This window comes from Anastrepha ludens, chromosome 2 (assembly GCF_028408465.1).
Source record: "Anastrepha ludens isolate Willacy chromosome 2, idAnaLude1.1, whole genome shotgun sequence".
Taxonomy (NCBI): Eukaryota; Metazoa; Arthropoda; class Insecta; order Diptera; family Tephritidae; genus Anastrepha; species Anastrepha ludens.
The window spans coordinates 181,116,808-181,237,918 of record NC_071498.1 but is presented as its reverse complement, the minus strand read 5'-3'; the positions used below and the strand labels follow the sequence as shown (position 1 = coordinate 181,237,918).

At 37.3% G+C, this 121,111-nt stretch overlaps 4 protein-coding genes across 5 annotated transcripts; 2 read left to right on the top strand and 2 right to left on the bottom strand.

Moving 5' to 3' along the window:
- Positions 1 to 6,535: 6,535 nt before the first annotated feature.
- LOC128855988 (rhodanese domain-containing protein CG4456) lies at positions 6,536 to 10,851 on the top strand. The gene is made up of 4 exons (XM_054091298.1): positions 6,536 to 6,700; positions 6,771 to 6,898; positions 10,239 to 10,398; positions 10,483 to 10,851. Exons 2-4 carry the CDS (start codon positions 6,772 to 6,774, stop codon positions 10,544 to 10,546), a joined length of 351 nt encoding a protein of 116 aa, XP_053947273.1. The 5' UTR covers positions 6,536 to 6,700; position 6,771; the 3' UTR covers positions 10,547 to 10,851.
- Positions 10,815 to 21,466, bottom strand: LOC128855986 (DNA polymerase theta). Of its 2 annotated transcripts, XM_054091296.1 has the most exons (16): positions 20,314 to 21,463; positions 19,392 to 20,262; positions 19,068 to 19,327; positions 18,087 to 18,200; positions 17,758 to 18,025; positions 17,413 to 17,701; positions 14,877 to 17,352; positions 14,705 to 14,814; positions 14,533 to 14,630; positions 14,284 to 14,465; positions 12,134 to 12,297; positions 11,974 to 12,074; positions 11,800 to 11,918; positions 11,503 to 11,741; positions 11,336 to 11,448; positions 10,815 to 11,262 (listed from the first exon to the last, which is right to left on the bottom strand). In XM_054091296.1, the coding sequence occupies exons 1-16, from the start codon at positions 21,367 to 21,369 to the stop codon at positions 10,949 to 10,951; spliced, it is 6,774 nt and encodes a 2,257-aa protein (XP_053947271.1). In that variant the 5' UTR covers positions 21,370 to 21,463; the 3' UTR covers positions 10,815 to 10,948. The 2 variants fall into 2 exon arrangements, with proteins under 2 accessions (XP_053947271.1, XP_053947272.1); XM_054091297.1 differs by lacking the exons at positions 10,815 to 11,262; positions 11,336 to 11,448; positions 11,503 to 11,741; ... (2 more) ...; positions 12,134 to 12,297; positions 14,284 to 14,465 and having other exon boundaries at positions 14,539 to 14,630; positions 14,710 to 14,814; positions 20,314 to 21,466.
- Positions 21,467 to 22,170: 704 nt separating this feature from the next.
- LOC128855985 (uncharacterized) lies at positions 22,171 to 23,342 on the top strand. The gene is made up of 3 exons (XM_054091295.1): positions 22,171 to 22,296; positions 22,561 to 22,866; positions 22,944 to 23,342. Exons 2-3 carry the CDS (start codon positions 22,638 to 22,640, stop codon positions 23,222 to 23,224), a joined length of 510 nt encoding a protein of 169 aa, XP_053947270.1. The 5' UTR covers positions 22,171 to 22,296; positions 22,561 to 22,637; the 3' UTR covers positions 23,225 to 23,342.
- A 14,732-nt stretch (positions 23,343 to 38,074) lies between these two features.
- On the bottom strand, positions 38,075 to 74,932 carry LOC128855977 (uncharacterized). Its single transcript, XM_054091291.1, has 6 exons — positions 74,635 to 74,932; positions 68,699 to 69,250; positions 67,992 to 68,410; positions 65,528 to 65,774; positions 65,126 to 65,444; positions 38,075 to 45,894 (listed from the first exon to the last, which is right to left on the bottom strand). Exons 1-6 carry the CDS (start codon positions 74,930 to 74,932, stop codon positions 42,924 to 42,926), a joined length of 4,806 nt encoding a protein of 1,601 aa, XP_053947266.1. The 3' UTR covers positions 38,075 to 42,923.
- Between the last annotated feature and the right edge of the window lie 46,179 nt (positions 74,933 to 121,111).

Here is a 121,111-nt window from a genome sequence, read left to right as displayed (position 1 = left end):
AAACAACTAAATAAATATTTTGCCACCGCTATTTTGGCTCTAAATTCAGCGACTTTCGCCTTTATTTCCATTTTTGTTTTATTATTTTTTATTTGTTTTGTTTTTCATCAAATTTGCAATGTTTTAGTAAATACATTTTGAGCTGCAATATTTTTATAAATGTATACAAATGTGTATGTAACTATTATTATCAATTGAAGTGTGAAATTAAAAGAAAAACTAAAAAAATGCATATAATGCCTTAAATGAATTGCAATCGATTAAATTATTTAGCAAAATCAGTAACTGAAACATTCATTTACATACATACCTACATATATGTAGTAAAGAAATCAAAGTTGTAAACAAAGTAAATGAATTTTTATATAGATATTAAATGAAATCAATAAAACTTTTTTCAAAAATATACATATTGTAAATTCAAAAGCACTTTTATTCATTCAAATGTAGTTGCTGTCCTCATCTCACGCATTGTATTAGAACTTTCTCGACAAAGGCGGTGCAGAACCTAAAGAGTCTCATAAAAGTCCAACGACAGCGCTGGAAGTGGTCCTACATATTCCACCCATTGACAAATAATATGTTAGAGGGATAGCGGCCAAATCTGCTTCCAGGATTAAAGAGGCAGGCGTGCAAAAGAAAAACACACTCGGTTATGCATCAGTTCTACTATTTGTGGAACACTTGCTAGACGTATCGAAAGCAGATTATCTGGTTCCCAAGATAGATCTGAACAAAGACTATAAAATACGAATATCTGATACAAAGCATTGGCAGACCAGAGTCATATCAGATGATAGTGTTCACCATATTTATACTGACGGCTCAAAGATGGACAATGGCACTACTTCGGGAGTGTACAAGAAGCAATTATCCTTACATGGCTGCTTTAGACTCCCAAACCGGTGTAGCGGGTCCAAGCAGACATCTAAGCTACAGACAATTCAGCAAAAACAATAAGACTAATGACTCACCTCCGACAAACTTTACCATTTTTGTTGATAGCCAAGCAGCGATCAAGGCACTGGCGCCCATCAATTCAAGATGTGTTAAATAATGCAGAAGGTCGCTCTCACTTATCCAATAATACAACATTACACTTTGTTGGGTTCCTGGCCACTCTGGAGTGGAGAGAAATGAAAGAGCGGATGAGTGTGCAAGGAAAGGCTCTAAGTTTGACCTTCAGCAAGTGGTAAAGGTCATAAGCATTCCTCTAAATGAACTGTATACTGTGACTGACTTGAACGTAATCGTGGAAACGAATAGAATGTAGTCTCAGACTTATAACTACAGAGTCTTCAAAGCGCTATGGCCAAAACTGAATCTTAAAAGCACAAAATGTCTGCTTGGATTTAATAGATCAACTACCAGCGTCCTCACAGGTGTTATAACGGGTCACTGCTCAATTAGCACCCTAGCCAGAATGAGTGCACCTCACAATGATTTCTGCAAGAGTTGTAAATATGAAGAAGAATTGAGTCGTTGAAAATGTCCAACACTTCAAAGAAGCTGTGCCAAATATCTTGGCGATTACTTCTTTGAAGACCTGGGAAATTTGCAAAATGTCTCACTGGAGGGACTAATTACCTTCTTAAAAAGATCTAAGTGAATTAAGTAACTTAAATAGGGAATGGAAATCAAATGCAGTTATCAAAATTGGCCTGAGGGCCTTGAGGGTCGAGTGTCTTATCTTAGGCAAGAAACCTGACTAACCTAACCTACTCCACAAAACTGGCTGACTGATTGAAAATTCATCATCTCCTTATGAGGGCTTCAGTCTAAATCCGAGAAAATGCGCCGTCTCCTTTGGTTGGGTCTGCAACAGTTTACCTGTACCGTTTGAGCTCTACCTTAAGCCGGAGTGTGAGCCACCACACAAAATATTTGATGGGTTGTAGTTTGTTTGTTTCTAATATCTGGAAATATACCGTTAGCTGTATTTAAGCAACGCCGATTCTTCGAATTCGTGCAGTAAAGCCTCGTCAAAAAGTGAACACCATATATTGATAAGTCTAGGACACTATTATCGTCATTAGAATCAATTATTTCATCACCCAAATTAGATAAAAAATTGTCCAGGTCACCTTTTTCTAGGGGACGACTTCTAGATCACATTGCCATTATTGGTCTAGAAGAAAATCACTTCCTATAGAAATGGAATTAAATAAGATAAAAATTCACCTCAGACAAAACAAAGTTAAATATTTAAACGTACATACACTGTTAGCGTCGAAGGAAAGTGTACACCACATAATGATAAGTTTTCATTATTTATTTATTAATTTCTTAATTTTATAGAAAACTGTTGTTTATATGGGTTTTCCAATAACAGGTGTTGCAGGTGAATGGATTGCGCTATCGAGAGATGATTAACGATTTTTTATGGCCGGAATTGGATAGTATTGATCTGGACAACGTTTATTTTCAACAAGACGGCGCTACGTGCTACACAAGCAACGAAACCATTGATCTTTTAGTGGAAAAGTTTTCGGACCGTGTTATCTCTCGAAGAGGTGATTACAATTGGCCACCGAGATTTTGTGATTTAAGACCCTGTGACTTATTTCGTTGGGGCCACGTGAAAGAGAAGGTCTACGCCAACAGGCCAGGGTCGATTCTAGACCTGAAAGATGGAATTTGTGAGGCTATCGAGGACATAGGGCAGCTACTTTGCAATTCAGTTATAGAAAATTTCATGAAAAGGATATTGTCCTGTACAAGCGTGGTCGTGGTGGTCATTTGCAGTGGTCAACTTGTTTACCAGTTATTTACGGCATGACTATATCCAGTCTGTGCAGTTTAAGAACCTTATTAGGTTGTTGACGTCTAAGCGAGACAGTTGTTCGAGATTCTCGAACAGCGGTTGGCCCAGGGTTAACATTCTGTCCTTCCATAGCGCAGGGCATTCAAAGAGGAAATGGAAGATTGTCTCCTTTTTCTCCGGTTGTTTACAACTGTGACAGTATGTTTTGTGAGGGATGCCCATTTTGGCGGCTTGTTTTCCGATAGACCAAAAGCCAGTTATCACTGCCGCGAGTCTACAGGCGTCCCGTCGTTTCATTCTTATTAATGCCGACGATTGCTCGAGGTTGTAGGTGGGCCATAACGTTCTGCTAATTTTGCATTTCGTCTGGTCTTTCCACCTACAATCCGCGATTCGGAGGTGTTTTTGGGAAATTGTACTCTTGACTGGACCTAATGGTGTGAATACCGATTCTGCAAGAGCGTTATTCATGGCAGATCCCCCTCTTGCCCGTTCATCTGCTTTTTCGTTACCTTCAATGTTCCGATGTCCCGGGACCCAGATTAAGGTAACTTTATGGTTTTCACTCAAGATGGTGAGGCTATTCCTACTTTGTTCCACCACTTTAGAGGTTGTTGTAGCCGAACCCAGCGCCTGGATTACAGCTTGGCTATCCGAAAGAATAGCGATATTGCCCTTAAAAGAGAAATCTGCGATTTGTAGCCTACAGGCTTCCCCAATTGACAGTACTTCCGCCTGGAAAACACTGCAGGTGTTGGGGAGATGCACAGATTTTTCAATTTTAAGTCTATGGGAATATATACCAGCTCCAACATCACAATCCATTTTAGATCCGTCAGTGTAGACTGTAGTGTCGAAGTTGTTTAGTGAGAATCCCTTATTCCATTCCTCCTCCGCGAAAAAGCGTAGTTGTAATTCAAACATTAGTTAAGATGATTAAAGCTAATTTTTTCGGTAAATTCTTATTTGTTATATGCAAATTAAATTGTTTCCTTTAAAATCCTTTCCTTTAAATGGGAAGATGACCTCACTGCTTACTTGAAAAGAAGATTTTACGAAAAGTACAAAACAAACAAAAATTGCAAAAATAATTTTTTCACGCAAACTGGTTTACAATGTCATATAAAACGTACAGTGACACCTCTCTTAGGGGGACACTCACCATCAGCCATCCATCTTTTGTCCGCCTAAGAGAGGTGACAGCTCAAAAGAGGATAACTGTTTCCGATACATACGATTTGGTATACAAAAAAAGTACGCCCAAGGGAGGGGTCCGTTAGAAGAAATTACACTGTATTGGTACAGACAAAAATATTCTTAAAAGAAAGAAAGACTACAATTCAGCACGGCAAGGCCATCATTAAGAATAGTAAGCGGGACCCTTTTAAGTCCTCTCGAGTGGTGACGCTAAAAAGAAAAGAATATAGCCCGAATAGGGGCGTAAAATTCTGGAAAGGCATACAGAGAATCTTCAAGCGACATCCGCTTGGTAACAGAAGTCGTAACTTTCATTAAATTCAAAAAATTGTTCCTATTATTTCCTACTATTTTTTTTCTTCTATGCCATGCATTTTGTTCGTTTTCTGAAGAATCCCAAATATTTTTAATAGATTTTATGAGAGCTTTTGTACGCTTAAGGGGAGAATAAAATATTTCCTTACATTTACTTAGAGAGCATAGTTAAGTTAAAACTTTTAAACCAGGTTTATCGATATCAATGTTGCTTAAAATATGGCGTTTTTTCAACAAGATATTTATAACAACGCGGTTATTTCGTGCTACTCAGTTTTTGGGCACTAAATGTGAAATGTTATAAACGTTGAAAAGTAATGTTGCTCACAAATGGACACCCTTAGCATTAAACAGCCAGTTCTTAAATTTTCAACAACGATTCTCACCAACCCAAAAAAGTCAACAACTGAGAATCAGTGTTGCCAGAAGTCCAGCTTGATCTTCAAAAGGAATATACTTTTCACAATTAATCAGAAAAATCTTAATAATAAGGTAAAAAAAGGTCCATACAAAAAATGTTTATTGTGAATAAATGCAGCAGCATTCGAAGATTTTGTTGAAAGAAAACTTGCGAAAGTAGGTCAGGTAGATATCAATACTAATTTCTAAGAATATGTTTCGGACATGATTTTGTTTGTCAAAATTCGTACGCAAGCGCAGCATTCAAATGTACAATTTTTCAGGATCAAAAACTGTTGTTGAAGAAAAATAGTTTGAATTGCGAAAATGTTAAACCATTTGCCAGCTTTGGTAACATTCAAGAGATAGACTCTGAGCGGAGGGCAGATTGCCAAGTAAATTAAAAAAATATATAGTTTGAAATTTTCTGGGCAACTGTTTTAAATTAAAAAAAAAAATTAAAAATTCTGACTGTTTCCTCTATTAAGAGAAATATATTTGGAACATATAAACATTATCAAAGGTTATAAAAAATAAAATAATGAAGTGAAATAGGCTTGAATAAAATAAAAATTCAGAATAAGCTGAAAAGTATCAGCTTAAGTATAAAAAAGAGGAAACTGTTTTGGTAATAAAACTCTAAAAAAACAGTCGTTTACGAGTGGCTTGAACGCTTCATAAGAGATCGTGCGAATATCACGAATAACGAACGATGAAAACATCAACAAAGTGAAAGAAAAGTTGATCAATAACCGCAAACTAACCATCGGAGATCTGACAGAGGATCGCTACTACTGTTACTATTCGCATGCTATTTGATTTCTTCTTTCTACAAATAGACTTCTCAGTTATGAGACCAAATCAATACTTCCAACAAACTACAAATCGAAGAAAATTTTGAAACCTACCTCCCTCTGCATAAATCATAAATAAATTCTCTTGAACATTGTTTATGTATCCGTGCAAGACATTGTAGGTAATGATTTGGGTTTGCGCCCTGTTGCTGCAAAGTTGAGAGACGCGAGAGAGAATGAGAGAGAGAGAGAGAAAGAATATATATTTAAATAAATTTACAACATTTGCAGAGAAGACAAATAGACAAAATTAAAAAAAAGACGGAGAAGGGTCGACCGTTATAGGTAAACGCCGGACAGAAACCGTGGCAACAACGCGCACTACTCCGAGCGTTTAATACCCGCACAAACGCAGCGATTCCAAGACCACAACAACGGCACAAATTACCGCAAGGCAATACCATTAAATCCGACCCCGGAATGGATAGCACTTTATAGTACGCACAAGCACTAGCCAGGAAACGGAAATAAGCGCCAAAAAGTGGGCACAAAAAAAAAAACGCCAACAAATTTGGGACCAAAAAACGCACCAAACAGTATAATAACTGCACAAAGTAGGCACCAAAAATATATTTCCTACAAGTTTGCACCAACAAAGAAGCGCCAAAAATTAGGCAGTGTTATTTCTCACTAGAAATTAGCAACCACAAGGGAAAACTCAGGAAAAATAGTCTAAAGTGTATCTAAGATATATATAAGGTATAGCTCTCTCTCTCCTTTTCCTCTAAGTTATATCTTTTTCCCCTCTCGCGGAACGAAAATGCCCAAAACCGTGCATGGCCTTGAAATTTTACTTTCCATTATCGTTCGTCCATCAACGCTTAAGAAGTTTCACTTCAAAAATATTTCATTTCCAGCACAATTTTTTTTTGTTTTTGAAGATTTTATGTTCCCTTGAAAGATTTTTAACGCAATTTTTCTGGCAACACTGGTGAAGATTAACAATATAAAAAGCACCAATAACAACTACTGAACGGGTAACACACAAACATATGGGTTTTAGTGCAAGCCCTGCCGGCACAAACAATTTTGGTGTACAACGAGCAACGTATACATATCCACACATCTTATCGAAAGTCGATTTGGGGAGAACAAACAAGGTAACGAGTTAATCACTGATATTTGATTAAATATTTATATAAAAGCACATAAAAAGGAAACCACCGAGCAAGTAAGTGTTTATTGTTTATCTATCAGTTTTTGTTAGGGAAAGAAAATTCAATTTCTCCTACATTTTCTAGTATGGCTACAGTCACCTACGAAGAAGTTAAAGATGTGCCCAACCAGCCCAACACCTACCTGATTGATGTGCGAAACAAGGATGAGTTGGCCAGAACTGGAGTGATACCCGGTGCTATAAGTGTACCAAGTAAGTAACGGGAGTAGTTGCGGATTGAAGTGTGCGTGAATTAAAGTCGTTCATGCCTCATAGTGATGGTTGAACTACTAAGGTGCCATGCAGAGAACTGCAACAAGCTACTTATATTTCAAGTTATGTTGTTGCAAGTGTATAAGTATATAATATAATATATAAAATGCATACACACATGCCAACAAAAAGGTACCACAGGTATATACATACCACCAAAGGCACCGCTGAATAAAGTAAACGAGTTGATACTCGTAATAGGGGGGCCGAAATTACAAGGTAATTTCCGTGTTAAGGCGGAATATTTTTTGTTTTTGTAGTTTTCAAGAAATTTTACTACGAAATTCGTGTGAACTAATGGAGCGCTCAATTGTTGTTGTTGTAGCAGCATAAACATAGCCCATACATGTAAGTGGAGCGCTGCTGGAGTGGCAGTCCTTAGTCGAATATAAATTCGAGTAGTTCCGGTAACATAGAACTGCCGTGGGAACTGAAGGGATTATATCCTCGAATATGCGAGTTGTTAACTTTTAAATCTCCTGGGAAGACGATGAATTCGCTGATTTAGTCGCACCGCCGCATATGCGAGTTCATCATTTCTCGACTTCCAAGGAATATATTGACGATTGTATGTTTTTAATTTTTGTTATTTCCTTTAAAATATTTTTTTAGTCTTTAACACCCTACGGCGGCCGCCGTGACTACCATTCGGAGTTCAGAGAGATCGTAGGTTCGAATCTCGGTGAAACACCAAAATGAAGAAAACATTTTTCTAATAGCGGTCGTCCCTCGGCAGGCAATGGCAAACCTCCGAGTGTATTTCTGCCATGAAAAAGCTCCTCAGAGAAAATATCTGCCGTTCGGAGTCGGCTTGAAACTGTAGGACCCTCCATTTGTGGACAACATCAAGACACACGCCATAAATAGAAGGAGGAGCTCGGCCAATCACCCAAAGAGGGTGTACGCGCCAGTTATATATATATATATATATATATATATATATATCACCCGTTACTCTTGTCGAGGCGTGGATTGATGTTGGCTTACAAAACTTCCATTCTCTCAATAAGTACAAATTCAGTTTGCAATCAAAACAATCGGATGTGAAGAATGAAGTTAAAAGTTGGTAAAAAGTGAGTCAGTCAAGAGCCAGCGCATATTCAGCAGTTAACTTTAAAATTTCTGATGAAATTCTACTAATTGCCGAAAGTGAGTTAACTCTTCAGGGGAAGGAAAGCTCTAATAAAATTGTGTCATCAATTCCGTATTGCTTTTACTCAGGTTTCCAATATAAAAATACGTTCACATATGCAGTGATTACCAACAAATCCACAAAAATTAATCTAATCCGGTCAAATATGGCGGATTAGCTGAAAAATTGACATGCCTGACTGTAGAACATTCATTTTGTTCAAGTCTGATCCGAGCTATCGAAGTTTGACTGTACAGTAGGTTCTGTTTTTATGCGGTAGATACGTTCCGCAAGAAACAGCATAAAAAAAACAGCATAAAAAAAGCTACTAGTTCTATAGTAAAACTATAGATACGTTTCAAATGCTAAAACCGCATAAATCTGAAATAATGTAATAAAATCGCATAAAAAAGGGTACTAGTCCCATATTATAACTATAGATACGTTCCATAGACCGCATGAATCTGAAATAATTAAATAAAATCGCATAAACAAAATATTGTATTTTTGAAAATTATATCTTTATATATCTTCCATACTTGTAGGGTTAGCATTTCTGATGTAATCTGTGATGAGTTTTTGCTTAGCTGGTTTAGAATCTTGTTTATAAGTACAATTCCCGATAGGTCGACATGCATTTTGTAATTTAAAAAAAAACCGCACTATTTCAAAACCGCATAAAAACAGAACCTACTGTATTTGCTTTTCTCTTATAAATAACTACTTTCGGCAAGCTATTTGTCGTACATATTTTTATCAATCATGGAACAAAAGTCAAAGCAGGTCTTTAGTCATCACGCCAAAATAGATTATTGATATCGGAGGTTGCATTAGTCATTAGATATGGAAATAGGGTCGATTCATATTTGCTCATAAATAGATTTGGAACGAAATTTATAAGGGAAGGGTGAGTTTCGCCAAAGATAATTAGCCTTAACAGCAAACCCAGTTCAAAATCTAACAATTTTCTCGATTTCGTTGCACATGACACAAATTTTGTCTTTAAAATGTCACTGGCCACTAATCAGCATACACAAACTGTAGATAAACGAATTTGAAGTAATACTAGTTGTCTTTTCCCTATTTCACCAACTAAATTTATTTTCTTGGGGCGTCTAAAGACATTCCAGTTTTCTAAAATACTTAGTCCTGCAATAAGTCTGTTACAAGTTGAGACCGTTATAGATATGAAATTATATTACTTTTTTAAGTAAAGTTGAAGTTAATTTTATTTATGTAAATATTAAAAAAACCAAGTTTAGTTTTCATTTGAAATGGTCACCATTCCCTTTTACACAAGCTTTCAAACGATTGGGCCATTCAGCTTTGCAGCACGCACGGTTTCCATGGGCATTAACGTCGCTGCTCGAACCAAAGATTGTTTGATACTCTCCAAATTTCTGTGAGGTCCTCGACAGGCCATGTTCTTCAATTCTAATCGCGGACTGTAGTCCAATGAATTAAGATCTGTACTTCCAGACGGCCAATCTTCTGCTGCTATGAACTCAGGAAATTTGTTTTTTAGTCACTGTTGGGTGGCTTTTGCTTTATGGGCTGGAGCGGAATCTCCAACGCTCTTCATTGAGGAGGGTACTGCTAAACTGCTCCACCACGCCTTCTAAAACATCCTCCAGGTACACGCTTGCTCCGTTTTTAACCTCTTTTTCGCAGAAATTAAGAGTATTTACATTACGGATGCTGGATAGTGGCCACGCTGACCCCTGGAGCAACAGTTTTTGCGTCTTTAGAAGCTTTAGCATAGATTTTGCCATTGTGCTATTAAAAACTTCTTCCACAGTGAAAATTTCTCATCTGTGAAAATAATATTTTCATGGCCGTTGCCCGCGTGCCACAGAAGCTGCTTGCATCTGCCGAGTCCAATTTTCTTCAAGCGCGTTGTCAAAAGATGACCACTTGAGCGACGGAAGGCTTTACGGTTGATCGGGAGGTAAATAAATATTCTCGAAATATTAAGTTTTTTCAGCAATTCTTTTTTCTGCGAGTTTGTTCTCGCCGTATGTATTGTAAAATTTGTCACAGAATTTATGGTAAGTCTAAGTACAGGTGGCTTTTTTTATCCATAAAATTTATACTTATAATTGGCTCAAAAAATATCTCCTAAGCTATGTATGAATTTATCTTCCGTAGTGCCCGACTTGGAAGCTGCTTTTCAAATGTCTGAAAACGACTTTAAAACCGCTTTCAATCGCGACAAGCCCAGTAAAGAGACAACACTGATATTCTCGTGTCAAGCTGGTGGACGCGCTAAGCGAGCTTATGATTTGGCTGTAGCAAATGGCTACAAAAGGTACCTACATACACACACACACACACTTATATATGCATAGATGTATTGAAGAAATACTAATATTACCGCATAAATTTGTTTCAGCGCCAAGTACTATCCGGGTTCATGGACTGAGTGGGCAGAAAAGGAAGGCTTAAAGAAAGCTTAAACACGAAGGGAATTCACAACTGAGATTTAATTGTAGTAAAATCTAACTAAGTAGTGTACGTAGCAGAGAAATTAGCTCAAAGTTGGAACATATCAAATATACAATATAAAAAAATAATAATATCAAATACTTACATTAGAAAAATGTCATCAAGCAATCAAAGTAAAACGAAATATTATATCTATTTTGGTGTAGCACATAATTACTGCATGACAACAATCAAACTTTGATGAAATCAGCTTGCATTTAAAGTAGCTTACAATTCAAGTAGAAAGTTCATTAAATAAATTAAAATAAATATCTAACTTTTGTGTACGTCTTAATGAGCGGAGTGGAGAGCTAGGCAAGTTTCATATTTAACTAATAATTTTTCAAATGTTAACAAACTTTACTATTTATAAATTACAATTTAATTTCCTTCAGCTCACCCCAGCTCCTACCTACTTTTAGCTTAACTTTTAGTGGTACGCTGAGTCTAACACAATTCTCCATGGTGAGGCTCAATATTTTCGCCACTTTTTTCACCTTATCTGCGGGCACTTCGAATACCAGCTCGTCGTGTATGTGCAACACAAAGCGTACCTCATTTGTGCTGGAAATGCCCAACTTCTCGCGGTACTTTTCGATGTTCTTTTCGCTGCGTAAAATAGCATTCTTTGCTATGTCGGCCGCGGAACCTTGAATGGTCGAATTTATAGCTTGGCGTTCAGCTTGGCCTGCAGTGAAAGAATTGACATAAAGAGAGGAGAATAGTTAATAAACGGAGTAGCTTAGCTTTTATTATTTTACTTTTTTGCTGAGATTCTCCACTATTGATATGCTCCAGATAACGACGGCGGCCGGTGATCGTCTCTATGTAGCCGTGGTTGCGTGCAAATTTCACTATTTTATCAGCATAAGCTCTAAAAAATGAAATCGGGTTAAATCAAACTACGCAACTTCTTCAAAGTTATTACCTTATGCCAGGATAAGCCAAATGGAATTGCTGGGATAGCGAGCTCGCTTCATGTTCTGTGCATTTCAACGCTTCAGCCAAGCTACGCATGCCCATGCCGTATACTATGCCATAGCAAATTTGCTTAGTGCCATTGCGCAACTGTTCCGAAACCGCACTTTCTGATACTTTGTGCCAGCGCGCCGCTATTGCAGTGAAAATGTCGCAGTTGGTGTTCATCACTTTCAGCAATGCTGGATCCTAAATGAGAGTAAATGCAGCTTAAAAAAAGGTTTCTAAATTATGAAGGCCTGGTTACCTGCGAGAGATGAGCCAGAATGCGCATTTCAAGTTGACAAAAATCAGATGACAACAAACATTGCCCACTTTCGGTTGGAAAAAATGCGCTGCGACAAGATATAGTAACGTCTTCGGCACCTTTCAGTAAGAGTAAACCAATTATTCAGAATTATTTCTTATGCCTTCGCCATACCTTCAACACTGACTTCAAAGTCTTTAGCCACATTTTGTAAATTTGGTTCTGTCATTGAAATGCGCCCCGTTTGAGTGAATGTTATGCTCTGGCCATGTATTCTAGGGCAGCAAATAGACGGGGGTAAAGCAAAAGAGGAGCATAATTAGATACGCATTACCTGTCTTTTTGCACACATTTCAGGAGTGGCTGTATATTTTTCGCTAAGGTGGTACTTAATTTTCGATATGAAATGATTGCTTGCGAAATCGGCGAATCGATCTTTTCCAGTATTTGCCGTGAAGTGCTGATGCGCCCGGTGGCTTTACGGTGCAGACCAACAACCTGGAATTATAAATGTAAACGTAGTTTTTTAAAAAGTGAGGTTACGCATTAAATTCATATTGCAAATGCTTCAATATTTTTTTCAAATTTAAGTATTACTGGCAAATATTTGTGGTTGTTGTTATAGGACCATAAACATTCCAAATACATGTATAATGAAAGCTGCTGGAGTGACAGTCGTTCTCCTTCTTCTAGATTTACGCGGTAACAGCTTAGGCGATTTTGGTTAAGTTTAACAAAGCGCGCCAGTGGTTGTAACAGCTTACTAAACCTGGTAGTGCAATGTAGTTACCGGTCGTCTTCGTCTAGCTCATCTAACGGTAGGCCCAGAAAATTTGGTGTTTCGGCAGGTTGGGTTCAGAAGGAAGGGGGTGTTAGGTGAGTAGGTTTGATGGGGCTTGTAAAAAGGAGTACCTTCACATGCTGGATATAAGTTAGGTATATCGGGGTCAATTCTGGATTGGTAGGCGTTTAGTCTGCTACAGTATTCAGAACGTAATTGGGCCGAAGTTACGCCGGTATCTCGGGGTAGCTGAAGCTATTCATTTGCGATAGGTGGTGGTTGGGCTCCGATTACGGCATTCTGAGGTCGGGAGTTTAAGAAGGTGGTGTCTTCCGATGGCTGTCGCTTAGCGTATGTCTAAGCACTGTCCGTTCCAGTAGTTGTCGGCTTGTTTTGTCCTGGATCTCGTCTGAATAGTTGAAGAGATGTCTCCTGGCGTACCTGGGAGGCGGCTCAGGCTCTAGTGTATACAGAGGTGAAAGCTTCGGTAGCACCCAAGTAGAAACTGTTTGCTGAGTATTTTGTTGTGCTCCTTGACTGGGAGTATTAGAGCCTCAATACGTAGGTGTTGTAGGGGGCATATCAGGAGGCATTCCGTGGTTGTCCTGATTGCAGTATTTTGGCATGTCTGAAGCTTAGTCCACTGCGAAGCACTACTTCCAGGCGACCAGACAGACGCAGCATAATTCAGAACCAGCCGATTTGATTTAAATGTCGCCAGCAACATTTCTTTGCCTTTGCCCCAAGTACTGTCGCAGTGAAAAAGCGAGAAAGACTGGTGGGGTAATCGTTTACTTTGGCGCAGAGGCCATCGTTGTCATTGCCTGATGCCATTGTCGAACAATCGTCAGCATAGGGGATCAGGCAGACTCTCCCTCGTAACTGGGTAGTAGAAGTTGAAAGGCAAGGGCGATAGGACACAGCCTGTGGAACACCTTGCTTCATAGTCCACTGTTTTGAGTTTTGGTCTCGAAAAATGAGCGGTTAGTGTTGACCACTCAAATAATTCGCGGACCAGCTCTTCCGCCACGATGGGAGTGTCGACTGTATAATGTCATCTAGTAGCGTGGGCTTCAAGAGTCTTCAATACTGGGGAAAGAAGACTTATCGGGCAGTAAGATTCTCTTTTGATTTGAGGGTTTCCCGTTTTCAGTAGTGGGACCACTCTCCCAACTTTTCACTTGTCACGAATTATGAGAGTGACCATAGACAGGTTGAATACCCTTGTGAGAAGTCCTACTCTCAATGGACCCAGGTTTCGGATATTGCCATCGCTCATGCTTCTACGCCATACGTTAGAATGGGCGTGATGAGAGCCTTGTAGAATGTTAGTTTTGTTCGTCGAGAGAAATTACTTCTCAATTGCGTACTTAGTTCAAATTAGCACTTGCTGGCAAGAGAGATACACCGTAGGATTTGAAGGCTGACATTATTATCGGTGTTAATGCTTGTTCCTAAATAAACGAAGTCTCTTACAACTTCGAAATCATAACTGTGAACAGTGACAAGGGTGCCGATACGGGTGTTTGATGACAGCAAACACTTCGTTCTCTCCAAAACTGACAGTCCTTGACCGGTAATAATCCGGGTCGTTTCGGTAACATAGAATCTACTGACGGCCGCACGTGGCAAGTATTTTTCGCTCGTGTAGATTAATACTTAAGTGAATAAATTTATTACATTATTTTCTTGGTCATTTTTACCTTCGCCACTGCAGACGAGGAGCCTAAATTGAAGCGTCCGCCATGCATTTCGTATATTTTTAATTCCAGCTTTTTCATCACTTCCAGCATCTGCTGGAAGACTTTGCGCAGGGCAGCTTCATTCGCGGGGAATCCGAACAACTCCATATTGCAAAGCGAGTTTTGCAGCGGCATTTCGAGTTCTATAAAATCATGAAATTTTCAATTAGTGTTGATACGGGCGCATCTAGAAAATAAACAAGAATTAACCTTTGAAAAATTTGTACAGCTGCCCCGTGCCGATGCGCTCCAGATTTTCAATTTGCGCTTTCAGAATGTGCACCGCAACACAAGCTTCAACTGAACATCTGCAGATAATAAATTTTAAAAAATTGCATGCTTTATAAATATAAAAAAAGTTATTCCAAGCATTTCGCATTACCTAACCTTGGCCAAAATGCAGCTGGCGGTATGCAGGCCGTGACTGCCGTAGTTACGTCCATTGCCACATAAACCAGCAAGAGCGGCGCACTCCGGGGCGAATTGTTGCGCCTATGAAAAGGGCGAAAATAACAGTAAACATACATACATACATAAAAAGCTATTTAAGTAACCATTTCATGCAAGGTCATAAACTTGTCTGGCTGCAGCAGCCAGTTTGCCACCTTTGGGTCTTCTATTTCAACGCGCAGCTCATTGAATTCGCCCAAAATGCGGCACAAAATCTTCAGCTGCTCCTTTGCGTCGACGCAAAGCAATGTGAAGGCGTTGGCAGTTAGCAGTGCGCGCAAAAATTTGCACTTCATTTCTGTAGTCACATTTTTGCAGGTGCCTTCCCTCTGCATATTCATATAATAAACGATGTTCTCTGTAACTCCAAAAGCACAACCAGCCAAATACGCGTTGTCGTCGATTTGGAACTCCTTTGCGGTCGCAACGTCCTCCGCCGCATCGTCACTTTTCTGTTGATTAATTAGCAAATTGCCACCTATTAATGGCTTGCGTTTATTTTCCTGCTGCTGCAAGCCCACACAAAAGCCGAAACGTTTGACCTCCATGAGCTCGTGGCATGCGGCACTGAAGAGTTTCTGATCGCCACAGATATCCACAACTTCAAGACGATTGAAATTGGAGGAAGCTGTGTCAACTTTCGAGCAATTTAAAATATGCGAGGCATTCAATTGCAGTGGATTTTTAAGCAGCGAGCTCTCAAGTGATAACTCAGACACCTCTATTGAACTGGATGGCATTGAGGCGGTAGAGGACTCGTTTTTCGTCGAACTACTCTTATATGATTTCAAGCGTTGTGTTGTGCGCAGTAGACGTGAAGCGTGCACTGAGTGTTTCGCCGGCACCGGCGAGTCAATCACATCTTGCACAATTTGCTGAGATTCGGGAATTTCGTCTGCATCATCTTTGTGGAGCGTTGTTAACACTGGAGGATTGTTCAACTGATCGGCGTTCTCAAGTGCCGCATTAATGCCCGTATTTAACTCGAAAGAGTCGTCAGACATAAAAAGGGATTGGTCAATATGCTTAGCGGTGGTGGATACTTGTGGGAGGGGCACTGTGTTTGCCGCAGAAGTAGAATTTGCAGAATTGGTGGAATTTCGTTGGTGGTTGCGTGGACTTCGACGAGGCGCGCACTGCAAAATTTGCCCTGTTCGCGGCGATTGTCTGTGAGAGTTGGGTGTGTTTTTGGTTTTTGTAACGTGATTCACGAGCACAGGGGTGTGTCTGTCTGCAGCATTACCGTTGGCATTTGGTTTAGCCTTAGTGCCATCTTTCGTGGAATGCTGCTGAGTAGATAATTGCATTGCAGTTCCTGTATTCTCGGCAGATTTGCGCAACCCATATTTTCTAGTTTCGGCAATGGGTGATTTTTGTGGCCTTTTGCCTTCTATTGATTTACGTTTCACGCCAGAATCAGCGCTTTTTGGCTTTTGCGCCGCAATTTTCGTTTCTCTTTCAAGAATTTTATTTTTCTGATTAGTTTGATTTTGGTTTTTCTGCAAATTTTGTACAACTTTAACCTTCTTCCCGGCTGTATTTTGATTGGAAGCGTACGTAATGTTTATATTTTCCTTAACGTCTTCTGCGGTCGGTGGAGGCATGCTTGATTTGGTAAATTTTTTAAAAGGGGATGTAGCTGATCCCTCGCCTTGCATTTTTATGTGTCGCATTGTAGATTCTTTTTTAATCGAAATCGCCACATTTTCTTCGCCGCTGGGTTTCGAAGCAGTATTTCTTTCGTTTTCATCGCTACTTCGATTTCTATTTTTCCCAGCCATTGGCTTATTTTGTTCCACCACTAACAGTTGCCGCTGCCTTAAAGCAGACAGGCTTTCTTTGCTTGTTGACGGCTTTTCTTCCACTAATTCTTGCCTGTTGTCGCTCTCCAGCCTCTTCAGTTTCGGTGGCGTTACTGCAGTCTTTTTCTCGCTGCAACTTTTCTCACTTTTACGTTTCAAGCCAGTCTCATTTCTATCTCCTTCACAGGACATATGCAAACTGTCTGCATCGTTGGTTGTATTTGTATCACTTTGAGTCCACTTAATTGCGCCCACGCCGATCTCGTATTGCACAAATTTACGCGCTTCGTCTATCAGTAATTTTGCGCCGTCAGCTACCGTCAAACCCACTTTTCCAGTTATGAAAAAATCGCGAGCTTGGTTTCGCTGTTCTGTTTCATAATCGGCTTCATTGTCATGCTTTTTGGCCGAGTCGAAGCTCAAAGCATTGTAGAGCACTTTTTCCACATCGAACATATCCGCATTTGCAAGCTCCACAAGCGTTTTTATATCGGCATCAAAAAGTGCTCTCGCGCGTTTATGATTTACGTCCGGCAGGCGCATCAAATCGATTAAGTCACGATGTATTCCGAAAAAGAGGCGTTCCTTAAATTGTGATACGACCAATGATAAAGTGGACCACTGGAGCGAGTTGCAGAAAGCGGTGACAATGCCTGCGAATGTGGAGGACATTTGCTGCAGACTTTGCAATATGCCGCGGTTGCATTTGTATTTCATGGCTACTGTGTTTATGGGCACCTCATTCACTAGCTCCTGCAGTGCCAAGGCAGTGTAGAACCTGTTAAATTTAAGCTATTAAAACTCGTAGCCTTTTAGTAAATCCATACCATTACAAAACCTTTTATGTATTTGCATGAGTTTGTAGTCTAATTTCGTCTGCCCGCGCATCGCACGCACTAGAAATGACTCCTTCACACCAATGAGTTCGCCGACCATCTTCATAGCTGGTGTCAATTTCTCCCACATGTCGAGGAAAAGCAGCCAATCCAGGTCCTGCAACTGGTAGCATACCGAGTATGGCGTCACCAAGTACACAGCGTGCAGTTCAGACTCGAGCACAAAGCAACGACGTGACTTTTGCAACTCGGCAAAGAGTAGAAGTCCGTCGGTAGGCGGCATAGATGCGGCTAAATGTGAGACAGTTCAGTGAGCAGTCAGTTTTCAATAACGAATTTGAACATACCCAAACACGCTTGACCTAAACGTGTAGCCAGGAAGTTTTCCCTGTTCGTTTCGCTATCGACCTGGAGGCGCACAAATTCATACTCAATGAGAAAATCGATGGCATCCGTTATGAAAAGTCCATCATCGCTTTCACTTTTGTCCTTTCCCTGCTCACTGAGTTGCTTTTCCGCCCACAGAAGGGTGCATTTTATGAAGTTATCAATGTCTTCTTTGCTTGTAGCAACGCCGGAAGAAATCACTTCGAGTAGCGCGCGTTTAAGATGGGTCTATGTGGGCAAAAATAAACTTTAATAAGTTTGAAAAAGTTAAGACGATTTAAAAACTTACACTACTCTCTTGCTCGAGGCAGGAATATATTGGCCTCAAATCCTCTTGAACCAGTTGCTGGCCAATTCGTGCATTAGCGGGTGTACAAATTAAAATAGATTCTCCTAAAGTATCCTGTAAAAGAAAGTATTTATAGTAACTTTTGGAAAATATGTCAACAATTATATTCCAGGCGATGCTAGAAATGTTGACATAGTTGCATTTCCAAAAAGGAATCAATGATCGTTGTTGTTGTAGAAGTTTACTAGCCAGTGCGGTGCGGTCATCGATCGTCATCGTCCAACTCATCTAACTGTAGGTCCGTGAAACGTGCTGTTGGCTTCAGACGGAGAGGTGTGTTAGGTTAGTGAATTTAATAGGGTGGGCATGTGAATAGGTGATTAGTATCGTGCGCGGAGAAGGTTTAGAGATGTTGGTCAACTGCAGCCAGAAGAAAGGCGCATCCGCTCAATTTAACCAAACCCTATCCTGAGTGTAATAAGGGAACTGGGTCTGGATGGGGTACGATGATGAGTAGAGGGTACAAAAGACTATGAGGTCGAAGTGCAAACCTCATAAAGTATATATCGTGCCGAGTACCTTCACATGCCGGGCACGTATTGAATAGGTCTGGTTCAATTCTGGATACGTAGGAGTCTAACCTGTCACAATATAAAGACCGCAATTGAGCCAAAGTTGTGGCTGGAGGTAGGACTCTGATAACGGTATTCGGGCATGGGGAGTGTAAGAAGGTGAGAGTGACATTTATCGGCTGTCTACATACTGTCCGAACTGGTCCGTGTTGTTGTTCTTGTAGCAGCATAAACATTCCCCATACATATACGGGGAAGGTTGCTGAAATGACAGTCCTAGGTCGGATATAAATCCGGGGCGTTCCGGGTACGACTGTCGGGGTAACGTCGTGTTTCGTCCTTCTTTTGTGTAGTCGAAGAAATCAATGACCGTATAATGAACAGCTGCTTTAATAAACTTATTTTTAACCTTTCCTGTCCGCCCCGCACGGCCAATCATTTGTCGGTAGGTGAGTGAACTCATTTGTTTGCCGCCGAAAAGTGGTGTACGAATTAATACTCGACGCGCTGGTAGATTGACACCGGAGCTTAGTGTGCTGGTGGCGACAATTATCTTCAAAGCGCATGACTTAAAACTCGCCTCGATGATATCGCGTTCCTCACTTGTGAGCCCCGCATGATGAAATGCGCAGCCAAACGTGACCGCTTTGTCGAGCACAGCATCGAGACCTTAGGATGTAAGAAAATATGGTATTGGTTCATATGTATGTTTGTAAAGAAAATTTTGTATTACCTGTCGGGATATCACGTAACTGTTTTTTTACATCTTCAATTGCGTCTTTTTTGATTTGAGCGCGTAACCGTTCACCCCAACTGCTTTTGCTGTTGATCAAAGTTTGTATGGCGCTTGCCAATTGAGTAGCTAAATTTTCACACCAATCTTTAGAAGGGCAAAATACAACCACAGAACAGCCCTCTAGTAGTGTCTCAATACACAGCTGTGCCACGTGATCATTATCGTTTTGCAATGAAGGAAAAGGATGCTTCTCTCCGTGTAGGGGTTCGGTAACATCACGCAATAGACGCATTTTGTTATCATAAATCTTGTTGCCGATTTTAATCATCTCCTGTAGTGCTACCGGGCGAAAGTCCGTTATAAACAGCTCTGCGTCCAACCAACGCTTGAGCAATTCCACATTAGCTAAAGTCGCTGACATTGCTACTATTTGCATTTGGATGCCATACTTGCGTGACATGTACAACACCTTTGCGATTAAAAGTTCAAGTATGTAACCACGACCAGCATCCGATATCAGGTGCACTTCATCCACCACAACAGTGCCGATGTCGGCAAGTTTTCCTTGCTCTAATAGTTTGTTAACGATGGAGTTAGCCTTTTCGATGGTACATATGGCAACATGCATATTATCAAAACCGCCAGGCGGGGTGTAGCCTCCAAAGAAACCTTCTACGCGGTACCCAGCTACAGTTAGCAAATCTTGAAGGTAAACCATTTTTTCGCGTACCACAGAAATGAACGGTAGTATAAAGAGAACTTTCTTGCCACGTTCCAGAACAGTTTTTAAGAGTAAAATCTCGCTCACCAGTGACTTGCCAGCTGATGTGGGAGCAGAATAGACGAGGTTGCAGTGCTCGAATAGAACCTGAGAATGAGAATTTGAGTATAATTTGAAGGATTACAAATAGTTTCTTACCTTAGGATTGCTCAGGCACTTTATTTGCCAATCGAACATTTTAACGACACCCTTTTTTTCATATTCCTGTAAAACACTATGTGGCAAATTCCATGCACTAATACGTTTAAGCGATTCTAAGTCTTGTGTAACATTTTTGCTCTTTTCTGGAGTTGGGATCTTTAAAGCGGATGTTGAAGTTTTCTTCGATTGAAGATCTTTCTGCGCATAGGGGTTATTCTTGCCTTCTCTGAACGAAGTATTCTCCAATACCTCATTGAATTTGGATACCTCGTGGCGGCTAATTTGAAGCTCTTTTTTTATTTGTTGTTTTATCTCTGAGTTGGATAAGTCTGCGCAGATAAATCTACTAAGATCTAATTGGTGTTCTTCGGGTTCGTTTGCTGCTTTTCTACATTTTGCTATATCTTCTTCAACTTGAACACTTTCTAGGATACCTTTTAAATCTTCCGAAAATATTGGGTCATCTAAATCGTGATTGGGCGGCTTTTCATGATGAACATAATCTTCTGCGACATTTTCAGCTATTCCCTCGCTTTCTTCCTTTATTTCTTCAAATGCTGCTTCGATTTGGGAAACGCGCAAGACTGAAACTTCCTCAGCAAGCACACTTTTTTGTTGATCACCTTCTATTGAAAATGTGAACCCACTACGAAAAATTTCGGTGTAGTTCTCAGCTCTGGAATTTGCCGTTGACAACTCGGGTTTGGGAAGTGTGGAATCCGATTTACTATTACGCAGGCGACGTCGCTCTTTTCCCTTCGAATCCACATCTTCTGCGTTAGTGATCTTACTATTATTGCTGCGATATTGTTGACGCTGCGTGCGTGACCTGCTGAACATAGACATGCCAATGCCATTCCCATAATGCTTGGAGCGTTGCTCATGTACTGGAGATTCCTGTATAACTTCGACAACGTCTTCATAATTGTTTGAGTGATTTTGCGCGTCGTGTTGCGCATCCTCTATTAATCCTTGGGTAATGGCATGTCGCGCTTGGCTGTCTAAATTCAACAAAGTGCTGTTACCAATATCGAGCGATTGGGAAAAAGCCATCCCAAATGGCTGAAAATTGCAAATCCACACCACTCTCGTATTTGTAAAACAGTTCAAATAAACAAAAGAACAAATTTCAAGGCGCCTTGAACTGCCTTATCTACATTTAACTCTACATTACTTTGGATATAAAGTCGCTAAGGCGGTGCACCGATTATGGTTGCCAGATATCATAAATGTTAATATAATATTTTGGTTGTTAGTATAGGGTTATTCAATAGGTGCGCTTCAACTTTTTTCCGATAGGGAGGGCGAACGACGCAATATTTTTTATTTTTCGCTTGTCATTTGTAAACTTCATTAGTATACATTTCATCATGGAACGCTACACACTTGAGCAACGATTGCAAATCGTGCAAATTTTTTATGAAAATAATCGTTCTGTTGCTGCTACTTTAAGAGCATTACGGCCATTTTACGGTCCATTTAACAAGCCGTCCCGTTTTGGGGTTATGTGAAGTCATTGGCCTGCAGTAACAAGCCGGCGACGATTTGTGAGCTCAGAGCCAATATTGAACGCGAAATTGCTGGAATTTCGGCCGATTTATGCAAAAGAGTGGTCGAAAATTGGGTTCAACGATTGGACTTCGTAAAAATGCACGCGGTGGTCATGCAAAAGAAATCGATTTTCATACTTAAATGTATATGTTCAAACTCGATAATAAAAAAAAATTAGTTAAACAAGTCAAACCGTTTGTGTTTTATTCAAAAAAGTTCAAAAGTTGAAGCGCTCTTACTGAAAAACCCTATATTAAATATCAGTTGCAAATTTAAAGTAATTGGGGTGGCAACTTCTTAGATATAAAATTTCATAATGATAAAAGTTTACTTAATTGCGGTTATCAATTTGGCCGTCGCAATAAAGTAGACCCGGCAGCGTTTTGGAGTACCGGAAGTTAGAACTTAGCATCAAGAAATATAATGAAGGTAAGGCACTTCCTAGGTGCCACGTGAAATATATATGTGTATACGAGTATATCATGTGCACATGTATGTATCTATAACAGAGCCAGTTCTACAAATGCTAGACTTTTTTATATATATTTCAAAATGTCTGAAGGGCAACATTTCCACTCAATAACTCCACTAACGTCGAACATATGCACATACATACATACATACATATGTATCCAATACGTTTTTCATACACTCTTTCTTTTTTCATATGAATTTACATTTCAACTGTCTCAGCCTTCAGCGAAAAAATCGGCATTTGTTCTCAAATTTCATTCGGTTGGATGATTGGTATGTTTTAAGTTCGTTGGAGGATGCCCGCATTTAAGGCCTTACTTCAGAAGTCACGGCATTTAAAGTATTTGTCGTTTCCTCGAGAAAGATTTGACTACATCAAGCCAGAATGGAAGTTGACAGCAGCGTTGAAGCATTACAAACCATCCAAGCGTATCATTGAGTTGGCACAGCCAGTTAATCGTGGAATAGGTATAGTTTACTCAATCTCGCGAGGAAAGAAGTCAAATCAAACAACAAATTATCAACGTATGTATACACATTTGCCTAAACTAAAACATGCCATGGAGGGCTATAGTAAATCTACTACTATCGTTGTCTTTCAGCCTCTAAACGCATTATTGAATTGGCAGTTGCACCAGTGAAACCGCCAGCTAATATAGATAAGCGAAAATATCCATATCTCATTCCTTCTAAAGCCTTGCGCGCTAAACCTACACCTCGTATTCTGGAATTAGCTGCTCCAAAGGAGTACGAATCCTTTGAACACCTTGACCCTTGGGCTGTACCAAAATCAGCACTAAGGGCTAAGGCGTCTCAAAGGATCGAAATGCTCTCGAAACCGAAGAGATGCGCTAATGTAGTGAGCCATTCTAAATTACTGTAACAAATCTGTTTACGTAAGACTTGTTTTTAAATTGTAAAATTTATCCAAAAATTTTAAGTAAATCTTTTAAGAACTGGATTTTTGAACTTATGGAAAGGAAGAATTAAATCTAATCGGGTTTTTAGATTAGATATGATAACATTTTAATCCAAGTGAGGCCAATCGGTGACTGAGGGCAAAGAAAAAACAGTAATTGCTTGCAACGTACTCGTACATATAAAATATATTTTCCGCGTCGACTTAATGTGGATTATGGGAAAACCATCCAAGACGCGATCAAACCACCTACAAAGTGTGTGAGCGTCAATTATATATATAATGTGTACATACATACGTAAATATATCTATTCTCAGGCGGATATTACTTGATTGATTCGGACTCGAAGCCAACGCGGACATGCAACATGAATTTGTAGCAGGCAGTGGCCAACACCCGAGTGAAAAAGCTGCTCAACAACAAGATGCACACAACAAATTCGTAATATACAGATTCATAACTCCAAATGATAGTGTTTACCGTACGAAATCGCTCCAACATTGCCTCGCCTAAATTTTTACGTAATCTGTAATCGTTCGGCTTAAGCGGTTGAACTTTGAAGGGATGAAGTCTAAGATCCTTCCTCAACATTTCATGCACAATAGTATTTGGAAGTTACAGTCCAGCCCTTCTCTCGCGAGGAGCTCAATTGCATTTTTTCATTTTTATTTCACATTCACTTAATTTTTATTTGTTCTACACATCCGGCTGTGCCCCGTCTACGCTTGGAACCTGGTGCGAACCAAAGAATGAGTCAAATCTTCACATTTGGCAGCACGTAAACGTCGAATATTGTAACGTAACAAAATCTGCGATGACCATTTCATAGCTAGATACTTATGGTTGCGGAGAAAAAAGAAAATTCATAGATACATACGGCTGCGGTTATGGCTATTGCGTTATGGTGTGGCACCTATAATCGTTTACAGTGATGCCCGTATGTTTGATCAGAACAGCTGATGCTATGGTTACGGTTATGGCACCGCTTATTGCAGCTTAAATATCCGGCACGAACAACGAAGCTAATGCGAGTCCCTACCCGTTCTTACAAGGATGATAGATACCAGGTTTTCTGTTGTTGTTGTTGTAGCAGTAAGTTTGCCCTGACAGCACAGTGTAATCACCGGTCGTCTTCGTCTAGCTCATCTATCGGTAGGCCCAGGAAACTAGTTGTTTCGACAGGTTGTGTCCAGAGGGAGAGGGGTATTAGATGAGTGGGTTTGAGGGGGCACGTGAAAAGGTGGTTAGTGTCGTACGGGGTGCCTTCACATGCCGGACATATGTTTAGTATGTCGGGATCGATTCGGGATAAGTAGGAGTTTAACCTGTTCCAGTACCCAGCACGCACATTTCCATGGCAGCCGGTCTACGTTACCGGAATGACTCGGGTTTTTCCCGACCAAGGGCTGCCACCCCAGTAAACTAGCCCTGTATAGTGTACCGCATCCCACTACCAGGTTTGCTCGTTAGGTATGGTGAAAAAAAAATTTTGGAGGGGAACTTTGGATTCTACGCAACTCGTTTTGTGTTTCACAAAATTTAGCTTTAGCTTAGTGAAATACAAAATGAATGACTTCAACATATCTGCCAAATTCGCTCAGAGCCAAATAACGGTGTGCTAGATAGTACACCTCTAAAAATCTTTTCACCATGCGTTCTTATGCTCAGAGTGAAACTTTAAGTTTCAACCCTAATTATGCCGCCGCAAACCCTGTATATAGCTCAAAGAAATACGCCAAGTGCTAATGTTGAGCGACTTCCCCTTTGAGTGAAAATCATTTGTGTTTTTTTTATAATATTTTATAGTTTTATTTTCAAATAAATTTATCGTTACAGTATTAATAAAATACTGAGTATGCTCCAAGTTCACATTATTACAATAGGTAGGTAAATCTTTTTGTTCTCCTTGTTGTTGCTATTTTGTTTGTTGGTACACATCTTGCATTTTCACATTTCATGCATTCCATTACTCGCATTTTTGAATTTTTTATTTATTAATATTTTACAATATTTGTCATGCCCAGCGTTAAGATTGAGGTGTTTTCCTCCTGTTACTTTATACACAATTTTCTTTTGATTTTAATTTGGTTTCTTTGAATATTCAGCAAAGTTTATCGGTAATTTTTTTACTACAATATTAAAAAACAAATACAAAAACTCAGTTCGCATGAACACAGGAAATGGAATGAAAATGAAATAAGTTTTTCGTGCACGTAGTTCACCTTTTATAGCTCAATTTTTAAGTCATTCAGTTTTTATCGATTTTGCTGAGTTTTTAACTTGAAAAAATCAAATCTTGGACGTGTTTGAAAAAATATTAAAAAAAATAGGGAACAATTTTCTGATTTTCCTGATTTAGTAAACCCACTTAAAATGCTTTCGATTTGTGTTTATGTGTCTGTTCTGTTACCTTTTTTCAATTTAAAAAGAATAAAATTAATGTTTTCGCATACCTTGATAATATTTAGTAAGCATTTCCAGAAGCTTTTTTCTATATATTAAATTTTTTGTTTGCCTAAACTAGTTATTTAATATCGTATACATCATTATTCTCCACCTATTTACTCTTATTTTATTTAAGTGCTTTTAGCATTTGTCAAAAAATTACATACAAAGTTTTGAAACAAGTTATCGCTTAAATTTTCTAAAGAAACACAAAAGTCGGTTTCTCTTTTTACTAGTTTTGATTTTGTTTTCTTTACCTTAAATTTCTTTATACCAAAAATGTCATTTTATTTACAAAATAGTAGACTTCATTTCCTTAAAGATTGTTAGGTTACAGCTTTTGTTAATACATGTTTTATGTGCGCTATTTGAAGGCGAAGTTTCCATCGAACTCACCCTCGCTTAGCTGCCAAACGAGTTCCATGAGTACTTCTACATATGTATGTATGTATATAATAACATAGTTCCCATCTTTGACGCCATATTCCCCCACTTTTTTGTTATTGTATTTGTTTTTGTTTTTGGTTTTTTTGTTTGAGTTTTTTCGCTTTTTGTAAAAAATCTTTTGGATATGGTCAAGTGTCTCCCTAGTATGTATTTTTAGTATATATCTTTTTCTGTTTAACTATTTAAGCTTGGTTTTCCTGTCTGACTAAATAAATCAAAATATTTGAAATTTTGATCCCTGAAGTTGTTATATTTAGATAAGAATTCTCTCTACTTATTGTTAGTGATGGTTGTTTTTGCGCAGTCAGCATTGAATACCGTTTACTCACTGGTCCTTCATTGTTTCGCATTTTGTAAGTGGGTTTCTGGCGCACAATGTATCCAAATGGGTAACTGTGTGCTTAGTCTAACATTCACAATCAAAACGAGAAAAAACGAGACTGAAGAATATGTGAAAGGAAAGTATATAGGTGTACACATGTATGTATGTACATAAGCGTATTTAAAAAATTCCAAAAATAAAAAATAAAAAAAGCAATAAATTGCCGGTCGTGATACTTGTACTTCGAAAGACAGAGTGTTGCTGTTATTTCATTGTTACTATTGCATTGTTGTTGTCTTTTTTCATATTTTGCCAATATCTCAATGTGAAAATGGAGCAAACAGTGGTAATGTTGGGGTCTAACGTATGGTCTTCGATTAGAAAATAGTGTCCTCAGCCGAGATAATATATGAAAAAGGTGCTCATAGAATTTATCTTTTATTTTTTTCGTTTTTATAAATTTTCATCCGAAATATATTTTCACTTTCCTGCCATTCATACTCGTACTTATATGAGTGCAGTTTTTTTCAGCGAAAACCCCAATCGAAATCATTACTACTCAATCACCGCCAATCTATTAACTATTGCTGCTGAATGCAGAAAATTTTCACTCCAAAAATCAGCCTATCCAGACACTATTTTTAACCTTCACCACGCTTAACCCCCACACGACCAATATTCACTTTGGTCTATTGCATTGTATTTTAATCGCTTAAATACTGTAATTTTATTTGCTATACTTGTAACTGGTTATTGCTTTTTGTGATATCGTTTTTTCTTCTTTTTTTCTGCAGCATATATTTGTATGTACCTATATATGCATGGTTGTGCGTGTGTGCCTTTCATTGAACTCGGTATATTTTATTTGTTTTGCTGCTTGAAAGTGTATTCTGAAGCTAATGTGTTGTAGGAAAACTAAACGCATTGCTTGATTGCTGTTTCGAATTAAGAATCTAGAAAATCTAGAAAATCCAAAAGTCCAAAAATTGAAAAACTTTCAAATGTTAAAATATATAACTGAAATGTTTAAGAAAATTAAAAATGACAAAAAATTACCTGAGAATCGGCTAAAATATTCATTTCCAAAAACAAAAAAATAAGCACACAAATTATTATTCATTTTGTTTTTTCCTCTTTTTTAACTAAAATATTTATTTATTAATATAATATTTATCCATTTGTCTGTGTATTGTATTGTATATTGGTATTTGTATTTTTAAACAATTAAAATTAAAAATTATCAATATATCGTATGTATGCGTAATTTATGTATATATATGTATGTATATAAGCAAGTATGTAAGGTATATATAAAATAACGAAAAACATAGAAAGTTGTATAAACAAATCAATCGTGTTAAAATAATATTACATATTAATAATTATAAAAATAGTAAATATGTATATATATAAAAACAAACATCCACATAGCGCTATTTAAACTATTTAATTAGACACATACAAATCTAAGGCAATCTAAACAATATATATCGTCTCTAAAAGTGATTCCGCTTGCTTTCTTTGCAGTAATCATTTTTCAAATGAACGATTGTTTTTGTAAATATATGTATGTTTTTTGTTTTCAATATTTTAGTGTCTACTATTTCTAAATTGTTTTTTTTTGGTTGTTTGTTTTTTTATTTTTTGTTGCAGCACTTTAAATTTGAATAAACTTAAGTATTCATTGAAATATATTTCTACGAACAAACTTTCCAATAAAATTTTATGCTTCAAACGAACGTAGTGTAAATGCACAAATTTTCTTATACAGTTACATTTTACATAAAACTGTTGAACTAAATTTAAATTTTTTCTTATTTTTCCTTTAATTTATGGCCATTTACGTATTTTAAAATTGAATAAGTCAAAATGGGTAATTTTATCTTTGCAGCTCACAAAGTTGTGTTATATGCAGTTCATACACCTCATTTCGCAACAGTTTCGAGACGCATTTTCTTTGAAAGATAATGCAGTAAAACTTTGTTTTTGCGTTGCCTTTATGTAATCGGTTCCCGAACTGCTATCGGGCCCAACAAAGTCGAGTAACGTGAAATCAGTTGGTTATGGTAACCTTTATCGTTGCCTTGTTGGTGCTGCCATAAATTATCAACGCAATCACTTTATATTGTATTTGAATACTAGTCCAATGAAATCATTCCAAAAACTAATTTCATTTCTTATAAATAATAGATACAGTTTGGTTCTTTTACAAATCGCTCAAAACTTATAAAAATTTCGCACTCAAGTTAATTTGCCAGCTTGGATTTTATCGCAAACATTTTGTTTTAGTTCATATTATCTCTTTCTGGTTTTGTACATTTTATATGAAAGTTTTCTCTTTTTTTGTAGTTTTGTAATGTCCAGTTTTGCCACCCGGAATGAATTCTAAATATTGTACTTGCATCAGTTTTGTATCGTTTGTATTGAAAAACATACTTTAATATAATTTACAATATTAGATAGTAGAATTTTTATAAAACTGATTGAATTTAAATTTACACAGAACCATATATATCTGTTAGGTTCTCTTGGTTAAAGTTCATTATTTTTTTTATTATTTTACCGTTTGGAATTACTTCTAAAATTTCCAAATTTTTTTTTAAATAAAGTTTTAAAAAAAAATGTAATGGAAAGTTAAAGAAATAACAAATTCAATAAATATTTTGGACAATGAGAGTATAATAATTTTTACTTCAATACTAAATTAAATAAATTGGAGAATCGAGATAATATTAAATATTTTTTAAAACTAAATTTTGCTTGTGAGAATTAAAAATTAGCTTGCACGTTTGTTTTTTGTTGATTTTATAAAATTTTATTAAACTTCTGCATGGTTGTTGTTTTCGGTTGAGTTGTGGTTTATTGTTTATGGTTGGAGCCTTATATACTATTGATATTGCTATTGCTATTGTAGTTGTAATTGTAATTGTGAGATTTATTTTAAAACTATTGTATTGTTATGCATTAAAATTGATAGATACTATTGTAGTTTTTATGCGATATTTAGATCTGTTTCCAATAATTTTTCAATTATTTCATTTTTATTTTGTAGATAGGAAAAAAATATGTTTCACTTGACAAATATTAGTTTGTGAGTAATAGTAAACGTTTCAACATAAACATACGGTATCGAATGCGCAAGCACGCTGTAACAAACAATAAAACTGAACATTACTTGTAAATATATAGAATAGTCAAAAATAGGTGTATGTATGTAATTTAACATAACGATTAAACAGTTTAAATGAACAGAACAGAAATATCCGTTATTTCAAACGAAATTGGCAACTGTTATGCAGTTGACGCAAAGAATAAAAACAGTCGAAATCTCGATGAGAAGATAAAACACATACATATGTATGTATTTATGCATTTCACACATTTTTGGGCGCCCTTTTAATGAAGGCTTTAGTAAAATATTATAGTTTGTGTTAAGTACAAGTTCAACGGAAATGTTGCTTTTTATTATTATGTTTTATGTATTTTACTGAATTTTAAGTATACTATTGTTGTATATAGTTGTTGTGGCTATTTTTTGTTTATTTCATTTGTAGATTACTTAAAACTGCTTTAATTACTGGGCTATTGTAGGCTGTTATCTCGGGCTATTGCTGTTGGATTTTCTGCTGTTGAAAACATTTTGTATTTTATGTATGTATTTGAGACAAAACTTTTACTGATTTCATGTGATTTCATTTATTTAGCTTAAGTTTTTATGTAATAATTGGTTCTGAATTATTTTTGTTGACTATTGTATAACTATGGTAAGCAAATATCTATTGTAAGTATTGTTGGGGATTTTGCGGGGATTTTATACTACAGTATGCATGTAAAGTAGTTGACAAGAAAGTAAAATACTATGATTACATAAAAATGCGGTTGACGTTGCTGAACATAATTCACTGTTTTTGATTAATAATAAAAAAAAACCACTATTTACCACTTTTATTTTTAAGAAAATAACCATTCAATTTTTTCTTTGTGAGAGGGTAGCACTGCGGTTAATTTAGCACCAATTGCGGTCGGCAAGCGGCGACGACAAGCCAGAAAGTTCGGTAGTAGCGAAGTAATAAAGTTGGATATTTTCACGAAAAATTTAAAGCGTAAATTTGCGAAAGTACCAACATATATATGATTGAGAGAGATGTTTAATAGATTTGTGATAAAAAAAGGAATAACTTAAGAATGCAAACGAATTTACTTAGGGCCAGTGCTTATTTCGAATGATTTAGCGTTTTTATATTCTCTCACCCGACTAATACAGGCATACACACCAAACCATTGAGTGTGTGTGCAAGTATATTGCAATATGCTACTGAAGTTTTAAAACTTTAAACAATTATTTAACCATTACAACATTAAGCATTTGACAGTGCCAATTCTTCAAAATAACAAGAATAAAGTGAAATAACAGACACTGAAACAGTTTGAAAAAAAGCACAGAGCACTGCTTTAACTGCGCACGATAAAGCAGTACTGAACAAATGTGGTTCTGCTGGCAGTTCCGGTAGGTGGTGGCCGCATGTGTTGCTGAATGCGTAGAAAAATCGGTATTTAAATTTGGCAAAATCCGCAACACAAAACGCAGAGTGTCGGTGAAATCTGGTGAATTTGAAAGGGGCTGTCAAGAGCAAAATAAAGTGTATAAAATCAACCATTTTAATTTAGTGCGAAATGTGCAGGCAAGCTTAAAAGAAAATGAGTAAAAACCAGCTATAAAATTTAAAAAAGTCGTCGCATTCGTCTGACTTCGTGGACATCCGGTAAGTAACGAACAATTGAACACACTGCTTAACCGACCTCATGCCCCTTTACTTATTAGCTATTTATGGGCAGCTATGTTTTATGTCAAATTTAAGAAATTTGGTTTTGCAATCGCATTTTTATGCAACCGTACATTTTTATACATTCTTGTGTTGGCTATTGTAATTTGTAATTGTAAGTATTAAAATTTTACAAGTTATTGGTTGTTGCCAATCTTTTAACTGCTATTGCTGTATTTTACTATTGTTTTTTTATTACTGCTGACTCTTTTATTGTTTGGACTATATATTGCTATAATTGAAAAGAATAACAATCGACTCTTGGCTGTGTTTATATTCATTTCCTTGATTTGTTTCTTTTTTTAACATATTGTAGTTATGTTTTGTGCGTGTGGAGAGGGAAGATTACTATTGTTGTTGTTTTGGTTTTAGTTCTTATTGCAGTAAATATCCAATAGTAGTTGGTTATCTTGAGAATTGTGCCAATATTTCTATAGTACAATATATCTGTATATACTGCGTAGAGTGTGTAGATGGATATATATTCAATACACGAAGCATTGTTATATATATTTGGGCTATTGTTCGTTTTACTTATATGCTTTACTTGCTTTGAATTAGGTTAGTTAGTTTTTTTTTCTGTTCCGTTATTTGATCTATTGATTTTTGAAAATATGCTGTAATTAAATTTAATTGCTTTTATTTGTGTTGTCGCAATGTTCTTTTTTTCTTACACAATTTGTATACTTTTTATTCATCAATGTGTAATCTTCTCTTCTTGGTATGTGTTTTAAATTCATAGAGCAAAAATTTAGAATTGTCTTTGAAATATACATATTTATGTGTATATAAAATATCTTTAGCAGCGGTTAATTATCTAAATTTGAAGTCGTAGAATTTGGGCGAAATTAAAAAAAAAAATGTATTCAAAATTTACGGTGAGATACAATGTTTGTTTGGCTATAGCTTTCGAAGTGCTGAAGATTAAGTATAAAATTTTGGAGTCTTTGACTTTGAAATCTGATGACAAGTAAATTTTTCTTATAGCTTTTGTGGCTTTTGATAATACAAATATCGCGTTTGTTGTCATGTGAAAAGAAATAATATATATTTTGTTCAAATCCGCAATTTCTTTTTTATGATGTGCATTATTATTATGTGTTTTCGTATTTCCGTCTAGTTTATGTAAACTTGTTTTACCTTAACCTCATCTAAGAGGTCTACCGTACACTAAGTTGGTAAACGTTAGTAATAATAAAATTAATAAATATTGTTTACAAAAAAACTAAACAAATCAGATCGTAATAACATTTGGTACACGAGGTCATTGCAACATTTTCGTTTTTTTAATATTACAGATTATTTTGCATTGCATTGAATACATACAAATTTATTTCGTCCCATTCAATCAAAATAGCGAATATAATAGAATTTTTTATACATTAACTTGTTTTTTTTTCTTTTTTTTTTCTGTTTTGTTTTTTTAAAATAGAGTTATTAATATTCATTTTAAAGGTATTTGGATGTGTTCGGTTATTATGTGTTATGTAAATATAAAAAAAAATTTATATTATAAATATAGTAAATATAAATATGCATTCATCAACTCGCTTTGCGCTCTATGCAAATTTTTTGATTTTAATTTCGCTTAACATATTCACTATAGTTGCTGGAAAATATCAACAATAGAGAATGTTAATTAAAAAAATATAGAAACACTATACTTTCATAAAAAATATGAAAAGTTCTTAGAGTCCTTTCTTCATGTTTCGAATTATACACACACAGAAAAAAAGGTAATACGTATTAGAAAAAACATTGCCATAATGTTCATATTTGAAATGAAGAACGCGCTCACACGTTTAAAGATTTTCACTACTTTTATTCGTTTTTTAAAAAAACAATTGCACTATAAATTCAATTTTGTCTATATATACATATAAGCAGCCCATTTCGCCATCTATGCCTGCTCCACTTCTAACCCTCTCTACACTCTAAAATATGTAAGCATACGTTAACAGTTAAATAATATATTAAATCGTGTTGCTGTCAGCGCGCCAGACCGGGTTGTTGGCATAACAGCTTATAATCGAACACAAAACTATGTTAATTTTATTTCTTACTTTTAAGTTAAGTGATAGAACAAATTTGCTTCCCTTGCAGACAAATCGCCCAAAATGCTAATTCCCTTTGCACACTTCAAAAACATGTACGCAAAACATGTGGAGTAATTCCTATGCACTTGCAACTGCATGTATGTATGTTTGCACACTAACAAAATCATAGAGATTTAGTTCAAAATTATAAGAACTTTTGTAATATTTGTTTGAAATACAAAATTACTTCTAGTATAATACAAAAAAAAAAAATTTTATATATAAATGCCTGTACGTACTAAACTGCGTGCCAACAAAGTGTATGCAAAGAAAACAGAGGCATTTGTGATTTCTTGACTGGCGCATACAATTTTCCCAATTTTTCGCACGCAAAGAACATTCTCAATGACAGTTATTTCCATTCACGATCCATTCGATCAGCTTTTTTTCACTCTGCCCCATCCTATCTGCTTACTATTCTTTACAATTCTAACATCCTATTTAGCATTTTAAAATAGTATTTAAAAATATGGTAGTCAATCTTTTTTCTCTCCGAAAATAAAACACATACCTGAGGGATTTTACATACATTTTGCATTCTCTGCGCGCATTCAAACGCTCTCCTATTCAGCTCCAAACATCTGCGATTGGACATTCAGTGCCCTTAACTTAATTATTAAATCAACTTTAGATTAACTTGTCTTTTTGTCCCAATACATGTGTTGCTTCAACTTGTATACCATACCTACGCTCTACTAGTGTAGTTGTGCAGACATTCTAGTCAATTGATTTCAGCTCAAAGCAGTAGCAGAAATAGTACTGTAAATTGGTGTGAACAAATCAAATGTACTTAAATTTGTTGCATCATTCAACTGCAAAATTTAATTTTGTAGTCTAACTGTTTACGAAATGTCGCAAATCGTTTTAAAGTGAATTTTGCAAACCAAGAGAAAGTGATAAACAATTATTTTTCTAAAGACTCACTTTTTTGTTTGCGATAGTAGTTAAATGTTTCATTGGTTTGCCTCTATTACTCCCTCTACTCATTTACTTCTTTGTTGTTTGGTTGATCTATAACTTTTTATGAACTTTTTCCCAGCAAAGAAATATTGATTTATTGTTGGTGTCTCTTTACGCGAGTTTATATTGTATATGTATGTATGTCCGGTAGATTATCTTTAACGGTTTTGCGGTTTTTACTTATTACAAGTGAAAAAAAAAACACGATTCACACACTTATTCCAACGCCAAGTACAAATTATGTCCGACAATAAGCAGTAAAATTATAATTTCATTAAGTTTTCGTAAATTGTTGCTATACAGAATGCATTTTCACATTAGCTTGTTTTTAATTATTCTTTTTAATATAATTTGTTTGCTTTTTTATATTTTTCATTTGGTTCAATCAAAAATCTAATTATACATTTGCTGCTAAATTTTCCCTACTCGCAATTTTTTACACGATTTTATTATATAATTTTTTAATTTATTAATTTTTTAATGTTTTCTGTCTTGTGTTCTATTTTTACTAACGAACATTATTTCACCATTAATTTTCCAAGTAATTGCACTTTTAATTTTGTTTACTTTTTTTGTTAATATTTGTTGTTTTCAACATGCATTCCATGTGTGTATGTTTGCATGTAGATGTAAACGATTTTAAATGTTTCCGTATTCTGCTTCAAATATAGTTTTTTTTATGAATTTTCTTACTATTATACATACATATTGAGAGAAAATTTTATTTCCTGGCAAGAATGCTTCTTCTTTTACACCAATTTTACTCAAAATTCTCGTTTTTGTTAAAAAAATATTTAAAATTTGTGTTTATGTCCTTCGAGTTTCTGGATGTTTTGATGTTATGCAATGAGTCTGGCGGCGAAAATTGCACACAACTTATTTTACTTGCTGCAAAAGTCCGCTTTTTGGCAACGAACGTTTTCGCTGCAGTTATTTAATTAGGTTAGTCTCAAAGCCTTTCCTTAATTTGTTGTGTGGTTGATTTTATTTTGCACCACTGCTTGCAGTTTCATTTTTTTTGTTCCTGTTGTGGGGCGAAAATAATTTCAAAATATATGTGTGTACATATAGTGATTTGTTTTTCTAATTTTTAGTTATTTTCACGGTTACAATACCCAAAGTTTTTAGCATGGCGGTGTAACCCCTAAGATTGAACATCTCTGCAGACTTATCCAAAAGTGCCATTTTTTTAAATTTATTTTTTATATATAATATTTATTGTTTCTTTCTATTAAATTTCTTTCTCTCAGCATTATTGTATTTCATGATCTTTGCAACAAATACCTTCCTTCATACACGTATGGTGTATATTCTTGCAGCGTTTAGATGTATGTACATATGTATGCATGTGCTATGTGTATTAAGGTAATCGTCTCCTAAACAGGATGTGCTCCAGTTGTGTTTGTTTAGACTTTTACACTCTTTTAACTTGCTCATATTTTTTCTTATTGCATTCTCATTCTCTAATTCTCAACAACATCACCTTTTTTAATCCATTCCATTTCACTTCTCTTCTAAATTTGCTGAAAACTTGTTTTTCGCATCAAAATTTTGGATTATTAATCACAGATAGTGTCTAATGTATTAAATGTATGTATTTTTGTATATATAAGTAATAAATACATATGTTTGTGCTTGTATGCACTTGCTTGTGGTAAATTTGAAATATAATAATAAAATTACATAATCAATAATTACATAAATATTTCTGGTAGATCTCGATCAGTGCGCAGCCTAAGTTGGCAGCACGATGCGGAGGTCAACTACTCTACCAACAACACCTAAGCCCACAAATTCACATATTTATGTATTAATGTTGGTTGTTGCTTGCTGCTTGTTGTTTTTTGTTGACCTCGCGTTGTGCGCCATCTTCATGTGTCCTTGGTCTAGTCTAGTAGTGGTGGTCGTGGTCGTGGTCTTTCTCATGCTGTCCGGGCTTTCAGTTGTTTATTTTCTGTTGTTGTTGTTCTCTCCATATGCTATATGTATGTATGTATGTATGTACGTACGTAATTTGCCTAATTTATTCTTTGTTACATCGCAATGGTTACTCAATTTTGTTATAATTTTGATTAAATATACAAGTACATACAAATCCTGACTGTCGTACATATATATATATGTACGTATACACACAAATATGCCTCAAGTCATGTATGTTAAGCTTTTTGGAAACGGATCTACGTGTCTATACATGCAGTATACCCTATGTATGTACAGATGTGTGTAAATGTGTAGACTTTTAGAAAAATGCCAAAGTCTTTTTGATTTTCTTTTAAATATTTTTTCATAATTTTTATTTATATAATTATCTAAATATACGCACATTCAAAAGGGTTAAATTTCCTTGAAATTTTGTTTTACTTGTTTTTTGATATTTTTTTATATAAATATGTCTTTATGTTTGTATGTATTGTACGCGTATGTATTTATGCTTAATTTCGACACAGAAATATTTTACATTTAATTTTTAATTCTTTGCTCAAATATATGTATACGTATGTGTGTGTATGCTGGCACGTATGTATGTATATAAAAATTGTCTGTGCTCTCACTGTTCCACTACACTCGCAATTTTACGTAGCACACAAATTGGTTGGTTTAGGTACATTTAAGTTTTTTGTTTTTGCTTTTAAATATTATTATTGTAACATCTACTGTTATTATTTTAAACTATACACATAACTCGGGATAAGTTGATTTTAGATTGGAAATGTTGCGGAAGTCTCAAAAAGTATGCAACAAATTCAAATGTTCGGATATTATTAAAGGCGTAATCAAAGAAATTGGGTGGCGCATAACGGAATGTTGCTTTCAATACATTATATCTACTTCAAATACAGGAAATTGTTATCGAAATGAAAGTGAGAAAGATTTATATGCATATTTCTTGGTTCAAACCACGAATATATCGATATTCTATGAAATATGTACACATTTAAATAATGATTAATTGACTCACTCGAAAATTATTTTATTATTTATTTTAAAAGCAGGTTTCAAATTTTTCAGAACGTTCGCTTTTTAATTTTTAAAAAATTTTTGTTAATTATTTAACTTTAAATGTTAGTTAAAAGCCGATTAAAGAATTTTGAAGACAGGCAAGCATTTTATTTTAAAAAGTAATTTGTAATTTATTGAAAATGTATTTATTAATTTTGAAATGTTTTTGTAAATTATTAAATTTTGGTGCAGAGGAAGCAGTTTTTAAGGGTTGCCAAATATTTTTTTCGCAAATGATTTTGAAATGTTTTCAAAGTTTATACTTCTTTATCTTTGAATGAAACTTTTTAAAAATGAAATGAATCTAAACAGTAGATGAGAGATGAGTAGATTAAAATTTTTAAATATTTTTTGAATTCTAAGTATTTTTGTTAATTTTAAATTTTAGTGCAAATCAAACAGTTTTTCAAGATAGCCAATAATTTTATTTTTAAAAAAGTTTTTAAATTAGTGAAAATTTATTTATTAATTTTGAAATATTTTTGTAAATATCAAATTTTAGTGGAATAAAAGGGTTTTTAAGAGAGTTAAACATTTCAGTTTAAAAATAATATTGAAATTTTTCAAAGTTTATACTTTTTTGAAAGAAACTTGTTGAAAATTAAATTAATTTAAAACTAGCAAATTAAAATTTTAAATTTGTTTTTTTAATTTTAAGTATTTTTGTGAATTATTAAAATATTTTTAAGTAATTCTAATATTTTAATTTAAAAATAGTTTTGAAATTTTTGAAAATGTTTTGTTTAGGTTTTTGAAGTTAGTCATACCTATATTTGAATTCAAAAATAATTTTGAAAGTTTACACTTTTCATATTTTTGAAAAAAACTTGCTAAAAATTAAATTCATCAAAAATTAGTAAACTAAAGTTTTAACGTTTTAAATTTGTGAGAATGTTAGTTTCCCAATCTGGGAAAATAGTGCCAATTAATTACGACGCCGTATACCCTAAATACGAATTAATAAAAAAATAACTGACGCGTACATTTTTGTTAGGCATTTGGCCGAGCTCCTACTCCTATTTGTGGCGTGCGTATTGATGTTACTCCACAAATGAAATGAGGAGTTAATGGAACCTATATAAACTACTTGCCGGATGTAAATTAAAATAAAAGTCAAACGTTTTATTTTAAAAATAATTTTTGAAGTTTGTAAACCATTTATCTCGTAGTTTCAAAGAATAATGTTAATTATTGAGAGCAACATTCGTCACTACCTTTTCTCAAACAAATCTCGTTGGCCTTAACACACACAAATTTTCTTAAAAGGAAAATTTTAATATTGTATATCTCATATTTTTTAAAGCAATTTTTCCAAAGCCTGGAATATACATTTAAATATATGTATATGTACATATAAAAGTGTTCTGATCAAGCATTTTTCTTTTTTATTATATAATAATTAATTTAATTCACCTGATCTAGACTATCTTCCTTTTTATGCAAAATGATGATGTTTTGTTTATTTTTGAGGTATACTCGACACGAAGACACATACATATCATACATATAAGGTTTGAAGTGTATATATTCAAGATCTGAAATGTTTGCGACTCCGAAAGATTTCTCCTCCTTAAATATTTTTATAAGCCAAAAGTGGATTTTTTTGATATTTTTATACTTTTTCTTCTACACAAACACCAAACATTTAATTTAGCATAAATTAGCATTTTTTTATATTACATTAAATATGTTTTGTAGATATATTTTTGGTATGTATATGTATGTGCATAGGTATACAAATGTGGGTCGAAATATTTCTTAGTTATAAAATTTAACACCGAGTGATATTTTGTATAATTTTGGTTTACATTGATTGGCCTTGCTTTCTTATTTTTTTATTATTTTTTTTCAAACTTTAAAAGTTCATTTTCAGTTTTTCTGTTACAATTTTAAACAATAAAGTCAAGTATATGTGTGTGTGTTTGGCTAGAAGAGGCCGGGGTCGGGGAAATTTATTTTTTACACAGAAATTGTAAGTTTTTCCAATAATTCCAAATTAATTTTGGCTTAAGATTCTTATTATGTCATTAAATATTTGCAAATTTTTCTCTTACAAATTTTAGCATTTTAAATTTTTAATATTCCCTTTGAATGATTTTGTGTTTTTCTTTTATCTTTTTGTAAATGTGAAGGCAGCTTTGTTTATTGATTTCCGTTTTGAGGATTTCTGAAGTGTTCTAATTTTTATTACTTTTTTTGATATTTTTGCTTTAATATTTTTATCAATAGTTTCGTAATTGAAAAGAAAAAATCATACAAATCTATTAGATATCAACTAAATATTAAATTTACACATGGCTCGACTTTGAGTGGAAAAATTTTGTGCAAATGAGCATCTTTTAGTAAACAAGTGTTTACTGACAGCGTACCCTTAGTACAATTTGAAGCATTCTTGCCAAAAAATCAATTCACACAAAGTCTTGCCATTTTTTGTTATTACGGTTTGTTGATTTTTAGTTGAGTTTGCGTGTGTAGTCTATTGTTGTTGTAGGTTTTCGGTTGTTTTATCTGCGTTGCTGATCTTTACTGGACTATCTTGTGTGTTGCGATCGATTGTTCCGTTCGTTGTATTTATGTAACTATTGCAAAGTAATAATTATTCCAATTGGTTTGGTACTGAAAAGTGCTGCGAAGACTTCTCTGTGACGTAAAACTGTATTGTACTGTACTGTATCATCTAATTCCATAAATACGTGAAGAATATTTAACGAGATGATTCGGTAAAGAAAAGCTCACTCTGCTCATCTAAGAGGAAATTCCCAAAAGGACTTTCTTCCTTATTCTCGCTGGAAGATATTTTAGGCCAACATATTTTTAATTATTTATGCCATTATTCATATTCACGAACTTCGGCACTTCTTGGCATGCTAACAGATTTGTGCTCTTTGAGTTTGGATATCGCACTCAGTAGGAAACTTTGAACAGAAATTGGAACCTTGAGATCTTAAGAAGTAACAGTTCAACATTCCCAAATAAGCCTCTAACGGCTCATAGGATTTCTACCATCTTATGATAGGAATTAATAAAAGATGTGGATGTCTATTTTAAAAACTAAACTTGTTTAACGTGATTTGAAAGGGTCATTACATCGCCAATAGCGAGTTTTGATATAACTTTCCAAATTTTGTTGAGAGAGCATTTCACATACGCTTGGAAACCAAAAGTGGCACTGGAGCTTCGTAAAATATGCAACAATATCATAACGGCTCGAAGGCACAATTTTTTTGACAACTTGGCAAATAGACTTGTAAATGTTAAAAGTGAGGTGTTTTTCTCTAAAAGTTATTTTATGTAGCTGTTTTTTTGGTTGCTTTGAAGTTTTTGGTCCTACTTTTTAGATTCCATTGCATTGATCGATCAGATTTTAAGGGATTATTTAACCATCAGCGGCTGTCTTTAATCAGCGCTCTTTTTCTCACATACCTGTATTTTATACAGAGAGGCGAAGAGCGCAGGGGCCACTATGTTGCCAATGAGCGAGCGAGAACAAAATAAATTGTAAGAATATACAAACAAATTGCACAAGTGCGACGTCACACACACAGAGATTATGTTAAATTCGCTGAGAGCAAAGTAGCGGTACTTCGATCGGCGCCACCTTATTATTCTCTCTAATGTGGAATGAATGATTAGATGTCTACTTTTCTTACACAATCCAATTTGGAATATCATTACGGATTTGTTTATTGCTTTTTGAGTTATTGTATGTGGTGATAGCTTCTGAATTGGTTACTTCTATTATTGTTGATTATTTCTGCTGCTGCTGTTGTTGTCCTGTTACTACTATGGTTATTGCTGCGTTTATAACTGCGTATTTGCTGTTGACTGGTTACTGTATTGGTTGGTTGGTTGGTATTGTAGTTGTTGGCTGATCGTTGGTTGAATTTTATTACTGCTTGTAGTTGCTTTTATTGCTGTTGTTGGTATTATTGTTTTTGGATTTGTTTTGCTTTGTTTTGAATATTGGTTGAACAAGTCAAGCATTCTCTTGCTGTATTTTCGTTTTGTCTGTTTTCTTGTTTTTCAAAATTCGATTTTAATTATGAAAACAAAATTTATCGAAAATCAGAGAAAACTGAAGTGTAAAAAATTTGCACGTTTTTTTTTGTTTTTTAGCTTCTGAGTTGAGTTCTCATCTATTATTCTGTCTAGTGATTGATTTTACCGTTATTAGCTTATTATAAAGTCATATAATATTACATATTTGTGGTTTTTTATTTATTTATTTGTATTATGCGTGCTTTTGGATTTGCGTTACTTTGTTTTTGCGTTTATTGTTAGATTTGTGGGATTTAATTTTGCATCTAAATTATTTTCGGTTTGTCACTTTCCTATTTATTTGATGTTTGTTTGCTTGTAGTTAGAATCATTTGTTTGTTTGTACAAGAAGAGCCTATTTGTCGATTGTCAGAAAACGAAACAGAAAACTTTCAATATCTTTTGTTGTTTTTCTTTTTTTACAATGGACACAAATCCACTGGTACACATATCTATGATAAATTATTTTACTTTATTTTTATTTGCTTGTTGGTTTTTATTATTATATTTATTGTTGTGTTGTATATTTATTTAGTTATAACTGTTACCTATTAATGTTTTGCTTGTGTTATTTGAGTTCTCATTTTTATAATTATTTTAATTGTACAACAGCTTGTTCACAAATCTATTCTTCCATTTCATTTCTACTTTTTTCCTTCCTTTTCCGTTTCGTGTTAGCCATCATTATTATATATATGTATATATATATATATTCTTTTTTTTCTTTTTGGTTTTCTACTCCCCTCTTTATCCTATGCGTCGATACTTTCCTTTGATTTTGTTGTAATATTTCACTTCTTATTATAAATAAACACATACATGCGTTTTCTGGCTAAATGCACACATACATATGTATTACAGATATTGTATATATTAAATAAAAATTTGTTTTTACTTTATGGTTGTCTGTTTGCATTTGCTGTGTAGGTATGTAACTGTACATTTTAATCATACACAAATTCCCGAATGTCCTCCCTTTTTATTTGTTACTTTATGTGTGTTACTGTTGCGTGTAAGTGTTTACAAGTACCTATGTATTTGTGAATACATAATTTCTCCTATATATTACCATTATATATTTGTATGTATGTACTAAGTGAATGTATGTTTGCTTGAAGTAAACTAAGAGCTTAAATTCCCTCACTTAAATTTTGACTAAACTTGTTTTGAACCGATTACCGCTCAGCGATCAGCGATCTTTGATCGCTAATCACCCCTTATCACCCTTCATAGTGCCACAAGTGTTTGCCCAACAGCATTTGACAGCGTTCCATGCCCGCAGGTTCAGTTAATCCTGTTGCGTTCTAAATTTGCCCATCCACTATCGTAGTTTAGGCAGAATTGTACGCCTGCTGGTGTCGTTGATGGTGCGCTTGCGCTGTGCGCCCATTTCGCCCATGCCCTTGTACTCATCTACTGAGCCTACATTCGGCTCTTGTATATTTCGCCTACGTATGGCATACATACATCTCTGTAGTGCCTTTTACTCCTTCACCGCCAATACGCCATATTGCCAAGTTGTTCGCCTCTATAAATTTTCTTCATTCTCTTGTTCTGCCTTGATTTGCGCTAACTTTTCCTGTAGTATTGAGGTCCCACCTAAAGCCGGTGGCACACGCCCTAATTCCAGCAGTGGTTCCACTTTGGGCACCAACCCACTCATTCCCGCACTGCCTCCACTTCCATTTAGATCCGCAACTAGTTTACTGCTGCTGCTGTGATTTGGCATGAGATCGCTGGGTATACTACTCGTATCGGTTTCGGCGGAGTCGTGTGAGGTTAATCGGCTGCGGCTACGACTGCGTTGTTGCTGGTGCAAGTGCTGATGCTGTAGTAGCAATTCATTATTGCCGCTGAAACTACTCTTGCTGTTGTTGTTGTTATTATGCTCGTAGCTCATCTCCTCAGTGCCACTGCGTGAGGCGTCGTCATCATCGTCGTCGCCACTGCTATGCTGCGGGCTGCCACGTTCGCGTTTAATTTCCGTATAGGGCAACGGACTGCCGGCGCGTTTGGTACCTAAACTCATAGCCGAGGCTGAGACATGATCGTTGATGTTGTTGCTAACGTACGGTGGAGGCGCACTTTTCTTGACCAGCAATTGATCCAGTAATGCTCCACCGGTGGGAACGCTGGGTGGCGGGCCAACATCGGCACTCTTGCGATCGAGCGTCTTTCGTATGATGCCGTCGAGTATTGAGGAACCATTAGCGCCGCCACTTTCATATAAATTCTCAGCAATTTCGCGCGCACTCTTCATATTGAGCGCATGACCTGCAGCAGCGGATAGCGGACTGGCTATAGGACTGGGGCTGTTAGCATTGGATGGTGTACCTGCCGATGCGCCACCACGCAGCGCTTCTTCAGTGTAGCGTTGTGCAGCGCTTGCATTTTGCGCCGCCACTGTATTGCGATTGAATTCCATGTGCATTGGACTAAAAGCTGGGGAATGATTCCAAAATAGATGCCCCGGATATTGCATGGGATCGAAAATGGGCAATTTCATGCCATTCGGTGCTGTGGGGGGGAACGCTGCCGATGCCGAGTTGCTGTTGCCCTTAAGTGTTTCGTTTAGCTTGGAATTTGAGCTGCCACTGCCAGCGCCGCCCAGTTTCATTTTACTAAGATTATTGTGGTGACCAGGAATGTTGGAGTTTGATTTGGCCGAGGTCGAACTGCTGCCATCCAGACCAGGCTGGGGCTTGGGCTCACGCTTGCGCGGTCGCATTAAATGCCGCTCCTTAACTTTGTACTCGAGCGTGGAGTGCGGCACGCCAAAGTAGCTGCCTGCACGATGCACCGACATTTCGCCACGCTGTACAGCGCGCACTGCTTCAATTAAACTATCTCGGTCGTAGTTGCGATACTTGCCACGTTTGGGTCGGGTACCTTTACCGGCGGCAAGTGCTGCGGCATCTTGGCGGCTAAGGTGGTGCGAGTGATGGTGATGGGCATTATGCAAATGCGACTGGTGGTAGCCGTGCGAGTTGTGCGCGCTGGAGCTACTACCAGGCGCGCCAGCCGCACTGGTGCCAGCCAATAGATTGGGTGCAGCGCCAAAACGAGTTGTATCAGTACCGCCTATATTCTTCACGACTGAAATGGTTGGTTTCTTGTAATCTGCACTGCCACCGCTGTTGTTATTGGCTGAGCGCTCCATTTCTAAACACAAGCCGAGCATAGGTGCTGAGGCTGCGGCAACAGCAGCTGCTGCCGCATGCGCTTCTTGGTTCGCTTGCTCATTCATAGTGCGGTGGATGCCTCTCGCGATCACATCACGAAAGCTGAACGACGGTGGTGATTGGCGGTGTTGTAGCAACGGGGGCGAAATCACTGAGAGGTCGTTGCCCTGACGGCCGGCAGAAGTCGAGGTGCCATTGTTGCTTACAGCCGCCACTGCAGCGGCCAACATTGAGCTGGCCATACGTGGGGAGGGCGCTGAATGGGGGCTATCGCCATTAGGATTTGGCATTGAATTGGCGTTGGAGTTGTTACACAGCAAAGATGGGGAGCAGGAGGTGCGTGCTGCACCCGATGTTGGAGTGGGCGTGCTTGCCGCGGGCTTATAGGACGGAATCTTAAGAATCGACGAAGCCAGATCCTCACCAATCGGTTCGTGCGTGTCAATTGAACTTGTCGTCTCTGGAGTATCTGATTTGGGCAAGCGTTGCGCCGCGTATGCTGAGGTCTGCTGCTGCAGCTTCTGCAACAACAATGGCTGATCCATTATATTTGGCTTTCCATTATTGATAAGACCTTCCACATTCAAATCACCCGTTGTATGCGCTTCCAACATATCTTTCAAATTGGCTACAAGATCACGCAGTGTTATGGGCTGGTCTGCACGCTGTTGCAAAGCGCCAAAGCTGGTGAGAGTAAACAAGAACGCCTGCAAAATTGCAAAAGTTGTATCAAGTCCTGCCTGCGGTGATTGCTGCGGTTGCGGCGTAGCACTGCTCGAAGGTGTACCAGTATCACGCTTAGCCGGATCTATATACAATGCATTCGGCTTGGGAGACAATACGGCGCAGTTTGCAGCGTCAATGTCGCTTTCGCGCCTCGCCGCATCGCTGCTGCCATTATTTACGCACAGCTTACGTATCGAATGCGTGGCGCTTAGACGATTGGCGAGCTCTTCGAGTGCTGAATGTGTGGCGGGTTCTGGTTGTGGTGTTGAAGCGTTACTCCCATGACCACCAGTCATGAGCGTGCTAGCATCAGCAGCGTTGCATTCATCACCCGACAAATCCTTGTCCATTTCTAAACCTTGCAATAGAGCATTTGTAAGGTGGGCGTTGAGGCGTTTGCCGCCCATCGCAGGGCGATTACATCTTGTACGTATGGTGCTCGATGTCGCACTGCTACTGTATTGGTCTGGTGGTTTGCGGGTATTTGCGCTGTATTTTCCACTGAGAAGACCTTGTACGGCGCTGTTTAGCACGTCATCGTCGTAGGGGCGGCGTGCAGGGAGTGTGGGCGTGGTCCGTGATGTTTTCGTACTGAAAGCAGAGAAAAACAATTAGAAAAGAAATAACAAAAGTATAAAGTGAAATAAAGTATTGTAACATAAAAGTTATTCGAAGATGTTTAACGAAATGAATATTTTGTACGCTTTGATGGCTTACTAACACGAATCGTTACTCTTACGACTCTATGAAATCAAAATTTATACACAGATGGTGCTAGCCTCAAATTTCTTGATGCATTGCAACTTGTTCTAGGCAACACGGACTTGTAGTGTAGCACCTTGCTGAAAAAGGTACTTGTTTTTAGTCAGGAACCACCTGGAAACTCTTGTTTACTATTTATATGTTCTGTAAAATTGGTAGTGAATCAAAATGAAAATAAAAATTTCTACCATTTGTAAGGTGTTAGAGTTGGACTCAATTTTTAGGTCTCTTTCGTAATGAAATAACCACAGAAAGTAACTTTAAAGTCTTTGTAGTCGGTAACAAAAAACCTTTATATATAAAAGAGTTACATTACATGTGACGAGCTGTAATTCGATATTTTTATGGGAAAGGTTGACATTTTTAGCATAAATTGATCTGAAACTTTTCACTTACGAGCTTTATTTGTTCTTTTTTCAGTGAATCAAAAAGCTCATCCCACCCAAAGAAAGAATTAATCTTCGTGCGATGATTTATTACGATTTTCGACTTGGATTATCGAAACAGGAGTGCACTGATAAACTTTTTTCAATTTTTAGCATTGAGACAGTACATTTAGCCAATCGCAAGTGTGAAACGCTGGTACAATGTGTTCCAACGTGGTCATCGATACTTGCAGGTTGAATTTCGTGAAAATCGTTCAAAAACGGTTGTTGTTCCAAAAATAATCAATGTTTTCTTTCAACTGATAACACAATTTGTCCTGTGACATATAGGGAGATAAAGGCATCTGTAGGCATTGGTAAAATGCAAGAATATCAGTTGTCCCAAGTACCGGCTCACACAGGTGAGTTTTTGAGCACTCAAAAGATTGAATTAATAAGTCATCCGCCTTAAAGCCCTCATTTGGCACCTTATGATTTCTTTTTGTTCCCATACATTAAAAATAAATTACGTGGTCAACGTTTATCAATGCCTTAAGAAGCTGTTGAAGGCCTAAAAGGCCCGTTTTGGAGGTATCCATTTCCGTGGGGTAAGAGTTATTGGAAAATTGGTTCAAGCGAAAGCAGAATTGTTTTGACTTCCAAGGAGAATCTTTTGAAAAACTACAAAACTATTTTCATTATACTATAATTTTACTGTGCTTTCATTATTGAGCGCAAAATTTAATATAAAAGGCAACCCTCATATTTATGCAATATGGTTTCTAATAGCAAAAATGCACTTGGAGGTTTGCCATCACGACGACCGTCATTAGAAAACAATATTTTCCCATTATTTCAGCTTTTATCCCCAAAGTGGGTTTCGAGACTGGGCCCTACCGTTTGTGAGGCCTGCGCAAATCCACTTGGCTACGGCGAATAAAACACGTGATTTTTTTCGAATTCCAATTTAATAGTTATGCACTTGGTAATTCGAACTTCTAAAAGCGAAACAAAACTTCCTTAGCACTAACATAGTTTTCATAGTTTGAGACAGTTTTTCATAGTCATGACACTTCACCACGCCTTAGTTAGAATATCTGTACAGAAATAGGTTCTAGTATATTGTCACTAGCCTTACATTAGACGCCAAATCTTAGTTGAGAAAAACCGTAAATGTAACTGTATATTTGATTGAACACACATTTCACAATCGTACACAACTCTCTTCGCTCTGCTTCTTCAGCTTTCACTAACCTCCCTTTGTGACCAAAAAAGTTGACAGCAATATTTTCGAATGCCATTTGTACAGGTTTATGATTACAGAAAATTATTAAACGAAACTTCACCGAATCATTTGGAGAACCTTTCCGTGCTAACTGCAGTTCTCAATTACTTTTTTAATATTCAAAATCCTTCAACTGATCAACCATAAATATTACAACCTTGTTTACTTTTGATATTTCTTTATTAAAATTACAACAAATTAAATTTATTACAAAACTTTATCAATTTATGACGAATAAAATATGACAATAACAACAAACAAAAAAGAAAATAACAAAAACAATTACACAAAAAAATTGGCACACTGAACCTTCATTGTCAATTCACTTATCAGTGCGATGCCATAACACAAAAACAACAACAACGGAACTGAAAGGCAAATTTCGTAAATTTATTCGTACATATAAGTATGCGCAATGCATAACGACAATGATAACTAAGTACAACAACACCACTGCTGATATTTGGAAATATATTTAGCTCAATCGGCTGGAGAGTTAAGAAAGGAATCGCATTTGCACGCTTTGATGAAAAGAGTTACGTAACAATGCATGTATGTATGTGCGGATGTTTGTTTGGATGTGTGGAATTATGTATCTATATATTCACAAAGCCATTGCGTACATTATTTTGAAAGACTTTTCATGAAACAATGAACGATAATCTTATCAGATATTGATAAAAAGTTTTTTTTCCAAATTTTTTGCTCAATTTATGCAATGCATTCAAATAAAGGGTTTTCCAATAAGAGGTGTTATTTTGATATTCAAAGAAAAATGCTATTTTTTATTATAATATAAATGATCGGATGTTTATTTCATCATAAAGAAGACAGTATGCCGTTAATAGTGGAAAATAACATCAGGCAAGTGACCACCACGACCACGCTAACTGGACATTATCCTTTTCATGAAATTTTCTATAACCGAATTGCAAAGTGGCTGCCCTATGTCCTCGATAGCCTCACGAATTCCATCTTTGAGGTCTTGAATTGACCCTGGGCTATTGGCGTAGACCTTCTCTTTCTCGCGGGCCCAAAGAAAAAATTCACAAGGTGTTAAATCATAAGATCTCGGTGGCCAATTGTGATCACCTCTTCGAGAGATAATACGGTCCGGAAACTTTTCCCGTAAAAGATCAATGGTTTCGTTGTTTGTGTGGCACGTAGCGCCGTCTTGTTGAAAATAAACGTTGTCCAGATCAATACCATCCAATTCCGGCCATAAAAAATCGTTAATTATATCTCAACAGCCTAATCCTATTCAAAATAACACCTGTTATTGGAAAACCCTTTATATACTTCATTTGATGATTTTCAATACGAGGTAATGCGTAATTTGGCAATTATTTTAAATGATGCTTACTCATATTTTACTTCCCAAAAACATGTATTTCACTAATTCGAAAATAGTTTAGCATCTTCATTTACACTCATGAATCCCAATTTCAATTAGCCTTTGTTTACCTCGGGGGAGGAGATCATGATTTGGCACCCAACTATCGAGCCACCATATGCATAGGATGATGCCAAGGCAGCGATTTATGAAGGTCTGAAGCTTTTTCGTTGTTGCAACGGTCACATACCATGTTTCATAGGCATATAGGAGTACTAATTTTACGTTGGAGTTAAAAATCCTTAGCTGTGTTTTCGTGGTTAGGTGGTTGGAATTCCAACACATATTTACGTGGTATATAAAATGTAGTAATATCTTGAATAATGAATAAAAAATGACTAATTTCGATAAAAATCTGATGACGTGGCCACATAGTCTCTCATATTATTTCTCGTCAGATTCAGCTCCCAAAGCGACATGTTTCTCGGATTTCTAATGAATGCTTCATCCTTTAACTTATAGTTTGATTTTTCGGTGTCATGCCTTGTGAAGCCTTTGTTAATCACTTGAGTGGAAAAAATTATGTTCAGAGAGGGTTTCTTCGGAATCAAATGTGTTGTTGTGGTTGTACATTGTCTCATAAATGTTTGGGGAAATGCTAGTGGAGTGCCAGTCCTTGGCCCGATAGATATCTGGCTCGCTCCGGTAATGTGGAACCGACTGCCATGGGAACAAATCAAATTTGTCTTCCCGGTTGCTAGCAGCACCGACATACCAACATGGGCCATGGCTACACATATGAAAAGTATGACTTCAACTTCTAAACTGGACAATATTGAAATACATGAAATTTTTATTAATATAGAAATATATTTATTTATTCGACAGTATTTATTTTTCCTCCTTCTACATTTCTACAGTTTGTTGAGATACATTTTCTTTAGTTTGTTGAGAATTAGAGGTATCGTTCATTTTTTATATTAAATGTTTGCACTCGGTTGGTAATTAAAATTTACAAAAGAGTTTTAATACCCCTGTTCGTATTGTGAAATCAGCAGCAGTCAATCAAGTGGCTGTAGAAAATAAATTTTTTCTATCATTTTTCTGAACTTTAATGCCTCCAAGACCTCGTGGCAAGCCAAACTAAAGATTTGGCAGTAATCACGTTTACTGAAACGCTTTCAGCCAGGTATAATACAAGCGCTGAGAAATTGCTTTAACGAAATTCGCACTCATTCAGAAGTTTTGCTGTGTTGTTTTACTTACAATCCCACGTAATTCCAACTGCTTTAAGAAGTTCTGTGTATTCCATTTCCTAGAACTCCATTGAAATTGCGAATCTTCTTATTCTTGACTGGCGCGTAAACCGTCTACGCGATTTTGGCCCAGTTTAACAAAGTGCTCTAGTCATTTCTTCCTCGTGCTAACCGACACCAGTAAGAAACACCGAATAAAGCCAAGTTCTTCTCCACCTGATTTTTCCAACGCAGAGGAGGCTTTTCTCTTCCTCTGCTACCACAACCATGTACTGCATCGAATACTTTCCGAGACGGAGCGTTTGTATCCGTTCGGACGACATGACCCAGCTAACGAAGTCGCTGGATCTTTTTCGCTGCACTATGTCTATGCCATGGTAGGCTCATACAGCTCATTGGACCATCACCTGCAACAGTCGTTGTCGTCAAGGTGCAAAGGTCCGAAAATCGCCCTCAGAATCTTTCATTCAAGCACTCCAAATGAGGCTTAATCGGATATTGCCATCGTCCAACTTTCTGCGTTAAAATTGCAGATAAGTACATATGGATAAAAACCGCTTATAGTAAATCAAAAAAGGTTTGAGCTCTTCAATAGAAATGTACGTGGATTAATCTTTAATCGCGTTTAGCTCTTTAACAACAATAAAAAAGATACCAGTATAAAAGTTCGTTTAGCACATGGTGCCCTATTAAAGCAGCACAATTTGGCTTTCCAGCAGAATTAATTGCCAATATTTTCGCTAAATTCTCATGCAACTAAATTAATTGTGCCAATATTTGTTATACCAAACGAAAATAAAAATAATGACAGTTGTCTTCTATCAACTGGCTACTTTGTCGCCCGTTCGCCCCGGGCTACCGTCTTAGCTGTGCCAGCGCACTCAACTCAAGTTCAGACAAGCAGTCAGGCCGCAAACACCAGTCACCAGCTCGCAACAATTTGTCTGCTTTTGTGTCCTCTACTTTGTGTCTGCTTTAAAGACAACGAACGCTCAGCTAAAGCGACACACACAAACACACATACACACATTTGGCGTAGTTACATCAACCGGATACTCGTACCAGACACAGCCTCATTTTGGCAACAGCGCTGTCATCAGGCGACATCCCCACCACCTTGCACATACTGCCGAGCTGCCGGGCTGCCTGCCTCAAATTAATTTTTACGAGGACACAATCAAAAAGCTCTTCACAAAAAATCTGACGTTGCAAATTTGGTTTTTCGAGCGTTTATTATTATACTTTTTTATATGTGTGCAGCTATGTTGGTCGCTTTGTTAGCACTAGCGTACACACACATGTACGCTCTCATGTATGAATATCTATAAGCACTCATATAAATGCAGTCACACCGACACAGTGCAGCGTTGCAGCTGCAGAACCGCGCGCCTTTGTCGTCGTGATAGGGAAGGTCGGAAGTGTGCTGTAATGAAGATGGAATGGGAAGTGGGCTGGTAGGTGGAGGTTTCCTTTGGTTTGGTTAGGGAGGTCCTGCAAAACATTGACTGGGGGCAGAAAACGTGCTGCGACTTTACGCTCTTCACACTGCGCACCAGACAGAAATGAGTGCATCATATCGATCGCTTTTTTCCTCTATTTTTTCTTCTATGCATTTTTACCGCAACACTTTTTTTCGTACATTCGTTGGTATATTTATTCGTTTGCTTGTTGGTTCATTCGCGCATTCGTCGGTTCGTTTCATTTTGCTTAAACCTTCCCTCATTCCGCCCCGTTTGCCTTGCTGTTGTACTTACTGCTGTGTTATCGTCGCGTTTTTTACATTTTTACGTAATTTTCATTTTGACTTTCGTTTACGAAAAATTGTGTAAAAACCAGCCGCCAGACACCGTCGCTCTCCGCAACAAACGGCTACCGCGTCAACAACGCCCCCGCCACTCGGCTTGTCGACTTCATAACCGAAACGCATGCATTTTTGTGCCATTTTTTCCTGTATTTTTGTCATTTGAATGAGGACAACTGGCGTTGGGCGTTGGGCGGTGGGCGGTATGTAGTGTTGGTATCCTAACCAAAGCCATGATGGTGCGCTTCACTCTGGTTTACACGGCGTATGAGTTATAAATAGTATGCGGGAAGGAGTGTTGCGTGCTTTCCCATTTCGTGTGTGTGTGTGTGTATGCCTACAAGTGCAAGTGTATGTGTGTGACCGTCTGTGGAGAAGTATGAGGTGCAGGAGGTGGAAGGACGGCGGACAGACACAGTTGCGTATTTGGGCGTCGCGTGTGAGTGAGTGCACACGAACAACCGCAGCCGGGCGACATAGCGACACAACGCAAAGTGGCCCAAAGTGAGCGAGATGGAAAAACGTACAAAAAATAAACCGCCCGCTTTTGGCTCTTAAATACACGAAAAACTGCATATCTGTCCAAATTATGGCGAAATGACACACACGCACATCGCACATGCACGCACTGCACTCACATACACACCTTCATTTGGTTTTGTGTGCACGCAAATTAATACAAATACACTTACATGCGCACGCACACTCTGACAGCTCATTCGTTTTATGCGTTTTTAACAAAATTGCAGTCGTTGTGGTGCAGGAAAAAATGTGCAACCGAAAAAAATCGAATTTGCCAGGAATGAGGACGGTTTGGTTGGGTGGCTAGGTGGTCGGTTGGTCGGTGAGGGATCGTACGCATGCAATTAATATTATTGGTGAAAAACTGATTTAAAAAATCCAACACAATTGTTTGCATGGTGGCGAAAAATACCGTAAACCTACGCCAAATTAGCTATAAAAGGCAATAAAAGGTAAAAATTATGTTTACGCAGTACGTTATAGGCAAAATGAAATTACAATAACACAGTAATGAGTATGGCAGTGGGATTGGCAGAACGGAAGCGCATTGTCTAAGTTAAAAATAAAATCTGAAAATATAATAATACTCCTGGAAAAGCTGGATTGGCATCACATCATAATTAAAAGTCGGAAAAATTATAAATATAATCTTAAGAACGCAGAATTATGTAAATATAACCAGCTGCTCAAAAACGAAGAAAAAGAAGAGAAGGGAATCAGAATTTTCCAAAATAATCAATATACAGCTTGAATATGTATAACAGAAGTGTTTAGCAAAGAAAAATGCTAGATTTTGCCGTTAAGTGCAATGGATCGGCAATGGTCTAAGTGAGTTGGTTTGAAAACCGGCCACCACTTCTACCTAATACTTGGGATGAAAAGACTCGGGCCTAACATACAGATGACGCTAGTTTTGTTGCATTTACCTTTGTTTAGATTAGTACTATCCCCAAAATTAAGAAAAACATTTTTCTAATAGCGGTCGCCCCTCGGTAGGCAATGGCAAACCTCCGAGTGTATTTATGCCATGAAAAAGCTCCTCATAAAAATATTTGCCGGTCGGAGTCGGCTTAAAACTGTAGGTCCCTCCATTTGTGGAACAACATCAAGACGCACACCACAAATAGGAGGAGGAGCTCGGCCAAACACCCAAAAAGGGTGTTCGCGCCAATTCTATATATATAATAACCTTTAACATACAGTTCTTAAAACTTCATGATATTCTATTTATTAGCTCGTGAGTTATTGTGCTAAGAGTGATGATACTTTTGTTATTTTCAAAACAATGGATCAAAAAGAATTTCTTACTTTAATTTTATACTGCTTCTTAAAGGGAAAACTGCTGTTCAAGCGAAGCAATGGCTTGAAAAGTATAATGGCGACTCCGCTCCATCAGAAACAACAATAAAATGATGATTTGCTGACCTCAAACGTGGTCGAAGAGACACCGATAATGCGCAACGCGGTGGACGTCCAAATGAGGCGGTTTTAAATTATCGAATACTGGGCTTTGAAGATTAAAGCTCCTAACCACCACTGTTAAATTGAAGTGCAAATTAATTAACAGTTTCAGTTGTACTCATATACCGATTCATATTTCTCTTGGATTCGCGTCTCCTTTACGAAATTAAAAATCCAAAAAATAAACTTACTGAACATTTCACTAGAAGTTGTGGAGTGGAAGTTTTGCGAGACTTACACATACACGCTCGTACGAGTATGCAATTAATCTTCTCTCGCAAACTAATCAGTCAGCTGATACTTTTCATTACTGACTGAACATCGATTTTCAAGGCCGAACCGAACCGAATTTCGAGCATTTTTGGCCGAAGTTGAAACGAAGCCGTACTGATCATTTTCTTGAGCCAAAGTAAAAAACAAACAATGAGGTATATGAGTTTTACGACGTCATAGACATAATGCAGCGAATACAGATCCAGTGGTTTCGTTGGCCGTCCGAATGGATACAAACGCTCCGGCTCTGAAAGTACTCGATGCGGTACCAGCTGATGGTAGCAGAGGTAGAAGAAGACTTCCTCTACGTTGGAAAGATTAGGTGGAGAAGTACTTGGTTTCACTTGGTGTTTGCTACTTGCGCCGGTTAGCACGAGAAAGAAACGACTGACACGCTTTGTTAAACTTGGTCAAAATTGCTTAAGCTGCTTTCGCGCCAATCAAGAAGAGAAAAAGTATAAGTTTGGCGGGGATACCAAATTCAGACATCGCGGCCTATAGGAAACTCCTTTTCCTTATATCGAATACAGCTTTAAGATTGACAGAAAAAAATGGGTCTTTTCCAAGAATTGGCGTGTTATGAGTAGCTGGTCAATTGTAGACTTCTTAGGCCTAAACCCACACTGGTAAGCTGCAATAGTTGGTTGATGGTGAATTACAGCCTTTCACATGCTCGCAAGAACCTTATACACGATATTTACAAGACTAGTCCCACGGTAATTGGCACAGATTGCTACAACGAGAAGGGTGCATGGGCAGAACACACTTAAATTCCAGTAGTCTTTCGACCATATTTTGTATTGTATATGAATGTGTATGTATTATTTATATATATTTTTTTCATTGTTCACTCACTCGGGAGTATAGGGTCTCGACAAGACTCAGTCTTGCGTTGGTTTCGTTAATCTTTTTGATTTCTGACAGGGTAGGTAAGTAGGAATTACGCCTTCTTACTGATTGAAGCGCTATCTGTGTGTCACATTTTTCTGGCAGAAGGATCACACAGATGGTTGAGGACTTCGCTAAATTTCGTGTATCTGCGCTATTACCGCGATTTCCCGCTTCCTCTTGCTGGCGCCACTGTTGCAATGTGTAACTGTGTCTTTTTCTTTTTCTTTTTGGTTTTTGCTTGTTTTAGCAGCTACAATACAAGTAATACGCTGACTTTTGTGCGGGAGTAAGGATTGGAAGGGTAAGGTTGTTGGAGTTGAGGAATGAAATTATAATAATATGTTTTTTTTGTTATGAGAAACTAGGAAACTAGGTTTGTTTGGAAAAGTGCGAGGACCGTGCTTTACGTCGAATTCGAACCCACAACCTCTGGGATGTCAGGCTAGTGCACTTACGCTAGACTACCGAGGCCGGTAACTCAAATCAGTTGACTTAAAGCGTCATTTGATGGTTGTGCCGGGAACGTCAAGGTGAATTTCTGTTGTGGTATAGAAAAGCTTTATTGTTGGATCATTTGTATACATCTGCATGGTATGACCTAATCGTCGCAGGCTTTGGAAAGAGTTGACTGAACCTATAAAGTAGCAGCATCACGAGTGGCTACTTTTTTGTCCAAGTATCTGCAACATGCAATAGCCACGCACATATTTGTCCCTTAATGGGATTCTATGATATATGAGTTTATTCTGATATATTATGTTTCTGTCTCTTTTTCTCGGCAATTTTCCAATTTCATGCTCACATTATATTTCACTTAAGACCAAAAATTAATTGTACTAAAAATGCATCTCAAGTGCTTTAAATACGTAAATTTTTTTAACAATGCAACTAATGAAATTCCTGCCAAACGAAGTGTCTTCTTCAGTACGTAGATACTCATGGATGTATGTATGGACACTTGCATGTAATTATAAATATATATGTAAGTGTGTGTGTGTGTGTAAACACATACGCGCATGAAGGTAGATAAGTAGATACATATGCATGCAAGTACGTGTGTATGTATTATATTTCGGTATGTACTTTGAAATATTCATTACGAATTAAAATGAATTGCGAGTGACTGCAACATCAGGTAGCAATAACAAAAACAATAAAAAACGACACCAACTACAGAGGCAACATCAAAAAGCCCGCATCATATTAAGAGCTTGGGGGATGCAACCAAAAATGCAATTGCAGTAAGCGTTAACGCAAAAACGAAATCAGCAGCAAAAATATATTACAAACACAGAGGCGAAACGAAAAAAAAGAACAAAAAATCAACCCTTACAATGCGAGAATAACACCGGCAACAAAAGCAAAAACAAAAACAAATATGCGGAAAACATGAAAAATGCACTGCAATTCGAAATAAAACAAACGAAAAAAAATAAAAAATAAAAAATTAAACAGACAAAAATGTTAAAAAGTGGAAGAAATGGAAAAAATGGAAAACACGAAAAGCACACACACATACATACAAACACTTGTGAGTGTGTTCAGGTGCATTAAAGTGCAACAACAAAAACTGCATAAGTATGGCTGCAACAATAGCAAAAACAACAGCGGTAATGTCAGCAATGCATTCGAAAAAAATTGCAACTCTCCGCACTGCTTTTACGAAGCGAATGTAACTGAATGGCTGGGTGCAGCGCGGCGAGGGACAAGCGCTGATGGGGGCGCAGCAGGTGTGCGGCGTTGGTGGCGGCGGTTGGGTGGTAGCGATGCGCGACGACATTGAATTTTTTTTCGTGCATTCCCGTCTTTGTCGCCCTCTAATTTGTATGGATTTCTTTATACACCGCTTCTTCAATCCACATGGCTGCTGCTTTCTACCGAACTTTTGCATTTCGTTTTTTAGGAATTTTTTGTTTCATTTTTGCGCTCAATTATAATTTTGTCAGACTTGCGAGAAGCGCAATAAAAGCAAAACGAAAGAGAAAAAAGTTGAACAAAAAAAATTAAAAAACCAATGTTGAGAAAAAAAACATTAAAAAAAAATTATTCAACGTACAAAATTGCTTCCCGAAAAATTATTCATAATGACAGCAGCAGACAGGACCTGCTGGGCAAACTAGAATTGCAGGCGGGCTAAGTGGAGAGGACAGTGGAATTGCAATAAAATATACGATTCTTGAGTGCAATCTAGTTGACACAAGCAAATAGGAATGTGACGATGGTAATGACAATGACAGATACTTAGTTGTTGCAGTAGAGAAATGGAGAAATGTGTTGTAAAGGGCACTTGATTTTTTCCTATACACTTAGCGGTTCATATGCATTTTCGTCTCATTCTTATTCTTCTAGTTCTTCGAGACCTATGACCTTCTATTGTTGATTTGCTTATAAGGTGGTCTGGTCGTTAATGCCTCTACAGTGTAATTCTCCACACCAACTTTTTTTTTAAATTTTCTTTTACCTTTAAGTATGAAGCGTATTCTATTTTCTACCAGGTTCTTGTCCCTTCTGCAATGTTCCAAAATAAAGCTGATGCTAAAAATAATGACTACTTCCCAGTTCGTATGGAAAGATGGAAATTGAATATGGGTTTCCACACTTCAGCGACTCAAAAAACAAAAAAACAACTCTAATCCTTTTAACTTTGTTTTGATCTTATGACGTTTTTATATGTTCGAAGCTTCAGGTTTCTGGAAAGTAGTCTCGACTTCATTAAAATTATTATACAAAACAGTAAAATTGTTGGGAGTAATTTTTTTAATATAATCTGTAAGATAATTTTATATCCGGCATATATCAGCTGCGGCTACGAGTTTCATGATCCATTCAATTAGTCCAATAAACTATTCATGATGACTTGCCCAACCTTATATATATATATAATTGGCGCGTACACCCTTTCTGAATGTTTGCCCGAGCTCCTCCTCCTATTTGTGGTGTGCGTCTTGATGTTGTTCCACAAATGGACGGACCTACAGTTTCAAGCCGACTCCGAACGGTAGATATTTTTATGAGGAGCTTTTTCATGGCATAAAAACGACCGCTATTAGAAAAAACTTTTTCTTAATTTTGGTGCTTCACCGAGATTCCAACCTACGTTTTCTCTGAATTCCGAATGGTATTCATTCACCAACCCATTCGGCTATGGCTTGCGAAACAGACATGTCAACACAGTTTGTAATCCCCATAGTTATTGATATCGATAGTTCTCAAGGGGCTAAAAAACCACCCTGTACATATTTGCTCGAACTTTCTAAAACAAATTGGTATTTTTAACACCTGTTTATTTGCTTGTTCTACAACATTTGTTTGTCTCCTTTTCCACCTATTCATAGAAATTCGTATTATTTCGCACACTCCAATCCTGCACCATTACCAGCAAAAAATCAGTTTGAAACCCATCTAATGAACTTCAAAAATATGTTGCTGTCTCGTTGCCTGTCAGTTCTATTCGCCATCATAAAACATATCATGAAAAACACTACACATACATACATACAACGGTGGCATACAAAAGCGGACAGTGACAAAAAAAATATTGAATATTAAAAAAAAGACAAGCCGAAATGAGCATCATGAAATGTTGGCTGGCTTTTACGCTGCGAAAGCGAAGTTTTTGGAGTAGTATAAACGGTATTGCTCAAACAATATTTGAAAGACCAAACTTCCTCCCTACGCGTAGCCTTATAAGAACTTTGAATTTTACTCTTCCTTCTAAGGTACGTACAGAAAAAATAAGTACTGGTAGAAATCAAATATTATAAAGGGAGCAACTTGACGCAACGCCTGACAATGCACTAAGTACTCGTCGTACTTACCAAATTTATGCTTTGTCTGCACACTTCTTTGTTGTTTGCTGCTGCCGATGACTTTCAACAGCAGTGAAGAAGTACACAGAAATCCATCTTAACGTATAGAGTTTTTGAGCATCTTTTTCAGCCTTTTGTTTTTGCAGAAATGTGTATGAGTATGCTTTCAATTACTGTTGTGCTGTGGTTTTTTGGTAGGCAGTCTTTTTTATGTAATTTGACATGTGTCAGATGCACTTATGCATTACCTCAAAAAACAATCTTGTGAAAGTCAATGTAGTCTCTATATATAAAAAGCAAAAAGTGATTTACATCAGGGAGTTCACTAAGGGAGGATGTATGTATTTTTATATTTTATAGACGATGGTCAAAATCAAGGGACACAATTTCATTTAAAATTGGCGAAAATATTCTTTGGGAAGAATACCTTTTTTAAGTTGAGCTTGTTAAATTGTATAATAATTAAATCATCTGGATTTTATATGTCGTTCGCTATTCACAATAAAAGCTCAGATTGGTGGCAAGACACGTGTTAGTTCTTGCGGTACATGAATGCGCCGTCTCCAAATGCACCCATTGTTCGTGACCACTTGGCCAAAAACTTACTCAAATAGCTCCCCAGCCACTGTATTCAACTGATTAAACTATGTGCGAATTTGGGCATTATGGGTCATTATTTTGAGTCCTTTATCGAAATAGTTGTTTGAATTTGAGGTGCCCGCGTAAAGAAATGTTTCGGCAAGTTGTATGCATTTTGACATAAGTGAACTTCGGTCCTATCCATTTTTATTAAACGAAATTAATACCTACTCCAAATACTTTTATTTCATTATATAATATTAGGAATGAAAATAAAATTTTAGTTTCCTTCTTCTGCCAAGTACAGCGACTGATTTTGCCGCCCTTCACACACAGGATACTAAGAAACCCTTTATTTACACCAATATTTTGTTTGATAGTTTTGAATAAAAGTGACTTTTTACCTATAAAGCAAGCGTTATCAAGCGTTATCAAAATACTTAAAATTATAAATTATGGAAAGCTAATTAATTTCCAAAGAGTATTCTGACGGCTTGTGTCTGGGTTGTTGTTGTTGTTGTTGCAGTGGTTGAATATATCCACTGGAATACTCCTAATAAGTGACCAGCACCGTTTTACTACCACTGTCTCGTGTGATGATGTCTTTTTTTTTCAAGTCAGATCCATTTAGAGAAGTCCAAGTATAACAGCAAATCCTTTATCTCGATGTCTGAAATCTCATTAATTTGCTGTAGGAAGGGCTTACTGAAGGAGCGGAGTCGTGCCCTAGCTAGCCCCGGACATTCACATAAATAGTGGAAAAGACTTTCCTTCGCCCCTTCCGCTTGACAGCTTCTGGAGATGGGATTGGAGGAGAGGTTGAGTCTGGCTGCATGATCCTCTACTTTCCAATGATCTGTAAGGGTTGCAGTGATGCGTGAGATGCTTGGCCGAGAACATCCTAACAGCAAGATAGTGTGAAACAATGGATGTTTTTAATGTGTTCAGTGGAGTGGAGACTGCCACCGCTTGTGCTAAGTCTAGTGTCGAACCTTTTCTTGCTAGTTCATCCGCTATATCTCATTACCTCGTTTGTTCCTATAACCGGGATTCCATATCAGAGTTATTTCAAGCCAATGACTAAGCAATTCCAGCTCTTCTCTACACTGTAAGACCATTTTGGATAAAATGGAGTTGGAGTCTAAGGCCATTATAGCTGCTTGACTGTCTGGGTACTATTCGTTCGGCTATGTATTCGAAAAGGATTGGGGAAATTAAACATCAAATTGTAAAAAAGGTTTTTTCCAGGCCACGTAAAATTTCTATTGTAATAAGCTTGAAATATTTGCCTTTGCTCCAGATAGGAGTTAAAGGAACCATTATACCCATGTATATTGAAATATTTCTTTGTAAGATTTTGTTCACCGAATTTATTGGAAGAAAAGAAATTATATGGAAAAAAGAAAATTAATGAAGAAAAGTGTCACCGGAGCTCCTTCGTAGTATATAAAATCAGGTTCATTATTAAACTCTATGCATGAAATTGTTATAAATTATAATAAATTAACGCAATAATAGAGTTTGATTTTTGTTGAAACTATCCTCATCCTGTGAAATTAGTTAAAATTTTTGCATCTTAACTTAGGTGGCAAGGCCATTCAAATATTCTTTCTTTTGAATACTTTTCGTTTGACCTTCACACCCTAATATATAATTTAATTTTCGAACTGGTTTCTATTTTTCTTTTAACAATAAATATCACGAGGGTCAATAATAAATGACCCACGGCATTCACTGGTGAGGGAACTAGAAAAGTCGGGTCTAGAATGAATGAAAACAGAACTAGGTCCTTTATTAATCACGGTCGACGCTCCATTAGCACCATAGTTGATACCAGCACCGGGCACGACCTAAGACTTAGACCACGTAATTAGCTGCTGGGCGACGAATTTGAGCGGCGTGTGGCTCACAGGTCCCAGGACCGCGTGGGTACTTCAATAGTGCTTCTATGTTTTTATTTTGTCAAGAGAGTTGCTACTTTTCAATTGTTCGCCCTCGACACACTTCATCGGCCGAATCAGTTTATTGTCATTAAGTCTCTAAACTCATAATAATCTCAAAATTTTTTAAGACAGTTTCGAATAGTTTAATAATTTAAAGAACTTTTCTGGGATTTGTTTTGAAAGCTACCAAGTTTTACAAGTATTTGTGACCATCCATGCCATAGGTTTTAATTCTCAAAAATCAAAAGTGGCGACATAAACCTTTGACGTTGCCAAATGTGAGTGTGTATGTATGCATGTATTTTTATATCTTTTTATGTATGTGTGCATGCTTGTAAGCTCAACCATTTTGTGCAGGTGTAAGATTCTTTTATATTTTAAAACGGCATTTTAAGAGCATCATGAAAAAAGAACAGATTTGGCTGCATTTGAAAATTCATGGAAAACATCGCAGCCACAGAACTTTTCGTGCTCAAGGATGGAAGAAGTGCTGGTACATGCATATGCATGTATGTATTGTAAACAAATGAATCTGGCAAAAGAATTTACACTCTCTTCCACTTTTTTCGCACTCAACAACTACGAACAAAAAAAAAGAAATGAAACGAAAATATGAATAAAATACAAATAAAAATGAGAAACATCTACACACAATAAAGGTATGTATGTTGCGCCACTCGCCGACACTGAAATTAATGCATATTTCATACACAGACAAGCGACAATAAACAAAACAAGAACAACGATGGCTACAACAGAATCGTGATGGCGGTGCAGCGGCAGCGGCACAGTATCTGACGTACGAGCACAACAACAAAGGCGACATCAACAATTAAAGAAGAACAGACAAGGACTCAACGCCCCTCACCGCCCACGTCACCACCGTTGCGGAGCTAGTCGGGACAGGTGCGCTCATACGAAGCCATTCTCGCCGCGCTACGCTGTGGTGGTACGAGGCGAGCCGAGGCGCATTGAGCACAATTGCACTGACAACATTGCGCGACGGCCACCAGAGGATCAAGGTGTGATTTAAAAAAAGGAGAATAAACAAAAACAATAACACGAAATTGTGCACAATAAAATAAGTGAGTGGTGAAAAAAATGCTGAGCCAAAAGCGAGCTGGTGAATCACTGCCGAAAAAATAATGTATAAGCTGAGCGAATTCAGGAAGCTGCGACGTCTGTGCTGTAAGTAAAGCGCTTGGTCTAGGTGTCGGTGTCGGTGATATGGTGAATTGGAGTGTTGATAAACATTCAAGTGCAGCCGTGCTGTGCAACGCGAGTGTTTGGCGAGAGACCCAATGATGGAAATACTATCCAGATAAACACACATACATACACACATTCATACATACATACATTCATACATACATACACATCTCCACACGCATACATAAGTCCTAAAAGCAACAACAATCACGCGTGCAGACAGGTATGATGTACTCGTACAAGATATGAAGTGTTGGCATGTGGTGGGGTGTGTGCGCTTCGGAAGTGTTTGTATTGTAAACAACATCCGCTGTGTGAAAGTGGAATTAAAAGTAGGAGTTAAGCATTTAAATAAATGGAAATGTAACACCGAAAACCGAGTACGAAAAACGGCAACAGTAGCAAAAGTGGAAAAAAGCACGCTCCAGCGCGTCAATGGATGAGTACTAAAATGATTGCTTGCGGTCGCAGCCAAAAAATTGCCACTGACGTTGAGGCATTTAACACATCCAGGCTACATTACTGGCCCTAGTCATGTGGGTTTGCACGTAATTACCGTTAACTGGATGTGGGCTCGATCAATACTGTAAACAGGAAACAGCGAACGATATGAAAAACGTTTTCTGTTAGCCCAATCAGGCTATGCTAAGCTCAGAGCCCATTCTGTGCAGTTTTGAGATCTAAGCAATCCAGTGAATTTTTCAGCTCTGGTTGGTTAAAGTGGTGATTCTTCCAAAGTCTAATAAGCGCTTCCGCACCATTTTGTTGGCACATCCTCCAACTTGTTTTTTACTTGCTCAACAAATGGAGGGACCTACAGTTTTAAGCCGACTCCGAACGTCAGATGGTTTTTATGAGGAACTTTTTCATGGCAGAAATACTCGGAGGCTTGCCATTGTCTTGCACGGAGATTCGAGCCTGTGCACTTCGACTACGGCGGCGTCCCTATGCGCAGTGGAAAAATTAATTATTGAGTAATGAAGGAAACGTTTTTACTACACATCATGACATACGAGTACCATATATGAATGGTGATAATCCTCATAAGGTCTACCATATTATTTGTGTTGTTGTTACACTCCAACTCTAACTTCATCAGTTACCTTATAGATTTTATTCATATACTGGCAGAAGCCTCTCCTCAAGTGCGTTCAGCAAGGGCCGAGTGGAGATGGATTTGACTTCGCTTAGAGTTCTCAATTAGCTCTCGCATGATTGAAATGATATTCTGGTGTTCCTACCCTAAGTCGATTAAATGACTGTAAATCTAATCCAGCAGGAAGTGTTCAAGTGTGATACATAGATTGAAATCCCTATTTCAACTTTCTATTTATTTGAAATTTTAAAATTTATGTATCTCAGCTTCACTTAAGGGGATTCATGCAGTTTCTTTCTTCTTCTTGACTGGCGCGATAACCGCTTAAATGATTTTGGCTGAGTTTAACAGAGCGCGCTAGTCGTTCTTTTATCCTGCTAACTGGCACCAGTTGGAAACACCAAGTGAAGCTAAATCCTTTTACAGCTCATTGTTCCACCTCCTACGATACTCGCCGTCGCCAACGTGCGTGCAAAAGTCTAAATTGCAATTGATTTTTTTTTGTATAATGTATGCCTTCAAGAATATCGTGTAAAATTTTTTAATTGAAATTCAGAGCCTTATACATAAGATCTACAGTCTGAGACCGAGACCAATCTATGCGTGCATCATCCTTCATTAGCAGAATCTTTCAACGCCTTTTTATTGAAATCTGAAACCTTTTGAAATTGGCTTGACGTCTCTTTTAAGAACTAATCGACCGAGTTGGATCAAAATTGATACGAAATTTTACTAGTAAGCGAGAACTGTGTCTTTCGTGTCTTAGACCAATAGAAACTTTACAAAAACTACGCCCATAAGAAACTCATACCTGGCGATGTACATTACAAAAATCATTCAACATGGCCGTACACTCTTTTTTGCCCTAAAAATTATCGCTCCTTTTGGAATATTGGATTCACGTCGACATTTCCAGTTTAAGAACATCGCAAATGGGTATGTGGACGCAAATAACTTATAATCGCGATCGATTGTGCTCGAAACCTCTACCAGAAATTACCGCAATCGATATGCTAAAATTTGATTTAATATCTCTAAATTTGTGAATAAAAGAAATACACTTATATAGTGATGGGAAGCATGTATTGATTCGATCACGAGCCACCTGCTTATTTTGATAGAGCAACATAGGAAAATTAAAATATTCCTTAGTCTTATTTCTCAGTAAAAAGCAAGTATCTCCTTTCAGAATTCCCGAAAATTAACAAGTTTTTGAAATTTGCGTTTAAACACTCACCGCACTGCTTTCAAATCGCCGCTAATAGATGAACTTGGCGATGGTTTGGAACTAAGATCTAATGGTTGTTCACCGGTGGCATCACTGGGACTGGGTGAATCCTTGAGTGGCGGACTAACAGCGGCGGCCGATGTCTCTGAGGTAGTTGGTGTCGCCGAGTTTGTTTGTTGTTGCTGTTGCTGGGGCTGATGTTGCTGCTGCTGCTGTTGCTGGTGTTGCTGCTGTTGTTGTTGCTGATGCTGTTGTTGATGTGTCGGTAGTTGATGTGGCTGTTGTTGTTGTTGCTGTTGTTGTTGCATCAATTGTAGCCAATTGAAGTCTGTGTGAATAATAGAAACAATTTGATTTCACGAACATCTTCGAAAATTCGAAAGCATCACCTTATGCTGCGTTCACACTTACTTGGATAACCAGAAATTACTGCTAATTGCGCTGCCATCGAATCCATTGAAGTCATGTTCGCTGGCAAATCTACTAAACGTGTCGTTAACAGCTTGTTCCAGTCGATGCGATTGTTATTATTATTGTTGTTGTTGTTGTTAGTGCTGCTGTTATTGTTATGTATTAATGGGTTCACTACAGCCGCAGTTGTTGTACTGTTCACCAAATTCACATGTGATGATTCATTTGAATCGCTATCGGTCTCAAGCTGCTTCATTTGTTTATTTATTTTAATTAAAAGAAAAAAACGAAAACACGAAAATTGCGTATATCAGTAAAAATGTAAAAATAATTAAAAAGTGAATGTGTAGTTTTCCTTGTTCGAATAATTTTTAAATTATCTGCAGCGTACTTCCCACTTACTGGGCAGTGATTTGATAATTGCAAATATTACGAAAAGGGGTTGAGGTGAATTTGCTCAAGACAGCCTACAGCTTAATCATTTCACCACAAATCAGTTCGTACCAAATAAAAATAAAAGCATTTTTTTTATTTTAAAATTATAAATGAAACTGGCGCAATTCGTTAAAAATACGCGTATTTCTTGATATGGCACAGTTTGGTTGAGGAGATAATTTTTTGTCCATCCTGGGTAAAATAAAAACTAAAATGTTTTTTTATGGAAACCGATTACAAGTGGGTTGCTAAACTATCTGTTTTTCAGAAAATTCCATAGAAATTTTTTATACAATTACAAGTAATTTTTGAAGCTTTAGATTTGTACTAAAGTTTGATGGAAGATTTAATGGAGTCTCAGGTGTTACTCAAATTTGATAAGAATTGAGCCGAAATTAATAAATGGTCATCAGTATCATTCAAGAACGATGGCCCAAATTGTCTAAACCTAATGACATGCCACGCAGGACAGTGACAGGGAAGAAGTTTGACAGACGCTTCCTTCTCCTCAGTCTTGCAGCTGCGGCGATAGTTGAAATGAGGTATGTTTGAGCAAGACGACCTAGGAGACAATGGCCTGTGATCAAAGCAAGTAACATCGAGGCGATTTCTCTTGACCGATTAAGTAGCTCCTTTTAGCACCTGACGCCCCATTTCGCCCAAATTCTTTTTACACCTGTCTCTCTACTCGTGTTGACTGAAGTGACAATGCTACTTCTACCACGCAGTTTGTTGGTTGTAGGATATTTAGCATCACTAAGATTTATTTTTAATAAAAATTTCAAAACTTCAAAAGCTTATGCGGCGGATATTTCAAAGCCGGGTAATTATCGACCAGATACTCACAATACGCCAAGTCTTGGAAAAGCACCCATAATAGGAGAATCGGTTTAAACCTCCATTCGACAGCACAAAAAGAAGTTGCCTACATGCCGCGATGCCTGAATTTGGTATCCCCGCACAATTAACACGGCTACGCAAAATGACGTTGCTCAATACCAGCAACGCCTTCAGAATTGAGAAGAACATCTTCGAGCCATTTAGTATAAAATTGATATTGATACCATCGGCCTTAACAACCAAGCTGTTCGTTCTGTCTCCTCCAAACTAGATAACGAAGCAAAGCGAATGGGTCTGGTAGTGAACGAGTACAAATCGAAGTAACTCCTGTCATCAAAAAAACAGTAGGCGCAGTCACGTATCGGAACCTACGTCACTGGTTATAATTTCGAAGTTATAAGAAACTTAATTTATGTAGGAACCATCATTAACATCGATAACAATGTCAGTCTTGATATCTTGCTGACAAGTGCTGCTTTGAACTAAGTAGGCAATCGAGCAGAAAAGTCCTCACTCGACGATAGTTTTGTTGGTCGCAGCATGACCGTCCTATCTTATGTCGCAGAAACTTGGACGATGACAATATCGAATCAGGCGTGGTAGACCTGCCGGTGGTAGCTGAGGAACAGAAAGGCGTCCTCTGCATTGGAAAGATCTGGTGGAGAAGGACTGATATGTACAATTGGCGCCCGTTGGCTTGAGAAAGAAACGATTGGCGCGCTTTGTTAAATTCGGCCAAAATCGCTTAAGCGGTTATCGTACCAATTAATCAGAAGTAACGGTTGTAGAAACTTTGATTTCCGAATTTCTTGTCGCAAATGGTAAAAAATGTTGCTACTGAGCTTTAAAAGCTAGAAAGTTGGAGGAAGAAATACCCGCTTATTTAAATCTAAATAAATCTTCTCTAAATCTATTATAAAATTGGTATTATCGAAAGTAATGAAAAATACGGGCGGCCGTAGTGAGCTATGCAGAAAACGCGGGACAAAATTTAGGTTCTTTAAATTTAAAATGTGTAGTATCGCAAATAATGAGATCTGCTTCTACTCAGCTTCTATAACATCTGTCTACAATATGAAAGCTCTAAAGCTCCAACTCAACTCAAAGTCTTAGAAGAATATCACAAATGTAAATGTAAAGGAGTATTGAGAATCCAATGGATTGCGTTTTAAGCCAACCAGGCACCAACCTTGTGACCGTGCTCCACTGGATCGCCGCCGGCGGCGGACACAACTGGGCCCGCCGACTCGGCTACTAGTTCGCCCTTCGCGTTCACCGTGAGTAATCTGCCGTCCACGCAAAAATAACACTTCTCATTCGGTTTCCAATCTACCGGCTCGGTGGTGGGCGCACGTGGCACCTCTGGCGCTTTTGTAGCTGGCGAAGATGTACGCTTTGACGGTGGTGATGTAGGTACAAGCAGGCTTTTCTCTGTGGCACTTACGCTTGTGATGCTTGCTTGCGTTATTGTGTGTGATGAATTTGTTACTTTTGTTGTAAATGTTGATGTGTTGTTGTTGCCGCAAATTTTGTTGTTATTTAATGCTAAACTACTATTACTATTATTGTGGTGAAGTTGGTTGTGATTTTGTGATGTTGTAATGTTATCTAAAAAAAAAGTTAAGAATAAAAATAAATGAAAAACTACTCAATTTCAGTTTGTTTCTAGAAAATTGTATAAGCCGAAGAAACAAACAAAAATGGTTTATAAAACTACCAGCTCTTTCTAATTATTAGGTAATAAATAACCGACCATTGACGTAGTTTCGTCTGTCGCAAAAGTCGCAAGAGTCACGAGAATAACAGAAGCAGACATCCCTGCATTTTGATGCTAACACCTTTTGCTATTTCTTACAGGCAAACTCAGAATGATTGAAGATGCAACTACATTCTCACCTGCAACAGGTTGCCCCTCCTTCCTTTCTTTAGCCGCTGCAATTTCTACGCAATCGTGTGACGGCGTATTTCCTTTGTATTGTTGTTGTTGCTGTTGCTGTTCGGCACCCGTTTCGCCTTGGACTGTGCGATCGTGGTGTTGCTCGTGTTGATAGCTGTAATTGCTGTTGTTGCCCGTTGCGGTGCCGTTGGCCTTGCCGTATGACGAAGTCTTCACGCTCTTGGCGTCTGCTAGATCGCTGATCAATTTTTGCTGCTGTAAATTTGAAATTTTCTGTTCCTCTACACGCTGATCGTGCTGATGATCGTTTGGCGTTGATCTGTGCTCTGTGGATGTTTGTTGTTCTACTGAGTTTTGTGTGGCTGCTGAGGTCGCTGTTGTACTGGCGGCAGCTGTTGCTGCTGCTGCTGTTGCTGGTGGTAATTCTGCTGTTGCTGCTGTCTCGGCTGGCGATTGTACGGTGTGATTTGTATGGTTGCGCGTAGTTAATGGCTCTTGATATTGCTTCCATTTCATGCGTTCCATCAACTCCTCAGCGATCCGTTCTAAGCCTGAAAGTGAAAAGTTCACAAACGAATGTAAAGAATTGATTAAAATTTGCAGAATTACATTACTAAAGTTCGTTATAATTAAAAGTTGTGCGCGAAAAAAACAAGAAAAAGGAGAAAGAAAATAGAGAAAATACCATTATTTATGGTATCTCAAGTCATTGACATGCCAGGTGAAAGAAATGCGAAAACTTGCCACAAAAATATGTTCCTTGCCTACACATACATATTATATAATATGATACAACAAATCCAACGACCGACATAAATTAGCAATATGTAAAATGCAAAGTTCAGTTATACAAATTTTCCATCCCTTATTTGGCGCGACTCTTCTCTGCTATAGGTCCACGTACGCAATGGCGAAATTTTTTTCAGTCTAAAAAATTTCATTCAATGTAGCGCTTACGTGTAGCCCTGAGTCAATTTGTGTATTCCCACTAAGCGTGTGACGTTTGCAATCTGTTTGCAATCCCAAATAAAATAAATATAATAACACAAAATAGAGTCAGAACAAATACTTCGTGAAACGCATAAAAAATTCAATAGCAAAATGCCCAACTATTAAATCGACAAAACTAACATAAATTTTCTCAATCGAATGCAATGTGCGGCCTGCATACAAAGCAGAATCGTTGGCGACGAAAAGAGTGACAAATAACAATAAAAAGAAGTAAAAAGAAAAAATGTTCACCAATGAAATAAAATTATCGAGCTGGCACCCTAAGTCAATAGCTACATGGATGAACTGCAAATTTTCGCAAATTAACACGTACAAAAATAATTAGTAAGTACGTACAATAAGAAAGATGTCAGAGAAAAGGCAGCCCGTGTTGTGGTGCTTGCCTTTACTTTGGACTACGCCACGCCCGACAGATTGACACACCCCAAATTAATAGGCCAGCTTTCTTATATCTAAATACAGCTGTGAACATGAAAGTAACGCTAGTAATAGCGAAATATTATATGAACTAAGTTTTTTCTCGTGGTTTCCATAAAAAATGCCACACTGTTCCCAGGTTATAAAACTTAAGTAGAGACCCTCGTATTAGTGTTGCCAAAGCTAGAGCTTGGTGTAGACAAGAGCAAGTAAAAATGGCAAATAATGCTTGAAATATATATAGGTATATACAATTTTTGGTTTTTGGCCGGGCGAGGATCGCCCTATTTGCCGCAAACGTCTTGATGTTTCTCCAGAAAGGGAGAGGCCTACGGACTTCGAATGGTAGGTGGTTAATTATGAGGAGATTTTTCATGGCAGAAACACACTTGTAGGTTTGCCAGTGTCTGCCTAGGAGCTACCGCCATAAGGAAATATTTTTTTATATTATTTGGTGTTTCCTGCCCGGATTTCAAACTAGTACACTTCCAAATGGCCTTAAGAGATAGTGGAAAGACGATGCAACGATTCGCTTATTAATAAAGATCTAGCGGTTTCGTTGGCTGGATCATGTCGTTCGAGTGGATACAAATGCTCCGACTCTGAAGTATTCGATACCAGCTGGTGGTAGAAGGAAAAGAGGAAGGTCTTTTTGGCGTTGGAAATATCAGGTGAAGAGTGACTTGACTTCCTTCGGTGTGCCCAACTGGCGCCAGTTAGGATAAGAAAGAAACGACTGGCGCGCTGTGTTAAACTCGATCAGAATCGAGAAATAAAACTTTAGGTGGAAAAAGCCGAATTTGATGCATTTTTTACTAAGTATTCACAGTTCCCATGTTCCAAGTATGGGTGGAACACCGCAAAATATTGATAACTCCATGAAAACTAGGAGCACCAGGTGCAAATATTGGAATTGTGTGGCAAGAAATTTAACTCCTTTTAGTATAGTTGTTTTTCGATATGAATGATAGATCGCCAAGTTTGACCATCGAGAGGAACTTCGACTGTCAGATCACCGGGTACTCGGCAGCAAAATTTTGCCCGCTCATTTCACACGCATTCTCCCACTCGTCTAATCAGTTGTTGTTCAAATGGCGGATACTGTGTTGCTTTTTTTTCAATATCACCAACACAATCTCAGTTTTTTTGTAAACAAACCGCTGTCATGACTCTGGTAACGTTAGGCAATCAATTCTAACGAATTCTGAATCCTTTTCACCATGATTTTTCAACATTCTGGGTTCCCACTTTCAAATCAAATTCGGACTGCCTGAACGGTTAGGCGTGTCTTTAACACTCTGTGCCTTCTTGAGAGAATAATTTAAGTAAAGACCCGCAAATAGAATACGCGAAGCAACGGAAGAAAATACAAATACGACAAGCTAAGAATTTAAAGGAAGACATTACGCAAATATACATAAAAGTACACACATGGATATATATATATAAATATATATATATATAAATATATATATATATAAATATATATATAGATATGCACTACATACAAACATTTTCACCTACCGATTTATCCGCGTACTGAAGTTTTGTGCGATTCTACGAACAAAAGTGATAATTTTCCCACATAAATAATTCATAAATATAGCAAAGCCTGCCACATACAAGTTAACACATTCAAATACATATACACACATGCACTTGTGGTAGGTGAGCTGCGAGAAAGCGGCGTGGCCAGCCAGCTGGGTGCGAATGCGTAGGGACATTTTGGCCGCCATAATTGTGACCGTAGTTGCTTCAGGGATAGGTTGCGTACACTGTTGCTTTTTTTGTTATATGTGTTTAATATTGCTTTAGTTGGTTGCAGGTGGTGATATGCGAGTGTGTGTGTGTGTGGCTTGCGGAAGGGTGCAATTACACGCATATCCGCAGCGAGCGGTAGGGTAGGCTTGGTGGGAGCTCACAAATAAATTTAAATTTCAAACACGTCCCTATACTTACAAATATTTATACAATATATTTTGAAAACTATGATATGCCCCAACAATCAACGCTTTACCTCAATATTGTATTCAAGCCGGCGTGTGTCATAATAATAATAATAATAATAATAATAAGAACAATAATCATAATAGTAACAACAACAATCATAATTATAACAACAATCATAAAAGTAATATTGAAATAATAACAAAAAAGATAAATAAATAAATATATAACAACAACAATGAAAACAATGAGTAAAGATGATATTTAGTAAAGGAGTTATTAAAAAAAAAATTGGATGCCTAATTTTGCGCCACATTGTATACGCTTTAAATTCGAATATAAATTCCGTCTTTAGTTACTACTCTTATCTTTTTATGTGAAAACTGCAATCACTCTAACATTGAGGCCTTAGATCCATTTGCTTTAGGTGAGCTGACTACCAGATTTCTTGTGAGCACCAGCTGGCATGAAGGGGACAAAAATTAACAGATACTAAAAGAAAGAGAACATAAAGGGTAAATCAGGTGAACAATTTGTAAACTAAAGGGCGGACGCATGAGGGTTTCGCGAAATGATCTTGTGGCCGTAGGATTAATGAAAAACGAAGTTGAGTTAACTTACATTCGGTAGACCTTTTCGATTCGCCAAGCGCTAGCAAATGGCGAACAGATGAAGCAACTGTTATTTATATTTTGACAGCTTTGGAAAAAAGTTGCCAAAAATTATATTTGTCTGAAATCACTTAATGAGTATTAGAAAGATAGCGTTCACAGGGAATCTTTGCTGCTTCAACTTGGTACTTATGATGCTCGTGCTCTGTGAAAATCCTTTGGGTTCTTGTACTTCTCAATGTTGTTGTTGACTGTAGACTAAAAACTAACCATTTTAGAGAGTGTGGATACAACGGACAACACCAAATGAGAATTTGCAATGTTGAAGTAACAAAAGTCGCCCTTTATGGACCCGGTCTAATGAAATTCTCTTGAAGGAGAGTTGGCAGTACTGGAAATAGTGAGTTATACCAGTTTTATGAGTCAATTCAGCTCGATAATTTTGCTGTTGCTCGATAAGTGAGCAGAGCCTTTGTTGAAAAGATTTGTAGAGTTGGGCTCTTTGCAGATCGTTATTTGGCTCTGAGCAAATTTGACAGAATCAGCTGATGGGCTGACGTCGCTTGAGATGTGTTAGCAAAAAAACAGATTGTGTTAGTGATATAAGAAAAAAAATCAACCAAAGACATTTCGTTGCCGTCTGAAAAATGACTGATTGGACAAGTGTGGTGGTATCGGATTAAAGCGATACATCGGCCGGTAAAGGTGCGCTACCAATTTTGAAAATTAATCCAATATAAAAAAGAGATGCGTCTTGCGTTTGATCACATATCGCTCCAACTGTTATGTAATTACATTGGTTTTTCCTTTAAGTATTCATACGGAATTTGAATAGAAGTGAGTGTATCAATTCAATATTTTTTCGTTGAATTTGACCCTACCGTAAGACGGGCGTTTTTTTACCTAGTAATAAACCATTTTGCAAGTCAAATTGCAAAAATATTTCAGTTTTACTGCAACAAATTCTCACTTTGACTTTAATAAGTAGAATAAGAAATCCAAAGAAGTCCACATGCATATCCTGAGGCAGACTGTAATTATTCATAAAATTCCAGCAAATTAAAAATATCATAAAATCGTAGGAAATGACAGCATGATTGCAAAATGGCTGCAATTTGAGGCAAGTGCCAATCAAAGCGACGATACGCAGCAAAAATGTACAGAGGCAACATCTGAAAACAGAAAAAAGCAAAGAAAAAAAATGATGTAGAATTAAAGCAAGCAAATAATGCAGAAAAGCGAAGGAGCTGCAAAGAGGCGTGAGCGACGAGGTGGAACAAAAAAATCCTCCAAATTCCATGCATGCGTGAGCAAAATTAAAACTTGCCACACACACCACAGCAATAGTGAGGGAGGCATGCCAGCGGGAAGCACTGCAGACACACACATCAAGGAAATTATATGAAATTTGCCAGGCAACTAAATCAAAAATTAAAAACTGCAGCGGCAAAGTTGCACTTACAGTCGGTGCAACGCTGCAATGGCCAAGCCAAAACACAGATTTATGCGACGCAAGTAAAAGCAGAGCTTTTTATTTCTACTTGTTTGTATATGTGCATGTGTGTGTATAAACTGCAAAATGTTAGTTACGCATGAGGCGAATTAATGGAACGCACTGGCACACACAATCTACCCACAAACACGCACAGACTTTGCCATGCCGCTGAACCGATACGCACAAGGGGGCCAACGGTAAGTTTAGGAGGCGCAAGGTAAAAGCTTTTGTAGCCGCATTCGTACACTCCTACTTGTGCGCACTCGGCTGCAGACACAGTGCGATTTCTTTTCGAGCAGCCCGGCAAGCAAAGCACTTCGACCTCCAGCGCCCCATTCTAGCCCTACTGAGTTGCTTCTGCGAGCCATGTGGCTAGGCGTTGGCAAAGGAGACCCAACCGAAAGTTGCTTATTTGCGTTTGTTAGATTTGCAGCACTTTTTTCGTGCTACACACAGGAAGTGCAACTAATAGTCGCATTGCTGTTGCAAGTCGTAGGCCAGAAGTAGTGTTGCACGCGTAAGGGAGTGAGATTGTTGCCAAGAGGTGCGCCAATAGTGCACTTGCCCAATGCCCTGCAGCCTGCCAACCCGTCTCGCCCCATTGTCGCGTCATTCTGCTGCACGTTGTTGCCACCGCTATGCGTGTCGAGCGTGCGTGCACTTTTGGCCACGAAAAAAAGGGCACAAACCGGGTTAGTAGCGACGGCGCAACGACAGTTGCTGGCGATGGCGGCAGCGTTGATGACGCACATAATGGCGCCATATCGCAGTTAGCCACCTGCTCCTGCACTTGTTGGTATTGGTGTTGGAAGGAGTGAGTGCTGCACTGCTGTTGCAAATTCAACGTTGCACGTTGTACGTTTGGCATTTGGCGCGTTGTTTCCTTTCATTCCGGAACAAGTTGAACGTGCGAGCGGGAAAAGTTTCAAATAAAATTTAATTTTTTTTAACTTACTACGCATACATTCGCACTACATACATGATACAGCAAACATTCACGAATTGCATTCAGAGAAAATGCTGAAAAATGTAAATAAAAGGAGGAAGCCAATGCAACGACAACGACAAACAGTAGCTGCAAGAGCAAGTGTAGCTTGCAGCTGCTGCAACAACACATACAACAGCACTGCATAACATTAATGCAACTGAAATGCAAGCGGCAAGCGAACTGACTGCATTTGCAACTGCAGTTGGCAAAATCCAACAACAGCAATGCCACTCCAACCACCAGCCAAAACTGGAAATCCACCGGCAGTCGTTCGGTTGGCTCGTCTGGCAGGGCACTGTCGGGGTTAATGGCCTCCAGAGACTTTTCGAAACTCAAACTTCTCAAAAAAGCAACAAATTTTTTTTGTATGGCAACAGAAAAAATAGGAAAAAAGTGGAGGAAAACTGGCTCACGCAAACATACGCACTTTGCGTATTGAAAATGAAGTAAAACTTAAAGGGGTTGCTTGTGGGCTCGGCACACACACTGAGGCATACCCATTCAAACACGCACAATTACAAATGCCAGTGAAGTATGCCAATAAACACGCTGAAAAGGTTTAAAACGAAATTAATTATAGAAAAGACAGTAGGCACCTCATTTTCGAAACTTGATTTTTAGTATTTGCCATTTATCGAAATATTAAATAGTTTTATAAGTTAATGTTTAGTCCGATGAGCAAAACTAACACTTTATCAGGGTTTCATCATGCCTGTTCTATCGTATAGCGGAAAAGCTCGGAAGAAGACAACATGGCGTCCCTTGCAGTGTTTGAGAGAAAGATTCGCAGAAAATTTTTGGGCCTTTGAGCTGTATGAGCTTTTCGACGAAATAGGCATAGTTCAGTGAGTAAGGGCCCAGCGGCATCGTTGGTTGAGTCATATCATCCAAATAGGCTCTGAAAGTATTCCATGCGGTACCAGGTGGTGGTAGCAGACACAGAGGAAGGCCTCCTCTGTGTTGGAAAGATCAAGTGGAGAAGGACTTAGCTCCACAGAAGAAGAATAATTAATGCAATGCTTTTCCCGACTAGAGCCCACTGCGATCTAGGCTGAATGTTCTATCTGAGTGGTACTATTACTTTTGAAGGAATTACAAGTTGATTGATGAATGAATAAAGCTAGAATTTTTTTCGGTGCAATATCCATACACTAACGGAAAAAAATAGAAAAAAGCTAGTTACTAACGATAAACTGAACTTGGAATAAATTATATTGCACTTAGTTTTTCAAAAAAAAAAATTATTATTATTATTATTATTATTTTTGTTTAAGGATTCCCGGTGCCCAAAAATTCCCCTTAAAACTTTAAAAGTTTATATCTCAAAACGGTGTTTTTAAATTAGTTCTTTTACTTGACTTTTTTCTTATTTATTTCTTTGCTTTAACTATTTTCGGACGACTTTTTTTGTTTTGAGTTTCCTTTAAATGCGCAATAAAAAAAAAATTAAATAATTGGCGCGTACACTTCTGTTAGGTGTTTGGCCGAGCTCCTCCTCCTATTTGTGGTGTGCGTCTTGATGTTGTTCCACAAATGGAGGGACCTACAGTTTCAAGCCGACTCCGAATGGCAGATATTTTTATGAGGAGCTTTTTCATGGCAGAAATACACTCGGAGGTTTGCCATTGCCTGCCGAGGGGCGACCGCTATTAGAAAAATGTTTTTATTAATTTTGCTTTCACCGAGATTCGAACCAACGACGTCTCTGTGAATTCCGAATGGTAATCACGCACCAACCCATTCGGCTACGGTGGCTGCGCAATAGTGATTGGAAAAAAATTTTCAGCCATTTATAATTCAATTCCATTCCAAACTATACTGCCAAAAATGCATATTCTATATAAGCAGTTAGCTGTTATTATGTAAATTCAACCAAACAAAAAATAAAAATGGGTACCTCTACATAATTTCAAATTTGCAGTACTCGGACCTTCTAAAAACAGCCACGCCATCCCAAAAACTGTGGACAGCCGCCACTTATTGCGCATAAGAAGTCAATAAATGCCTTGGTATTTATAGGTAATTTCTGTCATAATTACAAGGTCTTTAGACACCTCTAAGTTTTCAGCAGGAATTTAACTGCAGGTCGGTCTTTTTCTTTGTGCTTGGCATTCGTTTGAATCGAGGAAGTCAGGAGATTTTCTTTTTTCATCACGACAACGTACCAGCTCGCGCTCCAACTCATTTCATATCCCATCTATTCTCTAGATTTGACTCCATTGGATACCTCTGACTACTATTCATTCCCCAATTGGATAAATGGCTGGAGGGAAAAAGAATTTATTCAAACAAGTAGGTAATTGCAGAAACGAGTATTTTTGTTACTATTATGCAAATGGGCTTTCCTGCTTTGGAAGTGTCACATTTTGTCTAGCGCTACTGTAAATCCATATATTTTAAACAGTCAATTAAGCCGAGTTTGTAAATTCACTTTTTTTAGAGAGTGGCCTTTTTCGGACAGTTTCAATGTCTGAGGAAAATAAAATAAGCCGAGCTGACCGTTCAGCCGTATTGCAGCACATCCTTCGACCAAAAATAAATTACAACAAATAGAAAGTGGCCCGGACAGGAAAGGTTAAGTCGTTTTTACAACAAGTTGGTTGCAACTATAACTATGTGGTTTGCGAAGATACCAATTTAGGCCGACTGACTTATCATGATGCCACTTAAGAGGTTGTAGTTGTAGCAGCACAAATATCCCCCATACATATACGGAAAATGTTGCTAGAGTGGCAGCACTTGTTCGGATGCAAACCCGGATCGTTCCGGTAACGAAGAACCAACTGTCATGGGAATACCGCTTAAGAGGTCTTTATACTTCCTTCATTGCGTATTTTCGTATAGAATTAACCCGCTGAGTGCACTATTTGACGCTAAGATTTTTAGAAATGCATATCGAGTCTGAATCTGCTATGCTTTTAAAAAAGTATTTTTGTCGGTAATGGAACTGCTTGTGAGGCAGAGCTTGATAGTGGAAGAGCCGGACAGTGACAGAGCTAAGATTCCACCTATTATGCATCCTTCCTTTTGCTGCTAGGAGCAGTCTTCTCATACATTTGCGTTCATGTGAAGACTTCAATAACACACGATGAGTCGTCTTATCGGTCTGTATAATCAGTTTTCTTCACATCTACTTCCTAGTCGTTTTAGATTTATAGGTCAATAATAGCTTTCTTGATTCCCATCGGCTTAGTTTCCGATGAATTACCTGTCTAATATGATTATTACTCCAATTTATTTCACCGTAAACGGACTTCGGATAAAAGCCGAGATGGGAACTTGAACTCAGAAACACTAGAGGCTACTCGGGTACCATTACCCAATTTAATTCAGATACGTATATGGCGGCCGAGGTAGCTGAATGGGTTGGTGCGAGACTACCATTCGGGAGTGCGTAGGTTCGAATCTCCTTGCATGAACATCAAATAATAGAAAAGGTTTTTTTTAATATCGTTCGGTCTTCTGCAGGGAGTGGTAAGCCTCCGTGTGTATTTCTGCCATGGAAAAGCTTCTCAAAAGAAACCACTTGCCGTTCAAAGTCGGCTTAAAACTGTAGCTGCATCCAGTTTTGGAACCACATCAACACACCCGCCATACATAGGAGAAGCTTGACCAAACGCCTAACAGAAGTGTACGCGCCAATTATTTATTTATTTTATTTTTCAATATAGGATTTAAAAATTGTATACCTGGGTGTTATATACTCAGGTTTATGGCAATATTTATGTTGAATATTCAAAGCACTGCGAAAACTTACTGAATTGCAGTCAAGAAGGCTTCGAGTGCATAATATCACCTCACAGTTTAAACTTTTTCGAAATAACACAAAAATATTGGCTGCTTGGGTATAAATTTTGAATGGCCATCAAGTCTTCCCATTCAGAATTTGCTTGGACTTGGGCTTGAGCTTGAGTTAAATGTAGCAACACATATCTTGTGTATACTTTATAAAGTAGTTGAGAGTTGTAGAAATGTGTTAAGTGAATGAAATCCTATGCATACTAAGCAGTTTTTCTATCATCGGCTGCACTAGAGGTGTTTTGTGGTTGCCAGTCAGTAGAAGGTTACTCCTGTCAATCAATAAATCCTATTAGTGCTGTTATCATCTCGCTAGTGCACTTTGATTAGGTGTATGCCACGCACCAGTGCCATCAATGTCAAGTTGATGCAGCCACTGCATTTGGGCACCACTTATTCAGCGACATCTTTTGGTTCACTGGGATTGCGCACGCATATGCACATAAATATACACGCACACACACACATACACTTGCATGAAACCTATACAAAAATGAAAATGTAAAAAACGCAAATAGACTGCAATGGCGGCCACATTGCGTACGGATGTTATGCCTTCCCCAGCGCCCGTTCGGCGTGCAACTTTCCGCAGGGCACATGACTAGGCGCACACATTTGCACGCACCTATTATATGTAGATGTATATGTGCATATATATGTATGTTAATAAGTACACATACATGCACAGAAGCAGTGATAGTGTGTGTGTATGGATATATGCACCTACTGCGTATGCATTCGATGCATTCAGTGTCTTCGGCAACACAACTCAATCATTATCACCTTCATCACCAGCAGCTGTAGACGTTTTTGCGCCTTGGCATATGCTTTGAAAAAAAAATTCTCATTCGCTTTTGCCCACATACATAGTACAATATACATACAATGGCGCATATACGCAGACATAGACATGCGGCCCATCGACAATTCGCACCGCCTAGCGCCTGAGTGTATGCTTAATAGAATTTTTTATTTCACTCGCTGAGGTTAACTGCACCTTTTAACTTGGCTTCATTTTCCTGCAGCAGATGAAGTTGCATGCATAACTGTGTATGCACGAATGTATAAGTATGTAAGTTATGTGTTTAGTTTTGCTTTGGTGTGACGACTTTGTGACGGTGGCGCCGCATGCGTGCTGTCGTTGGCGGCTTGCTTACAAATGTGGCACACATGGCGTCGGACCGTCAATATTTTTGAAGTCGTCGTTAACTTTCTCGCAACTGCATTTATTTTTACCTCATCGTCGTGTTTGGTTTGGGTGCTGTCAACTTTTGGTGTGCGCCCTAAAGTCGGCGCAATGCAATAGAAAAGTATGTGTGTGCGTGTGTGTGTATTTTACAAACGCACAAACACAAATGCATGATGAACATACTCACATACATACATATATATAGGCATATTTGCATATTCACGTTGCATGCGTTGTTGTTGTTATTATTAATGCTCTTGCTACCTGCTGCCACTACGTTGCCGTTGTTGTTGTTGTTGGTGTTGTTACTAGTTGCAATTCGTTAGTGAATGAAGTTTTTTTCACTCCGCTTTCTATGCGTTTTTCTTTCTGTTTCTCCTCTTTGCATTGCACTTTCTACACTCTGCCATTCGCCGTTGCATCGCGCACCGAATTGTGCCAGCTAAGCAGCGAAAAGCTCGTCGTCGTTCGCTGCACTGGCCTGAACTCACAATCCAATGCACTGTTATGTGGCACAACATACACACACTCGCACTCACACACAGACGTTTGCATTTGCTTCTTGTTCTCGACTCATACGCACTTTGCTGCTATGCTTTTGCTGTTATTCTTCTTCTTCTTCTTCTTGCCATTTTTTCCCCATATTGGCCAAGTGTCGTCTAGGCCGTCTGGGTTATGTGTATGTATACGTAAATATGCAAATATTTGTGCATATATATTTATGTATTTTTGTACGAGTTGAATGCGAAGTTAAGATATTTAAAGTTACAGTAACTGCGGGCGTTTAAAAATATTTAGTGAACATTTTTACGACTTGACTGTTGATGATTTTTATTGATGTGTACTTGCCTTTCTTGTTTTTTAAAGAATAAAATCTTTTATAGGGTTCAATGAAATGCAACTTAAATTCCTGAGGTTTAAGAAAAAATATTATTGAAAAATCGATGATTTATTAATGTATTATTAGCAAATTTTGACATTTCAGATTTTTTATATTTTTTCTTTTATTCCTTACCAACTAACAATGGATACAAAGTAGCGTTTTTGTTTAAATAATTTCTATTTTACTAAATAAATAATTTCTGTTTTAGAAAGGAAAACCAATTTTCTACAAATAAGAACACGAATTTTTTTTTATTATATTTTGTCTGTATTTAGTGGCGTTTTTTTAATTTTTTATTAAATGAAATTAGTAGGCTAATTGGAAAACTTAAATTAATTGGAATGTTGAGTGTCTCATGAAGGCTATGAAATTCGTTATTGCTGGATTTGATTTGATGCTATGCCAAAATATTAAATATTTCAGATGTTGTTAAAGACCCAAAAGTCCAGATGGCCAGTTATCGTATAAATGCGCCTTTCTTGCTTCGAGATATTTAATGAATTGCATTTGAATAAATTGAAAAATATTTTTACATTATGCGACATTTTTATTTAGAATTTTATTAGCCTTAATTAAGTGAAGTTTATTATGAATATTAAGCTTGATGTGAATTTTATACGAAAATGTTGTTTTTAAAGGTGGAATTGACTTAGTCAATTTTTTAAATTACTTCAATGCCCAATAAATGACTTAAATCAACAAATAACTAATTATTGTTTGAACCAATAAGTTTAGTGAAATAATTTAGGAACATTTATTAGTTATTTAAAAAAAGTTATGCATTTTTAACATTTCGAGGTTCTTAAGATTCTTAAAATGTTCCTGGAAAACTAGAAGGATGTATGTTTGCCTTCCGTTACTGGTCTAACGGTGGTTTATAATGGAAGTAGCTTAACATTTCCATATATTTTTGGACTTCTTTGGAATTTAAAATCATCTAAAGAAGTTTTATAGAGCATTCGTGGAGATGAATAAAATTTCTAGCTTCAAATAAATCAAATTCTAATCTGTTTGTTGAGGCCCTATGTTCCACCTACAAACCACGGTGGAAAAAAATGTATAGGATACATGCTAAATAAAAAATTTTCAACTACTTTTTTGCAATTGTTTCTACATGAAGTCGATGGAACGTAATTACGATCATTTTGAACCCAGAATTATTAAAATCGGTTCATGATTTTGACTAAGTTATGGGCATTTAAAAAAAATTTTTTCTTATATAATAAAAAAAATCGAGTTTGAGCCGAAAAACAAAATTGCCGATAACTCTTGAAAAAATTTTTTTTCGGGCGAACAAAAAAATACGTGTCTCATTATTTTGACCAGAGAGCAACATATTTAAGTTTCATCGAAATCGAAGAACATGACCGGAATAGCCCGGTTGAATTGAAATGGAAAGCATCCTTAGCAGTCTACCGTTAGATGAGACTAACGACGACAGCGGTTGTCCCCATTGCTCTAAGCAAAAATCTATAATGTGCTATAACAGCAGCAGCTGCATGTATTATTTTATTCTAACATGGATGAAACACATTCAGCCTTTCTAGATTATATAAAATGCAGGGCCAAAATTGTACTACTAACATTCCTGAGTCATTTATGGCCAAGTGCCGGAATAGTGAGAGATTCACGAAGTATGGGGTTTTTTCATTCAGAAAGTGCGTACGCTTAACTAAGTCCAAAGCTGCCCCTGTTGTAGCTGTTTATTCTGATTCCTGATTAGATGAGCGAAATTTTGAGCACACGGCATGCGAGTATTTACGGTTTTAGAACGGTGCTGGATAATGTTTTTTTACAAAAACACAATCTAAATTTAACAGACAAATATTGAAGAGTGAGATTTATTTCGGAAATCGTGTGATTATCTTACGAAAGATAGCAGAAGTGTGAATAAAACTTCAAAAATTAAAATAGGGAGAATATCGATTAAGTCACATACACACACGCATGCTTTAATTTACATAAAAAATGGCTGTGCCAGGGCAAATACATAAATGTAAATATCGAATATTTACGTACCTACACAGTTTTCAGAAATTCATAAAAAAATTATTGTATGCGTCATGCTTGCCCAAATATGAAATGTATGTATATATGAATAACAGTTTCTATATGCGTAATTATATGCTCGCATTATGTACAAATAATATAAATGCATTTTTTATTTTGTAGCCGAAGTAAAAAAAATGTACATAAAAGGCCTGACTTTACATGAGCTGAATATTCGTATGTATGTTTGTATGTGTTGTATGTATGTATGCACATATGAACATAAATTAAAAACATAATTGCAGTCACAAACTTCAGCTCATGCCATATATAAATATGCCATACATAAATACGTGTGAGTGTGTGTGAGCATAATTGTGAATTTCTGTAGATTTACATATGTATGTATGTATATATGTAGGTGTGTAAGTGGAAGCCCCAACATTAAATATTTATTGACACCACCACAAACATTGACGTTACTGTTGCCTTTTAAAGTTCTGCTCACCAATTTGGCTGTTGTTGTTGTTGCTGTTCTTCGTGCTGTGGCCGAATTATGTGCATTGCGACAGGATAGCAAGCAAAGCGAAATTAAAATACGAAAAGCATGAAATGAAATGGCGAAACCAAGAAAAAAGAAAAAAGGAAGAAAAAAAAACAAAAATAACAATAAACACAAGTGCGGAAGAAAAACTCGATTAAAATGTTCGGTGACCAACATCGAATTACACAAAAACAAAAATTAACAAAAATGCAGAAAAACGCAAAAAAATATCTCATTTAAAGCGAAGGGTAAGGACAGCGATATTAACAAAAATACAACTGCATGCAAACATTTATATGTATACATTCTGTTAATATGTATGCATGCACCCACACAGGCGAAAGAAGTCGGATAATGAAAAGAATCACTCTCAGAGGGTGGAGGCGGCATGAATACGTTTGTATATATGTATGTAGGCGTATGACTGTATAAGTATTTACTTTTTGATGTCTATACATATGCATGTGTGTGTGTGTGTGCGTGCTTTAAAGTTGTCATCCTTTCATCCATTTATCTACTCATCGTCCTGCTGACATGACATTTCCAGCGAGAATGTTAAAAAATAGGAGAAAAAATCAACAACAAAAACAAAGTACGAAATTTATAAAAGCCGAACGCAATAATAATAACAACCGAGTGAAATGTCAAACCGTACCAAGGGATATATGTATATATATATATATATATATATATATATGCGTGTGTGTGTGTAGCGATAACCAAGCGCGTGGAACGTTTAAACATGGATGCGGCTACTTACATGCACACATAGATATATATATATAATAGCACATACACTCACACATACTCGAAATATGTTGCTTGCATGCAACACTACACACATACAAGTTGAAACACACACATACGCATACAACATATAAATGTGCGCACTTTCATACATACACGGTACATATTTGAGTGTTAGTGTCCGTACATTACTACTTGAAATCGCAAAGTAAGTAGGTGTGACGGCATCAACAACAGTGAGTTATCTACACATTCCAATATATGCACCAATACATGCAAGAGTTTATGTGTGTACATCTGCTTTAAAATGTCGTTTAAAATGAGGCTTTAATTTGAGCAAATTAAAAAATTCACAAGTGAATGTACATATATGTACATAAATAAAGTATTTCTTGACCTTAAACTGTCATAGATAAAAATTAAGACTACTTTCTATGCGGCCCCAAGAAAAGTAAAATTTGTTATTAATATCACTTATTTACCTATACTCCGTACAAAGTAGTCTTCATGGTACAAAACAAATATATTTTAACGCTGTTTCCAATCTTCGAAACCCTTTCACAGGCCACTTTTTAAATTGCCTCCAGTGGCTTCTATGAATTCTCATTTCATGCTTCAATTCTCATGCATCCCTCCAGTTTGTCTGAGAACGTTCTATGCGAAGTAGTTACCTGAGCCCTGGGAATAGGAAAACGTCAGACGAGGAAATGTATCAAAGCTTATTTCGATCAAATAGTAGCCTGCGAGATGAGATTATCTCGGAATTATCTTTCTTTCTCAGTTGTTTCATGCTGATACACAGCACGAATGGACATCTTTGAACATCACTACAACATCGTATTAGTGAATTTGTATTTCTTCATAAATGACAGATTCCAGTTTTTTTTGTAAAATTCCCGTCATTTGCAGACTGAGTTGGATTTTTGCGCCCATTCGATGGCTCTTAAGTACATACGGTGAGACAGTCCTTAGTGAAAGAACATCTCGTGAGTGGTATGAACGCTTAACAAGCATTGATTTCGATATCAAAGACCGACATAGACTATCCTCTGAACTTGGTGGAACCAATTGAGTGAGATGGCACTACTAGTGCTTATTGAGGTTATCTTTGGTTAGCAGCATCTCTTGGAAGAGCACACACCAAGTTCCAGCCAGGTCAGTGTATTTTCTTGTGCTTGGCATTCAATTGAATAGAGGAAGCCGAGTGACTAGCTAACAACTCATCAGTTGGGGTCACAGAATTAAATCGTTTTCAGATCCCTACTATTCTCCAGACTTGGCTCCCTCTCATGCCTCGGTCTGCTGCTTGTTTTACAATTTGAATAAATGACTGGCAGGAAAAAGATTTTATACAAAAGAGAATGTAATAGCAGAAAAGAATGTATATTTTTCACACTTCTTTTGTACAGACTAAGTCTCACATCTGCTAGGTCAGTAACTTTTCCTCCAGCGAGATGTTATGTTGTTGCTGTAACAGCATAAATATTTCGCACTAAAGTTTGGGAAATGCAGCTGAAGTGAACCGTCTTGACCGGATATAATCCGTGCTGATAACTTAGAACCGACTATCTTGGTAACAGCAGTCTTATCGTCCAGCTTGATGGAGATATTTGCAGAATTATCGTTGCGAGAATCAATTTAGTGGGGTGGTACACAGTAAGGCATTCTATACCGAAATTAGAGAGTTTTATATTTCTAGATCTATTTTTGCCATCATATACGGTTTCCTTAATATCTTAAAAAGTATTACACACTGAGACTTCTGTGAGATAATAGACGTTGTGTTATCCAATTAGACGGTGTAACGTCTGAGCTTTTCATAGCCTCGTCTGTGATCTTACAAGAAACCTTGGCTTTTTATATTACTCCTCAACAAAGGAAGGCAATTCCTTTTGCTAATTTCTTGCAATCCTGACGATTTGAAAGTGTTTTCCACAATAAAAGGTCCCGCGTATGCAGTGCAGCTTCAGGCATCATTTATGGGACATTAAAATTTGTATATTAAAAATGTTTCAAGGTTACATATGCAACAATTCACGAAACTATTTATACGATATAAAGTATCTAAATCAGTCAGTAACCGTGGAGTTATCTTTCCTTCGCATTTTTCTTTCAGTAGTCATGTTTCGGGCATTAGTGCCAATTCGGGTTCGATGCTAGGTTTCATAAGGTGTGATAGCACAAACTTCTCTGGCTCGTGCACTATGAAATTTGAAATATTTATTTATTTATTTCGTTTTAGTCAAAAAACACAAAATTCTTGCAGACTTTTGAGTTAGGGCCAATATAAACCGTTTTATGTGAAAAATAGCAATTCTGTAGTCAGAATAAATAAATAAATGAATAACATTATTTTAATTACAAATAACAAGTTTTCGCGCTTCGTTTCTTATCAGATTCAGATACACTTTAACTTAGCAGAGCTTTTCCATTTTCCGCGACGGAGCCTCAAACCACTGATAATTGCAAATTTGAATACAAAATATATTTTTGTTTATATTTGTACGAGTCTCCCATCGTTTGTACGTATCTCATCACGTCCGGATTTCAGTTGATGTGACTGTCGTCACATGTCCGAATGTAACGACAAATTGGTTGGAAAGTATAATTTTCGACAATAAAATAAGCTTTCATGCATCAAGTAAAAAAAAAAAATAAGTAGTGTAAAGGGAGTGCAGCTGCAATGAAAACAACAACATGTTTAGATTGTAAAAACCAAAGCAAAATGTGTCAGGATAAAAGAGTAGTAAGGCAAAACAAAACGCAATAAAAGGAACCAAACAGCGCAAACGAACGTAGAATGAGCGCAACAACTACAAAAACTTTGCCGGTCACTTGACGTTAGTTGAAATTGTGGTAAATGCGGTGTCAGCGGTGTATTGTCGACTTTGTCTTGGGGTTTGTCTGATGTGTTGAGCAATGAAAGGACAAAAGTCGTAGCGTGCACGCACACCAGCAAGGGCGCAAGCATATGTACGCACAAAAAATATCGAATAACTTATCCACGCGCATACATACACACACCCAAGTACAAAGACTCGCAGATGTGTGTGCGTTTGCGTTTGCTTGTATTGTACTCGTATTGTTGTGCCTGCATTTGCCATATGAATGCAGTCCGAATTGTTGTTTAGAGTTACTCATACGCTCCGTTGGCTCACAAAAATCATTTTCGGCCAGTTCCTATACTTCGTGAATGCAGCGTGTTCCGTATCTGGTATAATAAAAGCGCCTTTTGCCCGGTGGCAGGGATATAAAATGAAAAAATTTCAAATAATCATAGACACACACACTCATACACATTCAACGTATGCATCTGTGCATGTGGCTGTTGTGAACCCCCAATCTAAGGATGCAACTAATGACGTTCCGCTCATGCCACTTTTATTTGTAAATAGTGAAAAATTCGAAAATAAGCTCCAGTGAAATATTATGGCGTTGAATGTGAGTGGTAGCCAAGGTGGTGAAGAGAAACACGCAACAAGGGGTGGGCTGTACGACAGTGTCGCGAATATGTTGCCAGTAATGTTGCTTAACTGTTTCTACCCTGCCATTATTTTGGTTAGTCCAAATTGGCCTCCGTGTATTGTTGTGTATTTTTTAAAAAATTCAACTTCCTATTCACTATTGCGTGGGTTGCCTAGTCTCGTAGTTGGCTGCTATTAGCGAAATAAAAAATTAAAAGTAAAAAATGATAAAAAAATCGTCAGTACAAAATGATATTTTACTAATAATAATCGCAGCGGAAGAATAGACCCCAAAATTGGTTGGTCGGCTTTGTATGTTGTCTCTTTCTATTACGTTGCAAGTTGCAATTTATCGCACGAGTGTTTGTGGGGGCTGCATTTCGGTTGCATTTTGATTGGTTGCAAGCAGGACATTTTTCGGTTGCTTTTCGTTTCGGCTTTTGGCTACTTGAATTGTTGGCCTTGTTGTTGTATTGCATTGCATTGTATATCTCGGCTATGTTGTTATTGCATGTATTGTAGCAATTTCGTGTGCACTTCGTTGCTGCTGCTTGTGTATTTCATAGGGGCAGTCGCTTAAATGCCGATGGGTGTGCGCGTATGTTTGTGGCAATGGAAGGAATGAACTCCTATTTGTAGGCTGGTCATAAGTTTTTAAAGTTTATTCGCCTATTCAATATTTTATTATTGTTTGTTTGGCATACAGTTTTATCGAAAATAATGGGAATTTAATGACTGCGTACAGGGAAGTCATTAGAATTTCAATAGCATTTTAAGGTTAATAAAAATTCATCCAGTTGAGTAGACGACAGGTTGGTTGGTTGGAACTAACGACTTTTTTTAATCTAATGTTTGTCCAAAATTTAGTTTGTGGTTAGACATTCACCAAAAGACCCAAGTTTTGCCAGATAAGAGAATAGTAGAATCGAATGTTGTCAATTGATAGCGTCGAGGCTGCGACTTTACGCCATTTTTTACGTAAAAATGTGTAGGAAAAATGTTACGCCACTCATCGGGAGACTCAAGAGTTGAAAATAAACCTTGAAAATTTACTGAAAAAATTGGATTGATAGAATAAGTAGAGCCAGCTGTGAAAGTTATTTGAATTAAATATAAATATTTAGTAAGAAGGAATCCTCTTTTCAATCAGAATAAAACTAGGAAAAAAATTGAAAAAGATTCACGCGTTTTAGCCGAATTAAATAAAATCCCAAACGCTAGATGGACTACCCTGTAGTTGAAGAGTCAATCACCATCAATGCTTACGAAAATTTTAAGCATGCCAGTGGAGGTTGTTTTAAAAGCAATTATTTTCATAACAAAATTTGATGTCTTAGGTGGATGAGGAAGTTAACAAAAATTAATGAGTGAATGAAAATATATGAAAACTATATTTTAGAAATACTTAAATGAGGTATTCCGTTACTATTTATAGTTAGTATATTTAAATTCCGCGATTCTTTTTGTGGTGTTTAAATTTAAATTACCGATTCTCAAATTATTATTCAAGGGGAAAAAAATTTCATATAGCAGCAATTTATATGATAAGCCGTTGTGTTTTGTGTTTACTTCGCATAGTTGCAGTGCGCACACCTATACCAATTAACATTAGGGTGGAGCGATTTGTGCGAAATGCAATTTTAAGACATTCTACAAGAAGGAAATACCAAATTCAGAAGGAGCTGTCTAGCAACTTTGCAAGCTAATAACGCAACTTTGCAAAAAAAAGGCAACTGGCGTAGGAGAGGAATACTAAAGGGTCACGCGAAGGTCCATATAAAAGATTAATATTGAATTAAATCAGATTTTAATTAGATTTCTAGTGCTTAACATCAATGTTCATGGTAAATTTGTTCGAACTGAAGGTAGTGTCAAATCTCAGAAAATACCAAATTCTGCATTAAAAGATAATTGAATCAAGTGGAAATAGCAAAACGGCACACACAAATTATGATATATCATATAAAAAATATATTTGAAATTTGTTACGATGCAAGGTTATCTGCACTTAATCGTGAATTGCCCTAATGTTAAAAAAATATATAAAAAATAAATAATTAAATAAAAATTTACAAAAATAAAAGAAAATAAAAATAAAAAAAAAAACGGAAAGAATAATTATAAAAAAACAAAAAATGAAAAAATATAAAAAGATTAAAAAAATTTTATTTTAAATAATATAAAAGATTAAAAAAATAAAATAAATTATTTCAAAATTAAATAATGTAAAAGAAATAAATAAAATAAAAAAATGAAATGAAGATAATATAAAAAATTTAAATGAAAACAAAAAAATTTTAACAATAAAAAAATAAAAAAAACAATTTTTATTAAATAATGTAAAATAATTTAAAAATAAAATATAATGAAATAATTAAAAATTTATAGAAAATGTTTTAAATTTAATTTAACATTAAAATCTCCAATTGTCTCGTATTCTCAGTTAATTCAACCCTTTAGATCGAGTGCTGCCATCCAATAAACAAAATAAAATCCGAGTTTATCTTGTGCTTAATTTTTGTGACTTAATTCTATTTCTTAATAGCACTAACTACCAGCGCTATCGGCTTAGTCAAATAATATTAAGTACATCTAACCTTATTCTAGGGTGTCTTATGGAGTTAGAAAAACTTTTACAATTATTGTTGATTTCTTATATTTTTAACGGCGGCCGCCATACTTGAGTGGAGAAATCTCGGCTTCGAACGCCACTTTGAGAAGAAAAAACCAAAAGCTAACAGTGGTAGCTGCTTGTAGCTTCCAAGTACATATCTTCCTCATAAAAATCCAGCTGCTGTTTACAGGTGGCAAACTTCCGTAGGCGCCTCCATTCGCAAAATAACATTAAGACGCACGCCTAACACTAGTTTAGAGTCAAAAACATCCAAGAAGCAGACCATCCAGTTCCTATGTTGAATAGGTCGCTTAGTACGAAAATCCACATAATTTTTTCTGTTCTGTAATTTTTGAGTTATCGCAAAATAATGGGGTTTGGATTAAAGAAAAAAAGATAAGCTCTTAAAAATTGTTTAACAGCGGGAGCAGCCGTTACCAAAAACAAAAAAAAAACAAACATAGGTGATACATCAAATTAAATATAATAAAATTTACTATCCTTCATTGCTACTTGATTTTCCAATAAAATTAAGCGTCTTTAGAATATATTATTGTATATATAAAGCTAAAAAATATGTTATTTTCTTATAAATTTATTAATAATTCCGATTTATATTGTAGAGAAAAATATGTTTAAGAAAAATATATAAAAATAAAACTATATAAAAAAATTATAAAAAATAAATGTTCTAAAAACTTTGTAAGAAAAAACTTAAGAGCCCACATCCATAAGTTGAAATTGGTCGGATAAGGGTTTTGTTTTTTTGTACTTTGTAGTTTTAGTCAAGAGCCGAGACTTGAGCAAAGTAAGGTGGGTATAATACGCTTAATAGGTGACATTGATGCGATCTCTGACTGCAAGAGAGGATCAGTTGCTACATGGGAACATAATGCCCAGGTACTTAAAATATTACACTGCTTCAAAAGTATATGATCCCACATGAACATTTTGTACCTCTGTGAACCGCCTCGATGTCAACAAATATGTGGTTTGGCTCACGTTTACAAAAAGGCCAATATCGTTCGCAATTTTGTTAATTTCTAAGAAAGCTTCACGTAAATCGTCCGCATTCCTCGAGAGAATAGCGGGAAGAATAAAGGCCATTAATAAATACTAAACTCAATGTTTTGTTTTGTTTTTGTTTTTCATCTAATTTAGTTGTAGATTTTGTTCTGCCTGTTTTTTGCTGTAGTTTCCCAACGAACTTTTGTTAAGCGAAAATGATTTAGTGCTCACTTTTTGTTGAGTCAGCTAGTTTTACGGTAATTTTTATGACTTAGTAGGTATATTTATTGTTGTTGGTTATTCAGGAGCATGAAGTGCTCTGACCCCTAACCTACACTAAAAGTAATGCTATGCCAGTGCCTGCAGCTTCCAAGCAGAAATGCATAATTTAATGGAATAGAATATGCCAGAAATTATGTTGTACACACATACATACACACATATACTAACTGGTGTGAAAATAGAGCGATGCTACAAAGAATAATTTACATATATATGTATATATATATAACTGTATAATATATAAGTAGATATGCCAGTAACTAACTTGCATCAGCTGCCTTCCGCCTGTTGCTTGCTGTTAATCCATTCAAATTTCAAATGTTTTCGGCACGAACTTTATATCTTTATTGGTAAACGAATTTTTGTTGCGATGCTCTACTAGCAAGAATACCTATTTTCTCCTTGTTGTTGCTGTCTAACGGCATGTGTAATTGTTGGGTGCACAACTATTTAGATGCTCTTTTCCACGAGAGCTGCTTTGCTTTGGTTTTTGTTGTCAATGTCTTCGTACATAGATATTCTTGTTTTTGGCCGTGGCAACGTTTTTCCCCATTTTACTGTTATTGTTGCTGTAAATTCAGTCTTCTCCTTTTCTGTGTGTCCTTTCAAGTGATGTCATTTCGACAAAACTATTTTAACATCCATTTCACCAGGCTACAAATCAGCACCCATGGTTCACTTAACTGCCCACCAACAACACGTCAACAATAGTAGCAACAAAAATCGCTACAACAATAACAACAACTCCAATAATGGCCCTAACAGCTGAAATTGCTCTATTCAGAGAAATTTATTCATTTTGTGAGCACTGTCAGTGGGCTTAGAATGTGCGATGCGTGTGTGTGTGTTTGTCTGTTTGTTTCGTGCATGCAACAGGCTGCTGTTAGCCTACACATATACTTGTATCTGCACATTAGTACTCACTTATAACCAAAACTATTTACTTCACTCTCCCGCCACACCCAATCGACGATCATGTTCGTGCGCCTTTATGTATGCCTGCGCGGACGACGTTGTTGCTGTAGTCGTTATTGTTGGCATAATAACGTTTAGAGTAAATTGAATTTCCGAATTCAATGAATGAATTGGGTAGCATCAGAGGCTGAGCATTTGAGTTAGACGGTTTTGTGTTTTGTGTTAGTTGCATGCTTTTAGGATGCGACTGCCTGTTGCTGCAACTTTGACACATACTAGTGCACAAGCCCATTGCTGGTATTGCTGGAGTAAGCTATAACACTATATTTGTATGTATGTAGGAAATTCTATTTACGCATTTTTGTTTATTTGCCTAAAGTGCGCTTAGCACGTGTTGCCCACCCGCCCGCCAGGCCGATGCTGTTGCTATGTCGGCGCTGTGGCATCATTTTAATTCGTTGGCATGTGCAATGGACCACAACACAATTGCTGACAATAAATGTCCATTGCCATTCATGCCATGCCATCCATTCATGGCTGGGCGTTTTAGTTTTGTATGCCTTATCTTCTTCTCCTTTTTTGTGTTCGTGCTCGACAATTTCATTTTACGTTTTTGGAATTTCGTTTTTGTTTCGTTGTTTTATTTTTAATCTGTTTCGAGGCATATTTCACAGGAAATTGCATTTCACTGTCGTCCACAAGCGATTCAATAGTTATATTGTGGAACTCTTAGTTGTAGCAACTTTTTGCTAAACCTAAATATACAGTTATGCACCTACATATGAACGTAGTGAGTCTGTTCAATGTTTGACAATATTGGAAGTTTTTGTTTCAAATTGTATCCACAATAAAATTTAAGGAAGAGTTTACTTTTGTGGGTTAGAACTAGAGAAAATTCTTGTAAATTAAGAATTAGCGGTGGACTCACTGGTAGTTACACCAGTGCGCTGCAAAAGTATTTCGAAAATCTGTGAGTTCAAAAGTTCATAAGTATATTTTTTTATTATATTACTAACCTTGTACCAATTCTAAAAAAAGCTTTGTTTCTATGATACAAATTTAGCCAATGTAAAAGAGAGGACCAGAAAAACCACCAATGCCTTTTATGTCGTGGGATTATCCATTATCAACGACTTTTAAAATTATTAAATGCAGCTTTTATAAGGCTTATAGTGCTGAAATCTGAACTTGGTGTGACGTACTGAGTGCAGAAATCAGAAAATATGTACTGCCTAGGACAAAAAGATTAGGCACCCTACTAAAATTTGAGTAATTTCAAATGTGGCTACCCAACTGACCAATAAAATATTGTATATTATGGGAAAAGCCATGTCACAATTTGCGCATGAAGTCTAAAAAGTTGCATTTTAAAGGTATACTTCAAATATTTTGACATTTTAGATTTGACAGAAAATATGTGAATAATCGTTAGTGCAAAATATCAGGCAGATATAATATAAATAATTCCTTTTTGTCGAAAAAAAGTAAACTTTGCTCCAACAAAAGTGTGAGAATCCAAGTTTTAAGTGAGGCTCAGGCTGATATGGCTAAGTTGGTGGGATGTTCGCAGTGCGCAATTCACTGTGCTATTAAGCGTTTGGCGGAGACAAAATCTCACCATAATAAATCAAAAAAGGGAAGAGAACGTACCATTAGTGTACGAGAAGGCCGAAAGCTTATACGCGAGTCACTCAAGGATCGTAAAAATTCTCTTCTCTTCTCCCCTGTCGGAAGGCATTGCTAAAGCCGAACAGCTAGAATAAGGCTTCTGGAAGCAGGTGCAAAAAGATTCAAATCCCGGAAAAGAGTCGTGAAGTTCAGCAAAAAATTTGAAAAATCGTTTACAATTTCTGATTCCACCATTTTACGAAGGAAGATTGGTCGCCTGTTCTGTGGTCTGATGAATCGAACTTCGAGGGAGGCTTAGTTTACATCATTTTAAAAGATCAACAACCACAGCTTCCTACAATAGTCCAATTTCGAGGAAGTAACTCAAATCTTATAAAAGGATTTTTTTCCTCGGAGACGAGGATTGGTGAGGAATACTATCCAGATGACGTGGCACTCACTGTGAAACATGGAAGAGGCAGCGTTATAATCTGCGGCTGTACGGCTGTTGATGGTGCCGCTAAATGCTAATTTGCGAGTAATTAATGAGGTGCCTAAAACGTTTGGCCAAGGGTGTATATATTTGGGGATGTGGCACAACTCCAGCAGCAATAGATACCTATATTCGTTCCTAAGGTTAGGTTAGGTTAGGTTAGCCTAGTTGGCATTAAGCCACGCATATACTTTTTGGTTTCTAGCGATACCAGATGGAGACCGACCTCTATGACCTCCAGACCCTCAAATAGTTGGGCTCCCAGGCATTTTAAACGCGTTTTTGATAATGCCGGACAAACGCAAAGAAGGGGTTCTAAAGTTTACTCAACATCCTCTCTGCATATCCTGCATTTGTCCGTGCTAGCAATTCCTATTTTGAGAGCATGTGCGACCAACATATTATGACCTGTCAGCATACCTATAATAGCTCTACAGTCATTTCGTGAGAGCGTAAGCACGAATTGAGTAGGTTCCCAGAAAACAGCGCAGAATTTTGTTCGCCGAGATCTACGCTGTAACTAAAAAGTTCAACTAAAACAGTGAGCTAATACTGCGGATGCCAAGTGCGAAAACTCGGAGTAATGGTGTTTTTAGTATGGAAAATGTCGGAATTATTTTTCAGCATAACTTACTAGCATCTTTTAGGTTAAAATGTAAAAATGCCTTTGAATTAAATCTCTTTCAAAGAAGGTTGATTTTAATTTAACAAAAAGATGATATGGCTGAGGAGCCATAGGTAGCTTTTATTTGGTGTAGTCTGTACATTTTATCTCTAATAAATTTAGATCTACTTAAGAAGCCTCAAGTCTTTGCAAATATATTTTGAATCTTATAAAGTTCAGATTTCTTAGACTTATATTGATATTTTAAAACCTCGAGGAAAGTTAAAGGAAAGTTAGACAAATTTTCCATTTCACTGACTTTCTCAAGCCTTATCCTTTTCCGTGAATATATTAATTTACGAAAACGTAATTTATCACAACGTAACACAAACGTTAGGATAATCCGCTTCATCAGAATCCTTTATGAGAACTCCGAGCTGGCTGTACTACGCAATGGCAAAATCAGCGACCCATTCACCACCAACGCAGACGTAAGGCAAAGTTGTCCCTTGTTGCCCCTTCTCTTCACCATCATCCTAGACGACGTCATAATCCAATTGACTCTGCACAAAAGAGGCTTATCACGCTGGGACGCACTGTGGGAATGGAAGTCAACATAGAAGGCTATAAGAGTCGACCACAAAAGCAAAACATATATTGGTTGACGGTTGTCGAAAGCTTCTGCTACTTCGGCTGCACTATCTTGGCAAATCGCAGAGCAGATGAAGATGTAAAATGCAGACTAAACAAAGCAAGGGTGCCGTTCAGACGAGTGCATGCAGTATGGGCGAGTTCGCTCTAAACTGCGAATATTCAGCTCATGTAAGAAGTCAGTGTTCTTCTACGCAAATGGAACATGGATGGTCTCTAATACTATCACACAGATATACAGATGCTACAATTTTTCGCCAACAAATGCCTCCGCATCATCTGTAGAATATTCTGGCCAAACACCATCAGCAAGGACGCGCTGTGTATATCAACGAATGAGGAGCCTATTCTATGACAAATCAAACGCAGAAAGTGGTGACGGTAGGTCACACGGTTAGAAACCCACCAGATAGTATTAGGAGAATGGCACTGGACTGGAGTAGAGGTCGCGGTCGGCCAAAGAATATTAGGAGACGGTCTATGCTGCACGAGCTAGCAGATGTCGACATCGCATGGGACGAAGCAAAAGCAAAAGCCCAGAATTATGTACGTTGGAAGAGTCTGAAGCTCTATACTCCCGATCGTAGTGAATAAGAGAAAAACAAATACATAATGATTGAATTTTCATTGAGTTAGAAAATAAAATATTTATATATTAATATTTATTGCATTTTCAGTGCATTTAAAAAAACATTTATATACCGAAATGCCTTCTGGGATCCCGGTATTACATAAAATATCATCGCATAACAAAAGCAAAAACAAATATTTATTGAATTTTCCCTGAATTTAAGACATTTTTATCCCGAGATGACTTCCGGGAATTCGGAATAATATAAAATATCACGTAACACAAACACAAACAAAAACAAATATTTATCGAATTTTCATTGAATTAAAAAAGATGTTTATTCAAGATGAATGCCGGGACCCCGGATTCCGGGATCATATAAAATATCATCACGTAACTAAAGCAAAATCAAATAGTTATTGAATATTCACTGAATTTAAAAACATTTTTATCCCGAGAAGGGTTCCGGGATCCCGGTGGTTTATAACAAATATCAAATAATCCCGAAAAAACGAATGCCATTATGCTGATATTGGCATCCTTGACTTATACCCTCACCCCCAAAATGTATCTAGTAAAAGTGATTGGATTCGAGAGTGGTCTCTTAAACAATATACTGTAATATCAAATTGAAAAAACGAAAAAAATATTAATTAAATTATATCAAAGAAAATCTTCCTTACAACCTTATACCCATGCGGTAATTATGATTGCACACTAAGCCCTTGAGTGTTTCATTTTTTCATTAGGGGATTTAAAAAAAAAATCTTTTCTTTCTTATTTCTATAGTGACCTAACTTCCAGTTGACAGAAAGGTTGTGTGCAAACCTACCAGCCTCTTACTACCACCTATTTGCCACTCACAATCACATCCTGTCATACATAAACATATTTTCCTCTCTCCAATTACCATCATTCCCAACTGCAGTCAAATTTTCCCATTTCTATCAAAAAATTACCACAAACCAACCTCGACATTTGACTACAAAATTGTCAAAACGACCTAATCAAAACCCTAGCTCGAAAGTTGTTATGGGTTGCCACACATCCACACGCCTTCGTACAAAATTCTTAAGCTGATCATTTAGGCACAATGAATGCGTGTTAAACCAATTAGATGCACTCAAGTGCGCACTTATGTGTGAGAGTTAAGTGTATGAAAAGGAACCACAAAATTTTGTGAAAGTGCCGGCACACAAAAACCCACACAAATGCAATTGTTGGCAACAGCAAAAGTACAGAAACTGAAGTGTAAGTGAAACTTTGTGTGGCCGCAAGAGGAAATGCTGCACTGACAACAACACTGAATAGCAGTTCATGGCACCGAGCATCCTCTTTCGATGCGACTGCATAAGAACGCAGTGATTTCCGTATGAAGCAGCACACACACACATGCACACAAAGTGGCCAATGCCTGCATAAATTGCCCCAAAAACACATGCTGCTCATGATGCCACAATTAGGAGTGAATTGTTGTAGAGTATCAGTCGAGCAGTAGCACGCAACCGGTGTTGCAGAGTGGACTGCTGTTCCCTACACTAACTACTGCCGTTTGGCCAAAAACCCAAAAGTAACCAAAGTTAAGTGGCGGCTCTTAACCAGACTGCCTGCTGGCTGTTGCCTGTCATCTCCGACTCCGCCTGGTGACCGTCCACAGTTGTTTGGGCGCCGAAAATAGGTACGCGGCAGTTGTGTAGTTGCTACTGTTGATACTAATTGAGCAACAAGAGCAAAAGCTGCAGCCAAAATGGCCAAAATACAAAAGGCGAGCAGCAGTGGGAGTATAGAGCATGAATAACAGTAACAACAAAAAGTATAGCACGCAGCAATGATACTTATTGCAACACAATGTGGCATATGTGGTGCACTCCACTCTACAGCTGCCATTCTCAATGGGATAATCAAGCGTAGTGATCGCCTTAATCCCTGACACACACAAACACACACATGAACACAAGCGCATGCATACACAAACCCGTCGCCTGTAAACCAGTGCATTGCCAAAAAAATGGAGCGCGAATAACTGACGGGTTATGTGGCATGCAACATATGCTTCCATTTGTGCGAAAAAAATAATGATAAACAAGCAGCCAAAAAAAGTATGAAAATATTAAAATCGAATCGCATCAAAGTGTCAAGTGGCTCGCTGTGCCTGCGTGGATGCCGCATAGGCTTGTTTGGCCATCACTCATACGCCCCGTACATTCACAGGGAAGGCAACGACAGCACATCGTTCGTTCTCCACGTTGCTGCCGTTAAATGCACACAAACGACTGCAGTGCGCCTCGCAATGCATGCAAATTAACCCATAACAAGCGAGGAGGCAAACGCACTCACACACACACCCACACACATATATGCGCATATGGCGATAAATATGCAGCAAAAAGACAACAGCGCAAGAGATGGTACACAAATTCGTGGCAATAATACGTACGGTGCAAGTGCCGGCTACTCATGGAAGTGAGCTCAAGCGGCGGCTCAAGCAGGCGCCAAAAAAATAAATCGTAAATAAGCGAAATTCACTGAAATGCGCGAAAAAATCGGGAAAAGACCAAATAAAATGAAAAAATATAAAATTAAAATCAACGGTCGAAACTGCGATGAATGGCTACACATTTGCATGTTGCTCTGCTGATTCGCACATGTGTTTGTGTGTATTCTTATGCGTGCATGTAGGTCTGTTGTTGCGGTGGTCTGAGCGCTTGCCGATGGTCGTTGGCGCGACAGGCCGTGTTGCATGCATAAATTCGACGCATTTAAGCCGTGTGGCGGTGTCGAAAATATATGCAACGGCTAAAGTGAGAGCAACAATAACAAACGCAATAACGAGGCATTCGAGAACACAAACTGCCGCAAGTGAGAAATCTGTTGCACGTAGGGCAGCAGCGATTTTTCCTTATTTTTGGGGATTTTCTCTTTAGCTGCAATTTCGTTCGGCGTTTTTTTCTTGTTTTTTATTTGGCAACTGCGACTGACGCGAGGATGAAAGCGCATAAGTGCAATGGTGTGTGGCAAGTCGCTGCATATGAAAAAAATAAGAAAAAGAAAGCATCAAACCGAAGCATATGTATGGGGGGCATGGACATGGGAATGTGCAAAAAAGGCGCGCATAAATGGCAACAGCCGACAAGTGCCGGCAAGTGAGCTGAAATGCAACAGCAGTGAATATTAACGATAATAACAACAACAATGCCGTAGCGGCATAAAAACGCTCATAACTTTATCGTTTTCACACGTTGTATTTGTAGTTTGTATTTTGGCTGCTCTTACCTCGTACACTCGCTACTGCCTCTGCTTGCTTTATTTCGTCTTCATTTTGTTTACTTTCCGCACTCAGTTTGCATGCAACATGAGGCAACATGAATTGCAAGCAAACAAACAAACATATACGTGTGAAAAAAGCATATCAGGGGCGTACTCAGCCACACGTATGAATGTGTGCATATGTGTGTGCAGCTTGAATACTGCACTTGTTGCCGACACTTTTGGCACTTTTCGCCTACAAAAAGTAGAGAAAAATCGACAAAAACCAAGTTAAAAGAAATGGAGAAAATTTCGGAGTAGTCGCTGGGGGGCAAACAGGCAACTGGGCCGCGAACAACAAGTGTCTGCTGTTTACCGTCTACTGTCTACTGTCTGCCGTCTGTCCTTTGGCCATTCGATGCAGTTGCAGTCAGCATAAAATGCCTTCGGGAACGCCTCCGCCAATAATGTAGTTAACATTAAATGTTGATGATGACGTGGCTGAATTGAGGCACTTGGAAGTTGCCATAAGACCCTTGAGCATGTGTGTGTGTGAGTGTGCCTATGTGTGCATGCAATTGATACAAAGATTTAAGCGTTGATTTACGAAGCTTAAAAGTTAACGAAAGACTGTTGGTTGTTCTCAAAAGGAACAAGAAAACAAAAATGAAATAATAGAAAAGCTTTTCGTCGAGTATGGAGCGAATTTACGGAGCTGAAAATTATTAAATGAATCAATGGATCGGTGAATTCAAGAAGTATAATATTAGTTAGGCAATATGCGAGAAACGAATTTAAAACAACGAGATAAGGTAGATATTTGGAAAAACTCAGGTCGAATACCAGTGGCAGCTCAGTTTCATTTTAAAAATATTCTGTGTGTGAAATGTTTCTAAATAGCGAGATCGATGCCAATGCGGAAATGCCAGATATTTATCTTGAAGCCTTTTCTTTCAATTGCAGTACCTCTAGGTTCTATAAACAAACAAGTATTCGCCTTCATTGCCTTCACCCATATTAAATAAAAAATAAATAATTGGCGTGTACACTTCTGTTAGGTGTTTGGCCGAGCTCCTCCTCCTATTTGTGGTGTGCGTCTTGATGTTGATGCACAAATGGAGGGACCTACAGTTTCAAGCCGACTCCGAACGGCAGATATTTTTATGAGGAGCTTTTTCATGGCAGAAATACACTCGGAGGTTTGCCATTGCCTACCGAGGGGCGACCGCTATTAGAAAAATGTTTTTATTAATTTTGCCTTCACCGAGATTCGAACCAACGACCTCTCTGTGAATTTCGAATGGTAATCACGCACCAACCCATTCGGCTACGGCGGCCACCCATATTAGAGTGGTTGTATTTGGAGCGCCAAAAAATGCTCTCATACTAATTATAAGCCGTTGAAAATTACCCAAATTTACTGCAAAAAAAAAATTAAGGAATCGTAATTTTTACGTTCGATCTGAAATGAATAGTGAATCCGAGCACTGGATTAGCAAAAATTCGCCTATAGCCAAATAACATTTTTGTTGTTACAGTAGGATCACAAAGACCTGTGGGATCCTTCTGTTTACAACTCTTCTTATTCTTGATTGGCGCGATAGCCGCGTACGCGATTTTTACCGAGTTTAACAAAGCGCGCCAGTCAGACGACATGACCAAGCCAACAAAGTCGCTGGATATTTATTTGCTGTGCTATGTCTATGCCAGCATCGTTCCGTTACCTACGGTATTTGTTATCGCCAAAGTGCAAAGGTCTAAAAACTGAACGCTGAATCTTTCTCTCAAACATTCCAAGGAATGCCTCATCGGATATTGTCATCGTCCAAGTTTCTGTGCCATCTACAACTCTGAGAAGTGTTCATTACTGCTTGGCTGTTCGAAAAGATGGATGTACGTGCACGCCCCGCCCTGACACAAGAAGCCTTTTTTATAATCTCAGGGAATTGACAAGTTTTGATTATTTGGCGAATTTTCATAAAAATTTATAACTTTTTACTCAGAATTTTTAGAACAATATCGAATATGCAAATTTCGTCTCAAAAATATCGTTGATTTTTGTTAAAGTTTTGAGTGTTTTCCTCCACATAAAAGTAATCGAGCAGTTGTTATACCATATTTGACATTTGTGAATAAGACAGTTGCAGTATACAAACAAACAAGCAATGGAACGTTCCATAAAAGTTAAGATGGATGATTGCGGAGTGCATATACACGAAATTGGTATGATCCATTTCACTACTTTGAGTAAATTTAGTACGTCCCATATCCCAAAATAATGCCCCATATGCTACATTTGATGCACATTGAAAAAATCGTAAAGAATAAAATACTATAAGGATCCATATATTGGAATTAGTCTGATCCTCATCAGCAGATAAACATTTGTTTTGAGGACTGTATTCCTGTGTTATTTTGTTTCAGAGTGAAATTGATAGGTATGTAGGCAAAAGAAAAATGAGTCTGTTTAGGCAAAAATGTGACTCACCTTAGATAAACCAATATTTACTCCGATAGCCAACCTGGATTAAATCTCTGGGCGGGGTTATTATTGATCCCATGATAGCTCGCAAAAGCCGTACATCTCTTAACATATCGTTCGTTTCCGAAGAATGCCAAAATCATACTAATTTTTTATGAGCTAAGCATGACTTCTAATTCCTTTTCTGCTAAAAATTCAAAGCGGCTTCTCATTGGAATAAAATTGGTGGTTGTTCCTACTATTCACAATATTTAGCTTCGCACGAAATTACTCATACGCCCAGTATTACTTCAATTAATTTATAACACAGATGCATTTTAGTTTTTATTACGTGTTAAAATTAAGAAAATCCACGTAATACTCTATTCTCAGACCACATACCTCCACTTCCACACCAACCCATTACCAGTCACGAAATTTCGTTAAGTAAATAAAACGAAATACATCTACGTGGAAAATATTTCGAAATTCTCAAGAATCTGCGTCATTTTATTTTGCTACGAAATTATTAATTAAATTGGAAACATTTCTGTGGTTCAACTGGTTTTCCACAATGAGTATAATTGCAAAATTTGCCGCTAGCCAGCAAAGTGAATGCAATATAACAAATGCAAAACTCGGTACGTAACAACTACAACAAAGCTACCCCAGCCCACCGCACGATCTACTGTCATTCGCTCTGCCGCACCTCTTGTCCATATTAGACCGCAAATGTACACTGATGCTGCTGTCACATTTCCATTGGGTATCGCATCTCACTTTATTGCATTTCATTCGAGCTAAGCTTTGCAATTTTTGTGCTTTTTTATTTATATTAAATTTTTATTTTTTATTAATTTTTTTGTATTATATAAATACTCAATGGTGGACAAGTCCAAACGAATGACAAAATAAATAATGGTTGCGCTGCCTTGCACACATAGACAAAAATGTGGAAAAAAGTGCAGCTTGGCATAATAATAAAGAATCGTATGTGAATTAATGTGAAAAATGCAAAAAACCTTGAAATCGAAAGCAATTGATTTGGAATTGAGAAAAATGTAAATTTCAAATTAACCAAAGCGCGCGCACATTTGCCTGAAGTGCTGTGTTTTTTGTTTTTAGTTTTCGCTGTTGTTGTTGCGTTTGCTATGTGCGCATGCACAATTGCATTGCAACCATTTTACACACATATACGCGCACACAGATATGTCACTGCCAGAGTCGCATTTCGCGCAGCCAGTCAATCGGCCCGCCAGCCAGCGAGCGAACAGCGCCCAATTTCAATTTTAATTCCGCATACGCTTCGCACATTGACAAGGCCAAACGCAACGCTGACTGCGAAGCGAATGTCTTGACTGCGACTGCGTTACGTGTACGTCTTATAAATTCGCACAACAAAAACAGAAAATTGAAGAGTTAGAATTTAAGCCCGGACGAAATGCTTTCGGAAACTCGTTCGCTGCTAATTTGAATGCAACGTTTTAATGATCCGTTTTTTCTTTATTTATTTATTTTTTTGTGTTACGAATGTTTAGTTATGAAATGAATTAAGTATTCAAAATAGCTTGCGAGTAAGTCGAGCAGATCGGTCGGTAAGGTAGTTAAAGTGGTAATGACGCCGTCGGCGATGGTGTCGGTGTCGGCGACGTCAAATGCTGCAACGTCGTTGTTAGCATCGTCATTTTTTTTCATGGCGGCCTAACCGGTTTTAAATAGTAGTAGTAAACTTTAGTAGGAAGCAGAAAAGAACAGAAAGGAGAACATGTCAAAAGGTTTAAGTATATAAATGTGAGCTTTTTATGGTGTGGCAAGAAGAAGTGACCAAGTAGTGATTTGCATAAATTTATGTATCTAAAATTTTCTAAGCAAATTTTATTACCAAAGTTGTTACCAAAGAAAACCTATACATTTTTGCTTAGATGACTTCCATTGTTAACACCCTCTAACTCACCCTGTAACCCAAAACAGAATATAACCTTGACATTGAGCCTAAGCTTTGCATTGTTGGATCGGTGCTTTATGAGATATCGATCGTTACAGCCATCTACCGAGAAAATAATAGATTTTTTTCCCCTCAAACTAATATTTGCAAGAGTAATAATTATAAATAATACAATAACAAAAGCTCTGGCTACTAGGGGCTCGGCTCGAGATTTATACTTATAAGGCTGGTTTAGAGATAACTTACATTAAGTATGAACAAGGGCAGAAAACATGCCTGAAGAATGGTATACAAGTTTAATATTTATAAAAAAGGCGACGAATTAAATTGTTTGATTCTTCTTCAACTTGAACTACACAATTCTTTTAAACGTGCTATATTAGTATGAGAAGTTAAATGTGTATGCAGAAGAGATCGTGGGAGATTATCAATGCGGTTTTAGAATCGGACGCTCGACTTCAGATCAATGCTTTACTGTGTCGCAGATATCAAACAAATTTTATGAATTCAACGTTAATCTACACTGTCTCTTTATAGACTTTAAACAAATGTTTGATAAAATCAATAGAAAATATATCGATTAGCACCTAAAAATAGTGGGTATGCCACAAAAATACATTTATTTGTTCAATATGACTCTTATACATCCAAACGCTAAAGTAATAGTAAATGGCGAGATATCTGACGAATACGGAATGACATCCGGCGTAATTTAAACGAAATAGATCAAAGTGGCACAATATTTTATAAATCCTCACACATATACGCATACGCTGACGACATTGTGATTCGTGCGAGAAATAGGGAGGTTTTTTAAAACGTTTTCATGCGGCTAGTACAAGCTACAAGACCAGTGGGCCTCAAAATAAATGAAGAAAAGACGAAATACATAACACGATCCTTTCGTGATAGTCACATCAAAGTCAACAGCTATATTTTTGGGCTCATACAAGAGTTTAAATACTTAAGCGTAGCACTCAGCGTAAATAGGAATCCGTCCTCAACATTACAAGACCGTATTCAGGCAGCTTACAGAGCATACTTTGGCCAAACTTCTGAAGCCTTTATTGATATCAAAGGAACAAAAGCTCCAGATGTAGAAAACTATAATAGGACCGGTTCTCACCCACGGCTGTGAAACAAAGGTCCTTAAAGTTAATGACGTGAATTTACTGATGCGATTTGAAAGAAAAATTATCAGAAAAATATTGCGCCCTATACGATTACAAGACGGTACATACCGCATACGGTATAACCACGAGCTCAGTGATTTAATCGCGGGACGAAATGTAAAGCGCTTTATAAAGTCGCAGAGATTACGGTGGTATGCACACGTCCTAAGAATGAACACCGAAAGAGCGACCAAAAAAGTGTTTGAAGCAAATCCTGAAGGAGCAAGAAAGAGAGACAGGCCAAGGCGACGATGATTGCAAGACGTAGAATACGATATACGAAAGATGAGAATGTTATAACATAGAGCGAAAGCGGACTGTGGAGGAGAATGGAGGCATATTCTGGGGGAGGAAATGGTCCACCTCGGACTGTAATGCCAATATGATGCTGATGTATCAGTGACGATTCATTAAGAAATTTGATTCGAATAATTAGGTTTCTAGCCCGTTTATTCTAGCTCTAAGCAGGTGTTGCACGCTTTGGTCCGTGAGTGGTATTTTGTTTCACATCTACCCCGCTTATCAGCCGAGCGTTTCCCTATCTGCCACCCGGGGATGAGACCGATGGGAGACAGACAACTCCACTAAGAGTTACTGGAAAACATACATGAAATGCGTCGACAAATTTATATATTTAGTTTAGCTAAGATTTGAAATTTTCGGATAGTGTTAATACTATTTGATTTTGTTGATGTGAGATAGTCAGCGGTAAGCTGTTGCCAAAAACTATTGTTTAGATCTGGTTTAGTCCGGGGCATTCGTCCAGGTGATGTTGCACTGACAAATCTAACTGTTGCAATATGAGTATGGTGACTTCAAAGCTCCATTTAGTAAATGCCTATATAAATGTCCAATTCTTAGTCCTACAAAGGTTCTCATATCTAGTTCCGACGGTATTACTTAATTTGTGGTAATGCTGATAGGTGGCCTCATTGTTCGCAAGTTTGTCGCCTAAGTGATTGGGCGCGTACATCCGTAGAATATTTGGAGTGAGATGGTTAAAAAAATGTGAAAATTCCATATGTGGTGTATTTGCATGCCCAACAGCGACCTCGTTGCTTTGGATTCCAGCATGACTAGGAACTCACATAATTTGGGTGCGTTTTTGTTGTTGTATATATCATATTGATGATGTTGTTTCTTATCATATTGATGAGTAGTACATAGTCAGTTTTTCTGCTTCTTTAAGACTTCCATAACAGATTAGCATCGATATTAATATTTCAGTCATTACAAGAATTTAATGTCATACACGAAAAATTCGGTTGACTTCTACCCGCAAAGCTCTTTTAAATTTAGTTTTTTTTTGCTATAAAAGTGGGTTTTTATCTCTCTATATTAAAGGCTGCGTAGAAATTATAAATCTCGAAAAGTTTCGGGACCAGGATTCCGACATACCGGGATTTACATCTCTAATATATATCTAACCATAATTTCCTACATCCCTTGACCACCTTTTCTTATATTTATAGGTATGTAATTGTGTGCATGCGTTTAATTTCATATCCTTGAATTTGTTTTATTAACTGTTAAACCAGTTTTCTCGGCTCGTGACCACCAAATGAAAAGTGTTTTCCTCATTGGCTTAAACTTTCGCACTACTGCATGTAAATGTGTCTATTTATATGAAAAATATTGCATAGACTTAAGTATGTAAAGGTGTATTTATAATATGACAATAATTGCGCGGCATATTTATATTTGTATGCTGGCTGTTTCATAAACTCAAATTTAATTGACTACCGAGCGGCAGTTTACTTTGTAACGAGATATTATTCTAACTAACTGCATTGTGATTAATCATTAGTTGTAATGTGTTGTTTATTGAACGCGCCATATATAAGTATGTGTGGGCATATATGTATATGTATGTGTGCTTGTACAATACCAATTAATATAATTCGTTTTTTTCTTCTTTGAATATTTCGCGTAATTTCAAATTCTAACCCAAATGTCGGTGTAAAGGTGAAATGTAATAAAATTAATTGCCCTAAACGCTTAAGGGCCTCTTATACACGCACACATGCAAGCAAACACTCATCAGAGATACAGTGTCGGCCAAAACATATTGAACTGAATTTACACATACGCTTAATGGGAAAACTTACACTAAAGATTTTGTTCTAAGTATAATAACACTTGAAGAAAATACATGGATAGTAAAACAATTAGAAAAATATCCCAGAAATCAGCGCCTTCAAGTCCTTTAAGTTAAGTGTACGTAGAGAGAGAGAGAGAATAGAAAGCGCAGCTGTTTAAAAGGTTAGAGGCTACCAAGAAGCTATTGGTTTCCGAGAAAATTTGGAAAGCTTGCCTAAGACTTGCTCAGGATCTTCTTGGCAGGTCCAGGCAGAAATGGAAAACCGCTCTAATTTCTGATAAATCAAAGTTGAACTTGAAAAATGAGCAGAGTGCGTCGACCAGAAAATAATCGGTTTGATTCTCGATACTGTCAAGGGACTGCCAATTGCGGAGGTAGGAACACAAATTAAGAGTATGCTTTTAAGAGTATGACATTTAGTGTTTTCGATTGGAATATTTAGAGTATTTCGATGTTAGAATTGGCTGCAGTGCCTCAGGGCTATATTTCGCATGGACCTACGGTTTCGGTTTTAATATGGCTGTAGGGAGGGAGAGCTTGCTTTTGAGAGAAACATGAGAATTTCGATTAAGTAACCAGTAGAGATTTCGGAGTTTGATTCCAAGTGCCTTACGTTTAGTGAAAATATGTGTCTTTCATGTAGGCTTGCTGTCGAGGTGCATGCCAAGATATTTCATAACATTATTTTGGGGTGGCCGCCGTAGCCGAATGGTTTGTTGCGTGATTACCATTCGGAATTCACAGAGAGGTCGTTGGTTCGAATCTCGGTGAAAGCAAAATTAATAAAAACATTTTTCTAATAGCGGTCGCTCCTCGGTAGGCAATGGCAAACCTCCGAGTGTATTTCTGCCATGAAAAAGCTCCTCATAAAAATATCTGCCGTTCGGAGTCGGCTTGAAACTGTAGGTCCCTCCATTTGTGCAACAACATCAAGACGCACACCACAAATAGGAGGAGGAGCTCGGCCAAACACCTAACAGAAGTGTACGCGCCAATTATTTATTTATTTTATTTTATTTTAGGGTATAATTACATTATTGAGATTTACGGGAAAGAAAATACTTCGATTGAGCGTAAAAGTTATATTACTTGAATCGATTTTGTCTAATTAGAGTTTATTACCCAATATTTTAGCTATTGAATTAAAGGACTTCTATCGAGACCTTTTTAGAGCTTAAAAGAAGCCTTTTGGAGTAGATTCCTCAGTGACTGGTAAATCGTGGGTGTGGGTTGTCCTTGGGGTACACCAGCTAAACTTTCACACAGTTCAGTGTGTTTTCTCTTTAGTGAAAAAGTTATGGAAAAACAAAATTGCACGACGAATTTTGCGCCACTTGCATTTATATTTGTTACTTTGCCTCTGCTTGTTTTTAAGCTATTTCCTATTCAAAACAAATGCCTGCATTTTGTTTTAATTTTGTGACTTCATTAAAATGTGTGCTTTTTTTTGCATTTTTCCAAACTGAATCGCAGTGTAGATTTTCTGGGAAATTTCGGATTTTCGAGAAATTGCATGACTGCCAACATTTAAGTTGTATTAAGAACAATTTCATTTTGCTAATTGGCTGTATGAATGTATACTGAGATACACACACCTACACACATACATACATACAAGTATGTGTATAATCATATGAAAATTGATTGCCTGCTGTCAATACGAATTATTCATAAAAGTTTTGCCAACTCATTTGCAAAACTAAATCTAAAGTATTTGTAGCGCATTTCAAATTACAATAAGGTAATAAAAATAAACTAAAATAAAAGCGAGTCAAATACGTTTAATGCGAGTAAATTGCACATTTCCTAGATTTATTCTGGCACAGCAATCGAGACGTACGTTTGTGTGTAGATGTGTATAAAAACTGGCATTGCACACAATTTACATACGGGTATTTATGCATGTATGTATGTATGAATGTAATCTTGCATATGTCTAAGTATGTAAAATTTGCAAATATGTCAGGTATCGTGTTTATAAATTGATAATCTTGTCTAGCTTTTGTTACAATAATAAACAACTAAACCAACGAAATTATTGAGTTATTAGCGTTTAGTTGGGTGGCATTTGCACCCGGTGAACTGGTCAATGTGGCAAAATAAAAATTTGTTATTATTTCAGTTTTTTATGGCGTATCGACTATAATTATAATTCTATTATTGCTTCAGTTTATTGATGTCTGGCCGTATATTTGTGTTCGTGTGTGTGTGTGTGTGTGTGTGTGGATATAATTTTGAAAATAGTAGCAGTTCAAAGTTCGGTGATCTTTATGCACCTACGGTTGGCAATTGGTTATGCTTTAGATAACCTTTTTTAAGAGCTGTGCTAAGATTATCTGAATTAGCGGTTATTAAAATCTGATAGCCATGTACATGTGTAAGTTTGTGTATGTATTAGTTGTGTGGCAAGTAGGAAACGCTTGTGCATGATGTGGATAATTAAAAAGACGATTGTGGAACTTAGCTCTTAATTAATACTTAAAATGTATGTAATCAGATTAAAGCTTCCGACCAGCAGCAGATGACGTGATCTGGTGATTTGTCTCAGAGGATTGAATTACCAGCAATCGGGAAATATTTTAAAAGATTTATAGCGGCATTATAATGACGTGTGATTAAAATTTAGTGCTGAAACAAAATGTTTCTCTTAATCCCTCATTTGACTTGTTGCGTCAAGCAAAAGCGCTTCAAAGCTTCCATCTGGGGCTCAACACTCGACATTAAATTATTTTGTATTACATTTTTTTAACAGAAGTGCGCCGGTTCGAATCTCCGTGCAAGAAACACCAAATGACAGAAAAAGTTTTTTCTAATATTGGGCGGCAATGGAAACCTCTGAGTGCACTTACCATGAAAATAAACGCCTCATAGAAAACCATTTGCTGTTGGGGACGGTGTAAAACTCTCGGTTCCTCCAAAACAGATGGAAAAAACATGAAGCTGCTCGCCACAAGTAGGGGAGGAGCTCGACGAAACACCAAATAAAGGGAGTAAGCGCCAATTATATACAGGGTGCGTACGGTATTTTAGGACACGCATATTTGTGGCTATAACTTACCGAAACAATTTTTCGCTATTTCTCAGATAAGTCATGGAAGACTACAACCTGAAGTTATCGTCGTTATTTATGCAAATCGGATAATTTTATGAATATCCAATTTTCTTAAGTGTACCTGTTCATTTATTCATTAGGTTCGCAGTAAAGCAGAAGCATCAGGTGACGAAGCAGAATTTGTTGCAAAACGCAATAAACATGGGAGACGTTCTATCATTGACAAGGACCATCAAAATCAGTGAGGCCGCTTGCGAGGGCGCTTATTGTTTCCGAGGAATTCGTCCACGAATCCATGAAGATATCCGAAATAAATCCTGCGTTATGCGCAGAAGGCAGTTTGTGTCGCGCCAAAGACGAGAATAGCGAGTCATCCGATCACAGCACCTTCTAAACAATATTAAACCCCTTGAAGCGCCTAAGAAGTTTATTTTTTTTCTGACGAAACCAGTGTTGCCCATGACCAAAAAGACATCCACAGAAATTACAAATGGCTATGTTCCAACATTACAAAGGTTCCTGTTGTCATGCACACGAAGTATCCTGCCTCTGTTATAGTTATAGGTGTTGTGGCCAGCAAAGGACATGTCGTGCCACACACTTCTTTACTAAGGGATTTCGAGTGGATTCTGCTGTATATATCGAGGTTCTAGGGACAGTAGTGAAACTCTTGATTGATAATGTACGTGATGACAGCCCATAAATCTTTCACCAATACTCTGCTTTTTCTCAAAAAGCGACGGTGACACAAGATAGGATGGCTGAAAACTTCCATGAGCACATAACACCGAACTTATGGCAGCCTAATTCTTCAGATCTTAATCGCCTGGTTTACTATTTTTGGGCCATAGTTGAGCGTGAAACCAATAAGCAACCTCATAACACCATTTCTTCTGTGAAGGCTCCAATTAATACCGTTATGTTCATTTGATTCGGGCTTAAAATTGTTTTCAGACCCGGATCGAGGAGGTTATTGCAGTTAATGGAACTTATATGGAATTATGGGCACAGAAAGTTTCAAGAAATTTTAAAAACCAACCATCACAATCTCAGTTTTGTCGTAAACAAACCGTTATCATGACACCACTTACATCAGCCAATCAGCTGGTTCTTTCAAATTTGCTGAGACTTAGTGGACGGTCTGATATTGGCCACACCTACTGACTTTTTTCACAATGAAATCCCCAATGGCGTTACAACCGAAATTACTCTCACAAGTTTGCTTCGGATGGCAAAACCTTGTAATTTATCATCCCTGAGCCATCAGAGCATTAAGGATTGTGAGACAGACATGAAACAGTTCGGTGTATGAAACTAATTGTGGTGTAGCTACAAATAAACCAGTTCCAACCTTTTTATCTTGGTGGAGAAAAAGGTCGCGATTTCTTTTGTTGAATGAAAAGTTTTGTCTGAAAGTTTTATGATAAAAAGCATCTTTATTATTATTATTATTTGGAGATATATTATTTATAGGAGATATATAATATATAACACTTTGAAAAGTATTTCAGTACTATTACATGAGAACTTCCGTAAGTATGAACATATTTGCATCTATATTTGAATAGTCGCACTAAAACTGCATTATTCAAATAAATATTTTAACAAATGTTCTAATTGTTCGGCAGGTTCACGCTTGCCTATCTTCGTAGTTTTGTCCATTTATCTTTAATTTTCCTTCACGTTTTCTTGACTCGAACTTTACACATTCAATTTGTTTTTAATAAATGCAGTGCAAAAGCTGCGAAAAATTCCAAATGCCTGTTCCACTATAGAGGGCTTAGGCCGTAATGGTGCTCGAAAAACATGTGGCTGTAAATTTTTATATGTATTTGTAAGCGCACAAGCGTTAATTTACAACACCAAAATGCTAGCTGGCAATTTTTGAATAAAGCGTGGAAAAAATAAATGTGAAAATAGCGCACTAAAAAAAAAACTAAAATATAAATAATTTGCAGCTGGACAAATATTTGAACCGATAAAAGCCTGTGTTCTTATAAGGCCTTTATCAGAATGAGATAGTAAATGGAAAACTTTCGATAATATTTATGGCGTGGGCTTATCTAAGTGGGTTTAATTAGGAAGATCTTTATTCATTTAGTTTAAGACACCGAAACAATATTTGTAGAATCAAAATAATATAGTTGGCTAGTTTTTTTCTTGAAAATCGAAAATTTGGTCCTACTTTTTGAAACCAAAATAATTCATACTAAAAAAAATCTAATGGTGATAAAATTCATCACATTTTTAATACCAAAAGTGGGCATACACTCTTCTTGATCTACTCGTGTGACCGCCGATCGTACACTCGGTTGCTTTGATACCATTATGAGACCTCCAACGGGCAGATATCTAAAACTCTTTTAACTCTGATATCTTCCAAATTCGTTTTTTGTTTTATTTTGTTGTTTGTAATGCTTCCTTATTCAAAAACGGAAACTTGCTTTGGTGTAAATTCAGTTTCCTGTTGCTGTGACCATCTGCGAAGCTGTCAGCTTACAATTAGAGAATTATCACATTTCTACTTCCGCGTAAGTCTTCGTGAATTTTGCGATTTATGAATTTGCTGCTAAATTTTAGTATTCCATTCCATCGCGCACCAGAGCCGTCGCCGACGTCACTGCATTGTCTTACTACTCTCTCCCTCATCTGCTGCACCTCACTCTAACTCTCACATAGTGCCGCAGCGCTTATTGTTGCGCTCTCACTCGCTCCTGTCGACTTTCAACTAGTTGGCCTTCATGGCGACTTTTATAGAATCGAATTATTATTTTTTCAAGTATATCTTATTTTCGTTATTAACAATTATTTATTATTAAATTATTTCCAAGTATGTGTGTGCATATGTATGTACATACGTAAATATGTCTTTTGTTATTTGTGCAGTAAATCTTAATATTAAATTGTTGTTTTTGCAGTCATGAAAGTATTGTTGGCATTTGTTATTTATTAAGGAAATTTGAGGAAACGCCACGCCACACATTTATTTTCGATTTTATTTAATTTTATTTATTCTTCTATCCGCTATTCATTTCATATTTATTTATTTTCATTGACATAAGAACTTTTTTCTCTGGATTTCTGATTTATTTTCTATATAATTGAAAATTTTTCCAATAGACGAGCCAAATTTGTACGAATATTTTTGTATACTTATGCATATGCCTATGTATGTATGTATATATGTATGTGTGTTTGTGTGAAGAATACTTAAAAAGTAGCAGCTATAAACAACAAATATGTAAATAGCAAAATAGAGAATTTCTATACCACAAAATGCCGTACATTCAAGGCGAAGTAGTGGGAAGGTGGTGGTCACATTTGATTGCGGTGGCGCGCGGTGGGATGGTGCGGAGTGTTGCGTTGCAGTTTGTGCATTCAAGGTGAGGTCCAAGTTTTTTACGGTCGCGTTTATTTAGCTTGTTCTTGTTGTTACTATTGTTGTTTCTGAATTTGATATTTCATTGTTGGCACTTGCTGTTGTTTTTGTTGCTAATTTTGTTGTTCCTACCGCTACTTTACTATGGTTTGCCTTCGTCAGCCGACTACAATTGGCTTAGTCTTAGTGTTGTTAAAACAAAAAAATCAACAACAAATAAACAACAGTAATCCAGCGAAACATCAAAAACAACGTGAGCATTAGTGAACTATATAGCAGCCGAATACTTAGTTTTAGTTGTTGTTGCCGAAAAAGCAAATAACATAAAAACAAAAAACACCAACAACCCACCATCACCAACAAAACCCGCTAATTGTAGTCGCAAATTTGCGTTCGTCACATTCGCTACGCTGCCATTGGATGATATTTTCGTCATTTGCCTTCGGTTATTTCGTTAGTTTTGGCATTTGTTGCAGTTACTGTTGTTGTTAGCTACTATTTTCGCTGTTCATGTCGTTGCCTTTTTGGGTGGGAAGCTTCAGTGTGAGCTTCGAAAAATGTTCGCTTAGTTGCTGGTTTCTTTTCTAATTCTTGTCTATATTTGTGTGTATGTATGCAAATGCACATGTATGCATATATAATATTTACACTCTATTGCAAACGCGTTTATTTAGCGTTATTAGGTTTTGAATTTTGATATTGAGGTGCGAAGTGAAATTTGGCTCACAAAATGCAACTCGTGAGTACTGGCGTTTAGTAGGGAGTGTAATTTCATAGGTTACTGAGATTACATACCTATTTATTTACTTTGGAAACTGATTTTTTAATACTTTTGAGGAAGAGATATTTATTTATTTTCGTCAAAAAACTTCGGAAATATCTGAAAAGCACTTTGAAAAGAATTCTTCGACTTTTTGATAATAAATTTAGGGAATAAAACATGAAATTTTGGGCCAAATAAATATTAAATAATAACAGTTAATAAATGTGTTGAATATAGACTGATTCAGACAAAAAAAAGCGCCTTTTAAAGACTTCTCAACTCCGGCGTGCTCTATAGAAAGCACATAAACAAATGTAAAAAAAGAAAATTGTTCCTAAGAAATGTGCTGTAGATTTCATTATCACCCAAACGTGGAGTCCCTGTACAGTCGAAAAATTTGTTCTCCTTGGTGTAACCCAACCGCAATCATATTCCCCATCATGTTTTGTTGTGTATTCAATTTTATGACCTTCATATCACTTTGTAGAGTTGCAGCCATGGCAAGAAACGTTGTGCTCCAGTTCCAGTTCTTCTGCGTGAGCATTCACAGCTCAGAGGTTAGTCGAAATTAAATATGTCTATTCGATAATTGTTGATGCCGTTATTCGGCATATTTTACAAGTAATTCCGGAATTTTGAGACTCGTCCCGCGATATAACTTTCTTAAATTCAGTAAAAAAAAAATTGCCAGCGACTGGAAACATTTTATCACACAAATTTTTGACAACAGAAAAATTCTTTGATGAATACTAAAGATTGTTTCGAATAAAAAAAAATTAATACTTGTATTTCTATTTAGCTCAAAGTAGCACCAGCAAAAATTTTTAAAGCAGGAACTAAGCAGCTCATAGATAAATATTGTATATTTTTTAAATCGTATTTATTTGAGTTTAGGCTTGGGGATATCGATCAGATGGAAACATATTCTCTTCTAACAATTTTTGTTGACCTAAAAACACTAATATGAGTTTAAAAAATCGGAAAATTTTGGGAAATTTGTTTTAAAATGGATAGCAGGAATAGCAAAGCATTTTGCTTAAGTTGAGTCTTCTAAACGTAATGCCAGCGAATTGATAATTCGGCACAGTTATTTTTATTTTTTGAGAACAAAAATAAAAAGGGGAAAGAAAACTATTAATTAAATTAATTAAATTATTGTCAACTTTTTTCTTAAAAAAAGATTTTATTCCAAATCTTTTCTACATTGAAAAAAATAGTCCATTATCAATTCATAGTTAACTTAATTATATTTAATAATGTTTAATAATAATTTAAGTGCATTTGGCCACGAAAGGAAAACGTTTTGCGTCCGTAGAGGCCATCCAAAAGGCTTGTACTGACATCTTAAAAGACATTCCGGTCGATGACACTCTTTCGAAAAGGGGACTATTTCGAATAAATAAACTCGAAGTTATCAGCTCCTGTCGTTCCTATTTCAGCTAAGTCTTCTTTATTGTGGACTTCACCTTGTATAGCCTTAAAAGCAGTGCAACAATTAACCGCGAAGTTTTTGTCCCAATATTTGTTAAGCTAAATTCTTCATTTATATCTGGTCTCGTTGCGAACTTATTTAGTAAATGCTTAGGGAAAGCTTTTCGAATCTTCGTGCATGAAATATCAAAATGAAGAAGTATTTTCTGATAGCGGTCACCTTTCGATAGGCAATGGCAAATCTGCAAATGTAGTTCTGTCATGAAAAGGCACCCCATAAAAAATTTCTACCGTTCAGAAGAAAAAGCATCGCTGTTTTTCTGAACTAAACTAAACTCAAAACATAAACGAACAGTTATGTCCAGTCACTCTGCACTTCAAGGCACAACAACCTTTTCTGAAGCATTCTGCGTCAGCTCTTCAGCCATATTTTTACTGTGAATGTTAAAGTGCTTGGCTGCCTAGGTCTCACTTACAAAGTCACTTAAGTTCCTGACGCAGTTCCTACATTTCTTTGAAAGCATAAAATGTCACCATCACCGACCCACCGATGGCTGCTTAAGTTTGAACTCTGCCACTTTGAATATGCAAGTAGAAATCTTTAGTTGATTCTCTCGTAGAAATGTGTAAGAAATTTCTATATGAATGTTGTATTTGTATACAAATGTCTACATCTGCATCTGTTTATTTATTTTAATATCCACGTGATCGCTCATTCTCACGCACTTAAGCAACTGATAAATGAATTTCTAAATTTCCGCTGAACGTTCGGCGCGCTGAAAGAAGCTTACTAAAATGTATTCGAGTTGGAAATTAAGTTCACCTACAGTGGAGAGTAGAGGAGCTGATGCGAAAAGGAACAGGTGGAAGAAGGGAAGTTACGGAACATATAAAAATGATAGAGAGTTTCGGAAAAGTGCAAAAAGTGCGTGCCACATGGCCATCATACGAGTAGAGGCAGCAAGAAATGCAGCTGGCTGCGTGCGTGCACGCACACAGTTATACGATTGATTTTTTTCTAACTGTTGCAAGTGCGTGCGCATACACACTTTGGTGCAGGCTAATTTACAAACATTAAATTTGCGAATGATTAGAAACAAAAAAAAAAAAAAAAAGAACTGAGGAAAAATGAAACAAAGACCGAACTGCAATGCAATTACTTCGCTAGTGGGCAGATGCACTCAGATAGTGGGTCGGTGGCGACGGTTGGTGGCTGGCGCTGACGATAGTGTTTGCGTGGCAGCCGTTGAGAGGCACTTTGCGCGCTTTAATTCGGTTATAATTGCAAGCAGCAAACAAACGAATGAACAAACAAAAAATGAAGGGACAATTTATTTATGTTCGAGGGAGGAATAAGATGAGCAAACACGAGCTGATTGGCATGGCGTCACATGGATGGTAGTAGGCCGTCGCATAAAATGCTTTGATTGCCACAAGTTGCAAGTGCAACATAATTATATATGCACTCTTACCACACTTTGTACATGCATGTATATGTGTGTGTGTGTGTTTATGCAGGTAGCTGATTTGCTGACTTTGTTACCCGTGCGGTGGCTCATGTAATTATGAATAGTGTGCTATTCCTGTTGTTGTTGTTATTATTAGTTTGTTTAGTTTTGCAGCTGGTTCGTATGCACTTTTTAATGCAAAGTTAAAAGCAACGAAAACTAATTAATAAAATCAAATTCTGCTTAATAATAAAACAGCCAGTTGCTAGCTGGCAGAAAACAAGCCGAACAACAATGCAGAAGAAAAATTATGAAAACAACAATAAAGTTTTACAACAGTTACATTGTACTGCTGGTTACGCCTTTTAATTTGCCACATTTTCTCCAGGTTGCATGCAAAACGCAAAATGAAGGGAGAGCCTGGCGAGCGGCGCTGAAGCGGGCGAGAGCGAAAAATGCCACAACAAAGTCAAGCTGATTTCATAATTTGCTACAAGCAACAAGAGAATGTACCTGCAGCAGCTGCGCCATGACTAGGGCACCCCAATTGCTTGGCACCTAGCCATCCAATGCACTTGCCACACGTTGCACATGCCGCATACCGCATGCGTAGTGGCGGCGCGAATGAGTGATGCGTCTCTGACAACGCCACTTAGTGCGGCTGCCACAACAGCACAACATCACGCTGATGGCAACAAAGCGAAAAATTACAATAACAAAAAATGCAAAAATAATAATAGCAATAATTATGGCAAGAAGAAGAACATGAAGAAGTAGAAGAAGAAGCAGATGAAGTCGAAGCAGCAGCAGGTGCTTAGCAGAGAACAAATCAGATTACGTGCAGTGCAGCATAGGGCATGGCGCAAGCACAAAATAATGGCATAGAAACATGTGCATGTGTGTGTATGTGTGCGTAATGAAGAGAAAAACATAAAAATGGAATGAAAACGAAAAATTTGAATTAAATAATTAGAATTGAGAACAGAAAAAAGTAATAAATTACAATTGAACAGGCGAGAAAGACTTACGTATACACGCGCGTGTGTAGCTGTGTGCATGCATGCAACAAACGTGTGTTTTCATATACAAACGCATGACACATACACGTACGTACAAAGAAAATTAGCTACACAACGCGCAAACATTCGACGCGCATCAAATGCGTCATCATGAATCAGCACGCGCATACACACACGCACTCACATGTACGCATACACTGGCATATGCATGAGCCAATGGCACAGCAACAATAGCTAGCAGCCAATAATTTGGCATTTGCTACACAAGTGAGCCATAGGCCCTACTTCAACTGCTGCTGCTGCTACGGGAGCTGTTGTGTTGCCACCCGAAAAATCACAGCACATCCCAAGCAGCAGCATTTGAAATGTTAATGTAAGTTTGTAATTATAAGTGTGCATGTGCGAAACCTTCAAATGCAATTAAATGCACTTGGCAATTGTAGTAGGGCTTCTCGCCCATTGTACGTACCGGCGCTTCATTCGGCCCCACTCACTCTTCGCGCTCGAGCGCACTGGTCTGCCTGCTTGCCTGCCTGGCTGTTTGATTGACGCACTGTCAGTATGCCAGACGGCCGGGTTGTCATACTGACAGACAACTAGCGGCAGCAACAAGTGCAACAAGCCGCGTGCCAGCCGACTCTTAATAGTGACTGGTAATAGATTGCGGACAACCGGCAAGTAGCTAACTGACCACAGCTTAAATTGCTCCGCTGGGAAGTACCGCAGCCGACTGCTTGCCCAATTAGACGACGACAAAATTTATTGCGGTGCATTTAGTAGATAATAATTTTTTGCAGTATCAAATTGTAATTTGCCACCCAAAGTTCCAGTTCAGCTGTCTTGAGTCATTAGAATGCGGCGAGATATGTAATTAACCGATGGGCTTAAAAAGGCGCGGAAAGCCATGGAGAGTCATGGAAAGGTCTATTGCTGTATAGAGCTCCTTTATTTGTAGGTCTTAAAGTTTCTCATTTCATACAAACTATTTGGTTTTCTTAGACTATCCATAATAATAGTGTGGGTTACACAGCGATTTCAGCGGCCGTCCTGACCGAATGGATGGGTGAGTGACTACCGTTCGCTGGTGACCTGATCCGCATCTTTGGACATAAAATACCAAATGATAGAAACAGTTTTTTCTAATAGCCCCTAGACAGGCAATGGCAAACCTTCGAGTGTATTTCTGCCATAAGAAAGCTCGTCATGAAAAACCATCTGCCGTTCGGAGACGGCTACTCCATTTGTGGAACAAAATCAAGACGCTCACCAGAAATTTGGAGGAATACAAAAAGAGTGTAAGCGCTAATTATATACCACCTTGATCAAAACGTTCACGGAACAACCGCCAGGTGGCGCTCCAAGTCAACTGACTTGAGTTCTGGTTTTTTTTTGTTACGCTGCTACAACTGTGTTGAACATTTCTACCAAAATTTTATCGCCGTGGCTTCACATTTGTCAAACTTACGCCGGCTTGAGTGAATCTACTTCTGTACATGTTTTAGAATTTTTGAAAATAGCCATTCGTTTATGTAATCACCTCTTCGTTTGATTAAAATCTTTGTCCCGCTAGCTATTTCTTCAAATTGAGAAACTAATAGTAGTCCGTGGGATCTGAGGGAGCCGTGGATAAAGAATAGTGGTAATGTGAAACAAGTTGGAACCCTATTTCCAAAAAAGGAAAATCACTCGACTTCCTCGATTCAAACAAATGCCAAACACAGAGGTTAAATAGACCGATCTGACTGAAACTTGGTGTGTGTTCTTTCAAGAGATGCTACTAACTAAACATAACATTCACAGGCGCCAGTAGTGCCATCTCTTTGACTTTACATGGACTCTTCAAACCATTCTCGTAATGTTCCGTCTCTCCAGCGCGTTTAATGGCTGCTCTCGCACTCTATTGGGTCCAAGGTTGTAATACAAAGTGATTTTAGTCTCATTGCAGAATATCACATCATCCTGGTAAGGTAAGTACGTTCTAAGGAAAGATAACCGCTTTTCAATATGCTGCGCACAGAGCAAAGGCTGCTTTCGAGCAACTTGTGAAGCACTCGATTTTGTGCTTTTGCAAATTTGAGGGACTTTATCATGAGAAACTTCGACTCTACACTCATCTCTAAGCTCTCTAGCAAGATTTCTCGTCGAAATCTGCGAACAAAATACATTTGGCGCAATCAGATATTTTCCCTGGTCTTCCACCTGCGGTTTTTGGCTCCAGCCTATTTTCATTTTTTGCACGATTTATTATGTTATAAATAGTTTCTCATGTTAAATAAAATATTTTTGATAACTGTTGTACTCGTACACTATTTCTTATTATATAATTATAATAGACCACCTGAATCACCTCAAATGATGTGCAAATAACTTGAACATTTTGGTATGTCAAAACATTTTCTTGGCAAACTGTATATGGAAATTTTCAGAATGCACCGCTAAATTCTTTCTCAAACAGAGTCTATATTGAGAATTTGATAGTTTTCTCAGCCATTTTTCATTCTTTCTGCAGCAAGCAATTCATATCTTTGTCAAATTACGGCTTTGCAGCGGATGCCTCGCCGAATCA

What these genes read in the sequence shown, in the direction of transcription:
- LOC128855988 (XM_054091298.1), top strand. Translation starts at nt 6,772, where the DNA reads ATGGCTACAGTCACCTACGAAGAAGTTAAAGATGTGCCCAACCAGCCC. An exon ending in CGGTGCTATAAGTGTACCAA is followed by an intron (nt 6,899 to 10,238) that starts GTAAGTAACGGG and finishes TATCTTCCGTAG; the next exon opens with TGCCCGACTTGGAAGCTGCT. An exon ending in GTAGCAAATGGCTACAAAAG is followed by an intron (nt 10,399 to 10,482) that starts GTACCTACATAC and finishes AATTTGTTTCAG; the next exon opens with CGCCAAGTACTATCCGGGTT.
- LOC128855986 (XM_054091296.1), bottom strand. Translation starts at nt 21,369, where the DNA reads ATGGCTTTTTCCCAATCGCTCGATATTGGTAACAGCACTTTGTTGAAT. An exon ending in CCTCGTCTGCAGTGGCGAAG is followed by an intron (nt 12,298 to 14,283) that starts GTAAAAATGACC and finishes TTATAATTCCAG; the next exon opens with GTTGTTGGTCTGCACCGTAA. An exon ending in TTCTGGCTCATCTCTCGCAG is followed by an intron (nt 11,742 to 11,799) that starts GTAACCAGGCCT and finishes ACTCTCATTTAG; the next exon opens with GATCCAGCATTGCTGAAAGT.
- LOC128855985 (XM_054091295.1), top strand. Translation starts at nt 22,638, where the DNA reads ATGCCCGCATTTAAGGCCTTACTTCAGAAGTCACGGCATTTAAAGTAT. An exon ending in TCAAACAACAAATTATCAAC is followed by an intron (nt 22,867 to 22,943) that starts GTATGTATACAC and finishes GTTGTCTTTCAG; the next exon opens with CCTCTAAACGCATTATTGAA.
- LOC128855977 (XM_054091291.1), bottom strand. Translation starts at nt 74,932, where the DNA reads ATGTGCGTCATCAACGCTGCCGCCATCGCCAGCAACTGTCGTTGCGCC. An exon ending in GACTATTAGTTGCACTTCCT is followed by an intron (nt 69,251 to 74,634) that starts GTGTGTAGCACG and finishes TTTCACTTTCAG; the next exon opens with GCTTAGAACGGATCGCTGAG. An exon ending in GGAGGGGCAACCTGTTGCAG is followed by an intron (nt 68,411 to 68,698) that starts GTGAGAATGTAG and finishes CTTTTTTTTTAG; the next exon opens with ATAACATTACAACATCACAA.